The 144179-nt window shown below is 44.6% G+C and overlaps 5 protein-coding genes and 6 pseudogenes across 5 annotated transcripts; 8 read left to right on the top strand and 3 right to left on the bottom strand.

Annotated features, from left to right (window-relative positions):
• Nucleotides 1-1656: 1656 nt before the first annotated feature.
• LOC139823781 (putative nuclease HARBI1) lies at nt 1657-4069 on the top strand (annotated as a pseudogene).
• Nucleotides 4070-31393: 27324 nt separating this feature from the next.
• On the top strand, nt 31394-33566 carry LOC139823780 (uncharacterized; annotated as a pseudogene).
• An 11643-nt stretch (nt 33567-45209) lies between these two features.
• On the bottom strand, nt 45210-48293 carry LOC139823779 (uncharacterized; annotated as a pseudogene).
• A 520-nt stretch (nt 48294-48813) lies between these two features.
• Nucleotides 48814-51598, top strand: LOC139823778 (uncharacterized; annotated as a pseudogene).
• A 1537-nt stretch (nt 51599-53135) lies between these two features.
• On the top strand, nt 53136-53714 carry LOC139823777 (craniofacial development protein 2-like). The gene has a single exon (XM_071796274.1). It carries the CDS (start codon nt 53136-53138, stop codon nt 53712-53714), a length of 579 nt encoding a protein of 192 aa, XP_071652375.1.
• Nucleotides 53715-53907: 193 nt separating this feature from the next.
• LOC139823776 (uncharacterized) lies at nt 53908-54555 on the top strand. The gene has a single exon (XM_071796273.1). It carries the CDS (start codon nt 53908-53910, stop codon nt 54553-54555), a length of 648 nt encoding a protein of 215 aa, XP_071652374.1.
• A 6650-nt stretch (nt 54556-61205) lies between these two features.
• Nucleotides 61206-62309, top strand: LOC139823799 (uncharacterized). The gene is made up of 2 exons (XM_071796288.1): nt 61206-61595; nt 61670-62309. Exons 1-2 carry the CDS (start codon nt 61206-61208, stop codon nt 62270-62272), a joined length of 993 nt encoding a protein of 330 aa, XP_071652389.1. The 3' UTR covers nt 62273-62309.
• A 22003-nt stretch (nt 62310-84312) lies between these two features.
• On the top strand, nt 84313-85403 carry LOC139823774 (putative nuclease HARBI1; annotated as a pseudogene).
• Nucleotides 85404-108563: 23160 nt separating this feature from the next.
• Nucleotides 108564-110017, top strand: LOC139823773 (uncharacterized; annotated as a pseudogene).
• A 2268-nt stretch (nt 110018-112285) lies between these two features.
• Nucleotides 112286-113326, bottom strand: LOC139823772 (uncharacterized). The gene has a single exon (XM_071796272.1). It carries the CDS (start codon nt 113324-113326, stop codon nt 112286-112288), a length of 1041 nt encoding a protein of 346 aa, XP_071652373.1.
• A 1658-nt stretch (nt 113327-114984) lies between these two features.
• LOC139823771 (uncharacterized) lies at nt 114985-116853 on the bottom strand. Its single transcript, XM_071796271.1, has one exon. The coding sequence runs from the start codon at nt 116851-116853 to the stop codon at nt 114985-114987; it is 1869 nt and encodes a 622-aa protein (XP_071652372.1).
• Nucleotides 116854-144179: the final 27326 nt, after the last annotated feature.

Below are 144179 nucleotides of genomic sequence, written 5' to 3'. Positions count from 1 at the left end.
GAGTTTAAAGGATGGGGTTCTTTACAAGAGGTGGGAAGCACCAAATCTTAAGTCGAGAGTATTTTTCAGCTTATTGTTCCTCGAAGCCGTGTTAACCAGATTCTAGAGGAGGCGCATGATTCTTTTTCTGGAGGACACTTTGGAGTCAATAAAACACTCGAAAAAATCCGAAAGCGGTTTTATTGGGCCTTTTGTAAACAAGATGTGGAGGAATGGTGCAAAACTTGCAAAGTTTGCGTGTCTAAAAAAGACCCTTTGGAGAAGGGAAAGTCCCCATTACAAATTTATAATGTTGGGGCACCATTCGAAAGATTACAAATGGACATACTTGGCCCTCTTCCTATTACTACTTCCGGAAATAGGTATCTCCTCGTCATTGTTGACTGTTTCACCAAATGGGTAGAAGCTTTTCCTCTCAGAAATATTAGGGCAAGTACAGTGGCAGAAGTCTTCGTTAATCAAGTCATTTCTAGACACGGAGTCCCTTTGGAAGTCCATACGGATCAGGGGAAGAATTTAGAGTCCAAACTTTTCGCAGAATTGATGAATCTCCTTGGAATTCGGAAACGAGAACAACTGCTCTGCATCCGCAATCGGATGGACAAGTCAAGCGGCAACATCAGACTATTGTTAATTATTTGGCGAAGTATATTTCTAAAAATCAGAAAGATTGGGATCGCTGGATCCCTATGTTTTTATTGGCTTACAGATCTTCTAAACACGAGACTACTAAAGTAACACCCGCCGAGCTGTATTTTGCCCGAGATCTTAGGCTGCCGTTAGATCTGCTTTTAGGAAGTCCTCCAAGGGGAAGATCTCAGTCGGTTGGAGGTTTTATTGGGAATTTGAAGGAGAAATTGGACAGGATTTATTTCAACGTTAGGGAACGTATGGATGTAAAGTCTTCACGAGCAAAGTCTTGGTATGAACTGAAGGCCAGGCAAACTCTTTTTCAAGAAGGGGAAAAAGTTTGGTTTTATAATTCTCGAAGGATGAAAGGTAGAGCCCCTAAATTGCAGAGCAATTGGGAAGGACCTTTCTTAATAGTGAAAAAGTTGAATGATGTGGTCTATTGTATTTAAAGGTCTGTGAGACATAAGAAGAGAATTGTGCATGCGGATAGGTTGGCTTCCTTTTCCGAGAGACAATAGAGTTTGATAGGGAACTGGGCTTGTTATAGATTAGGTTGGGTGTGATAATTTGTGGAGAAGGTTAATTACGGTAGAAATTAAAATTGTGTTGCATTGTTTACTGCGCGTGTTATTTTGTTCTTAGAAATTTACGGAAGCTGAAGCGGTCGTAACTTCTCGCCGAGTTGGACATCTTGGGAGCTGGCTTGTTGCCGAACCTTATACCGGCGAAGGATAAGTTACGAAGCTAGAAGACTGCCTCTCTCACGGTTGTTTGATCCGTGGTTTTTCCGTGAGACATAGGGCAAATGCCGAGGCAGAGACTTGGGGAGTCTTTCGAGACGTTGGGTCCACGGTAAGCTTCCTCCCCTCCTTTGTCCGAAGATTTAGAAGAGGAGCAGCGACATCTCCGACAACTTCGGGAGCTGAGAGGAGGCCTGTGTTGGGAGGCGAGATCTCCTGCGAGGGAACTGATGAGGGGTCGCCCTGGAGTCGGCAGGGGGGAGAGAGTATCTCCTTCCGGAAGATGTCGATTAGGAACTCGCTCCATGAGGAAGAGGACACGGTTCTGGACTTCCAGAGTACGGTTGGGACCGAGGAGAAGACGGTGCCCGGTAACCTGTGGCAGCAGCCCAGGGTAGGGCAAGAGGCCGTCCCGGTACCCTGGAATCGTACGGAAAAGTTCGCCCAGTCAGAAAATTGCGCCTCCGGATTGTCGGGACGACAATCTGAAGAGGGGGGGTAGTGTTGCGCCCGTGCCGAGACATTCATACTTGTGGGCTGAAATTGGCTCCGCTCCGCAGAAGTTTCAAGCCGAAGCGCTATTCTTGACAACGGGGACGCATAGAATTATTGATTTAATTACCGCCTGTCAGATTGATCTGGTGACTCGTTTTGTTCGGACCGGTTTCCCAGAACTCTATTGTATTCCGTTCTGAGCCTGAATAAACCAGAGTTCTTTTATAATTACGAGAGTAGTTATTTCTGCGATCCCGGAAGTACGCGGTGTATACGAATAATTTGTGTGTGTGTGTGTGTGTGTGTGTGTGTGTGTGTGGGTGGGTAGGTATGGGTGTGGGTGTGGGTGGGGGTGGAAGGTGGTGTGTGTATGTGTCTGTGTGTGGTTTTAGGACCATTCCAGAATAGGTTGCAAATGCCAGTTGCGAAGGATGTAATAACATTTTTCCAGTGGTAGTTGCTATCCTTCGCAATTGGCAATGGAGCATTTGCAAGCTATTTTGGAATGGTCCTTAAGGATAAAAATATTATTCTATTAAAATAAGTTTGTTTATTTTAACTAAAATGTTTGTACAATTTATCTTTTTTTTTCTCTTTAACTTGAAGAAAATAAGAGAGAAGATGAACTGTGCAAGAAGTTCAGCTAAAATAAACAGGCGTATACATATATATAATAACTTTTTTTCTAGATTTTTCGAAAAATGTGGTTTTTCGGGGGTAATTGGAGCAATAGATGGGACACATATTGCCATTTTTCCACTAGAAACTGAGAGGGAATATTTATTTATTAATAGAAAGTTATGCCATTCATTAAATGTGTTAGCTGTAAGTATATAAGTATTCTGTAATGCTAAAATATATAGACAATATAATATAATACTAATAATACATAATAAATTACTAAATAATGTGATGTGATTTTAGATTTGTGATTCCAACTGCAAAATTCTTGCTGTAAATAGTGCCCATAGTGGCCGAACACATGATGCTCGAGTGTTACGATCATCGAAAATATTTGCTCATTTAGAACGGAAACACAGAGAGGGTGAAATAGATTCATGGCTTTTAGGTAAGAAATTATATTGTCCAGTAATAATATTGATATACAAAAATAATCGAATGCATGCTTTACTGAATTTTTTAAATAGTATTTTTTTTATTTTCTTTATTTCTCTTTTTATTCTTCTTTTCTACATCTGTCAAAAAAGGCTGTGTTGGTTAAAAACTCACATTGTAGATTTATTATGATTATTTTAGTTTTAATAATTGTAAGAGAAAAATATTCTTTAATTGTACGTTGTAGGTGATTCTGCTTACCCTCTTTTACCATTTTTTCTGACGCCGAAGCTAAATGAAGTCCAGGAAAAGAACTCCAGGCGCTAGGTACACAGAACATCATGTCCGGACTCGTGTGTCTATAGAGCGATGTTTTGGCATTTTAAAGGGTCGTTAGCGTTGTTTACGAAAGGAAAGAGCTTTACATTATCGTCCACAATTCGCTGGCATTTTTACTTTTTAATGTCTTTTATTATTTTATAGTTTTCTTTAGTCTCGATCGGGGTACTTTCCGATTCACGCATGATGCGCATGATGCATCATTTATCAATCACAGTCGAATTTGAAGGGAATAATTGACTGTGATCGGTCAATTTCTTAAGGCTTGTAAGACTTAAGACACAAGACAGTATTGTGCGTTACTAAAAACAAAGATTTAAAGCATAAAATATTGTTTTAAAATTATAAAGTCAACCATTTTGCTCAGTCCCTTATTCCGAATGTAGGTTACAAGTTGCTATTTTATAATTTTACTATTTATTGCGATGTATAGAGGACAGTTCCTTATTATGAAATAGGATTCTAATATGAGATATTATGTGATATGATTTCATAATGTGTCCCATATGGGGACATATATGAGGGTCTATTAGTTTAGCAGAAACTCCGCTATCTTATAGGATCTTATCTCATAATAGGGGACTTTCCTCTATTAATTAATGAAATATTCTTTTCTCATACTTACAGCTCTCATCGTCAATGCTTGTTGCGTTCTGCATAATATGGCATTCAGATGGGGGATTCCATACGATGAAATACATCTGGATGAATTGGACATTGCACCACCGATACCATATAATGGTGTTAACGAAGAAAATGGAGAACAAACCCGAAATCGAGTGATCCAGTGGTATTTTTCTAATTAATCTTTCTCGATGTTGTCATCTGATTGTATCTTTTCAAATACAAATGTATTATATTGTGATATTTTCTGAGCGATTAAAACGTTTCTAATAGTTTTTAACGTTTTTGTCATTATCTTTTGTATTTATTAAGTAATTAAGGTGTTTGTTAAACATTTTTTGAACAATGCTAATTTCTTGTATTTAATCAGGTTAATTGTAAGATCGATGAAATATGAAGCAAAGTCATAATTGTTCTTGAATTTAAATTGTAAAAGAAATAATATTTGTAAACACATTACTGTGTGATAAAATATGTGTTTATATTTCGTAACAAATAATATTTGTGAACACATAATATTACAATATTATTTGTAAACACATAAATAATATATGTAAACACATTATTGTGTGATAAAATATGTTTATATTTTTATACAAATACACGTGTACTTTATTCTTTTATTCTAAATATTGCGGAGCGTAGGACCGAATAATATTCGTTAAATCATCCACCTTTTTATCTAACGATATCAGAAGTTCAATATGTTTCTGGTGAGCTTTTTTTTTAATTCTAAATTTTCTTTGGTTATGGCCATTTTTTCCTCTTTTAGTTGCAATAATCGTTCCTGAATATGAGAATAATCCGAGGTATGCTGTTGCAACAAATGTTTTACATCTTGCTTCTTAAATTTCTTGTTACCGGTATCTGAAGAATTTAATTCAATAATATTATGATTAATCTATTGTTGAAGACCGCAACAATATTTTATTTTATTTTTTCGACCTTTCGAAATTCTATTATTGAAGGAAATAATAAATTATTCCCTTTAATAATAGAATTTCGGAAGGTTGAAAAAATAAAATAAAATATTGTTGCTATTACACGAGTCGTCATTAGTAATTAATTTTAGTTACCTCTATCAGAATATCTCCTCTTGCTTTTTGGAGTCTCCATATTCTCTATAGAAGCGAGTACATTGAAGGATTTCTGAAACATAGCAAAATATGTGTATTGTAAATACAAGGAATAAACACATCGTGCAGAGAAGAAAACATCATACATCATTATTTATTGGAAGATTCTCTGCGTCGCCTATCACGTCACTATGGGGGTGTTTCTGAAATTTATTAAGATAACAAAATTAATATTATCATTTTAAAACTCTAAAATAGTAAAATAACATTACCTCAACATTACTCTGCCAGGAGGATCTTGCTGCATCTTGCAGTCCACAGGAGCCCGAAGTCTTCAGGTCGTCAACGTTTATCACGTCACTATGGAGGTGTTTCTGAAATTTATTATGATAACAAAATTAATATTATCATTTAAAAACTCTAAAACAATAGAACAGTAAAACAACATTACCTCAACATTACTCTGTCAGGAAGATCCTGCAACGTTACTCTGCCAGGAAAATCTTGTTGCATTTTGCAGTCCCCGGGAGCCCGAAGTCTTCCAGGTCTGCAAACTCTCTAAGGTCGAGAACTCCTTTGGACTTTGTGACTCATTTAGTGTCGGCCTTATCTAAATAAAAACAATAAAAATAAACTATTATCGTCAATATAGTTTTTCCTTTAGAAATGTCATACATCCCGCTGACCAGTGCCAGAAATGGGATTGCGAGTCACCGAAAACCGAGCAGTGGGGATACGTACACGACGAGAAAGCACGTACGTGAGCACTCTGAGTGGCTCCGAGCGTACACGTATGTGCTTTGTCTTTGTGTACGTATCTCCCATTACCTGGGGCTCGCGATTCCATTTCTGACAGCACTGCCGCTGACTTCTGTTGTCAAAAAATCCAATAAAGCATTTTTAATTTAAAAATTCTATAAAACAATAGAACAGTAGGAGAGGATAGAATGTAAGAGGAAAGGGGGAGGGACGCAGAAGGAGGCAGAAAGAAAAGAGAGCGAAGAGAGTGAGAAGCGAGGAGACTGAAAGAGAGGGTAAAGAGGTTGGAGGAGGAGAAGGAGCAAAGAGAGAGAAGGAAGAGGAATGTGGTTTGGAGGGGGTTGGATGGGGGGGACGCAGAAGAAAGGAGGGGTCTGATGGAAAGGGTGGCGGAGAAAATGCTGGGCAAGGTACCAAAGATTAGAAGGGTTTGGGAAAAGAGAGAGGAGGGAGAGAGAGAGGTGTTGATTGTGGAGATAGAGGATGAGAAAGAGAGAGCGGAGCTGTTAGGGACGTATGGAGAATTTAGGCGGAGGTGGGGGATAGGAGTAAACGAGGACCTGCATGTCCATGAAGGAGAAAAAAGCGAGGTGGAGGTTGTTGGAGAAGGCAAAGAAAGAAAGAAGAACAAGGGTGAAAAACAGGAGAATTTGGGTGGAAGGAAAGGAGATTGTGTGGAATAAGGGTGAAGGGAAATGGGAGAAGAGATAAAGGTAGGGAGGGGCTGGGTAGAGTAGGAGGCCGAAAGAGTGGAGAGGGGAAGGAAGAAGGTGTGGAAGGGAGGGAAGGAAAAAGACGCCTTGTAAACCCTGCGGGGACATACAATAAACTTATATAATACAATACAATAGAACAGTAAAACAATGTATTACCTCATTGCTCTGCCAGGAAGAGGCCGCATCTTGAGGTTCCTGGGAACACGAAGTCTTCCAGGTCGGCAAATTGTTTGAGGTCTTTAAACTCTGTGAGGTCTGCAAACTCTGTGTCAAGGACTTCTTCGAACTTTGTGGTTTATTTAAAGTAGGCCTTATCTTATTGTTAGTAAATGAAAATGAACTATCGTCAATAGCTCCTCCTTCGGGAATGTCAGACATCCCGCTGGCTTCGGGTGTCAGAAATTCTAATAAATTGTCTTCGGAGGGACTTGTATCTAAAGTTTTTGGTGGTCCTCCTTCAGTACCACCTGCGTAACTTTTATATGTAGCCACTCTTTTAATAAATTAGACTTCCAATCACGCCATGTCTGTAAGAAAGAAAGAATAACCATTAATGCCATATTGTTAGTAAAAGGAGATTCGTAGTATTATTAATAACACTAAAGCATCATAAACATTTCCGACATAAATAGATATCCATAGGATATCGTGTGCTATCTGGGTTAATGTAGGTATATATATTTACATTCCAAAAATCCTTTGCTGCGACCAAACTGGCTAATATTTATTTAACAAGCACAACGCGTTTCAACCGAGATTCCGGTCCTTCTCAAGTGCGTACAATAAATTAACGCTTGCAAAACATTTCATTATACACAATGTGGCAGCAATGAGTCTACGAACTAAAATACAAAAAAAGTAAAATAATAAATTAACAAACTAAAATGACGTACAAAGAGTAAACTCAGGAATAAAATAGCAACGCTTACATGTTTTGTGTGTCAAAGGCGATAAAAGATATGCGAGTCATATTAACAAACGTGAAATTCGGTGGTGCGTTCACTATAGGTGACGACAGACGACTGAGTGAGAAACAAAGGCAGAGGTAACCGAAAGCGCTCACATTAAGTTTATTATTTTGTCATAAATGACAGGAAGGTTATCGGTGTCCTTTTGTAAATTAATAGTGTTATTGTTTTTCTTAATAAACACCATTTCAGCTATCTCTCTCTTTTTAAAATGTTTCTCGCTATGTAGAACTTTGGGACTAGTCCAATTAAATTCGTGATTGCAAGAGGTCTTGTGTTTGCTGACCACAGAATGATTACTGGGATGCTTTTTAATATCGGCACGATGTTCTTTGATTCTAGTCCACCAAATTCTTTTGGTCTGTCCGATGTAACATGCGTCGCAATTAAGACAATCGATCTCGTATACAATTTCCATGCGTTTAGCGCTTTCGAGCCTATCTTTGCCTCTATTAATAATACGATCGAGTTTTTTGGGAACCGTATAGACCACGTCGAATCCTTTGTTCCTCAGGGCCTTACTAATACTCTCGCTACAATTCTTTATGTAAGGAATGGTGACAAGATGTCGCACAGAATGAACCTTGTCGTTTTTCGAATCGCGGTTCTTTAAAAGCATTAATCGTCGTTTTATGTATTTGTTATAAAAATATGTCGGATAACAATTATCAGAGAGAATCTCTTTAACAATACGGATATTATTCTCATGAAAGCGCTCGTTGGACAATAAAATCGCTCGGTCAACCAAATTAGAAATAACGTTAACTTTGTAGTTAATTGGGTGGCTTGAATAAAAATTAATGTAGTGTCCTGAGAAGGTGGATTTCCTGTACCAATTTGTTAACAGATTTTCGCCATCTCTAATAACAGTCACATCTAAGAAGTTGATCGAGAGATTGGTCTCAGTTTTGCATGTTAAATTCAGACGCGGGTGGTAACTGTTAAAAGCCTCAAGCGTGTCATTTATTTTATCACGTGGGATAATTGCAAAAGTGAATGTCCTTAATCTCGAGATTTAACAACTTTTTTTGGTACTTAGTGTTAAAGGTCTTATATTCGTGGTTCATTCTGTCGAGTTTGAAGAGAACGTTGAAGCGTAGGTTATAGATGTGCGGCGGCAGGATGTCGCATCGTCTGCATCGAAGAAAAAGGTCAGTTGCTGAAAAGCAGTGCATAGCGTGATGTTAGTTTTAACCCAAGACTTTAAAGACAAGGTGCTATTATGTCCGTATAGTTCGGTGGTAAACCAATTAACTACAAAGTTAACGTTATTTCTAATTTGGTTGACCGAGCGATTTTATTGTCCAACGAGCGCTTCCATGAGAATAATATCCGTATTGTTAAAGAGATTCTCTCTGATAATTGTTATCCGACATATTTTTATAACAAATACATAAAACGACAATTAATGCTTTTAAAGAACCGCGATTCGAGAAACGACAAGGTTCATACTGTGCGACATCCTGTCACCATTCCTTACATAAAGAATTGTAGCGAGAGTATTAGTAAGGCCCTGAGAAACAAAGGATTCGACGTGGTCTATACGGTTCCCAAAAAACTCGATCGTATTATTAATAGAGGCAAAGATAGGCTCGAAAGCGCTAAACGCATGGAAATTGTATACGAGATCGATTGTCTTAATTGCGACGCATGTTACATCGGACAGACCAAAAGAAATTGGTGACTAGAATCAAAGAACATCGTGCCGGTATTAAAAAGCATCCCAGTAATCATTCTGTGGTCAGCAAACACAAGACCTCTTGCAATCACGAATTTAATTGGACTAGTCCCAAAGTTCTACATAGCGAGAAACATTTTAAAAAGAGAGAGATAGCCGAAATGGTGTTCATTAAGAAAAACAATAACACTATTAATTTACAAAAGGACACCGATAACCTTCCTGTCATTTATGACAAAATAATAAATTTAATGTGAGCGCTTTCGGTTACCTCTGCCTTTGTTTCTCACTCAGTCGTCTGTCGTCACCTATAGTGAACGCACCACCGAATTTCACGTTTGTTAATATGACTCGCATATCTTTTATCGCCTTTGACACACAAAACATGTAAGCGTTGCTATTTTATTCCTGAGTTTACTCTTCGTACGTCATTTTAGTTTGTTAATTTATTATTTTACTTTTTTTTTGTATTTTAGTTCGTAGACTCATTGCTGCCACATTGTGTATAATGAAGTGTTTTGCAAGCGTTAATTTATTGTACGCACTTGAGAAGGACCGGAATCTCGGTTAAAACGCGTTGTGCTTGTTAAATAAATATTAGCCAGTTTGGTCGCAGCAAAGGATTTTTGTAATTTCACTACTCACTGGCGAAGTAAAAGTATTTGATATATATATTTACCTTTGCCCATTCTTTTTGACGACTTTTGAGGACCAGAGCCTGCAGAATTGAGAATTGTGGTTAACTCTTCCCATAATTCATCCTATAAAACAATATACATACTTATTTTTACTTTTTATTTACAAATACGGTATATATATACTGCATATATATTTACCATAAATATTATTATTTATAATATTAAGCGTCTATAAAGATTTTATTTAATAAAAAAGCAACTTGTAAAATAACTTAGTAATTTTCTTTTATTTTCACTGTTATACTGCAATCTGCCTCTTCCGAAATCGGGATGAGACCGCATAAAATTAATGAGCATTTGCTTTTGCTTCTCCGTCACATTCATTTTTACTTTATTACACAAGAAAACTCGCAACAGTAATAGTAACAGTCACAGGGGAGCCGTATCCTTGGATTTTCAAATATTCGTGATTATTATTTCACGTACAGTCCCTGATAAAACATTTTCCCCAACACTAGCAAATCTAGTAATTTCGTACGTTCACTTCAACGTTACAGAATCAGGCGACCATACTCACGCAAACTCATGTGACATGAAAGTGTGAGAAGTGAGTGAGCTCACTTGAATTATAGAATCGACCCCCAGGTCATCTTGACGTGACATTGCTTCTGTATGCATTCTTTTACGTTCAATTATATTGTCCTCAAGTAACTTTTCTAAATTGTTGACATTGTTTTTGCCTATAATCATAATATATCTTGTAATGCAATAACATATAGTAACTGCGTTTCGTTATTTTACCGCTATTAAACAGTGTTTAAATAGTACTAAAAGTTTATAGTATCTATACATATAACGTGGACTATACAGTTTTAGTACTAGCGGTGTTTCGTGGTAGGCAGAAAAGTTTATTGCAGGAAGTTTGAGTGGATTAGTCAATGATTTGAATCATGTAACATAATTACAGTCTTTATTACTCCTTCAGGTACAACGTAACTTTGCATTTGTCTCTCGTGATTTACTTAATGCGGTTTAACGGAATGCTACATTTGAGTTTTAAGGTTGGCACTCGTTTGGTTTCGATTGGCCTGACGATCTGATTGTTGTTCAGATCGTCCTCTTTCCCCGGAGTTCTGGGGGGCCGGTCCAAGGGTAACTCCGGGATCACTATGGAGGGTAGGGCCGAAGTATTGGTCAGCAGCTCCGTGCTCGACTCGGTCTGTGTGCCGACAGATCTCCACGAGCCCGGAGGTAGCGGTCTCGATGCCCGTGGGTCGCCCGGGCAAGGCTCAGCCCTGCTGGGCGAGTGAATTTCCTGTATGAGTCGGGAAGGCTCACAGGGGAGAGCAGCCACCTCGGCTGAGATGGAGGCGCAGGTTTCCCGATCAGCGGCAGTGGCCCTCTGGAACAAGTGGTTCTCCTGACTCGTCTCCTTGGTTGATGGCGTCGTTTGCTATGACTGGAGCCTCGTGTGGAGGGGCCTCTGACCGCGACCACCGCAGATCGAATTTGTGGCTTTCGACGGGTGGGGGAGGCAACCTCCACAGGGCTCGACAGGAGTTGACGTAGGTCGACTCTGGATTTTAGCTCCGAAGAGCCAGTGGATTCAGCGCGCTCCAGATTGAAGCGGGATTCACACCGATTGTTATATTCTGAACACCCGATATGTGCAATCACAGGGGGAGAAAAGGTACGCTCGATTGCTAGTTCCTCGACACCCGATATGTGTCACGGGGGAGTACTCTGGCAAGAGAGAATGCCGTCACTTGACAGCTGGCCCTTATATTTCCTTCGCGTGGATAATTGAACTCGCGAAAGTCAGCCGCCCCGCGGCACCGTGCGTCACTTGCGCTCATGGCGCGGGGTGGGGCGGAGTCTCTCGCCCCACGCGGCGAGGGAGCGTGGAACGGGCTGCCGTGCTCCAGGCGTCCTATTCCGACCGCGGGTCGGAACAAGCGGTAACTAACAAAATGCATTTTTTATGTATTAATACTGCTTCTAATTTCAAAGCTATTACAGACCATAATATATATTATGTACTATGTTTATAAATATATAATATTACAGTAATTCAATATATAAATTAATGTACTTAATGGAGACGTATGCATATACATTAATTAAGTAATAACAAAAACACATAAAATGTACATAAGTAGAAGAAATTAATAATACTTACGCTTAGAAGGCACTTTACTTTCGCATGCAACGTTTTTTATATCGCTGTTATTATCATTAGAAGTAATAGTTAGATTATTGCTATCTAATGTACGAATTGGAGCTACCCATGGTTTTTTATTAAACTGTTTGTCCATAATCTACAATATTTAAGAAATATTAATTTTAAACAGTTTGCAACAGAAATATATCATGATAAGTCATATCTTTTTTTTATACTAAACCCACACGCAGGTAGAAAGGGAGAAAGAGTTGGGTGTATGTGTGTGTGTGTGTGTGTGTGTGTGTGTGTGTGTGTGTGTGTGCGTGCGTGCGTGCGTGCGTGTGTGTGTGTGTGTGCGTGTGTGGTGTGTGCGTGTGTGCGTGTGTGCGTGTGTGCGTGTGTGTGTGTGTGTGTGTGTGTGTGTGTGTGTGTGTGTGTGTGTGCGCGCGCGCGCGCGCGCGTGCGTGCGTGTGTGTGTGTGTGTGTGTGACTACGGGAGTGACGAATCGTGGGGTCCTTATCTGTGCTTGGGAACACACACACACACACAGAACTTTCTTTTTCTACCTGCGGGTGGGTTTAGTATCAACACAAAAAGAGAACACGTTCGCTTTGATTTAATCATTTAAAAATTAAAAAGAAAGAGAAACAATCGGAACTAACCTTATGTTTAGTATTCCATTTTTCGCACTAGTTAAATGTTCTAAATTGTGCAAATTAGAAATTTGCACATGGCTTCCTCATAGAAAAAGCTTTAACTTCCGCAAAGGACCCCGCACACATCACAGGGAAAATTGGCCATCCGTTGATGTTGCTGAAAATTTAGTATGATGTAGTTAATGTCGTCCTGATCAAAAGTCATTATGGGCCCGAGGTCAAAGAATGGACAGTTTCCGAGATACGTGAAGTCAAAGGTCACTAATAGTGCCTCATTCGAAAATTCTATTCTTTGTGTATATCCGCACGTGAGCAATGTTGTTGTGTGCGTATGTACCATTCTACGTATATGTGTGTGAGCGTAGCCTGGTTTGATATATGGCAATATTAATATGGCAATATGGCCACTTACGAAACTAATGCACAGATCGAGATCAAACTTGGCCAGCGTGTTCACCGTCGAAAAAGGGTTTTATTTTTATTTAAGCATGCGTACCATAAGCATATTACTCTCACTGACATTGCCATCTGATCTCGTACTCTCCGGTGTGACACAATGGCAGAGTTTCAAGATTGGTGATAGCTAATAAAGACAAGATTGGTTGATGATCCAGCTAATGAAGGCAAGATCGGTTGGTGATCCAGCCAATGAAGGCAAGATCGGTTGGTGATCCAGTCAATGAAGGCAAGACCGGTTGGTGATCCAGCCAATGAAGGCAAGACCGGTTAGTGATCCAGCCATTAAAGGCAATATCGGTTGGTGATACAGCCGAGGTATTGCTGCTACATTACAAACAAAGCAATTAATTCGATTTTGATTACGATTTGGCTGGATTGCGCAAATATTTGCGCTGGTCGCGCAAATATCGATTCCGCACCGATCGCAATCCGCCGACGTTTCGCGCGAGTCACCGAAATACATCAAACGATATATAAAATAGAGATATTCGAAAGACGATTAAATAGCGCATGAATATGAACGAGACTAAATTAATAATTATAATACATATATACATTATATGGCGAGCACCAAACATACCGCCCACCAAAATACACCGTGTTGTATTTTATTACTTTAGAGATCCGTATCAGTCGCCGGTGGAGCCGGGCCCATTGACAAAGGGCACAGCTTCACCAGGGGACGCGAGATCGTCGAGCCATCCGCCACTCGGACCGTGACGACGCGCGGGGACGCCGTCGCCACCCGGGTCGTACACCTTGAAGGAAGAGACTCCCCGGACTCGACGGGTGACCATCGTGAATGGTCCCGCAAAATCAACGCCGCTCTTCGAGAAGGGCTTGATCGGACCAACCCTCTCGACCGGTAGATTCGCCATGAAGGGCTGCGAAGCACGCGGATTCGCGCGGAACCAGTTGCAGCACCCCGAGAGCACGCGTTGCATTGCGCGGTGGACTCCGAGGATCCAAAATTGTCGAGCTAGCAGAGATTGCAGCGTGCGTCGACCCGGGTGCAGATGTGCACGGTGCACCGGTTCGATAACGAGTTCAGTCAGTCGATGACTGTTAGGTAATAGTGCAGGGTGTTTGTTCTCGAACGGCAGTACCGACTGCACGAGTCCACCGCCCACCTTGATACCGCCCGAGAGATCGAGAAAGGGAGCGAGTATGAGTAAAGGCTTGGGGACGCTTTTCCCGCTTCGGAGCCGATCTATCTCATCGCAGAAGACTTTCGGCCTGCACGATTTTCACTAAGACTAATAACGCGGAGTGTGACTCGAATTGATCCACGGCCAAGGTCGCGGGTACCGGCTTGGCATTGGAGCAATTCGTAAATCTTAAGATATACGTTAGGATTCTACTAACTTTGTCTAATGACGAAAACTTATCGAGTAATGATTAAACGGGGTTAGGTGGATCGAGCGCGACGAGCGACACGATTCGTTCCTCCTTGACCGGAGGAGCTTCCGAGCTATGAGAAGGTTCAACTCGAGGCTCGAAGCGATCGAGCTTGTACAGGACCTCCGAATAAGGTCCGGCCGTTTGGCGCCACCCGATGAGCCCTCCGTGATAGCGGGAGGGACATGGTGATACGCCAAGACGGCGGGATCCAACGACACCGTGAGTGTGTGTGACTCGACGGTTATAACCTCCGAGTGAGGTCCGGCCGTTTGGCGACACCCGACTGGTGACACGCCAAGACGGCGGTAATGCGGTCCTACCGTTCGGTGACACTCGAGTGGTGATACGCCGAGACGGCGGAGTCCAACGGCACCGTGAGTGTAGGTGACGGTGCGCGATGACGAGGTGAGTGTATAGTGTGACGTCCTGGGTGATGCGAGGTGGCTCGATCCGGCAGAACGTCTCCGTCGAAATCAATTTTATGGGTTCTTCTTCTTCTAGTTAAGGAGGTAAAACCCCAGGATAATTAGCTGGTGTTCGGCGACGTGGATTATGGCTCCTCGAGTCCGTTGAAGGTAGGTATTTAATAATTTTTATCTTTCTTTGATATAAAAAGAGTATAATATTTATTGTATAACTCCAAGATACAAGTAGCTTATATGGAGAATGGAACAAGTATATGATATGTAGGGTTTCCTGGCTCGTTCCAGACTCTCCGTCAAGTGGGCGAGAGGTGCTTTTATACAATTCTGGAAACGATAGTGGGAGGTGACCACACCTGGTTACAATGTGTCATAGGGCGTTGTCTAGTGGATATGAGTCTACTTCTACTTGTGCGGCTCGCTTGCCAGCTTATTTTACGTATGACTAGATTTTACTCGCATGAGTCACTTAGTGACCTCGTTCTATTTCTATTTCTATTCTAACAGCGATTTGTAACGAGAGGGATATCTAACAGCGATTTGTAACGAGAGGGATACCTTCTTTCATTATAAAATCTCAATATGACTTTTATCATAAAAGAATATAAGAAATCTTTAATATTTCAATTTTAAAATGTGCAAACATATGTTGAATATTATTTAATTTCCTTTAGACATACTTCACATAGAGTAGAATAATTCAATAGTACAATTAAAGTCATTATTAGCATGTCTAAAGTATGAAAGATATTGCTCTCTTCGTCTAACAGTTACTATAGTATATCAGACTCTCTCTTTCTCTCCTTCAGATCGTACAATACTCACGTCTCGCTCGGATTCGCGTTTTTTATGCTACGCATTACAATTCTATCTTTTCAGGTTCGTGAGTGACGCTTCGGCGCTTGACGCTTGATATTTATATTAATTTTAGTAAGTATATATATATATTTTGTTAATAACAATATTGATAAAAGTGATGTTAGCAGTGGTAATGATGATTCTAATATCATGTTAATAATGTATCGTGCAGGTAGAAATGGTTAGCATTCTCATTAGTACAATAAAATTAAATTGTTTATATAATAAGATTTTTATTATTTTTATATCTCGCGAATGGTTGGAAATTTGATAGGAGTGTATAGGAAATTAACTGTAAGACTTTCGCTAAAGTATAATATAGCATTGGAAAATTTTATTGTTAATATATGTATTTGTTAATAACAAATTATTAATTAAATAAATCGGTACCTTTTAATTCACATATTGACATTGTTATGTTTTCTTTATTCAAGAGGTTTTGAATTTCTAATATCATCTTGTTTATGAGCACACTTTATTTTATTGTTATAAATATTTTGTAAATAAACAATTGCAGAAATAAAAGTTATTATCATTTTTCGTAGGTGTACTGATGCAAAGTTTACGTGCGCGGTCAGAATTCGTGTTTACCCGAACGAGTTTTTATGTTCATGATATATAATTGCCAATTATATGGCACAACTCCCATGCTAAACCGTTATACCGGGTGTCTTTCCCTTTGGAATTTTTTGTAGCCTCAACCAGAGGAGTGACGAGGTTTGACTTATACAAAAGTTGTTATGCATAACCTGGGGCACATGTTAACGGCTATTATTAGTGTGGTTAATTATTTATTTATAATTGTTTATAAAAACAAGTTGCAAAATTGAACAATCTTGTAGTAAGTATTTTTTTATTAAGTCGATTGGTTTTTTGAGATGATTTTGATGATGTAGTCAGTAAAATGGTATTGATATAATTTTAATTGTTTATAACAATTATTTTGAAAAATATTAATAAGATAATAGTTATTTCAATGTGGTGTTTTTCCATAAATATAAGAGAATGTATTTCTATAATTGTTTTATCTCCGTCTATTTGTTTTTATTTTTTGTTTTAATTTATTAAGAGTTTATATGGCTATCCTTGTCTTACTCTCTGTGAACCGGTATTGAACTATCCTCGTCTTTCATGGAGCGAATGTTCAATTTTCAATCTCGTTTATTAATTTAATTAATTTAGATAGAAAATCGGCGTTAACATTACTGGTGTTTAGGAACATGACGGATTCCAATTTTATCATAATAATTAAGTGTCAAAATTTCGTTCAGAAATGAAATTTATTGATCTTAAAATGTATAAAAGACTAAAATATTAATGTAAAAGTGATTTGGTCTTTGTAAGTTTAAAAGGTAAGAAATTCAAAATGGCGGACGTGAAACTTTAATAATTTATAACTCGAGAACGGTAAGAGATAAAGAGATGGGGTTTCTTTTGTTGTGTTCAGACAATTAAGGGCATTATTTTAGATTGTTTAAAATTTTTGTGTTTTATGGATTTCCGTAATTTTTAATTATATCTCGGAATTAAGAAAAGATATGATGTGAGGGTTTTTGTGAGATTACTTGACATGCTTTGCTGAGTGTCTGCAGTAATTTTATTCATCATTTTTTACTAATATTTTATGGTAAATTTTATTGTTAATTAGTTTATTTTGAGAGATACAATAATGGTTTATAACCAAAAGTTGTTTGACCTTTTGTGATAGTTTCGATAGTCACATTAGCTAGGCCTTAATAGTATAATTGTTTAATTGTTATAACAATCATGTTTGAAAAAAATGCTAATGAGATAATTATTATTTTAGTATGATAATGTTCTTTAGGCATAAAGGATTTGTGTGACAGTTAAGTTAGAGTGATTGTTATATTATAATATTGTTTTCAGGTGCTGTGCAATGAGGATGGAAATGGAAAATTTATGCGGTTGGAATATAGCAGTGAATATACCGTCAGACGTGACAATAGGGACTCGACCTCGTCCAAACGAAGCTACGGTTACGCGGATATTTTCGCCGCGAACGGGCCCATGCGACGAACGGGCGAGAGGTATCATGCGTGCGAATTTGTGACCTCCGAAGGAGGTCCAGCCGTTTGGGCGACACCCGAGTGGTGATACGCCAAGACGGCTTAACGAGAGAAACCGTGAGTATGTAGTGACTCGCCGGAGCACGATGACGGGGTGAGGGTGTAGGGACTCGACCTCGTCTAAACGAAAACTATAACTACGAACATCTTCGTCGCGAACGCGCTCGTGCGACGAACGGACGAGAGACATCACGAGTGGCGAAGGGCGCGCGCCAATGATGTTTCGAGGCAATGTGGTCGTCTAGTTTCCGCCTGTATCCCCCGGCGCCGCGGGGTCGTCGACCGGAGTGACGCCGGAGCGTTCGCGGGGGACGCTGGCCTGCTCGAAATGCAGCAGCGTATGGTGTTTCATACCGCACGATCGGCATGTCCACTCGGAGGGACAATCTTTCAAGCCATTCCCTGAGCGCAAGCAGTTGAGGCACAATTTTAAGTCGCGAGCTTTCGACTGTCTCTCCTTCGGCGAGAGTTTCAGAAACTGCGGACATTTCGATACGTAGTGCTGCTCTTTGCAAACGGGGCAATCGGCCGTGTGCGTCACAAACGATGAGACCGCCGCGGAACCCTTTTGCGAAGCGGACTGCGATTGCAAAAAGCTTGAGAGGCCGGATACGGACGCGAGCACCCGACAGTGATCGGAGAAGAATTTCGTAAGCTGCGTGTACTTGGGTATCTCTTCCGGTGTTCGGATTCGAACTTTTCCCTGAGCGAACGAGGGAGTTTTCCCAGTACGAATTTGAGTAGTAGGTAGTCCCACGCATCCGTGGGGAATCCCAATAAGCTCAATGCCCGCGTATTTTCGGTGAAGGTGTCTAAAAGCGCGCGCAGGGGTGCGGCCGACTCCGATTTCAACGGTTTGGCATTAAGCATTAAATCCACGTGATAATCCGTCAAGTCCCGCTTATTCTGGTATCGCGAAACCAAGGAATCATAAGCTATCGCGTAGTTATCGACTGAAAGGGGGAGGTTTTTAACAACATTGAGCGCTTCGCCCTTCAACGAGGCAATCAGGTACTGGTATTTTTCCATGAAAGAAATGTTACGGTTCTCGTGAATGGAAACATTGTATAGTGCGATGAACGAGGGCCAAAGCGCCAGGTCTCCCAAGAATTGCGGGACTTCAATTTTGAGCAGTCGGATAGACGACGTTGGGACCGGGGCCGGAGCGGCCGCGGCGGCCGCTCAGTCGGCGCTCACAAACTTTTCGTAACGCCCGACCACGCCGAAACGCATCGTGTCGAATTCCCTACGAATCGCGTCTTCCGCGGCAAACTCCTCGTCCGAGGCATTTTGGATCACCTTGAGGTGTGCGTTCTCGAAATCCGCGATCAACTGAGTGACGGTGGGATACCGAACAAGAAAATGCGGTTTCTAGGCAGCATTGTCCACTGCGAGCATCGACAGCTCGTGGATCTCCCTCATCCGTTGTATACACAACTCGCGTTTAGTTACGTGGCTCCGACTCATGGTGCTCGGAACACAACCACGAGATCAACAAACAGACGGAACACGCGCGTAGGGTTGCGAGTCTACGTGATCTCGAAGCGATGGCAACTGGCCCAGCACGAAGATTGACTAATAGCGGATAACAATAGTTCGAAATGCTAACAAACAACGACAATGTTACGTTCGCCAAGGTTACGAGTAGCGGACGTCTCGGTTCGAGTGCCTACGCGAAGGCACTATGGAATATTCACGAAAGAATATTCTTTAATATACAATGTAATAAATCGTATTATTCGCAATAGCAAAAATGACTATTCGATTCACGCACGAATCGGAAACGCGAACGCAAGGAGGCGGGAATCATACATAATATATCGCAAGAAATGAACAATTAATAAGAATATAGAATATATATAACCAAAAATTAAAAAACACTTTTTTGTTATCTGAAGACTCCGCTATTGAATCTTCGTTAATCATATCTCCTGCATCGATTAACACGTCATATTTGTCAGTTGAATGAAGTGCTTCTTCCATGTCTTCCACAATTATAGGAGTCATTTCAGAGACATTAGTTGTCATTTCATCAGTCTCATTGTTTGTGCCCACTTTTGTGACAAATAATATTTTGTTCTCTTTTCCTCATCACATTCAGATAAACTTTGTATATTGACAGAAGTTTTTGATGATACAATGTTTGAGCAAGTCCTAAAATAAAAAAATATTTTTACAAAATAACACAAACTTCAAATATAAATAAAATATATACTTTAAAGAAACAGAAAAAAACGAACTTACTTTCTTGGCTCAATATGATCTACTAAAAAGAGTAGATCTGAATAATAATCCCATGTGGGTTTATACTGGGTTGTAGCACCAGCACCAAATTTAAGTTGCATATTAACGATTTTCCTCCTTTCTTTACAAAATATATCTCAGAGACTTAAATTTTCTTGCTGCTTCTTCTCCTAAATAAAAAAATATATAGGATAAATTATTGTTTACATTTAGATCAGAGATTAACAACTTAACCTATAATTTCACCAATATTTTTGAAGCTTTACATTGCAACCGTACACTTCGGGTAAGCAGGCGAGAGCGGGTGAAAGCCCGCAAGGAACGAGTCAGCGGACGCAGCAACCGGAGGAGCGAGCGGAGATGACCACCGCACTCCCGGACAGCGGGCGGAGCGAAAATACTCGCGAGTTCATTGATGTTCGAGCTAAGAAAAAACGGCGCCTGCGCGACGGCGAACGCATACGATGCAAGATGAGAATAAATCTCCCGGCGAGTACGAAGGAGAGACTCGTCGTGAGGAATAGGCGCGAAATCCAGGCGATCATTCGGGTTTTCCAGTTTCTATTTAATAAAACCGCATCAGGCCCATATGGTGATTTCTTTCTGTGGACACAAAATGGCGTTAAGCCCATATGGCTATTTCTTTCTCTATATATAAGATTCCGATGCCGAAGAAAGCATACGGAAAAACATATATATATATAAATACCCGTTTATTTTCTGGTTTATCTTCCTTGCCATTTTGGTTTTTGCTTAGTACGTTTAGTTTGTTTCGTTATAAGGCCATGAGCCAACAAGTATAAGATTACGCTTACTGCGCTACTACGTTTCAAAAGGTAACTCGTTCGTAAAGTTGCATTAAAGGCCCATATGGCAGTACAGATTTTCGTTTGCGTTTCATTAACTGCAGGCTCGATAGCATAACGGCCGGTAAAAACGGCAAGTACGGCACACATATATAGGTTAGGAAATATATCCGGCCAATTGATACAAAATGAGGTTTAGTTGCTACTTTGACTCACCGCCGATCGAAAAGGTCTCATTTTATTTAGCGGTTGTCGATATAGTTTAGTTATAGTTATCGTACAAAGATAAACACATTCATTCCGAGGCGTTGACGAGAAGTTACAAAGATAACCCGTATTGGGGGCACAGAAAAACATCCCCCGGACCCGGTACGCGCGACCATCAGGTGGGCGCCGGAAAAGGACAAAGTTCCCGGGAAAACCAACTTCCCCAGGAACAAAGGTGTTGGAGCGCCTCACGAGAACCTGGGACACCGCCCCAGGGGGTTCGCGTCATGACTCGGTGAAATCCCCAAAAAACGCATCTTCTCCAGGGAGAAAGAGGTCCGATCGTCTCGCAAGTACCGGAGGAACCTCCCCAGGGGGTCGGCGCCAATGTCCGGTGAAATCCCCGGGAAACACGTTTTCGCCAGGAACTAAGCTATACAACCATTTCTCCAGGATCTGGGACACCCTCCCAGGGGGTCGGTGTCAAGGTCAGACAAGTTTACGGGAAACGCATCTTCCCCGGGAACAAAGAACGGGATCCGTCACAAAAGGTCCTGGGATACCCGCCTAGGGGGTCAACGTCGTTCTCTGACGAGATCCCCGGGAAACGCGCCATCTCCAGGAACAAAGGCCCGGAGAGGTAATACCAGCTACCGAGAAACCCAGCCAGGGGGTCGGCGTCAACGGCTGACGACACAGACGTCACCCGGACGTCATCCACAGGAAAACACCCGGAATCACCATCAGGGGCATTTCCGAGGAGGTGCGCAAGGATCGGCGTCATCCGCGTCGAGAAATTTCCGGGAGTGAAAACCTGGTGCAGCGGTGCCAAGGTAGGAAGGTTCTCGCACTGCGTTGCGCGTGGAAATTTCCACGAGAACATTCCAGAACGGGCGTAAATCGAAGATGCGTAAAAGGGCACGCGAGAGGATAATGAGAATCATCTTATTTTCGTATGATCGCGCCAGGTGTGCCGGCCGCAAACAATAGGCGAAAGAGAAAGTTCCGAAAGTGGGAGCAAACTGGCATAAGTGGGGAGCCCCAGCGAGAGCGACCGCTCGAGGCAGTCTCTCGGGTATAGCCGTGGCGAACACACGTATCACACTCTGTACGATCGGCATACGCGTTATACTTTACAACCGAGAACTCCCGCGTACTATCGCGTTAAATTACTCGTCTTAACAATAGCGAGGGGCACTTAGTTGCCAAATACAATCGAGAGTTAGCAACAATACGCGAGTTGAAATTCGGATACATTGTTAATTAACGGAAGTGCATATCGAGTATATAACAACCATGGGCATTGGGTCACGCGGATACGGAATATTGTGCGGACATTATTAATCAGTGTATTTAACAACCGGATACTCGTTCGTTAATTCTGCGCACAAACATTGTATGATAGAGTGATGATCACGGCCGAGTGCGTGATCATAGTACAACAATCACGGAGCACAGAGTCCTCCGATCGGAATAATTATCTGGAATAAAAGCATCGTATCGACGAAACTAATAAGTAGAGATACGAGATACGTAAATTAAACAATTGTGCGACTTTTATTAAATAAAGCGACATCCACACCGAGGCGCGAAACTCGTGATGTGAGACACCTTTATAACATTGTGAAACGGCCTATAGTGTTGAAATGATGATCTGGAATTAAAGAATAATTAATTCTGAAACAAATTCTCCTGATTAATTATAAAAAATTATCAATACTTACCTTCTACTCACCTTGTCCTTCGACGATGATCCAACGTTGGCCAGCGGCAATCCGGTATGCGATGTAAAGCGAGGATCCGGGGAAGCAGAGCAGCAACAGCAGTGATCCATCCGGGGCAGAAACCTGAAAGAAGAGAAGCGAATTAGTATATAATTAAACATAATTATCGGGACTTACCCTTATCTGGTATGCGAGGTAAAGCGAGGATTCAGAGACGGGTAACAGCAACGGCGATCCATTCCGGGCGTCGATCTGCAACAAAACTTAAAATAATTATCATATAATTATTTTATAATTGATGGCGCAGAATAATCGAGTATATCTTTTCCAACTGATTTATTACGATGAAAGATAATACAATACTAGTCGCTGTTTTGCACGTTCAACGGAAATACGAAAAGTTTTGCAAGAAGAAGGCGGAAGCAACGTCCGGAAACATAAAAATATATAGAAGTGAAAGTCTCATGCTAGTGATTTATATTTCCACCAATCGTAATAGGTTAATCTATATAGCGCGCGCGTATCATGTAAGACATAGAATAAGTTTGTAACTCTGTGTTTGAGATCGCAAACCTAGCATCGCGACGAAGTCACGTTCGGCTGCATGTCAGCACATGCACGCTTGCAGTAAATTCATATTCGCGAAAAATGTCGCATAATACAAGAATTGTCAAGGGAAGATTCGGTATAGCATGGATCTTTCGGGATTAGCTTCCTAGAAACTTTAACATTGCAATCAATAATAAAGTCAAACAACAACGTTAGAACAAAGGAACGATCCATGCTATACACAAAGCACTCGAAAACAGGTGACGACCCCGTCGGGTCGCCACGTGAAACCGGTGACGTCAGCTCCATGACGCCGGACTCCGACGGCCAATCACCCTCCCGAAATTCCGAGAAATCTGCAGGGAGGGAGTTTCGCCTCGGAGGTGTTAAAAGGACCGCCGCTGCGCCGCGGAATCGATTTCGCTCGCAGATCACCGCTAGTATCTTTATACAACCGCTTTGCTTTACCGCTCATCACCGCTTTTCGCACTCGCTAGCTTAATTGCTATATCGCCGCTTTCGCCGAGCTAAACTCTGTGCGCGCTCACGGTATTTTGCCTGAAAGGGAAACTCGTGTAAATAACTGTACATATATTGAACATTAAACTTTGTATTTCTGTACTTGCTGGTCCTCTCCGTTTCTTTTGTGGTCGTCCTCTACCGCGCGCTATCTCGCGCTACCGCGCGCTCTCGAACATTTTTATGAGTTTAGAACATAAAACTAACACCCCCACTTAAACCAGAGTTTTTACTTCGGTAGTTTTCTTAATTCTATTAATCCCATATTTTTCTTGCACGTCTCCAGTTTGGGGCGGAATAATGCCTTGGTCAGCCCGTCTGCGATCATTTCTTCCGTCGGGATGTATTTTAGGTTGACGTCCTTCCTGTCAATGTGCTCTCGGATGAAATGATGTCTCACATCAATATGTTTGCTGCGTAGTCGGTAACCTGCAGTTTTGGCTAACTCCACTGCTCCTCGATTGTCACAGTGCAAGGTTATTCTAGACTCCACTGAACTTGGATCAATCTCTCGGGCCAGAGATTCAAGCCACAGCGCCTCCTGACACGTAGATGACAAGGCCATGTATTCGGCCTCAGTCGTGGATAGAGCCGTAGTACCCTGCTTTTTGCTCTGCCATGAAATGGTCCTCCCTGAAATAAAAATATACTGCCCGTAACTGAGCGTCTCTTGTCGGTCTCATTGGCCCAATCAGCATCTCCGTAGCCTTCGATGGTGTGATTTCCGTCCCTGCTGAACTGCAATCTTGTATCCGTGGTTCCTCGTAAATAACGGAATATACGCTTAACAGCGTTCCAGTGAGCTCTCTCTCTGGGGTCATTGGAAAATCGACTCACCATATTTACGGCATGCGAAATGTCCGGTCGCGTCCCTTGATTCGCATATATTAGGCTGCCTACAGCCTCTCGGTAGGGTACCTTCCTCATCTCTTCTCGCTCCGCGTCTGAGGATGGACACTGCTCCTTCGATAGCTTCTGATTTGGGTCTTCTGGCGTGTGTATCGGTTTAGACTCCTCCATACCAAATTTATGAAGAATCTCCTCTACGTAGTCTTCTTGGTCTAAACAAATAGTGCCGTGCTTCTCGTCTCGTGATATTCTAAGTCCCAGCAGGTGCTTGGCTTCTCCTAAATCCTTTATTTTGAACTTTTCGGCAAGTTGTCGCTTCGTAGTCCTTAGGAGTTTTTCGCTGTTCGATAGCACGATCATGTCGTCCACGTAGATTCCCAAGATGAGTACTAGTTTACTTTCTAGTTTGAAATAAACACAAGGATCTGTCTTTGACTGTTTAAGTCCCATCTCTTTCAGCGTCTTGTCCACCTTATCGTTCCAGAGTCTGCCGCTCTGTTTCAGACCATATATAGACTTTATCAATCTCAAAAACTTGTCCTTGATGATCTGGCTCCTGAAACGTATAGATGTATACTTTATTACTGGTGAGTATGTCTCTTGGTAATCGATCCCTTTTGTCTGTTTGCAGCCACGCACTACCAGCCTGGCCTTATATCGGGTTCTGCCTGATGCGTCTTTCTTCGTACGAAACACCCATTTCGTATCCAATACTCTGCCGTTCTTCGGTGGTGTAGACCACTCCCACGTCTTGTTCTCGATCAGTGACTTCTTCTCTTCTTCGATGGCTTCTAACCAATGCTTTCGGTCGGTTTGATTTAAGGCTTCTTCAACGGTTGTCAGGTCCGTCGCTAAACCTCCCATCGCTAGATAAGACACATAATCGTCGCGAACGACTGGTTTTAGTATTCTTGCCGATCTCCTTGGAGTTGCTGTGCTGGCCTTAGGATCCAAACTCCCCCATGCTTTCTTCAGCAAAATCTGACCCGTATTCTGAGTCACTCTCTTCTTTCATGGTAGTGTCCTCGGCCTTGCCCGCTCGTGAATCTTGTATACTGATCACGTCGTCTTCAGCTTCTTCTTCGGCTTCCCCTTCGAATTGTTCATTCTCTTCGAATACTTGTAGAGGGTCTTCCACCGTTTCTTCTTCCTCTCGCAGTTTTGATTCTTCAAGAAAGATGACGTCTCTGCTACGTACTATTTCATGAGTTTTCGGATCAAGCAGCCTATAGCCCTTCGATTCTTGGCAGTAACCAACAAAAATCTTCTCTTCGGCTTTGGCGTCCCACTTCTTCCGATTCGCTTTTGGCACGTGCACGTATGCCTTACAACCAAATGATCGCAGGTGACTTAAGTCCGGTTTGCATCCAGTCCACGCTTCCTCGGGTGTCTTTCCGCTGACTGCTTTTGGGTGACCTATTAATTAGGTATACAGCCGTTGAGACAGCTTCCGCCCAGTAAGTCTTGGGTAGCTCCGCTCCAAACAACATGGAACAACAGGACTCGTTAATTGATGCCTGATGCCTAAACGTTTAAGACTTTGTTCCATCGACTTGTTCACGTATTCTCTTTTGTTGTCGGTCCTCAGGATGCGGATTTTTTCTCGATGTTTGTCTTTCAACTTTCGCCCTGAATTCTGCAAAGATTTCCAGCACCTCGCTTTTCTGCTTTAAGAAAAACACAAAGACCTTTTGAGTAAAATCGTCGATTAAAGTTAGAATGTACCTCGACTCGGCTAAGGATGGTGTCTCCATGGGTCCGCATAAGTCGGAGTGTATTAGCTCCAGCTTCTCAGTTACCCTTCTTCCTTCCTTCGGAAATGGAGTACGATGGTGCTTGCCTTTGATGCAAGCTATGCACTGCGTTTCTTCAAAATGTTTGATCGGTATTCCTCGAGCCATTCCTTCGCTAAGTACCTTGGCGCTCCGGTCGTTGATGTGTCCGAGCCTTCGGTGCCACAATTCAGCTGTGTGTTCCCTTGCAGTGAAGTAAACTCTCTCCGTAGGCGTTTTGAGTTTAAATATACCTCCTTCATCAACCATGGTCGCCATCTGTTTTCCCTTCTCATCCTCAATACAGCTGCGGTGTAAAATGAATAGATAACCCTTTTGCTACCATTTTACTCACCGATAGCAGGTTAAATGCGCTGTCCGGTACATGGATTACATCCTTCGCCATGATCCTCTCAACTCCTGCATCCGTTAGTAATTTTATTTTGGCGTTGCCGATTGGTTTAGCTTGCATGCTACTTCGGTTAGCCGCTGAGCTGCTCCCCCCATTGTACGTGGAGATTGTTTCGAGATTGTTGCGTTCAGATGTAATGTGCGTCGAAGCACACGAATCTACGTACCACGCGCTTTTTGAAATTTCTTGAGATGTGAGATAGGCTGCGAATGTTTTCTCTTTGCTCTTGGATTCCTCCGATTGTTTTTTCGTAGAATCGGTATTCTCCGTTTTATTTTCCGGACACTTATTAGCATAATGCCCTTTTTGATGGCATTTATAGCATTTTTGAATCTTCTTATTTTCCTTTCCCTTAGAGAAAAATGCGCTGTCCTTACTTGCGTTCCCGGTGTCCTTCACTTCTTGTAGCAATTTTGTCTTGACATAGTCCGCGGTGATTGCCTGCCCAGAACTCTCTAAGCCCATTATCATGGGTTTGTATTCGTCTGGTAAACCTGCCAATAGCAGCACTCCGATCCAATCGTCTGGCACCGGCATGTTGAGTCCATTGAGTTGATGCGCTGTGGAAGCGTGCTGGGCCCATAACCTGATGGCGCAGAATAATCGAGTATATCTTTTCCAACTGATTTATTACGATGAAAGATAATACAATAGGTCGCTGTTTTGCACGTTCAACGGAAATACGAAAAGTCTTGCAAGAAGAAGGCGGAAGCAACGTCCGGAAACATAAAAATATATAGAAATGAAAGTCTCATGCTAGTGATTTATATTTCCACCAATCGTAATAGGTTAATCTATATAGCGCGCGCGTATCATATAAGACATAGAATAAGTTTGTAACTTTGAGTTTAGAACATAAAACTAACAATAATTATTTACCTCTATCTGGTATGCGATGTAAAGCGAGGATCCAGGGATGAGAAGCAGCAACGGTGATCCAACAGGGACATCTTTCTGAAATAAAATTCAAATAATTAGGATATAATTATTTTATTCTTACTTACCTCTATCTGGTATGCGATGTAAAGCGAGGATCCAGGGATGAGAAGCAGTAACGGTGATCCATCAGGGACATCATTCTGAAAAAAGAAATCCTATTAGCGTCTTGCGAATAATCGGGGCGTTGATGCGAACTTACCTTCTCGGTAGTCTAAGGTTAAACCGAGTGGCGACCGTTCGATAGGAATATTATCCGCCGGAATCGGGCTCATCTCGTGCCGTCCGGTCACAACATCTCTGAATAAAATAAATGATTGTAATAAATACTTATTACAATCTTATAAATTAATTGTAATCTTATAAATTCACTTACCAGAACAAAGAAGACGAAAAGTTTTTCCCAACTCTGTCCATGCCAAGTTTTTTTGTTCTTGGTTTTTGTATACTTTGGCACTTTTAGCGTACAAACCGGGATTTCATTCTACTTTATGAATTAACTTCCGCGTTGCCGCGGAATCCCACTTATACGTCATTATTACAGAGAAATCACCTTCTCGTCTCTTGTCTCGCCGAAACACTACGATGTGCATAAAAAACTGAGTTGCCGCGTTATAACACGATACGCTGATTGGCTAATCGCTTCGACGCAGGGCGCGAAAGTTAAAGTTCGCCCAACTTATGTGCGTCTTGCGTATTGCAGCCTGCAGCCGGAAATACGTCACGTTGCGTCTGTCTTGCGACCTGCGACCGGGCTGCGACTCGCGTTCTGCGTCTTATGTAGATAGGCCTTTATGCGTTACGCGGAAAATGCATGCCATGGGATTCCAGCCTAAAGGGCCTCGCACACAAAATTGCATAGGCTGCATATGCATAGCATAAGACCGCTAAACCAATGAAAATCTAGCATAAAGTCGCCATATTAATTTACATAAGATGCTCATTGGTCCAGCAGTCTTATGCTATGCTTATGCAGCCTCTGCAATTTTGTGTACGATAGCCTGAAAGGTTGTGACCGGATCAACGATTTATTATGTTAATATTGAAATAATAGCCACTTACTACTTGGGCTGTAATTACGGTCGCCACTGTATTTTCCTGGATGAATACAGAAACCTGGTTGCTATGCGTTGCCCCGTCCTTCCTTTCAGCGTAATGGCTGCCGTTTCCTACGACGCGGACGTGTTCAAGGCCGTCGGCCACGCCCTGGTTAAGCGCACGTAATATACGGATATTCGGAGAGGATATTCACTGGGGTCGCGAATAATGAGTCTTTGTTTATTATAAACAAATAACAATTTAATAATTTCAAAGTTACAGTATCTCCGTAAACGAACGGACAGGTTCTATCGCGCACTGACCTGCGTCGATTGTTAACGAACTCTGATTTACCGTCGCTAAGAGCTATGTGCGGTTAATAACCGTTAACGCGTGGACGTTTGTCGCGTAACTATCGTATACGGCAACGGGATAAGCACACTGAATCGAGTTTTGTCGCGTAACCGATATAACGTGTTAACGCCTCGATATTCAACCGTGAACTGTCCGGGAGGAACGGGTCGAGTTCCCCCTCCTTGATGCTCGCGCAGGCGTAGAGCCTCGCTTTTACGCGCGAACATGATATAATCGCGCGCTTTTTTTCTATTGGCCAATCGCATCGCTTGGTGACGAGCGACACGATCCGTGTGACTATTACCCGTGCGCTGAGCCGATCTCATTGGCTCAGCTCAATTATGACTGAGATACTGAAACGGGATTGGACGGCGGACAAGGGCTCTCGCTTCGGTCTCGGCGATGCGGCAACCAATGCCAGCCGTCGCAATTTGCACGATGTGCAAGTTTGCGGCGAGTCACTCGGAACGTTTTCCGAGTGACCGAAAATGGTCTCTTTGACGTTCCCTTTTTGCAACCAGGTAAATAGCGTTTGTACTAGAATCAATTTTATTAATTCTCCTTTTCTTTCAGGTACCGGGTCTTCGCGGGATCGTCTCGCCGAATCAACGGATTGGTAATCATCGTCGGTGAGTATCCGAACGGTAAGTATGTAAAATGAATATAAAACTGAATGATACATATTGTTTCGACAGGGAAAAACATAAAATTAATGAATGTAATGTAAAAATCGCGTTATCGAACGAATCTCGCTTGTACGAGCCGTGCTCGCTTCTCATTGGTCGTTTAGACGTTCTTGCGATAGAAAGTTGCGCTGCGCGCTCCGATTGGCTGAAGGCTTTGTGAAATTGATAAAGTGTTTCAAAATAAGTAACATAACGTTAAATTGCCAGGAATCAATCCTATTGGCTCTCAAATGGTCTGTAATAACTGAAATGCTCTATGAAAATTGACAAGAACTTACTTGAAATAGACCGGGACGCTTCCCATTGGTCGCTGTGATTCGACATTTCGCTTGGGCTGTCAAAACTTGTTAAAACTTATAGAATAATAAATCGAATACAAAATATCGTAATTGGGACTCCATTGGTCCTCGCTCGTGCTCTCGGCACTCGCTGTCGCAAAGCATGCGTTTTAAGTATCAAGGGTCCTCGGGAACCAATCGGGGATCGATCTCGAGGCTCAATAATAGGATGTAAAGGGTAAATATCAGGCTGACGGTTTGTACGTCTGGAAAGTTAATAATAATAGGAAAAAATATGATAAGGGTGACTACTAGGTATTCCTTGAACTTCATCTTTGTGGTATTCAATCTTTTTATGACATGTAATAGGGTCTCGCTCTTGTAACGTTGGAATACGCTAGCAGCAGTATAAAAACTATTGAAATTGCAAATAAAGTGAAAATAAATGCTAGAACTATAATCCTATATTTGTCTGAATCCATTAAGGTAATGCTGGCCTGTGATTGGCTCTTCTGCTGAATCTAATTTAATGCTTCTAAAATGTAACCTGTCTCTAATTTGAAACGTTATTGGCTCTAATATCTCAATGTTGAAAGAGTTTCTTTAATTTGAATGTGATTGGGTAGGCAGGGATCTTTCTAATGAAAAGGATTTCAAATGTGATAAACATGGAGTAATATATTTTTATGAACACGCTCGTTCTTCGAGTGGTTTCTCATGCACAATTAACATAATAAAATAAAGAAAATAAAATAAATCATATCATCGTCATCTGTCTCTTTGTCGCTTTTTCGCGTTACATCTAAATCAATCGTCGGTCTCTATACGGACTCGCGTTTTAATTGCACATGCATCTATGCTAAAGAATATTAATAATAAAAAAGATAAAAAATGTTGTTTGAATACGCGCAAGGAATTCGCTTATTCGTCCGCCGCTCTTGCTTGGCTCAACTGGCCCAAGTTGCTCACGTCGTCCGCGGTGTCCTCCGGTTCGTCGGATTCTCCGTGACGTGCCTCGCCTATACCAGCGGGCTGTGTCGGTGGTTGAAGTTGCATCTGCGCCTCGCCGTATCCAGCGGGCTGCGTCTCGATGGGCTGACCCTGTGAGAAGCGTATCGCCTCTGAAATTATTTCCTCGTTCGGCGAAAGGATCTGCGTACTGGCTACGCTCTCGAAGCTGCAGTCCCCCGCGTTCTCGGTGTTCTCTGCTTCCTGATTGGCCGTTTCCCCTGGCTTCGCTGACGGCTCCGCCATGCCCCGCGCTGTGTCAGACGCCTGGGCAGCCGTGGTTGGCTGGCACTCTCCGCTGCTTCGCTCAGAGTTCGACGCTGGAATTGGTGGTACAGCCATCGATTTCAAGGTAAAGGGAGCTTTCCAGCAAGCAACACAAATCGACACAAGTGTCGTTTTGTCTTTGTTACTCATTGCCAAAAAAGAAAATAGAATGAATGTTTGTGTCGACTTGTGTCGCTTGCTAGAAAGCTCCCAAAGTATTCCTGTGGATGCGCAGTAGTGGATGGTCAGTCTGCATCCCCATGGAGAGAGAAATAGCGGAACGGAACTAAAACGGAATCGCTCGGATTGGCTTATCTCCAGGTGAGGGCTCTCAAGATAGGATATTAGCCAATCAAAATTTCTATAAAGTATATTAATAAAAAATAATGTTTAATATTTACGTATTTCCGTTTTTTTCTGGTACATAGAGAACTCGGTCATATAAAATCGGAACGGATCGATATTTGGAGAAACGTTCTGATTAGTTACCCCCACTGTGCTTGCTTTCTGTTCCGCTTTTTTCTCTACGTGAGATTGCACCCTAAGGCTGAAGTCACATGGGATGTATTTCCCGCGTAACTGCGTAACCAATTAGAAGAGCGTTTCGCATTTTCGGTTACGCATATTCGCGCTTCTGATTGGTTACGCGATACGGGTTACCCGGAAAATATCAATCCATGTGACCGCACCCTAAGGCTGGCGTCCCATGAAACGGATTACGCGGAAGCGGAACGAGCGTATCACCAATCACGGAATTGTTCTGATAGAACCCTGTCAAAGATTCCGTTGAAACGGTCCCGTGATTGGTGATACGCTTGTTCCGCTTCCGCGTTATCCGCTTCATGGGACGCCAGCCTAAAGCTGGATTCAGACAGGACGCGTCAAGCGTCAAACGTTAAGCAGCGAGCAACAACCTAATCAGCAAGGTGATATCAGCAGTGGCATAGAAAATATCGCCTCGCTGATTGGTTGCTGCTCGCTGTTTGAAGCTTGACGCGTCCTGTCTGAATCCAGCTTAACAATTGGGGTGCGTTCCGTATGCCAGAGTGTTCATCCGGGCGAAGTGTGACGTCACACTTGAGGTTGTCTCGTGAAACGGAACGATTCTTGGACGTCGTTGCGCTTGCGCATATATGATATACATGTTCCATATTCCTGTATGCTTTGTGATTATATTTAAAGTAACATAAAAAACATGAAATACGTACTTGTAACTGAGCCGAACGGAAATGTCATCAGGGATGAATCAGGAAATATTCTGGTTCAACAACAACCTGGTAAGTGCTTCTATTTGTTGTTATGTAAACGTATACTTTTGTGGTATAAATTATAGAGGTTATGTAAAAATGTTTTTGTTCATTATTTGCACATAAATTTTGAGGATGGCTATAAATATTAAAAATTTCAATATTGTTTTATTGTTACAAGAAATGCATTAATATTTATTACTTCTTCCCAAGCTGCTACATTATTCCAAACGCTGGAATTCAAGCTAAAACGGAGTCTTCAAGATCTGACCTTATTACAGATAGTGAACAAGAAAACAACAACACTACAAGCAGAACTTCTTGGAATCGAAATGAAATTATAGAGCTAATAAGCTTATATAAGTCTCATGAACATCTATTTAAAAGCACGACAATGAAAAAGGATAAAGTATGGGACATGATAGCTCAACAGTTACCGATGCACACAACTGAGCAAATAAAAAACCAAATTTAAATATCTGAAACAGAAGTATATGGAAAAGAAAGATAACATAGGTTAAAAGAACAGTGGAGGAGGTTCGATAATATTCGATTACTTCTTTGAAATGGACAAAATATTTGGTCAGGATTCTGACGTGCAGCCAGTGTCAACTGCATCTTCTTTACGAGGGATTAAATGTGCATCCAAGACATCATCGATTGAAATTGAAGAAAATTCATGCAGAGATGATGAAGAGATTACAACGAAGAAAAATGGAAAGTCAAAGATAAGAAAAAGAAATGAATTAGCAAAACAATTAAGTACATACGACCAAAATTTTAAAGAAAGGGAGGCCAAAAGAAGAACGTCATAATGAGTTAATGACTCGACAAGATGCAGCTCTAAAAATTTTAGAAAATATTGCAAATTTATTTGCAAACTTACCAAATACTAAAAATTAATTATTTTGATAAGATTAATATTATATTATATTTTATTTTGTTTTTTTTATTTTTAAAGATTTAAAGAAATAACATTTTGTTTTAATGATTACGGATAATCGCACTTAGAAAGTATAAAATACTTTTTGTTTTCAATATGAGGTTTTTATTTAGCTTATTATTCTATTATTACATAAGGGTTATAAATTCATAACATTTCGTATTGTATTGCAAGGTAAATCATTAAGGTAATGGAGATTGTTATACCAAAGAAATACTTTAATTTTTTTTTACAACAGTTCTTTTATGTTATGTGCTGTAATTCTGGAATGGAACTTTTAACCGAGCTTTTGATTTATCTGTTGTAAAAAATAAGACTAAAATTGACGTAATATTTTACTTTTAGACTGATGTGATACTACTTTTACATTATATGTGATACTATTATTACCTGTAAGTATTGCGAAATAAATAAATAAATATATTATATTTGAAATATAGTTAACGTTCAAGTAGCTTGTAAGTAAAATGATTTGAGTTAAAATACTTTGTGCTCAATTAGTAGCTTTTAAGAAAAACTACATTATCTATTACATGTTATGTAACTTTCCAATGTAATTTTATAAGATAAATAAGGTTTTTAAATACAACTATATTTTTGAAAAAGATCGAAAATACAGAGTAATAAACTGTAAATGTGAAAAGTGATGTTAGATTGGATATGAAATAAAACTAATGATTCATAAAATTTGTTATTTATTGAAACGGATACAAATTTTTTGCGATCCTGTCTCGTTTTCGCGGTGTCCGCCGTTGACGGCGATCCCCGGGGCTCGCTTCCACGGTCCCTCCCAACGATATTCCGGACTTAGTTCTCGTAGCCTACGTTCGAGTACCGACTTCGCGGACCGTCCCCGTATCTCGCGTCCGGGTGATCGGATTTTGACGGCGACCTGTTCCTCGGGTGTACCAGGTCTCGCTATCGGTGCCCCGCGGGGTTTTCCTCGCGGATGACGCCTGGTTTGCCATCTTGCCCCCCCAGTGACCGGATTGCGTCGCTCTTTGGCTGGGTCCCTATCTCGCGACCCTGTGGTTCGGCCCAGGTGGTTATTATTCCCGCGGCACGCGCGGTTCTATTACCTCGCGACCACGGTTTGCCATTCCATAACCTGGTGTCTGGATCGCGGCGCTCTTGGTCTGGGCCTCACTTTTGCGACCTCGTGATTCGGCCCAGATGGCCATTGTTCACGCGGCACGCGCGCTTCTGTTACCTGGCGACCGCGGTTCGCCGTTCCGTAACCTGGTGTCCGGATCGCGGCGCTCTTGGGCTGGGCCTCTCTTTTGGGACCTCGCGACTCGGCCCAGGTGGCCATTACTCGCGCAGCATGTACGATTCTGGTACCTGGTGACCGCGCTATTCTAAATCGTTACCCGCTTCGATGGAGTCCGCGATTTGTGCGAATACGGGTTTGGGTATCCCCGTTCTGAAGATTGTGTGTGGCTCAACTGTCGTGCTATTTCGCGCGATACCGCGATCCACGCGCAAAGCAAACAAAATATTACTCCCAGTCGGGCCGGGCACTTTTGTGCCGTAAAACGAAATAAACTTAAAGTGGATTGGGAAAGGAAACGTGTCTTATTAACTAGGCGAGCCGCAGCTCGGCGACCGCTGTCGCGTACCTTAATTCTACCTTAATTCTACGATTGCGCCGGACGGATCAAAACGAAACTAAAGTACTCATCAAATAAAAGGGGATAAATAAAATTACAATATATTGGGGCTCGGGCTCCCTATAAGTGTCCGTCCTCGGCGCTGTGGGTGGACTGGCCTAGGCCGGGGCGTCTTCCTCGTCCTCTGGAGTCTCCTCTCCTGAGGATATGTTCCGAAACTCCTCAGTGGAGTCGTTCCCCTCGTCTGGCGCCGCTACTCGCGGCACCGCTGTCACTGTCACCGTCTCCTGGACGGTGACTCGCGTCAGCTGCACCTGGAAGGCACAATCGAATGCTTCGGCCGCTTGCCGAATCGCCTCCCTCTCCTCCGGCGAGCCCCATTCGTTAGTACTCGCCATTGTCTGCACCGCCTGCTGCACTATGACGCTGCTCGATGCTCGTGGGACCATGCCCCACGCGTTGCACCCCGCAACTTCTCGGGGTAGCGAAGTTGCTCTTCGCCCTACGCGCCGCAGTTCGTCCGTGGAGAACCGCCTCAGCACCACGCGAGGCTGGCTGAGCAGCTGTGCGCGCACCGTTTTAGTGTACGGCTTCAAGGGCCGGTGGTGTCCTGCCGCCGGACGTAAGGGCCAGCGGCGCGTGCGGTGCCCGTCGATCGGCGCTGGCTAGGGAGTACCCTGTGCTCTATCCTCGCGGGCGGCGAGGACCGGGATCGAGCTTGCTCGGCAGGTTTCCCCGTTGCACGCGGGGGGATACCGGGGGCTTTCCTGCCGGCGTTGGCTAATGGGCGGTGCCTCAGGGGCCGGGGGCGGCCCCCGGGAGTTCTTCGGGGCTTCCGGCGGGGCGTCCTCGATACGGGTTTGGCAAACCCGGGAATACCCGAGCTTGGGCTGGCTGGGCTTGCGAGGCTAGAAAGCCGACCAGCCTAGGGGAAGGTCACCCCAAAAATAAACCATTTTATAAAATATGAAAAATATGCGATAACAGAGATAGAAACTTCCCGGGTACTCGGATGCTCGGGGGTCGGCGTGGAGATGGTACCGTCCCGGCCATCTCCTCGTCGTCATCATACGACGGGCTGCCCGGCAGGTTTGTTGCGAGCCCGCCCGGTGAAGATGTTATCGCAGCCGCCAAAGTGAAAACCCCTTCCGTTCTAAAGAACGGGGAAGGGACACGCACGGGATCGGGTAAACCCGCCCCCAAATGCGTTAAAAAGAAGAGAGAAATCTCTCGAGTCTGCCTTCTCCTCGCGGGGCACGGGCGAGACTTCGACGACCGTGGACAAGACAAGGTTGTCCCGCCGTTTGGACGAAAAAAGTCCTCCTAAGGACACGAGAAGGAGCAAGTCTGCGTCGCAAATTAGATCGCGGTCTAACAACCGAGGGAGAAAGTCATCCCCATCGACCAACGCCGCCACAGGCGCAGAAATGCGTACTGTGGTATTTGTTGCGGATTCGGACAAAGAGGGAGACTGAACCGGACAGACAGAGGAGGAGGACAGAGGCGACAGACAAGCAGGGCCTTCGTGGCCTGCAAGCGCGGCGTTGACATATCCATCGTCAATGGACACTGGACCGTGACAGTGCCGGTGCCAACATCGGCACTGACGGAGGTGCCAATTCCCATGAGGAGGATTCTGAACCCACCGGAAAGAAAGAGAAACCTCGCAAGCAGGACGAGAAGTTCTTTAGGAAGCGTGGGCGCACCACTACAACGGGCATAGGTGTTAGGAGAGAGCTCGTTAAAAACAATAGGAACCTCGCCCTGATACAACAAACGATGAAGGATGTTGAGATTCCGGCGATAATTCCAAGCCTCTCCAAGTACCGAAAGGTCTTGGAGATCGCCGAGGCGCGGAGACTCAAACAATCCCCGACCCCGACCGCGGAGCTGCCAGGCCTTATCCTGGAGTGTCTTCGCAGTGTCGACAAGATGGCGGAAAGATCCTCAAACCTGAGTGGAGGGATGCGAAAGGCGCTAAATGAGGCCGTGGCAAGAATCTCTGCCGCCACCGGTGAGTTGGTCCAGCGGATCAAAGACCCGGAGACCGGTGCAGGCAGAGACGTGGAGATAGAGGAATTGAGGCAGAAGATCTCATTGTCAGTACAGGAAGCTGAGATCACAAGCCTCAAATCGCTGCGGGAGGTGAATACACATCTAAGCTAGACATCCAGCTCCTGCAAACACAGATGGCGCAGATGCAGCGACACCAAACGCCGCTGCAGACGCAGCCGGAAAATGCACCCTGTGAGACGAAAAAGCCAGACACAGGGCGGCTAAGTCCACAGCTGACCACAATGAATGTGGTCGCTAAAACCGACTAGAATATGGAGCTGGAGCCCGAGAAGGAGCCGGAAAATTCGAGGGACGCCGTGATGGCGGAAGTCGAGAGAGACGGCTTGCCACCAGTCGTGAAACCGCCGATTTTGGGAAAAACCAAAGTCATTGAGAACGCGGTACTACCAATGACCACTGGCGTGACAAAACGTATCGCACCGCCTACGGACAAGGTACGAAGTAATTTGATGTCTTGCTATATGCAGCACCGATATGGTGGGTGAAGGTAGGAAAGACTACCCACCTTCGTAAGAGGATGGCGGCCGTGCAAAGAATCATCGCAATAAGAACCGCCAGAGCTTACAGGACCGTCTCCCACGTGGGGGCGACCACCTTGGCGGGAATCCCTCCCGTGCACCTCCTGGCCAAATCGTACGCGGAAACTTACGAGGCGGTCAGTGAGTCGAAGAGGAATATGAAGGAGGTCCCGCCGAGGACCAGAGAACTGCTAAAGCTCCGGGCGAGGGAAACCCTCCACTCGTGGAAGAGTGGATCATGGACCCACAGCAGGAGTGAGGAAAGAGGGTCGCCGAGGGAGGCTGTCCATCCGGTGTTTAAGGAGTGGGTGAAGGGCAAGAAGAACAGATATCTTGCCTTCCATGCGGTGCAGATCATGACGGACCACGGGTGCTTTGGCGCCTATCTGCACCGCATCGAGAAAGAGCGTACCACACGCTGCCACTACTGCCCGGAAAAGGCGGACACAGCGCAGCACACGCTGGAATTCTGCCCAGCGTGGGCTGAGGAGCGCCGTGTACTCCGGGCAGGGATAGGAGAGGATCTCTCCTTCCCGGCGGTCGTAGCTGCGGCATGCCGGGCCGGGGAGAGAAGAAGGGATAATTGGATGAGGTTCGTCTCTTTCTGCGATAAGGTTATGTCGCAGAAGGCGGCGGACGAGAGGGTGAGGAGGGGGGAAGCCGCCCTTTCTTCCTCAAGCGAGAACGACTAGACGGGAGATTCTTCAGTCGAAGTGAATGAAGAAAAAAATAACAGGGACCGGGGGGGCTGCCCTCCGACGAGGGTAGTCTCTTCTTTTTCCCCTCACGAAGGTCCCTGGCACCACCAGATAAGGTGGTGTGTTCAAAAGGTTAAGGGTTAAAGATTTAGGGTTAAGGGGGGGGTGACACGGGGGCGGACGGGGAAGTCCGTCCCTCTGCCACCCCTTTGGTACCGAGCAGGTCGGTGGAGGGTGCGGGACAGGGGGGCGCTCGGGTGGATTTCGTAAGGGGTCTCCGCCACAAGCGCCCCTCTTTGCCTTGCGACGGCAGAAGGACGCGACCCGGGGGAAGGGCTTAGGCCTCACCTTCGAGGAGTGGTGCCCACTTGCCTCCCTAAGGGGGCGCGAGAGGAGGAACCGGGCCCTCTCTCAGAGAGGATCACGCCCTCCTTCCCTCGCCCGGAAGGCGGGCGAGCGGTCGGGGATAGACGCTCGTCTGCTGCGCAAGTAACTCTGGAGAGAGGGGTGACGGATGAGAGTAACGGCACTCATTCGTCACAAATTAGGATAGCTCGCCTCAGGCAGTGTTGTCACGCCGTGGGTTTTTCGGCCCGCGCGAGAGCGTCGTGCGCATGCGTCAGCTGACGTCACAGCTCACGCCAGCTACGGAGTAACGGAGTACGGAGGTTATCGAGGTGCAACAAGGGCGCTGGAGCTGGAGGCTCCAAAGTAATATAATAAACTGTGGTACCCTGTATGAATAAGGACGGATCTAAGTTAGGGATACAAGAAGGAGAAGAAGAAGGTGCAGCAATAGGTGCGTATAAGGGGTCCCTTGTATTTTTCTGGCGTTTGTTGTAAGAAATAAGTTAGCAGTGTGTCATATTGTGCAGGTCAAGATATTCTGCAGTGATAGAGAAAATCACGCAACGGAGATGGATCATCCAGAGCCGTCGACATCGGGTGACATCAAAGAAAAGAAGAGGACATCAAAAATGAAAGTATTCCAGTACTCTTGGTTAAGTATAGATATTTTTAAAAAATGGTTAATGCCACACGAAGATAATAAAAAGGCTCTCTGCACGGCTTGTGATAAAGTTATTTTATGTGGCAAATCAGATTTAATAAGACATTCCAAAACAAAGTTACATGTGACGAATATTAGTAAGAGCCGTAATGTCACACCATCTGCTTTATTGCCTAAGCTCAAATGTAATATTAAAGATGCGGACCATGTTAAGAAAGTTAAAACAGCCGACATAGAGATAGCTGCTTTTTACGCGGAACATAATATAGCTTTTAGAACTGTAAATCACATGGTCCCTTTAATGAAAAAAACTGCACCGGTAATTAACGATGTGAAAATGTCAAAAACAAAATGTACAAAATTAATAACAAATGTCTTAGGAAAACGCGAAACCGATAAACTTATTACAACTTTAAAAAGTCAGAAATTTTCTATTTTAGTAGATGAAAGCACAAGTATCTCAAACGATAAGTTGCTTTGTATTTTAGTAAAGTATGTATCATTAGAAACCAAAAAGTGCATTACTCAATTATTACAATTAGTTGCATTAGATGCAACGGATTGTTCTGCAGACAAATTATATTCTGCATTTGAAAAATGTTTAAAAAGTAAAGGAATACCATTGTCAAATATTGTAGGAATGGCTTGTGATAACGCTTCTGTGATGATAGGAGTTCGAGATTCTTTTGCAAGTAGATTAAAAAAAGAGGTACCGGCCCTTGTTGTATTAAATTGTATATGCCATTCCTCAGCTCTTATATCGAGTAAAGCTTGTTCAAAATTGCCGGATTCTTGTGAAGATGTCTTGCATGCAGTTGCTACATATTTCTCGACCAGTGCAAAAAGATCTGCTATCCTGTGCGATTTCCAGAGCTTTTTTGGAGTAGAATCACGTAAAATCTTAAAATTATCAGGTACAAGATGGCTCGTCTTACAGAAGTGTGTTACTAGACTTCTCGATAACTGGGAAGTCTTAAAACATTACTTCCACCTGAAAACTATTAAAAGTAAAAATAAATCGGCAGTAACAATCTTTAATACTTTAAATGATAATAAAATTAAAGCATATATGTTATTTTTAAAATATTGTTTGAAATTCTTTAATCAGTTTAATGCGTTCTTTCAAGGAAGGAACATTTTAATTCATAAATTAGCTGAGAGTAGTGAGCATTTAATAAAGCAGATAGGTAACAATTTCTTGCTGCCTGAGGCGTTAAAAAATATTTCTTTGGAAATTATTAACTCGCAAAATTTTTTACCATTAAATTCAATATATGTTGGTCCCGAATGCGAATCTTTGTTAAAATTAGAGTTTTTGGAATTTGTTATAGAAATAAAATCCAGATGTTTATCTTTTTACATAACCGCGTTAGAAGAAATGATAAAACGATTGCCTTACAATAATGAAATGTTTCGAGAACTGACATTTTTAGATCCAAGTATAGCGTTGAGCGACGAAAGTAGACTTACCTTTCCAGACTTGAGAAATGTAGCAAGACATTTTCAAATTTCCGATATTACGGCTTTAGCCTGTGAGTGGAGAACGTTGCCTATTGTATTTAATGACGCGGATAAAATTCATTTAGCTAACTTAGAACTTGATGACATGTGGAATAATATTTTTCAAAAAAAGAATTTGAATGGTGAACCGTCTTTTCCAAATTTAGAAAATTTAGTACATGCAGTTATGTCACTTCCACATTCCAATGCCGAAGCAGAGAGAATTTTTTCAATTGTTATAGATGTGAAAAATAAAAAGAGGAATCGGCTTGATGTCGCCACTTTGGACACAGTTTGTAAAGTACGTTCTAGTTTCCAAACTAATAACACTGATTGTCGCACTTTCAAAGTAGATTCAACACATTTAGAACTGCACAATTATAAGAATTTATATTCTCTTAACAATAGTCAAGATAAAGATAAATAGAAATTGTTGATTTTTACGCATGCTTTTATTATAACTTTTCCCTCTAGTGTCAATTTAACCTCATTTTTTAAATATTTTAGTAACATTTCAACAAGTACAAATGTAACAACTTCTTTGAAAATATTTTTTTTGCTCCCGCGAATGTGTTTTGCCATTGCTTTTAATATTTTTGAGCATGGACACTTTCCTCTTTTTATTCCACTGATAACTAATTATATTTCTATACTACTTTGTTGTCACACAACTCGTGTTCAATTATTTTTTGCATATTGTCTATTGTAATTTTTTAATTTTACTTTGTGTGACAACATCAACATATCAAAGCAGTGCAATACTTTTTTCTTTCTGTGATATTTCTTTCTTTTTTAATTTTTTTCTTTTTACGATCCAGCATGCACAGGTGCATGCCTCTGAGTTTTAAGTATTTATTGAATATTTATTTTAATATTTTTTTAGATATTTAATTATTTATTGTCAATTGCACTATTATTTTCTTTGTATTTTATTTGTAGAGACTTGTCTTATATGTATCTGTTATTAATCAGTAATTTACTTTGTTTTAGCAACCTTCTTGAGATGCCTCCATTTCGTCAGACTGCGGCAATATGAAGTATTTATCACATGTATTTATTCATATGTATATTTCTTATGTACAATGTTATTTTTTTAATACTGGTAAGGTTTTCTGCAGTTTCCCTTACCCTAGCAACAAATGTTGGTATTCATATAATAAATCGGCTGCAGACGTACAAAATAACAAATAAATTAATTTCGTTATTACCACTTATATTAACTACATTCTATTTTTTTAATATAAACTCTTTCTTCTCCCCTTGCAACTTCCTTCACATTTCCTTTTTTGCTGGGACCTGACGATACCTCATATTTGGCCGAAGTGTATACGTTACTTGCTGTGACGTCAGCTGACGCATGCGCACGACGCTCTCGCGCGGGCCGGAAAACCCACGGCGTGACAACACTGGCCTCAGGCTGTGACCGGACGTCACTCTCTGGGTACGTGGATCACACGAAAATGTGAAATCTCAGCCAGATTTGCCTATCAAACGGTCGCCACTCGGTTTGACCTTGATATACCGAGAAGGTAAGTATCGAAATTATAGCACGATATTGCAACAATACTCCATTAATTCTCTTTTATTTTCAGATGCTTAACGCAGGATGTCTCGACGCCCCGACGCTGCCTCCCCACTGTTGGATCATCGATGGACAACGTGGGACCACCCCCGACGGAACTGGTAAGTAGAAAATGTGTATGTTTAATTAATCGGCCAATTTTCTTTTCAGCTTCTCGCCCCGGATGGATCTCAACTACCGCTGACTGTCCCAGATCCTCGCCTTATCGCATACTGGAACGCCGCTGGACAACGATGGATCGATGCCGTAGAACAAGGTAAGTCACAAGTAAGTAATTCAAATTAACTTGACACTGCGTATATTAACAAACGATTGATTTATTTCAGATCGTCGTAATTGATTACAAAGATTATCGCGCCGTATGCGCTTCACGCTGACACTTTTCGTCGAACGTTGTTATAATTGGTAATTAATTACCGCTCGCAATAGTTATACGAGTTATGTTTAACGCGCAAGTACGCGGGAGTGCTTGGTTGTAATATATCGCTGCGCTAAACTACGCGCTAAGTCTGTATTGTATGAGCGAATCTTATATACGTGTTACCGCGACCACGATATCCGAGCGACTGCCTCGAGTTGCCGGGCTCTCGCGGCGTCCACACCTCGGGATCGTCGCTCCCACCATCTGTGTTATTCACGTCTCGGTACTTTTCCACGCCAGATGGTGAACGCTTTCTCTTTTCTTATGACAGTTTTTCGATGTTTTCGCGTTCGGTGTCGCCCGTGGTTCTCAATCCGAGCTTCGTAATTACTCGCACGCATACGCATAGGCCCTCCGGACCCCGCTCCCCTGGTTCCCGAGTCCGAGGTTTGTCCGGCCGAGTGGTCACGCTGACCCCTCGGATCTTCCCCGGCGCCTCCCCTGGTGACCCTCCGTCCGCTACTTCCCACCGGAGTGTCGCGGTTACCGACTTCCGGGGGACATCTTGTGTCCACGCTATCTCCGCGCCCGGTTGTATTATCGCGTCGCGGGTCGGGTGATTGACGTCAGGGTCACCCCTGAGGCGATTTCCGCGGCTCGGCCGCCGGCTGTGACCGCCGTACCCCTATGCGCGGGGGTCATTGTTTTGACCCCGCTATCTCCGCGCCCGGTGATATTAGCGCGTCGCGGGTCGGGTGGTTGACGTCAGGGTCTCCCCTGAGGCGTATTCCGCGGCTCAGCCCCCGGCTGTGACCGCCGTACCCCTATGCGCGGGGGTCATTGTTTCGATCCCGCTATCTCCGCGCCCGGTGGTATTAGCGCGTCGCGGTTCGGGTGGTCGGCATCGGGGTCCCCCCTTGAGCGGATTCCGTGGCTCGGCCCCCGGCTGTGACCGCCGTGCCCCTATGCGCGGGGGTCATTGTTTTGACCCTGCTATCTCCGCGCCCGGTGGTATTAGCGCGTCGCGGGTCGGGTGGTCGGTCTCGGGGTCCCCTCTCTTGCGGACTCCGTGATCCGTCCTTCGGCTATGACCGCTGTGCCCTCGTTCGCGGAGGGCATTTTCGGTGTCCCCGCTATCTCGCGGGCCCTTCGCTCGATTTTCGCCGCGATCGTCCCTATCTCCTCCGCTCGGGTCTCCTGCCGAGGCCCGCTCGTCGGCTCGTTCGGTCCTTCCTCTGCGGCTCGTCTGCCGGGGTCAATTAGGCCCAGGTTCCCCTATTCGTCGCGTCGCTATATTTAAGATGAACGCTAGCCATATGGGCTCTTCGGACTCGCTTATCAGGTATTTAGCATAAAGAAATGTCGATGTCCTCCGTTCCCTTGGTCGCTGCTGCCCCTCGGGTGTCCTCGGCTCCACGGCTAGGCGAACGGTTGCAAGGCAAGGTGCGGGGGGGAGGTTACACGACAATTTCCCGAAAAGTAGAGGGGATAATGTTGGTACCAACGAAAATCCCTAAGGGGTGTCGTTATAATTTCTACGGGTTAGCAACACTGTTGCAGTAGTATAGCTATATCAGTTTGCGTAACTTTTTTTACATTTTGACATATAATGTGCACGCGTGTATAATAAATATGTTACGACTGTAATAGTTTATAAATGTAAATGTAAAATACATTGTGGCACTTAAGTAAAATAAAATTAAATAAAAATGACAAAAAACAAAATGCATAGAGGATGAACGAGGTAAAAAATTATGAATAAATTATTATTATTATTAGTAATTAAACAATTTTAATTTTTTCAATGTTTTTCGATAAATATCACTCATAGTTGTAGCATTGTTCTTCGCACTCTGGAATCAGTTTGCCATCATCTTCAACTGCGGAATAAAACCTGTGCAAGATAAAAGAAGCATAAACAAGGAAGATAGAAAAAAGTAAATGAAGAATAGACAAATATATCAGATAATTAGCTAATATTCTCATAAAATAAAAGATTATGTAAATAATTAATTTTTTGTTCTAGCTTTCCAGCTAACCACGTGCTTGCAGAATCCCTGTTCCCTGCGGAGTAAGAGTAACGTTGCCAAATTCCAAACAAAAGTTGGAATCATATCCCAACGGCGAATATCAGAGTAGATTTGTTAATAGCAATGCGACGACAGATTGACGCAACAAACCGAGAGCAGGTTCGTAAAATCGATATTTACTGTTAATCTTTCATCGACAGACCTGCTCGATGTTCATTGTCACCTTGTCATGTAGTCTGCTGACTGATGTATGTGTTTCTTATCTTTCAGCAAACAGAATTTATTGCCTATAGGATTATTTGCCTCTGCAATAATGGTTATTTGGGTCAAAAGTGGAAAACTTTTCCAAAAAATTGCGGATCGATCCTTAAAGGAAACAACTGTAGTAAGATCAAAAATCATATATTTTAAATAAACGACACAAGAGCCACCAAGAAAAATTAAAAGAAGAATGTGCGCGAGGCATTAAAATGTTGATGAATCCATTCCTCCTTTTCCAACTAGTTCTGATAATAAATGTAATATTAATAATAAGTCTAACTCTTGTGTACTTTTTATTTCATTCCAAATTTTTTGTATTTTATTCTCTCTTTGTTGAAATTTGTTGCGTTCCAATCTTGCCAAAAATTTCGAGTGCTTTAACAAACTTCTAATACTTTTTTAATGATCAGTCAGATTAGCTGTAAATAATATTGAATTGTAAAGACAGTAAAAATATTCTGGAAAAAAATGTTTACAATAAAGCGATCATAATATACCTAAAAATTCTACAATTCTCGAGTGTTTATTTAAGCTTTCTCGAAGTTCCCGGTTATGTCTCTCTGAAACATTGTTCGTCCTATGTAATTTTTGAAAAATACAGAACGAACCGGGCTTAAAGCCATTCAGCCATGTATCCCGATAATAATTAAAAAATGATTGCAAGTACTTGCAATCGTCGAAAATAATTGTATCAATTATCTTAGCAATAAAGCTTTCTTCTACTAATTGTTCGGGCAAAAAAGCTAAAGATATTAATAACTTAGTTGCACTCCAACCCAATTTTTTTTGGTCGCCTTTAAGTATTTTGTGTTTGTTAGCATTATGTACTAACGCCTATAACAAAGCAATAAAAGAAAAATTGGCATGTATTTCATGTTTATTATTATTTGCGTTGTTATCTTTTATTACCTGGCTGTAATGAAAGAAGCAGCCAATGACTTTAACATTGGGGAAAACCGTCTGTAGCGTTTTTCGTTCAGTTTTTCGAAGTCCGCTATTGCTATGTCAGGTGCTATTTTGACAACATCGGTGACTTTTCTTAAGACGTCTATTTAATTATCAGTAGTGCGTCCTTCCATAATCGTGTAGACAATTGGAAATGTCTGAAATTTGTGAGCAATTTAATTTACTCATATATTTACATAGAGTGCGTTTTGCAATTAAATGAAATAATTACTTCATAAATAAACTAACTGAATTGTTTTCATTACTCTATTATTGTGTCTAATTACAATTGTCCACAATTGACAATTATTATTTTGTAATTGTGGGACCGTCGCGAACGTTCCATCCACAAAAATAGTTTTTGTAATTTTTCATTTACTTTCTTTATAAGTAACTCTGTTAAATTTTTGTCGATAAAAATAACAGCTTTGGTGTCATTATTTTTAATGACAAACTCAATAATAAAAGAATCTGCTGTATCTATCAGCAGTAATTGCTTCCAATTTTCATCTGTCAAACACCTCGATAGATCATTTAAATTTTTTGGAATCTGTCTAATACAATTTTTTTTTATAACGTTCTATGGTAAATGTTTAGTATAACGCTCTCCTCTCCGATTTTCTTAAAACTTTGTAAAATTGCTTATTTCTGTGTGTAAAAAACATTCTGAGAAGGAAAATCGTCGCTCAGGTCTCGTTTTTTTTAAATTTAATTTCAAAGTTTTGATGTCGGTAAGGTAGGAAAATGATAATTTACGTTTTTAAAGTACTGCGCAACTTCATTTGAAGGTCACGTGACAACTGTCTGCTAATTAAATACAAAATATCAGCTTAAAACATGTGTGTGCCCTGCTTTAACAAAAATCCGAGCGAAAATCATAACTTTTATAAAGCAGTGGATACACACGTGTGTGCCCTGTTTTAACGAAAATCACAACTTCTATAAAGTAGGGCATACACACGTGTGTGTGCGTGTCCTGCTTTAACGAAAATCACAACTTCTATAAAGCAGGGCATACACACGTGTGTTTGTGCCCTGCTTTAACGAAAATCACAACTTCTATAAAGCAGGACATACACACGTGTGTGTGTGTGTGCCCTGCTTTAACGAAAATCACAACTTCTATAAAGCAGGGGATACACACGTGTGTTTGTGCCCTGCTTTAACGAAAATTACAACTTCTATAAAGCAGGGCATACTCACGTGTGTTTGTGCCCTGTTTTAACGAAAATCACAACTTCTATAAACCAGGGCATACACACGTGTGTTTGTGCCCTGCTTTAACAAAAATCACAACTTCTATAAACCAGGGCATACACACGTGTGTTTGTGCCCTGCTTTAACAAAAATCACAACTTCTATAAAGCAGGGCATACACACGTGTGTGTGTGCAGTGCTTTAACGAAAATCACAAAATTTATCAATTTATCAATTTATCAATTTATCAATTTATCAATTTTGGCCACGTACAGTATTTCACAACCATAAAATTTTAACCTAAATGGCACCGTTAATGAGTATGCGGACAACTTAATTTGTGAATATAGTAACAAATAAAGTTGCGCAGTATTTAAAAAACGTAAATTATCATTTTCCTACCTTATCGACATCAAAACTTTGAAATTAAATTTAAAAAAAAACGAGACCTGAGCGACGATTTTCCTTCTCAGAATGTTTTTTACACACAGAAATAAACAATTTTACAAAGTTGTAAGAAAATCGGAGGGGAGAGCGTTATACTAAACATTTACCATTACAAATTATAAATAGTAGCTATAAATCGTCTTTATAACAGCATTTACTATTTTCTTTACATTTACTTGTTGAATAAAATGCATGCGAGCAGGCCTCGATTTCTTTTTTAATTTCAGCCAGTTTAAATATTGGTTTATCATGCTCGTGTCTCCCACTTAAAGTGTAACGACCATTTTCCATTTTTAGTTTTGCTTTACATTGCACATCTTTGTTTTTGCGAAAACTACATTCATAATATCTGTGAGAACATATTGTGCCACAAATCAAATATTGCGCTTTAATATGATTTTCTTTTTCCCGATTGTCATTTTTCCGATTGTCATTTTGCACTCTTACAGGCATTGTAGCACAAGAATAACGTTGTTTATTATTATCGTGTGCATTTGCTAGTGGCATTGTTAATAATTATTGTGTCTATTAGTTATTGCATCTTTTGATATGGCAGAAAGAAAGAAATGCAATACTGCAAGAATCAAACAGCCAAAATTGGAATACGAGGGATACCATTTCCATTATAATAAATCCTACGGAGATACGATGTGAGCAGATATCTGAAACAAAGTGAAATTGATTAATTAAATAACTGTAATAAAAGAAAATTGATTTAAAAAGCAGCTTATAATTTAATAATATTTTAATCGTATATACACTATCACACTTCTGAATTACAGTATTAATTTTTGAGAATTTATCTACATTCTTATTTAGATCATTATACCTATAGTTCTGTAAAAGTTATTGAGAAGATAATTTTTTTTCATTTACATAATGAGCATAGAAGTACATCGGATTGTATTCAATGCCTTTAATTATAAATAATTTTCTCGCAGATATTGTGAATGTAGTTTTCGCAAAAACAAAGATGTGCAATGTAAAGCAAAACTAAAAATGGAAAATGGTCGTTACACTTTAAGTGAGAGACACGAGCATGATAAACCAATATTTAAACTGGCTGAAATTAAAAAATAAATCGAGGCCTGCTCGCATGCATTTTATTCAACAAGAATGATAAAAAAAAGAATTATTTCAAAGTGAGTAAAAAACGACAAAATAGAAAATAGTAAATGCTGTTATAAAGACGATTTATAGCTACTATTTATAATTGGAATTTGTACATTTACGTTTAGATACAATGATTTGTTGGATTTGACAAGCATTGCTAACGTTGAGAAATCGATAGAACGTTATAAAAAGAAATTGTATTTGTTGTGCCGGTACCAGGAGTTGCTTTCAGGGTCGGCACAGGATTCAGGAATCTCGGGTCGGAGAAGAAACACTCGTCACGATGTATAAAATTACAGCCCAATATATTTCTCTTCTAATCTTCAATACAATTCCTTTTATTTTAATTATGATACTCGCGAAGTTACGACCTATGATATACGCGACGCACGTTATTATTTAATGGTTGACTGACGACTGCCCGCCGCTCGTCGGAAAGGCGGGCGCTTTATCTGCTCGGTATTGCTGACTTAGTTGTCAGCGTTTTTAATACCTCGATCAAAGGTCTAACGGACAAGTGATGTCCGGGATGACCATATTTCGTCATTCCCGAAACTTGTGCAGATCTTCGCGTCAGCGGTCTTCGTCGCTAGGGTCGGATTTATCGACAAAAATTTAACAGAGTTACTTATAAAGGAAGTAAATAATAAATTACAAAAACTATTTTTGTGGATGGAACGTTCGCGACGGTCCCACAATTACAAAATAATAATTGTCACTTGTGGACAATTGTAATTAGACATAATAATAGAGTAAGGAAAACAATTCAGTTAGTTTATTTATGAAGTAATTATTTCATTTAATTGCAAAACGCACTCTATGTAAATATATGAGTAAATTAAATTGCTCTCAAATTTCAGACATTTCCAATTGTCTACACGATTATGGAAGGACGCACTACTGATAATTAAATAGACGTCTTAAGAAAAGTCACCGATGTTGTCAAAATAGCACCTGACATAGCAATAGCGAACTTCGAAAAAGCTGAACGAAAAGCGCTACAAACGGTTTTCCCCCAATGTTAAAGTCATTGGCTGCTTCTTTCATTACAGCCAGGTAATAAAAGATAACAACGCAAATAATAATAAACATGAAATACATGCCAATTTTTCTTTTATTGCTTTGTTATAGGCGTTAGTACATAATGCTGACAAACACAAAATACTTAAAAGCGACCAAAAAGAATTGGGTTGGGGTGCAACTAAGTTATTAATATCTTTAGCATTCTTGCCCGAACAATTAGTAGAAGGCTTTAAGATAATTGATACAATTATTTTTGACAATTGCAAGTACTTTCAATCATTTTTGCTTCCTTATAGAGGAAGCTTTGTTTTTGTAAAAAAAATTTTTTTTTAGTTGCTTTTGCCAATATGTTCAGAATGTTCTAAAACGTCGAAAAATCGCTATTTTAAAAAATGTCGGTATGTGTGTATGTATGTGTGTATGTGTGTATGTATGTATGTGCCAAATTTACCGAAATTTCTATAACTCCAGAACTAATCAACCAAATCTTAACGAATTATATATGAAATAGGGGTAGAAAAAACTAAAGAATATATAGAATTAATAAAAATTGCTAATAATTAAGGGGTTCTTTTTTAATAAAATTTTGAATTTTTGCAGAAATGTTTGTTTATGCTTTAATTTTCGCAAATTTGGAGATATCGATCTATTTCTAATTTTATTATATTTTTCAGTCTTTTCTACCCCTATTTCATATATAATTCTTTAAGATTTGGTTGATTAGACTCAGCTTTATACGTGAGCAAAGGTCCCTAATTTTTAGAAAAATGTCTGTAATAGCTTTAACTTCTGTAAATTTTAAGATATCGGTCTATTTTAACTCATGGGTGACGAGGAAATCTATTGTCGTAATTTTACAAATGTCGGTTAACTTTAAACCTTAGTTTACTCACTATTCATCTCTTTCTAAGAGGGGGCAGTTAGAACATCTCAAATCTCAATAATTGAGACTTCAAAAGGCTGTTTTCTTTTTAATCGATAGAGTATCATTCAAGGAAATTTGGTATTGAATTTGGCGATGATCGGTAAAGGGGTTCTTTTTTAAAAAAATTTTGAATTTTTTTAAAAATGTCCGTAGTTGCTCTAACTTCCGCAAATATTGAGATATCGGGCTGTTTTTTTTTTAATCAATAGAGTATCATTCAAGGAAGGTCGGTATTGAATTTGGCGATGATCGGTAAAAGGGTTTTTTGCAAGTAGAAACCTTTGCTCACAAAGCTTCCTCTATGAGGAAGCCAAAACAAATAGAGGAAGCTTTTTGAGCAAAGGTTTCTACTTGCACACTTAAAAACTATGAGGAAGCAATGTGCAGGTTTCTACTTGCACACTTTACTTTTTTAATTATTATCGGGATACATGGCTGAATGGCTTTAAGCCCTGTTCGTACTGTATTTTTCAAAAATTACATAGGACAAACAATGTTTCAGAGAGACATAACCGGGAACTTCGAGAAAGCTTAACCCTTAAATGCCACACCTCTCAAGAATCTCGTAAATGACACATGGGGTCTAAAAGACCCCAGCATGAAAAATGTCTCCTTACTCATTGATTTTTTCATATTTAGTTATGAAAATTATTTTCAATGTTGTTCAAGGCTTAGAAAAGAGAATAAAATGCTTATATTGTTAAAATTGCAATTTCAACATAGTATAAAAAATTAAGTAAACTGAGTACTGCTAAGTGTACAAACGGGTAGGTCAATTACTCAACTATCATCAATGGGAGCATGAGCTCCATTTTTGGCAAGAACATTTGAAAACATTTATTCTAAAGGGTCTGGGGTCCGCTGGACCCCGGGTGGCATTTAAGGGTTAAATATACACTCGAGAATTGTAGAATTTTTAGGTATATTATGAACGTTTGTAACGTTCGCGTTTTTTCGCTCGGAATTCGCTCGCCAGGCCAGGGTGAGAAAACGTGGAGACACTGGTTAGTTTTACATAAGCTATTTATTCACACTATTTACAATACAGTTTGATGGAGGTCGTGAGTGTCAGCGTGTGTGTGTGTGTTGCTCCGCTGAGCCGCAGTGTACGTGTGCCGGGTTGAGGCGCGGTCGGACAGAGACGGACTCGCGGACAGGCGCGGAGGCGCGGTTGCCTGCCGGATTCGCGGGCAAGTACGGAGGCACGGTTGCCTGGCGGATTCGCGGGCAACTACGGAGGCACGGTTGCTTTGCGGATTCGCGGGCAGGGAGGTCGGTCAGGAGCTCAGTCGGGAGCGCCCAACTGAGCGGTCCGTACACCGGGAGCGCCCGTCTTCCGTACGGCGGAGGGGGGTCGGGAGCGCCCGACCCAGAGGCAGGAAAGGGCAGGTAATACCAACCGGGAGCACCCAGCTGGGGAGGCCCGCACCCTGGGGGCGCCCAGGTGAGAACGGGAGCACCCGTTCTCTGTACGGAGGAAGTCGTTGGGAGCGCCCAACGTGGTGAAGCGGTCTCGGAGAGAGGTGTCGGGAACAGGAGTCGGACAGGACTGGTGACTCGAGTCGGTTCGAGTCCCCTATTTATACCCCGAGTGCGGGCGGTGGGGGCTGTCCCACCGCTGGGGCTGCCGCACCGCTCGGCCGCCCCACCGCTCGGGCACAGGAGCGTACGCTGAACATGTGCTTGGTGGCCGCCAGGGCCGTAGCGCTAGTGACGAATACGCGTATTGTCACACGTTTTATTGTAAACACTTTTTTCCAGAATATTTTTACTGTCTTTATAATTCAATATTGGGATTCTAAGGGGGCAGTGCATGCGTAATACACGGCGCCGTTTCTAGCTAGCACCGCATAGCCTCTCCTGCTCAATTTCGACTCTCACCTCCAAGCAGGCGTTTACGCCAGTGAACCCTGGAAGCCTGAGCAACCATGATGGAGATCGGGTACCAACCCCGGTGGAAGTTGTGGTCAGGACTTACGAGAGCGGGAGAAATGGCCCTCCGAAAAGGGGGTTGGCGAGGGGCTAACAACCCTTCCCGTAAAAAATTACAAGTTGTGAAGCCAATAATAGAGAATGCCGGACAGAACCTACGGAAACGACCTACGCTTAGGAAAAAGGACAATGATTTAAGGATTTATACATGGAATGTACGGACTCTCTACTGGGGAGGAGCGCTGCGAGTGCTAGGCGAAACCCTGGAAAAATACCGAGCAGACATAACAGCTATACAGGAGATGAGGTGGACAAAACAAGGCACGCTACAAAAAAGGGAATACGATGTATATTACAGCTGTCATGAGCGGGAGCACATACTTGGGACGGCCTTCATAGTCCACAAGCGCCTAAAACACCTCGTCATTGGATTCAAGCCGATATCACCTAGGCTGAGCGTTCTCAGAATCAAGGGAAGATTCTTTAACATCAGACTGATAAACGTGCATGCACCGACAGAAGACAAATCGGATGTGGAGAAAGATGAATTCTACTCTGCCCTGGAAGATGCATACGATAAATGTCCTAAGAACGACATAAAGATCATTGTTGGGGACTTTAACGCAAAAATTGGCAGGGAGTCAAGGTATCAACCGCATGTGGATAAATATAGTTTGCACAAAGAGTCCAACGAAAATAGGGATAAAGCCATAGGCTTTGCCGCTTCTAAAAATATGATCATAGGAAGCACAAAGTTTAATCACAAGGATGTGCATAAGCTTACATGGGTGTCTCCCGATGGTCAAAACAATGAATCAAATAGACCATGTGCTAATAGATGCCAGGCACGCGTCAAACCTGCTAGATGTGAGAAGCTATAGAGGAGCAAACATTGACTCTGACCACTACCTACTTGGTGCGAAATTCCGAGCCAGAATTTCAAATGTAAAAAAGCTCGCGAGTGAGAGGCAAAAAAAGTACAACGTCCTTCGGTTCAAGGATGAGGAGGTAGTGCATAGATTTCAGGAAACAATCAATGAACATTTGTGCCCGCAAGATCATGAAGAGCATAACATGTCAATTGCTGAAATCTGGGATAGATGCAGAAATGCCTTAACAATAGCAGGGAATGAGGTCGTGGGGGAGTGCAGGCGACAGAATAAAGCGGAATGGTTCGATGACGACTGTAGGACAGCGACGAACATAAAAAATGACGCGTATAAAAAATTGCAGCATCGAAGGACGAGGGCAAATGTGGAGCGCTATAGAGACCTAAGAAGGGACGAAAAGCGGATACACAGAATGAAGAAGAGGATATTTGAAAACCAAAGGATGGAGGAACTGGAACAACTGAGGGATCAGAATGAAACAAGGAAATTCTACCACAGTGTGAATGCACAGCGGAAGACATTTCAGCCAAGAGTCACAATGTGCAAGGACGAGAACGGGAACATCTTGAGTGAGAAATCCGCGGTGTTGAAACGTTGGCGTGAATACTTTGATCAAATGCTTAACCAGAACCAGGAACCTGACAATGCTGAGGAGGAGGTGGAAACCAACGCTGAAGTGCAGGACCCACCAACCCTGTTGGAGGTAAAGAAAGTTATCATAAAACTAAAAAACAACAAGTCACCGGGGGCGGATGGAATACCTGCAGAATTCTATAAGTGCGGGGGTGAGGAATTAGCCATCTATCTCCAGCGGCTAGTGGGTGAGGTCTAAAAACAAGAAGCCATGCCGGATGAATGGGGAAAAGGGCTGATATGCGTATTGCACAAAAAAGGTGATCAGCTAGACTGCTCAAATTACAGAGGGATAACACTACTAAATGTTGTGTACAAGATATTTTCCAACATCCTGTGCGAAAGGCTACGGCCATACACCGAAGCTCTTCTTGGGGACTATCAGTGCGGCTTTCGTCCGGATAGGTCCACAGTGGATCAGATATTCCTGCTGCGCCAAATCCTAGAAAAAACCCTCGAGTTCAACATAGATACGTATCATGTGTTTGTCGACTTTAAGGCAGCATATGATAGTATCGTACGAGTAAGGTTATATAAAGCCATGGCAGAACTGCAGATCCCTAAGAAACTGATAAATCTCGCGAGGTTAACAATGAGTAGGGTCCTCTGCGCGGTCAAAATACAAAGTGACATATCCGAAACATTTGAGACCAAAAATGGCCTCAGGCAAGGGGATGCGCTTGCGTGTATGCTCTTTAACATCGCACTTGAAAAAGTGGTCAGAATGTCACGGATAAACACAACTGGGACAATTTATTTAAAATCGACGCAACTAATGGCGTATGCAGATGACGTTGATATCGTCGCGAGATCGGTAACTGGCACAAAGGAGGCCTATTTGAACCTGGTGGATGCGGCGAAACAGCTGGGGCTATAAGTAAACGAGAACAAAACCAAGATCTTACTGTCATCCACCTCGCAACGAAGAGCGCACAACTTAGGACAGAACCTGACAATTGAAGACCATAATTTGGAGGTCGTGCATGACTTTGTCTACCTGGGGTTATCGGTTAACACGCAGAACTGTGTAACTGATGAGATAAAGAGACGGATAGTTTTGGCGAACAGATGCTATTTTGGACTGCGTAAGCATCTAAGAAACAGTAACCTAACCAGGAGAACAAAGATCAGGCTCTATAAAACGCTCATACTACCGGTACTCACATACGCATCGGAGACTTGGGCCATAAGTAAAACAGACGAACTGCTTCTGCTTGGGTTTGAAAGGAAGGTCCTTAGAACAATTTACGGAGGAGTGTGTGAGGATGGATTATGGCGCAGAAGATACAACTGCAAGCTGGATGACTTATATAAGAAGACTGACTCAAGAGATGTGGTCACGCTCATAAAGATTGGGAGACTGAGGTGGGCAGGACATGTGGCGAGATTTGGGGACAGCAATATCCGGAAGCGTACTCTCAACGGGGAGCCAGATGGCAGGAGAAGACCAGGAAGGCCAAGGCTACGTTGGGAGGATGGAGTCGTGCGTGACGCAAAGAAGATCGGCGTTAGAAACTGGCGCAATGTGGCGCAGAACGGGGATGTGTGGCGTGAAAAATTAAAGGAGGCCAAGACCCGCATTGGGTTGTAGCGCAACTGATGATGATGATTACAATTCAATATTATTTACAGCTAATCTGACTGAGGATTAAGGATCGATCCGCAATTTTTTGGAAAAAGTTTTCCACTTTCGATCTCAAACCCCAATAACCATTATTGCAGAGGCAAATAATCCTGTAGGCAATAAATTCTGTTTGCTGAAAGATAAGAAACACATACATCAGTCAGCAGACTACATGAGAAGGTGACAATGAACATCGAGCAGGTCTGTCGATGAAAGATTAACGGTAAATATCGATTTTACGGACCTGCTCTCGGTTTGTTGCGTCAATCTGTCGTCGCATTGCTATTACAAATCTACTCTGATATTCGCCGTTAAGATATGATTCCAACTTTTGTTTAGAATTTGGCAACGTTACTCTTACTCCGCAGGGAACAGGGATTCTGCAAGCACGTGGTTAGCTAGAAAGCTAGGACAAAAAAATTAATTATTTACATGATCTTTTATTTTATGAGAATATTAGCTAATTATCTGATATATTGTCTATTCTTCATTTACTTTTTTCTATCTTCCTTGTTTATGCTTCTTTTATCTTGCACAGGTTTTATTCCGCAGTTGAAGATGATGGCAAACTGATTCCAGAGTGCGAAGAACGATACTACAACTATGAGTGATATTTATTGAAAAACATTGAAAAAATTAAAATTGTTTAATTACTAATAATAATAATAATTTATTCATAATTTTTTACCTCGTTCATCCTCTATGCACTTTGCTTTTTGTCATTTTTATTTAATTTTATTTTACTTAAGTGCCACAATGTATTTTACATTTACATTTATAAACTATTACAGTCGTAACATATTTATTATACACGCGTGCACATTATATGTCAAAATGTCAAAAAAGTTACGCAAACTGACAGCTATACTACTGCAACAGTGTTGCTAACCCGTAGAAATTATAACGACACCCCTTAGGGATTTTCGTTGGTACCAACATTATCCCCTCTATTTTTCGGGAAACTGTCGCGTAACCGGGAGGGGGGGCCACGGATGTGATCATTGCGTTTCCCGAGGCTTTCCCTGCATCGCACAGTGTTAGAGTCGTTCATGGGTGTTTTAGCCGGTAGGCTATGGGCGTGGGATCTTAGATCCTGCGCATATAGAATCCGGCATTCCCCCCGCCCCACCCCGAGGGTAAGGGGGTCTTCCCTTCGCAAGGGGGCTACTGGTTCAAACCTCGGAAGGCGGCGGCGTAATCCTCGTCCGGCGTAATTCCCGTCCTGGTCCGTGGCCGGTTGCCCGCGAGCGCTAATTCCCGTTCAGGACTTCGATCCAGGACTGGTTGCTCGCGGGCGCTCCCCGATCGGACTTCAGGACTGGTTGTCAGGACTGGTTGTCGCTGCAACTCCGAGGGATTCCAGTAGTCGAAGATTTCACTTATGTAAAAAGGTTAGGTTGTAACCGGACAGTACAATTTAAGAGCTTAGTTCACGCGGTATTATTTTCTATCAAACGGTCGCCACTCGGTTTGACCTCTGACTACCGAGAAGGTAAGTATGCTTTGGCGCCTCGATTATATACAAGACTCTAATATTATTTTATTCTTTCAGGTTGACGCCCAGGATGGATCATCACTGCTGCTCTGCTTCCTCGGATCTTCGCATTACCGCATACCGGAGTATAATTCACCGCGATTATTATTAACAATACTCTAATATTTTTCTCCTGTTTCAGGTTCCTGCCTAGGATGGATCATCCCCGCTGCTGGATTTCCCCGGATCCTCGCTTTATCGCATACCGGATCGCCGCTGGACAACGATGGATCATCGCCGATGGACAAGGTGAATAGAAGGTAAGTATGTTTAAATAATCTTGGAATTAATTTTCACAAATAACGATTCTCTTTATTTCAGATCGTCGGTTATAATGCTACAATGCTTTTCGCATACATAAGTTTCCACGTCAGAATGCACTTTGCCGCTCGGATATCATTCCAAGGTAAGTATGTATACTGTTGTATAACATTAACGATTACTTTATTTCAGATCGCCGTTTCATGATACAAGATGTTTCACAATTGTCAAGGTGGTTCACAATGACTGGATCACGCACCCGTTTGTGCGTTCTACGGCCAACACTCTTTGATCACGTGACAGCTGTGTCACTCGCTTATTTCAAACAATTATTGCATTCGCAATTACGCGGGAGCTTCCGGTTGTTATACACAACTAATAACGATGTCCGTATAATATTTCGTAGTCGTGAGACCCAATGTCCACGATTGTAATTTACTCGATATTCACTTCCGTTTGCTAATGTTGTATCCGAATTACTACCCTACGCTTTTGGCAAACACTTTAATGTTAATGGTAACTGGGTACCTCTCGTTATGTCGAACGAGTAATTTAACGCGATGACACGCGGGAGTTCCCGATTGTAAGGTATATCCAATAGCTATCGCCGTATACGTCCGTTCGCTATGGGTGTACTAGAGAGACTTCCCCGAGCGATGGCTCTCGCTTTGGCCCCCACTACGGCGCGCTTTCCCCCTCTACGCGACTTTCGTTCTCGAACGTTCCTAACTACGCACTTAGATCACGCGGCCCCCGCGTGGGCCCTTTCTAGAACGTTCCGGTGGATATTTCCACGCTTATTGCGTCGTAGCGACGTCCCTCTGCTGGCACCGCTGCACCAGGTATCGTCGGTTGTCCGTCCTTCGTCGCCGTTGACGCCGACCCGTGCGCACCTTGTCGGAGATGCCCCTTGTGATGATTCCGGGCGAATTTCCCGTGGAAGATGTCCGGGTGCACTTGTCATTGCCGGCCGTTGACGCCCACCCCTCGGGCGCGTCTCTGGGGCGCCTAAAATGCCTCCCCGGATGGTTGCTCTCGGCGACGGTGCTCGCCGAGCCACCTGGTAGTCGGGCGATGGCGCCGACCCTATAGGCGGGCGTCCCAGGTCCTGCGGCGCTGGTTTCTGACTTTTGTTCCTGAGGCAAAGTTTGAAAGTCAGCATGACATGATTCGAGCCTGCTACAAGGACCGCTACGCTGAAAGTGAGTACGCCAAATCTGATTTACTCGACAACGCCGAGAATGCTTACGTGCATCAGCGTAGCGTCCTGTCCGAACAGGCGAACCGCCTCAAGCCCGCGCCAGCTTCCACGTCTTCCGCGCCGTCGGAGCAGGGGGGCGAGCGCGCGTCGAGAACCTCACTGCCCCGTATACAACTGCCGCACTTTTCGGGTGCATACGAAGACTGGCCGTCCTTCCGGAATCTCTTTTGGTCGGTCATCGGCGACCAGTCGTTCATTTCGCCAGTTGAACGGCTGCACTACCTCCGCTCGTGTCTCAAAGGGCCAGCTGAAAAATTGATAAAGTCACTAACGATCACCGGCAAAAATTACGATCGCGGCGGAGCGTTCGGGAGAGTACGGCGTCCCGACGCCGCGATTGCGTTCGGTGGCTCTCAGCCGTTTTCGGCACCGCTCGGCGCTTCAAGTCGGTTGCCGCGCTAAGTCCGTTTGCGGACTGATACGCGAGATGGATAGATTAAAAAAGGGCACAACGTGCCTTGTCTCGCCCGGCGGGTGTTCGGCCGGGCGGCATCCGGCTGATGCTCGCCGGGAATGATGCGTCTCGAGGCGCATCGTTACACTTCTGTTATTTTGACAATTTTTTTCTGAAAAAAATTCCGTAAAAAAGAAGACACGTATTTTTTTATTTGGCCTACAATTAATATTGATGGAAGAATAAGATGGAAGAAGATAAATAAGATGGAAAAAAAATGAAAGAAAAGTTACCAAAAGAATTTAGATGGAGAGTACAGATAGCGACCAGAAAGAACAGGAAAGGTAGAGCGTGCGGAGGCATGTTATTAGGAATAAGGAAAAGTGTAGAAGAGGTAAAGGAAGGAGGGGGATGGTAGAGGAAGAAGGAAGAATAGAAGGTAAGATAAGAATAAGAGAGGAAATATGGAGAATAATAGGAATTTATGTAAACAACAATATAGACAAGAAGTTAGAAAGTTTGAAGGAGTGGACGGAGGAGGGGGAGAAGGAGTAAGGACCATAGTAGGTGGTGACTTTAATGCGAGAACAGGAGAGGAAGGAAGATGGGAAGAGGAAGTCGAGGGAAGAGGGGAAGAAAGAGGGAGAAAATCTAAAGACAAAAGGTAAATAAGGATGGTAGGAAACTACTGGAATTTATCGAGGAAAGAGGATGAGTGATACTAAATGGAGGCATGAAGGGGGATGAGGAGGGAGAATTTACATACACAAGAGGGAAAGGTGAGACAGTTATAAACTACGTAATTGGGGACGAGGAGGTCAGAGAAAGAATAGAAAAATAGGAAGTAGGAGAAAGGGTAGACTCAGGGTGCAGTCCCATTAAGCACGGATCGGAATGACGGATCGGATTTCTCACTAGAATTGACTAGAATTGAGCGGTCCGTTCCAGTTCCGTTCCGTAACAGTTTTCTCTACCAGTCCCATGTAGCAAAAACGGATCGGAACGTCGCTTCGGTCGCAGGTAAATGTGCCTTATTCGTCGATATTTTGTTATTTTGATGCGACTGAAGCAATAAACATACATTATTTGTGCAATTATCTTGCCGATAACATTGTTTTGAGTACTCTGAAATACTGAATTGTAGGAGTAAAATATATTTTGTAACCAGATTCCGTTCCGTTTTTGCTACATGGGACTGGTAGAGAAACTTTTTACGGAACGGAACAAACATGCGTGATTGAGTTGAGAGAGAAAATGTCAAAAAAACGTAAACAATACTTTGTAATATTAGACAGTTTTAACTTACGTTGGAGTGCGCACGTGCTCTCTGGTTTGTTATTTTAACTATATACGTGTTTTTTAGCGAAGTTGTATTGTTTGGACAATCTTTTCATTTCTACATCTATTTTATATATATCTAGACATCGTTCCATATCTGGATTTTGGCTTGCTGGAGGCACTACTCGTTGAAAAGGCTAGACTGAAAAAGAAGAAAAACTTTAACGTGGCTGTGTAAAAATAACATTTTGAAACACATAACGATGGATGAAAAACAGTCTTATTAGTTATGTTAAAAATACTGCGAACGGCGAACAATTTACCAACTTGGCATGCTGTACCGGTGTTCAACAGAGTGCGAAAGCTATATTTAGGTTACATCGTTTTATTGCAAAAGCTGGAAAATATGAAGAAAGAAACGGAAATTCTGGGTACGACCAATGTTTACGCACGAAATGAGGCATTTACAAGGTGCAAGTGACAATTTAGTCATTGAGATGCAAATAACTGATCGTGAAAAGTTCTTCAATTACTTCAGAATGACTCCGGAAGTATTTGAAGAACTGCTAACGTTAGTTGGACCACGGATTCAGAAAGAAAAAGTTTGTCGAATCCCAATTTCAGCTCGTACAAGATTGCAGCTGACTTTGCGTTGGTTAGCATCTGGTGACAGTTTAGCATCTCATTCGTATGCATTTCGTATTGCATGCAATACAGCATCCAAAATCGTAAGGGAGACTTGCACTGCATTGTGGGAGGTCTTGAAAGATAAAGTTTTTCTGCAACCCACCGCTGACAATTGGCAACAGGTTGCTGACGAATTTCAGAAAATCTGTCAATTTCCAAACTGCATTGGATCTATAGATGGGAAGCACATTATCATTCAGGTACGTATCTGATACAACTATTTTTCATACATTTTTTAATAAATCTGACATTATTGTATTCTTGTTAATTGTAGGCACCACCGAATAGTGGCTCGTCCTGCTATAATTACAAAGGTAACCACAGCATCAATCTACTTGCTGTGAGTGATGCAAATTGTTGCTTCAGCATCGTGGACATCGGAGCGGAAGGAAGGCGTAGCGATGCGGGTGTATTTGCTAGCAGTGACCTTGCTCGCCTATTGGATACGAAATCACTTCAACTGCCTCCGGACAGGCATTTGGATAATAGCGGATTCAAATTTCCATACGTCCTAGTAGGAGACGAAGCATTTCCGCTAACATCTTATATGATGCGGCCATACTCTCGAAGTAGGAACTTAACTGTTACGAAGAAAATCTTTAATTATAGATTAAGTCGGGCGCGAAGAACTGTAGAATGTTCATTTGGGATACTAGCGACAAGATGGCGAATTTTTCGTCGGCCAATTATCGCTCATATTTCAACGGCTAAATTAACCGTTCAAGCTGTAACGGCTGTACATAATTTTCTAATGAAACACGAACTTCAATTGGAGCCAACGGAAAGAACTTATTCTGTTTTAAGTGGCAATGATCGAAATGTAACGTCGACCGGAATTGAAAATGTACGTAATTGCAGTGCGCGAAGGAACGTTTAGGCTATACGAATTAGAGACTCTTTTGCTACGTATTTTGAAACTTTGAACCCACTTGATTGGCAATGGAGAAAAGCTCTAAACAATGAGTATTCTATCATGTATTATGTATTATGTAAAAAGTGATCCCTCGTGGAAAAACGCCCGTTGATTGTCGCGAAAATGCGTCGGATTAGTTGCTGCGAAATTTTGCGATTAACTCATTATTATAAGACGGAAACTCTACTTTTTTTTCTAAGAATTATAAATAAATACAAGATCGTACATCTCAATGTTTTGAACTTTACATACACATATATGTAATGTAACAACAAAACATTCATTTTTTTAGACCCCAATATGAACTACTCATCAGGTTTTATTGAAATAGAAATAAATGTTTTATTTATTTATTATGTAATGTATAATGTATTGGTAGAAAGATAAAGGTAATGATAATAGTACAAAATATAATAGAATAATAATACGAAAAATTTATCGCCTTTGATGTTTCGCCTCCGCTAATTCTTCGTCTTCTGTCCTGTGAACGACACGCAGCAGCTCTACTTGCATTTGCCTTCTTCGAAGATAACTCAATCTACGCAGGATATCTCCCAACTGCTCCAGAAAATTGTCCACTGCATCCTTCTTCGGCGCATTTTCGCGAAGTAACTGCTGCAATATGTTGTTATGCAGTGCCTGCACATCGGGATCGTGCTGCTGTCTTCCTGTAACACAAAAAATTCCATTTAATGCATTCAAAGTAATGAATTTTCCTACATTTTCATACATTGTTAAACAAAGCTGATTGTCCATGAAAAAAGTAACACAATTATGATATGAAGATGTATCAATTAATTATGAAAATCTATGAGACGTGTGTCGATTATCAATTATTCAAAATTAGCTCACTTTTTTTTTTCGTGGTCTACAATTAGCCGAACTTCCTGTTCTTTCAGGATTGTCTGGCGTGCTACAAGTTATTGGAGAATACACATTACATTCCTCGAATTCCAAATCGTTCAGGATCCGTGCATTATCTTCATCACGACATATGTTCTGTGGTAGAGAGCTTGTTGTACTAAAATTGAACAGCAAAGATATGTAAAAAAGTGTACTTTTTTATATATTAAAGCCTATATATGGAGGGGTAAAAGCCATAGTGCAAGTAGTGTAAATAAAATTTTTAAAATATTGATTTGTGTACCTAGATGCAATCTGTGCAATATATAAATTGCATCTATGCACACAAGTCAATATTTATAAAATTTTAACTTACACCACTATAGCTTTTACCCCTCCATATAAGACAAGTTATTACGTACGGGGTTTCTTGTGCAGCCTCGTCTAGAAATTGCATCCTTGAATAGAAGCGGAATGTACTTTTCTGCGGATGTCCCGCTTCCGCACCCGATCCGCTGCGTACGTAACCTTTCATTTTTTTACGAGCTTTTGAATAGCAGTCCCTCAGGTATGTTCATCGAGATTTCATCCACGCTACATCTTTAAAACCTGAAAATCCCTAGTTTAAATTACGAATTCAGAGGCGGGATTCTGTAAACCCTTAACGAGTTTCGATATCATTGCGCAGCTTTTTAACATATATAATACCTGCGCATATATAATAATAAAACTGTCGGAGTTATAAAATCCCGCTACAGCTCGCTTACACGAATACAACCCAGATAGCACAGTTGATTTTATGAATTCATAAAGATCAGATTCAGATCTTTTTGAATTCATAAAGATCAGCTGTGCTATCTGGGAAACGTACATTAGCCCATTTGCGAGTGCAGATTAAATATACATTTATGAGTACATAAAACAAAGTAAAATGATTATATATATTACCAAGATTATTAAAGACTTCATCCCACAATTCTCCTCGTACACAGGAGCTTCGCTTTTGAACTGGCAACTTTTAATTCCATAGACCTGGTCTCTGCTCTACGGCATCGATGAGCATCTCGTCCATGATGTCTGCCGAGTATGAAGTAGACTCATTGCTACTCTCTGATGGTAGTGCGTCTCTCTGCGTACTTTCTCCTACTTCCTTCAATCCTGTTTAGACATAAATTATATACTTATTAAATATATTTAATTTTTGCAAACAAATGTTGAAAGATATTTGCTTGCAAATAAAATTACTCGTTGTAGCACGCCCCTTCTCGTCGACAACGAGGACATGAATACTTTTATCATAGCTTTTGAAGCACTTATGGGCTTGAATCTCCGCACAGGATCCGTACATTATCTGCCCACAGTAACCGCATTTTACAGCCTGCAAATATAAACACATGTAACTACATGAATCGCATAATATTTGATATGTTGTTCGTATTGAAAATATCTAAGTGCTGAAAATCATGCGGTGAAAACCATATGGAAAAACAATGTGGTAAAACCACATTGTGAAAAAAATCCACATATATGCGTTCAATAATATAAAAAAAGTATTACTACCATGTGGTTTGTCGACATGTCCACAGATTTTGTCAATAGAGGTGTCAATTTCAGGTTTTCTTTGGTAAACAAACAAAACTATAATCATATAACCTATATTTAAAATTATTATTACCGGCCCTTTTTTATGATTGTTGGTACTCATCTTGTAGAATTTTAGCTTGTTGTTATAACGTACGAAATCCTTTTAAAATGCACAGCACGCACACCACGTGAATTGGAACAATTCGGAGATGAAATTTTTCCAATACAACGGCATTTTAAACCTTGCGCGGGCAGAAACACCCGCCCGATCCGTCCAGAATTGAGGAAATATACGCGTTCCGATCGAAAGGAATAGCGGGATCAAGAATTCACTAGAATTTCCTAGCAGAATCCGATCCGTCATTCCGATCCGTGCTTAATGGGACTGCACCCTCAGACCATCACCCATTAATACTCTGGGTGAGAGGTAGCCCGAAAGGAAAGCAAAGAAGGAGAGAAGCGGAAAGAATGAGAAGAAGAGGGATATGGAGCGAAGAGGGAAAAACACAATTTAGGGAGAGGCTAGGTTGTGGCCGAACTCGCGGTCTAATATTGAGAGAAACTCACTTTGAGTTGAAATTATCGGTCGCCACTACGTTTAACGCACGAACGTAGAACGTTTGAGAACCAACGATGCTCGTCGATGGCCTTGTAACTTCCTTCCTTCCTGTCTATCATCAAGATGTACGACGATCACTCTTCGTAGCTATGTGCGATTTATAGACTATGTCCTCGGCTGTAGTCACGCACAATCACTCGGTCCATAAAAGTCGATCAAGGATTAAGATGAGGAAAAGTTCCGCAAAATAATTTCGATTCGTATCAATTTAACGAAAACAATAATATATTAATTTATTGTTTAAATAGCGGAATATAAATTTGAACACTTCACGGGTGTTGCCCGGGTACAGTCTCTCGAACTTGTGATTAGCAAAAATATATTCGGTTTACATATTCGTGAACGCGTACGATAAATACAGACTTTTCAATGGTATTCGCGTATCGCGAAACTTGTCTTTCTCATTCGCTTTATTCGGTTCTTGAATAACGAAAATATTCTAAGTATCACGCACTCGCGACAAAACACGTCCGTTCGTTACGAAGGTTCTCTGAGAAAAGACCTCGATGACTCCCCTCGGCATCCCCACTTTGGGTCGCCGCATGCGCAGTCGGTGCTTCGGTGAACACGCCCACCGCGTCGGGTGATCTCCCTCTCGCTCTATCATACAAGTGTCTCTCTTTTTCCGTTACTCGCGATGTCGTAAATAATTTTTTTCCTGGAACAGGCCTGTGCGTCTCACGCAACATTATAAAAACTTTGAATTTATCAATTTTAATATTTTAAACAACGAGAATGACAATTGTATGATATGCGTGTCTTTATTTTCAGCTAAAACACTAATATTAACGCAAATATATCTTAGAATGATGATCCATAATAATATATTTTTACGCACCCGAATTACATGAAATCTCTAATTATTTTAATGCAAAATACGTTATTCATTAACAAATTACTTTATTTCAATACAACTTAACTCATTTCCATTTTAAACAACGCATTGCAAAACTCTATCTTTAACATTCTTATTAATTCTCTCTTTATTTTCAGGTACGCTGTTTCCGCGCTGGATCATCACAATCATCATCAGGTAAGTATCGAATAATGATAATCGTATAAAAAAAACAGGTTTAATCAACTCAAAATTTCCCCTTTTCAGGTACTTCGATAAAATACTGTTAACACACAATAACCATTGGTGAAATAACGCCATGTAACGAGGAAAGTAGTCGTATTTCCATTTCTGTCGTTAATTTCGACGTCAAACTCTCGGTACTCAAATCGAGGTACTGACCTTGTGACCGGAACAACGATTGACGCTGCTAAAATTGAATAAATAGCCACTTACTACTTGGGCTGGAAATTACGGTCGCTACTGTATTTTATGGTTCAACACAGAAACCCTGCTGCTATGCGTTGCCCCTTCCTTCCTTCCAGCGTAACGGCTGCCGTTTTCTACGCCGCGGACGTGTTCAAGGCCATCGACCACGCCCTTGTTAAGCGCACGTAATTCACGGATAATCGGACAGGATGTTCACTGGGGTCGCGAATAAAGAGTCTTTGTTTTATTATAAACAAATAACAATTTAATATATTCTTGGTTTACAGCATGTGCTACGATCGCGGACACGTTCTCAACGGTACCGACGATATTGAGCTTAATTCGACTCTCTGTCGTTCGCGTGTCGCACAATTAACACCCGTTATCGCGCAAACACGATTCAATTACAATAAGTATCACGCTAATGTCGCTAGCGGACAACGGGATAAGCCGATCGGGATCGAATGTTTCTCGCGGAACCGAATACGAGTTGCCGCTTCGAATGCCGGCGATGGACTGTCCCGGAGGAACGGGTCTCGTTCTCCCACTATGGCTACTCGCGCAGGCGTCATGCCGCTCTTTTGGGCGCGAGTCTCGTGCATTTCGCGCGCCTTCTCGCACTCGGCCAATCGCGTCGCGGTCTTGCGGGCGACACGATCCATTGAGTGTCGTTTGGCCAATAGGCAACTAACTGAGCCGGTTGACTGGCTCAGCTCAATCACGATGCTGAATCCCTATTGGACGGCGGACATGGGCTCTCGCTGCGGTCTTCGCGATGCGTCAACCAATGCCAGCCGTCGCAACAGCACAAAGTGCGTGTTCGCGGGCCAGTCACTCGGAGCGGTTCCGAGTGACCAATCATAGGTCATTTTGACGATCCGACATTACGCAGGTAAGTAACACGTACTAGAATCAATCTTTTGTTAATTCTCCTTTTCTTTCAGGTACCGGATTTCGTGGGATCGTCTCGCCCAATCATTGGACGGGAAATCGTCATCGGTAAGTATTCCGACGGTAAGTATATCCAATGCGTATCGCATATTATAAAATAATAAATCTTAATCGTTTCGACAGGGAAAACATAAAATTAAAGATAATTGAACGATATAAACGCGTTACAATGCGAATCTCGCTGTTTCGAGCCGTGCTCGTTTCTCATTGGTCGGATCGCTGCGTTCGTTCGACTGAGTCGCGCAATGCGCTCTGATTGGCTGAAGGCCTTAGATATTGATAGAAAAGTTTGAAATAAACTAAACAACATGAAATTAGCCAGGATTCGCTCCTATTGGCTCTCGTTGACAACAAAGTGTGTGAAATAGGTAAATCAAAGTAAAACTCGACGAATCGATATAAAATTATCAGGGCTTCGCTCCATTGGCTGTCGTAGTTCGACATTCTGTCAAAACTCTAATAAAACTGTGAAACATGCATAATTAAAACTGAAGTTACATAGAACGGACGCTATTGGTCCTCGGACGCAATACACGCTTAAGTTGACGTGATTGGTTCATCGCTCGTCGGGAATCAATCTTGGATCGATCTCGAGGCTTAATAATAAAATATATAAGGTATAAAGAGTGAATATCATGCTTACTATGTGAATGTCTGGAAAACTAATAATCAAAGGTATGAATATAATCAGAGTGACCACTAGGTACTCCTTAAGCCGCATCTCGCTGACTTCAATGACTCTACGTTAAATAATAGGGTTGATATGCTCTTGCTGAATGCGAATAAGCCAAAAGTAGTATGCAGATAATAGAAATTGCAAAAAGTATAAAAATGAATGAAAGTACTAAAATTCTGAATTTATCAGAGTCCATGGCCTTTGATTGGCTCTCACGATGGCTCTGTCCTCGCTTCTTATGATAATTCACTCGGGATGCGTGGGATTGGATGGAAAGGTTTTTCGTGTTCGCTCAAGCGTATCGTTTATAAAATAAACTTATTTTTAATCACCGACGCTCCCTTAATCGCCAATACATGCGTTTGTCGCTATATAGATATAAGATTAAACCACTTGGGTCTCTCGTCTCGCAATTCGCGTAAAACACTCTAGAATGACTTAATTATGTCAAAACAAACAATAAAATAAAATAAAATAAAATGAATTCGTTCGTAAACGGAATAGAATTAAACACTCAAAATAAAACTTAAGGTCTCTACACACGGTAGATTTCTGCGCAACCTTTCTGATTGGCTGTCTGTCCAAATTGACTTAATCGCGCAACCGTGACGGGATTTTGGTTTACGAGGCAATGGCTGCTCCCGCCGCTATCTCCGACGTTGTCGATTGGTCCGGCTGATCGTCGTCCTTCTCCTCGTCTCTCGATTGGCCCTCGTCGTTATTCTCTGGTCCAGCGGGCTGTTCCCCGCACTCCCTCACTATCTGCTCCGCTACGGCCTCGGGCACTTCTTGGAACAGGTCCAGCTGCTCCGCGTCGTTGTTACTCATGAAGAGCTGTACCTCGGCCGCGGTCAGACCCATTGATTGGTCCGTCTCCTCGCTCGGTCGTACGGCGTTGGGATCTCTGGGAATCACCTCCAATTGGTCCATCGGCTCGTACGCGACCTGCTGGCGCAAAGGATCCGACTTTGGAACGGTGACTTCAGCCACCGGTTCCAACCTACAATAATAAATATCTTGGAAAACGAACATTTTGCAAATCTTTATTAAGATTATCGAATCTTAAGTCAATCCAATGTATTTAAGGCAATTTAGTCCGTTTTATTATCAAAAACTACGAAATCTACGAAATCTCAGATTTCAGGTCAACTTTTTTATTAACGGCTCGATTTTCGTTCTGTAAAGTTAAATGGCTTTATTTCGTGTCACTAACACAAATATATCGTAATATATTGATAAAACTTAAAATTACGCAAGTTAGTTTTTAGGCGAACACGTCTATATACGACTATGTTATGTAATATAAAATTTGACTTAAAAATCATATGGCACTCTTTGGTTTACTTGTTTAAATAAGAATTTACCGTAATTATCGATGATTTATCCGAATTACGGATTTTAGCTATCTCGAGTGTCAATGAATGAAAATCTTTGTTCGCTTGAAAACGCGGTTTTTCGCGAATGAATGTCGTTCACTGGACTTGTCTAAGTACATTCAAATCAAAATATCGCAATAAAGTGGCATAATTAAAGATATCGCAAAGTATCACCTCGATCGGTAAATTTCCGTATTAATGTAAAATTTACCGTAAAAAGTATCTGGGTTTGCTCATTACATTGCCCAGAATGCAAATCTATCGTCATAATAACGATCCGTCGCTTCGTTCGAAGTTTCGACTTTAATATATGAAAATCTATAACAAGGGTAAATCTCAAATAAAAACTATACGTATCGCTTATTTTAATCACAAGGAACAATTTAAGCCCTCGTAGAGCTCGATCGGTGAACAATTGTGAAAGTTTGTTCATCCGCGCGCCTCGGTCTTAACCCTTTGACAGCTACTTTCCGGAATTGACCTTGGATCGTTTCGCGGATCGACTAGATCGACTCGTCTCTACTATCTAACGATACTTTCGCTTTAATAACATAAAATTATCCATCGGATATCAAAATCTCTAAATCTTAACCCTTTATGTCCGCACATGGAATGCGTGGCTTATATCGCACAAAAACTATATGTTCGCGTTTGGTACGACAAATTGAATAATATTTTACCATTTTTAAGTGTCTCAAGCTCTTAATTCGTAATCTCACTTTCATCACGTAATCGATTCGATCATCACAGAACTTTGAAACTGTCTTTATTAACGCGCAATCTGACTCTATTCAACGAATCTATTTCGAATACACGAATAATTACGTTTCCCGTAATTTAAAACAGCATTCTCACATATTCGATTGCATTATTCGGTGTAACTCGTAGTAAAATAGTATTACCATCGCGGCAAAGAACAGTATCGCCAATATTAATGTAATTTCACTCAAATATTCCATGGCGAATGTCTTATCTCTAATCTCGCATAGATATAAACACGCGTGTATTTACATGTAGGTTATGATAGGAATCAGGTAAGTTTTTATTATTTATTAGATTAATCCTTAACGGACAAATCTCATTCGGTTTTCAGGAATTATTTTACCTGCGTGCTGGACATGATGTCGCCTCTGCTTCTGGCAATTCCGTCAACGTTTCAGCCTCGCTCTGCGTCAATGGCTCGCTCACAGGGCTTTTTGGACTCGGCGTGGATGGCCTGGTCACCGCGTCTGACACATCCTCCGCTACCTGCTTTTGCTGCCCCTTGGTTCGGATCGGATCAGCTGTCTGGCTGACCTCTGCCACGCTCTGAGACTGGCTGGACTTTTGGCTTGACATGACAGTCGTCAAGGATTGTTTTGCAGCCTGGTGTAACATTACAACCGGTTGCAAGGTATGATTGGAGGAAAAAAAGATCTGCAAGAGGAAACAGAGGAAAGAACGTCGAAGATAAGAAGAGTAATAGAGGAGAATGAAAAAAAGAATAAAAGGGGCTAACAAGAACAGAAGAGGGTGGTGGGATGAGGAATGCAGAGAGAGAAAGAGGGGAGTGAGGAGAGAACTAAGGAAATGGAGAAAAGAAAAAGGAGAGGCGAAAAGATACAGAGAAAGAAAGAAGGAGTATAGGGAAATGTGCGAAAGAAAGAAAAAGGAGAAAAAGGAAAGATGATCAGAGAGATAGGAGAAGCGAGAACGGAAGGAAAGGTATGGGAATTGATAGGCAGAGTGAGGAAGGAATACTTCATGGAATTAATGGGTGGAGTGGAGAACAGGGTGGTGAATGGAGAAGGAGGAGGTGGCAGACAGGAGAAGGAAGAGATAGAACTAGATGAGGTAAGAATGGTAATAAAGAAATTGAAAACAGGAAAAGCAATAGGCAATGATGGGATACCGAACGAAGCGTAGAAATTTGGAGGAGAAGAAATGGTGAAATGGATATGGGAAATATGCAAACGGGTCTGGAGGGGGGAAGGCTGGCCGGAGCAATGGAAGGAAGGTGAAGTAATCCCAATAGTAAAGAAAAAGAGGGGCGAGAGGTGAAGGATTTTAGAGGGATAACTATCATGTCGTCGATGTACAAGATCTACACAGCGATACTGGCAGAAAGGATAAGGAAGGAAGTTGAAACGAAGAATTTGATACCAGATAACCAGGCAGGATTTAGAAAAGAAATGGGGACGATGGATATTTGCATTGAACTACTTGGTGAATAGACAACTATGATATAGCGGAGCTGCTGGCGGAGGAGGAACAGGAAATGAGATCAATGATAAGCAGGTTAGAGGGATATCTAGACGGGAAAGGTCTAACACTGAGTATAAAGAAGACAAAGATAATGAGGTTTAGAAAGGGAGAAGGAAGGAAGAAGAAATATGACTGTAGATGAGGGAAGGAAGTTAGAGGAGGTCAATGAATTCAAATACTTGGGGTATACGTTAAAGAAGAATGGAGGGCAGGAAGCGCATATTAGAGAGAGAAGAAGGAAGGCAGCAAGAGTAATGACAGAAGTGTGGGGGATAGGGAAGAGGATGTGGAAAAAGGACTGCAAAAGAAGGATGTGGCTATATGACACCCTGATATGGACGGTGATGGGATACGGGGCAGAAATATGGGGATAAAAGGAAAGGAGGGAGTAGAAGGTATTCATGAGAGGTATCTCAGATGGGTTCTTGGACTAAACTGGAGAACGCCAGGATATATGGTTAGAGATGAATTAGAAAGGGAAAAGATGAGAGCTAGAGCAAGTAAGAGAGCGTGGAAGTTTAAAAGAAAACTGGAAGAAGGTAGAGAAGGTGAAATAGCGAGAAAATGTTTGGAAGAAAAAAAAAGATGGAAGAGGAGAAGGATAATAGGAAGATGGAAACAGGAGAGAAAGGACTATCTGGAAGGGATCGGAGTAGAAGTGAAAGGGGAAGAGGAATTAGAAAAGGAGGCATTGGAGAGGAAAGAGAAATGGAAGAAGAAACAAGAAAAGATGGAAAAGATTATGGGATCGAATTACAATAGATGGTATAAGAGTATAAGGAAGGACGGGATTCCGGACTATCTAAAGAAGGGATGGGAGGAAGCAAGATGGAGCAGGGTTGCAAGATTTAGACTTTGTAACGAAGTGAGGGAGAGACTATACTGGGGAAATGAGGAGGATAAAAAATGCAGGATATGTGGGAGGGAAGAGGAAACATGGGAACATATATGAAAGAAATGTACGAGATGGGAGAAGTGGGAAGGAGAGGGGTGGCAGGATGTGGCGGGAGATTACTGGGAGAAAAGGGTGAGGGAGAGGAATGGATGAAAGCAGTAGAGGAAATGAGACGAGTTGGAGAAGGGAGGAAAGTGGGAAAGGAAAAAGGATGATCCAACAATTCAACGAAAGAGGACCAAGGAGGACGAGACAGCGAAAAGGATTGAAGAAGAATATGTCTATAATAAATTATATGTATTTAATTTTATGTAAATTATTGTAAATTTTGTAAAGGTTTGGGAACGTTCCTCAAAAAGCCCTTTAAGGCCCCTTTGGGGCAAATAAAGTATCTTTCGTAACCGTAAGTTAAATATATTTATATAAATATCATATTTTATATATTTATTTATGTCGAATAACCTGATATATATGTAATAATATGTATATGGGGCATTCTCCGTGAAATCAGACACCCCCCTGTCCAAAAATTGGGGTTACCTAAAAAAATTCCTTCGGGGCTCATTTTATAGCTACACATATGTAGTTTTAGTTGAGCTGTGGCCTTTGAAAAATCAACATGGCGGACCCCAATATGGTGGCCGAAGTCTGCGGGTAACGAGGTACGACAGATGAAATCGTTACTTGGAAGTTATAGACTGTCATAGAAAAATGTGTTAATGGGTTTATTTAGTAGTTAGCATTAAATCCATGGAAAAAATAAATTTTTAGTTTGTCCAAAACCAATATGGCGGCTAAATTATCCATGAAATGCTAAAAAATAACTATTTCGTTCTTTAAAACGTACAAACTGCGTTCAATTTTTATGAAAATTTATATCATGTGTGACGTGACAAGTCGCGTCTCCTTCCCGGACGGGCTCGGCCGAGGGGAATTCGGGGATGCCTCCTCGTTAGAGCGAGAGGAGGGCGGTCGCGTAATTAATTGGTCTAATTAGCTGTTAAGTTTTTAAGGGATTGCCGGTGGTGGCCGGAGTCAACTGTAACGGCCGGAAGCCGCAACGAGGAAGGGCAGAGGATTAAGGAGATAGCCAGGGGACATGGCTGAAAGTCGGATCGCCCGGACCTCCCCGCAAGTGCATGAGCGTCGCCGGCCGGAGTTCACTCCGCACTCGGTCGTGACAGCGGCAGGATAACGATCTGGAAGACCCCGGGACACCCCCGAGCGGAACGCCAGCCTGACCCCGAACGCCGACTCGATCATCGCGGCCCGGACAGCCGGTGATTCGAAAAGCCCGCGCCGGATCGGAGGTAGTTGGAGCGGCGCCGCCGGGCGGGGAGGCGCGCGAGGAGCTAAGGCGCCGATGAGAGCGCCTTAGAATTGGAGTGGCGCCCCCGGAAGGAGCGGCGCACGTGTGGCCTAGGCGCAGGAAGCGCTAGGATCGGCAATCCGGTCGAGCGGCACGCTGCAGCGCAAGCGCGGGGAACCGGCGCGATCCCGGCAGGCTATCGTTTCCGACACTGTCGTGCCGGCTAAAGAACGGGAAGCATCTCCCGGATCCCGAGCTGCCCGGACTACCGAAGGGACGACGACGCATTGTAAGGTCACCACTCTGGCGTCCCCGCGTTAAGAAAGGAGGGTTCGCTCGAGGCATCGGCCCATGGCACACATCGGTTACCTGAGCGCCGCAGGATTACCCGTGGACAGCGAGATCAGAGCGTGCGTTACCTTGCGCTCGCATTAAAGTAGAGTCGAGTGGAAATCGTGCCAGAACCTTGCCGAGAGTGAGCTCTCTAGTGCGTAGAGACCAATCGTGCCCTCCTCGCGAGCACCGCCACGGCCGACAGTCGCGTGGCGTTGAGATGTGTGAGTCGGATCAATCGGGTCGAATTGTAAAGCGTCTCGTTGCGTGAATGTAAGTAATCGTGTCGCGTTTCATGGTGTTCATATTCGTAATCGTGTTGCGTTCCATTCTGTTAGAGTTTATGTTCGTAATCGTGTCGCGTCTTGGCCATATTATTGAGAGTGATGCCTTGCGTGGCGATAATGGGAGCGAGTTGTGCGGGTAACGGCGAGCCGCGAGTAGTCATGTAATTTGAAGGGCACTCGCCCTCGTACTTGAGTAACGTATCCGGGCCCTCGAGGACAGCGAATATTGTGTTTGGCGGGACGGAAAGATTGACGGGATCGGCGCGGGGCCGCAGAATCTCCGTGCTTGCGAGAGAATTCGGGATTCGCGTGGCAAGCCGCGGGATCGTCCGCGATACGAGTCCTTATTTCGTGTTCGGGGGCAATCGCCGGCCAGCGTGGTCGACTCGGCGAGATCGCCCATAATTTTTGCGTCGTGCGGAATCGAGGTGGCCCGGGTGCGCGTTGAAGGAGCAACCGAAGGTGCGGCGAGTCGGTTCGTCGGCCTCGTGACGTGAGTTCGTTGTGAGTTCGAAGCCAGGTACCGCGATACCTGAATCGTCATTGTTTCTGTTAAGCTTTCGGGTGTTCGTCTGCGTTTGTCTGTTGCGTTGATAACTTCGCGTGCGTTAATCTACCGTGTTTAATAGTCGACATTACCGCGTGCACTTATTGCGCCTGCGGCATTTGTGCGTCAGTCTAGCCGACATTGTTGCGGTAATACGAGAGACTCAGACCGATTATACCTTCACCTGATATTACCTGACTAAATATATTTTGTTATTATTATTATTCTTTTGTGTGTGATTGATTGCGTGACGCCTCTCTCCGAATTCCCTGAAAGAGCCCTACGCCCTGAAGTATTGCCGGGAATATCGCGTCAGACATATTAGTGTACGGTGGTGCGATCCGTCGCACCTGGCGCCCAATCTTTTAGTGTCGGAATTAGTTGTGCGTGCTGCCAATCCACGATAGCCCTCCACCGGATTGCGAGACCGGGGAAAAAGCGTCGCACATGATACATTTTAAGAAGTTGATCATAAATTAACAATTGGGACGTCGTATTTGAATATAACGAAACCCAATATGGCGGCTGTATATTCGAAAAATGCTAAAAAATAATGGCGTCGATATTCAAATTATACAGACTCGTTCTAATTATTATTAATTTGAGTGTTATGGTATTTTTTAATTGTTTTTTTAAATTTACTTTTTTAAATTTTATGAATTTTTATTATTTTTTTATTTTGATTATGATTTCGTTATTGCGGTGACAAAATTTGAACGTGGTTAATCAAATATGATTTTTTCAGTGAATACAGAATAATTTTTGAATAAGTAAGTGAAGGCAAGAGAGACAGATTGTCCGGCCAGTGAAGGCAAGAGAGACAGATGTCCGGCCAGTGAAGGCAAGTGGGACAGACTGTCCAGCCAGCGAAGGCAGGAGAGACAGACTGTCCAGCCAGTGAAGGCAGGAGAGACAGACTGTCCAGCCAGTGAAGGCAAGAGAGACAGACTGTCTGGCCAGTGAAGGCAAGAGAGACAGATTGTCCGGCCAGTGAAGGCAAGAGAGACAGATTGTCCGGCCAGTGAAGGCAAGAGAGACAGACTGTCCAGCCAGTGAAGGCAGGAAAGACAGACTGTCTGGCCAGTGAAGGCAGGAGAGACAGACTGTCCAGCCAGTGAAAGCAAGAGAGACAGATTGTCCGGCCAGTGAAGGCAAGAGAGACAGATTGTCCGGCCAATGAAGGCAGGAGAGACAGACTGTCCAGCCAGTGAAGGCAAGAGAGACAAACTGTCCGGCCAGTGAAGGCAAGAGAGACAGATTGTCCAGCCAGTGAAGGCAGGAAAGACAGACTGTCTGGCCAGTGAAGGCAGGAGAAACAGACTGTCCAGCCAGTGAAGGCAAGAGAGACAGATTGTCCGGCCAGTGAAGGCAAGAGAGACAGATTGTCCGGCCAATGAAGGCAGGAGAGACAGACTGTCCAGCCAGTGAAGGCAAGAGAGACAAACTGTCCGGCCAGTGAAGGCAAGAGAGACAGATTGTCCGGCCAGTGAAGGCAGAATAACTTTTTTTCTTTGCTGGTTGGACAGTCTGTCTCTCTTGCCTTCACTGGCTGGACAGTCTGTCTCTTGCCTTCACTGGCCGGACAGTCTGTCTCTCTTGCCTTCACTAGCTGGACAGTCTCTCTCCTGCCTTCACTGGCCAGACAGTCTGTCTCTCCTGCTTTCACTGGCTGGACAGTCTGTCTTTCTTGCCTTCACTGGCCGGACAATCTGTCTCTCTTGCCTTCACTGGCTCGAAAAACTACCTGTCTTGCCTTCACTTACTTATTCAAAATTATTCTGTATTTACTGGAAAAATCATATTTGATCAACCACGTTCAAATTTTGTCATCGCAATAACGAAATCATAGTCAAAAATAAAAAAATAATAAAAATTCATAAAAATTTGAAAAAGTAAATTAAAAAAAAGCAATTAAAAATACCATAACACTCAAATTAATAATAATTAGAACGAGTCTGTATAATTTGAATATCGACGTCATTATTTTTTAGCATTTTTCGAATATACAGCCGCCATATTGGGTTTCGTTATATTAAAATACGACGTCCCAATTGTTAATTTATGATCAACATCTTAAAATGTATTATGATATAAATTTTCATAAAAATTGAACGCAGTTTGTACGTTTTAAAGAACGAAATAGTTATTTTTTAGCATTTCACGGATAATTTAGCCGCCATATTGGTTCTGAACAAACTAAAAATTTATTTTTTTCATGGATTCAATGCTAACTACTAAATAAACACATTTTTCTATGACAGTCTATAACTTCCAAGTAACCATTTCATCTGTCGTACCTCGTTACCCGCACTTCGGCCACCATATTGGGGTCCGCCATGTTGATTTTTCAAAAGGCCACAGCTCAACTAAAACTACATATGTGTAGCTATAAAATGAGCCCCGAAAGAATTTTTTAGGTGACCCTAATTTTGGACAGGGGGAGGTGTCTTATTTCACGAAGAATGCCCCATATATATCACCTGATATACAGGGTGTTCCTTAAAGACCGCGCACTAACTACATAGCGTTATTCCTGATCAAAAATTGAGTCAAAAAGTCCCGAACCATTTTCTTCTGTAATGCGTTACCAAGCTGTAATTATTGAGTAAAGTCAATCCAATCAGCGCCGACCTTTAGTCGGGCGCACGTCAGTGATCCACACGCCTGGTAGTGTGCGTGAGCGCCCCTTCAGGGGGTGGGGGGGCACCCTTCCGAAGCCTCTAGAGGCCCGGGGGAGCCCTCCACTACGGGTTTTGCGCACCCGGAGTACCCGAGCACACCAGTACCGTAATCTACGGCAGCACTACGGGTCTGTCGTGGACCGGGGAGTCCTTTTAAGGACTCGCGAGATAAGAGGCCTCTATAAAAAGTCCCGCCCGGTCGGACGGGACCGTGAGGGACGAGCTAGCTTCGGCTAGCTCCGTTGCCCGGCCGTCCTATGGGAAGGAAAACTCTGAATAAAAACCGGGAGCTCGGCTGCCCTGCTTAGGAATCTGACTAGCTTCGGCGACTCAAACTCCAACAGCCGGTAGGAGAAGGCGACCCTGATTCCAAACGTCCGGTCGGCCGGACCGATAGGGAGATTGCGATTCTCCCGCCGGCCAAAGGGAGGAGGTGGGCCTTCCTCTATCCATTGCACGCCGCACAGTGGGGCGAACGCTTCATTTTTCGGTCATTTGCTTATAACTTCTACATTTTTCAATGAAATGACTTAAAACTTGACATAAATGTACGATTATTATACATTTAGCGTATAAAATCAAAATTATTTAATTAACAATTTTTTATAAAGCGCATAGATGATTTTTTAATTTTTTAAATATTTTTTAGTTTTTTTTGAAAAATCGGTTTTATTTAAAAAAAATTTTTTTATTTTATACTTTTTTAGTTTTTCATTAAATTAATATGAATAATTATTATCGCATATTTCCTTACTGCTCCGTACTCTGATGTTCTAGCGCGATATTTTATGTACTAAAACCTTCCTGGAGAATTGCTCTATAGGACAGTGAAAACCGCATTTAAATCCGTTCAGTAGTTTTAAAGAAAATCGTAGACATACATACATACATACACGCCGAATATAGAACCTCCATTTTTGAAGTCGGTTAAAAAATAAAGTTAATTTGATTTTCAATGATAGTCTTAAACCTCAGGATGTTTAATTTTTGTGAGTTTTATAATAGAAAAGAACAAATGTGTTGTAACTGTACGAGCTAGCTACTCATTTTTACTTCAAATTTTTCGTGAAAATCATGATTTTTCTTTTCAATGCTTTCAACGCGACTTTGGGTAATTCGTATTAATACATAATGTTATGTGGTTTATTAAAGCCTGATAATTTGATAAATCCAGATTATTTGCACGTATACAATTAAAAAATTGACGATTTATTCGGAAATTTTCCATTTTACGAGCGTGTTAAAGTATAATCTTCTATATATTTTATATATTCTATATATTTTTCACTATATCCTGAAAAGGACGCAAAGTGAATTGTATAAAGCAAAACTTTCAAAATCAAAAAGTCTTTAATCGACTACTGATCGAGAAAAACTGACGAAAAGTTCTTATCTCCGCTGTTTTTATTTCCTCGTCCTTCCCTCCCTTCCCTCCCTTCCCCCCTCGAGGAGAACAATATTTTTAATAATATTTTTAACAAAACTTTCGCATTGTCAAAAGCAAACGGCTCTTAATTAGCCCGCTTTTCCTACGATCTTTATCACACAAGGTGGAGACTCGGGAGGCCGCAACTTAAATCCGGGTACATTCCCGGCTGAGGGGCAAAATTCTCGAGGCAAACATGGGGGAATGTACGCCTATGAAGGTGGAAGGAAAAGTTAACCTGTGAAAACCCGAGACGTGGCCACTCAGGCTGCGCCTAGAGTTAAACGTAGAGGGTGCAATGCTCTGGAATGCGGAGTAAGCAGCGGTCTGGGGGTCGATACGGGACTAGGCTCCCGTGTTGACGCACTTGATCGCAAGATGGAGGTGATAGCGGGGGAGATACGTTCTCTTGCAGGTCAATTGAGAGACGCTCCTCCGGCTTGCGATGCCGGTGATGGGGGCGCTCGCAAAGGAAGGGAAGCCCCCGGTGCGGTGCCTTCCCCTTCGGCTGGTGGGCCGGGGGGGGCTGGGTACAGATGGGAGAGTAGGCGGGGGGGGTGCCGCGACCCCTGCGCCCGTGACCACCAGACGAGAGCCTGGTCGGGAGGGGGGCGGGAGGGCGGGGCGAGTCCGTCCCGCCGGGGGAAGGAAGAGAAGGGTTAAGGCTACGGGGCCGTCCCCGCCCAGCACGGCGGCGGTTACTTTAACCGTTCACCGGAGCGGGACGGCTTCGTATGCCGAAGTCTTGAGGACGGCGAGGGAGGGAGTCTCCCTCACTACACTGGGGATTGAAGACATTCATTGTCGTAGGGCGGTCACTGGGGGCCTCGTGTTGGAGGTCCCCGGTGAGGGCTCTAAAAAAAAGACGGACGCCCTGGCGCTGCACATAAGTGCGGTACTAGAGGGGTCAGGTGTGCGGGTCGCCAGACCTTGCAAAAGCGTGGACCTGCGCTTGCGGGGACTGGATGACTCGATTACCCGGGAGGAAATCGCGGCCGCCATCGCCGCATTTGGCGGTTGCAACGTGGGGGACGTCAGGGTCGGGGAGATCCTCCGTCCCCCCAAGGAGATGGGAATAGTTTGGGTGCGGTGTTCCGCGGGCGTCGCGTCCGAAGTTTTAAAGGAGGGACTCAGAATGGGCTGGAGCAGACCGTGCAGCCGCGCGCATCACCGGAGATGACCAGGGGACCGAGAGCAACAAAGGCGAACGGTACCCGAATGATTAGTTGTAAGAAAGCGACACAGCGTTTCGAGGATGGGGAACGGACCGGGTTCACGGTCCGGGCGCTATTGAGGTTATGGTTTAAATAACGTGGATTCAAAGTCCACGCACCCACTAATGTCCCCGAGCGACCCATCCGATGCAATCATCACAATTAAATTTAGCGATTCGCGCATCAGCCCCACGACTAGGGGACCTCTACACAATAGAGCGGACGAGCCACGGCAGTCTGGAGGACGGGCCAACAAACGGTTCGTAAAGTAGCGGACCATGCGTGCGAGGAGGGTAACAACCAACCCTGACGACCCGCCGGGCCCCAAAAGGTAGGCGACGCATAGCAGCGTCGCGATAATGTCGCGTAGCAGGAAAATGGCGAACCGTCCGCGATCTCCGGAACGGCGCGATATACGCGGGAATGATCGACCCCTGACCAAAGGGGGAGACCCGGGAAACGTACCTCGCCGGAAAAAACCCGAACCCGGCGACGCGGGTAGAAAATGACGAACCGTCCGCGACTTCGCACCAGGTGCGTCGTCCACGGGGATAAAGTACCCCTGACACCGAGGGGCACTCCGAAGAGTGTCCACAGTCGCGTCCCATCGAAATCCGTCGACCGGGAAACAAAACAGCGAACCGTCCGCGATCTCGCACCAGGTGCGTCATCCTCAGGGATAAGATACCCCTGACGAACGGGGACCTCCCGAAATAGGTCCGTACCCGGTCGCCGTCGAAATCCGACGACCGGGAGACAAGTTACGGAACCGTCCGATATCTCGCGACATAGACCTCTTCCACGGGGAAGGACCGCGGAAACCCCGATACCAGGTCCTAAGTAATAGTCAGGAGGGGTCGACGTCGTCGGCGAGCCCGGTGCTCTGCACCCTGACGGCTTACTCGAGGAAGTCGCCCGGAATCATATTGTACGCGCGAAAATAGCATAGGCGCACAGGTCGGCGTCAACGGCCCGGCAATTCTAGCAGCGGTGGAAAACCACTACCTCGGCATCGGGACAGAGCGACCGCGCGAGCGCAACGCTCATGGAAATTTCTAGGGGAAACGTCGTAAACACCTGAATGGAAAACCACCTCGATAATATGCGCAGTTAGGAAGCTTCTCAAATAGAGAAAGTTGGATAGACGTCGGAGTGGGGGCCGATATCGATGGTGGGGAGCCCAAGCGAGACAAACAACTCGAGGCAGTCTCTCGGGGATCGTTGAAACGATAACACGTAATAAGCCTCGCTCTTTCGTTGTCGCGCTAAGTCCCGCGAACGTTATCCGAGTGCGCAAATAATTTATCGGCAACATCCATAACAACCGGGAACGCCCGCGGAACGCGTTAATTATATCGCTTTTACATTGGCGAACGGCTAATTCGTGCCGAAATAACTTCGTGCGTCGTAGCGAAACGGGGCGTGTGTGCCCACGTATACGAGCGTCCGACATCTTGTGTGACTTGAACTTTTGTGAACAACTATCACTGGAAATCAATAATATTGAATAAGTTAAACATCCTTTTCGTAAAAGATTTCAAAAATTATTCAATTGGACTTATCTTCTACTTATCTGATCCATTGGCGTCGATCACTCAAAGTCCCTCGTTGATCCTGGAAGACGGTGGCAGCGGCGATCCTGGTCGGCGACGGCGATGATCCAGCAGTGGCAGGAACTTGAAAAGAAGATTAATTAGTCTAATTAATAATTCGAGATATCGATGATACTTACCTTCTCGGTGGTTCAAGGTCAAACCGAGTGGCGACCGTTGATTCCAAGGACACACAGCGTTGATTCGTGTCCCCCGTAGTACCGTTCGGTTACAACCGAAGGTAGAGCTGCTCCAGACCCGGCCTCTGAGGTGTTTCAGGTGCCTGGACGTGGGACACGTCTGGGCCCTGTGCACCTCCCCGGTGGATCGCAGCGGGCTTTGTTACCGCTGCGGGGTGGCGGCCACCGGGCTAGCCGTTGCTCTGCGGCGGTCCCGAACTGTCCGCTACGTGCGGATTCGGAGTTGCCGGCTGAGCATCGGCTGGGGGGGGGGGGACTGGGTGTTCCCGCCCAAAGATTAACAGGAGGGTAGAGAGACAGGCTCCGAGGATGGGAGGAGCCTGCCTCTCTGGAAGGGGCGGCGACCCTTTCTACAGGACGGGATAGAGGGGGGATGGCCTGGGAGCCCTTGGGCCCTCGGCCGCCCCGTTCTCCAAGCTGACATAAGTAGAGCGTAGCGAGGCGGGGGGAGGGCTTGGGCGGGGTCCCCTTTGGGGTCCCTGCCACGAGCGCTCCCTCCGCTCCGCCGGGGGGCCCGGCCCCGGGGTTTAGTCCCGGATATGGGCCCCTTGAGCCGCGGCCTCGGGGGGGGGGTGGACTGGGTCTTCCCCACGAAAGTCCCAGCCCGTATTTCCTCCCCTCGGGGTCGTGTGGGGACCGGAGCTCAAGCGGGGACCTGTGATCGTGGTACCTGTCGCCGCTTAGATTAGGGAACAAAGAGAACCCCGGCCCCGCGCGCCATCATTGACGCGCGCGGCGGGGGCCCGGGGGATATGCGGGAGGCAGGGGTATTTGCCTTCTCTCGCGGTCCTCCGGGGAGTAGAGACCCCTAGTTGGGGTCGGTGAGGGCCCCTCGCGGATGCAATTATAACAAGTTCCCGGGGGGGCCCTGCGAGAACACCAGAGTAGGCCACGCGTAAGGTTTTTAGTCGGTAGGAGTCCGACATAACCGTCCGCTCCTCCCCGGGAGCGGCGGTACTCATGATGAGTTTTCCTTACGTAAAAAAAAGTGTGCGTGAGCGCTCCGCCGCTACGTTCAACGCTACGCAGCGGCGGCGCGCGGCCCGGCCGCGGCGGTGCTGCGTCTTCGCGCGCGCGTCGCGTGGAATATTTTTACGCATCGTAATAACAGAAATAATTTTTTCTTGCACTAAGAATTACATGTTACTTTTGTCAGAAGTACCTTTTTACAGAAAATTTCGGTGAACTCTCGCCAAGACATAAACCATTTTCAACACATGAAGATTTAAACAAATACAAAAAAATAAACTGTGTATTTTACAAAAATTATTTTCTATACAATCCGTTTCATTAGATATCTCTGCGTTAATTATAATTAAATTTTGAAACATAGCACTTATTCAATCTTTCTACGAGATTCACTTAGTTACTCAGAAGTAATAAATTTTTCAAGAGAAATAACAATTAAATATTTAAATAATTTTATGCTTAAAAAAATACGTAAAACGTAATAAAACCTGGCCAGTTGGGTCAAACATTATACCTCTATTAATTTTTAATTATTCACTGGCGACTCAAGTTCTCTTGTTGTGTTTGAAGTTTTATATCTAACAAGACATTTCCAATTCGAAAATTCAAAAAATTATGAAACTGGCTATACATAGTAGAGGACATGTTGACATGTAATAAGCTATTTTTTGTACTGTCTAAAATAGCTTATTACACGTTAGGATGTTCTTTATGTATTGCCAGTTTCATAATTTTTTGAATTTCCGAGTTGGGAATGTTCCTTTATAAGTTTAATGTTATTTATTTCAGGTAGAACCTGTTAATGGATAATTTAAAGGCAGCTGGTTTAATTGTGATCAGTTATTTAAGCAAATTATTATTCTTTGATCTAAGTGACAACAATGATGATGAAGATAGCGACGAAGAAATGATATTGTATTTGGACAGATTGAAAGTCCGCATTAATAATCCAGCAACCAGGCCTTATCGCATTGAAGGTTTTATCGAAAGAGTTATGTCTACTGCTTCCGAATTTCAAAGCCACTTCAGAATAACCGTGACAAGCTTTCAATGGCTCCTAAATAGAATAGCTCCTTTATTAGAAAGTGCTCGAGCAGCTGGACACCAAACTACAGATCCGAAAATACAATTTCTCGCCTTTTTGTGGCTATTAGCAATACCAGACAGTTTTCGGTAAGTAAACAAGTTATAAAAAATGCAAAATATTCATTTTGTAGTTTAACATTTTTGTTATTCTGCAGATCAGTCGATAGTCGTTTTGACCTAGGAAAGTCTACACTATCTGCTATTTTTATGCGGGTTGTGACTGCTTTAAATGAAATTTTTCCAGAAATTATATTTTGGCCAAATGTTGAACAACGCCAACGCATAGCACTATCTTTTCAAGCTTTTGCTGGAATAGAAGGCATAATCGGTGCTATCGATGGAACGTATATTGCTGTCAAGGCTCCAAGTGTAAATCCGGATGTTTACATTAACAGAAAATGTTTTCATGCCATAACTCTGCAAGTAATATGCGAAAATAAAATGTCAATTCTTGATTGCTTTGCGGGTTATCCTAGCAGAGTATCAGATATAAGGATTTTTCGAAATTTGCCAATATATGAAAAATTCATGAATCATTCGAATAATTATTTTGATAAAAGGCAATTTATTATCGAAGATAAAGCATATCCCGTTTTCAAATAGTGTATACCTCCCTACATCGAGAGAAGAAATGTTACCGAAAGGCAAAAACATTTCAATACTCGCCATGCCAAGTCTCGCCAAGTAGTTGAACGTTGTTTTGCCCTTTTATTTGGAAGATTTAGGCGACTGAAATATTTAGACATGAATCGTCAGACTACATAGCACCAACAATAATTGCTGCATGCGTTTTACACAACGTATGTTTAAATAACGAAGAAAATCAAGAAATACGAGACATGTTTATTGTTTATAGATGAAGGGCTTCAAGCAGTGGTGGATCATGCTGACAATGTTAATCATGAAGCAGCTAATTACGATATAAATGCACAAGAACTGGGAAAAGAAGGTCACGACCCGGACGTCTTCTTTGAGAAGTCGACCCGGAGCCCTCTATAGGGACGTAAGAGAGGACGTGCGCACGGGTCGGCGCCGTCGAAAGTCGAAAATGGAGAGTGGTGGAAAACCACTATCCGGGGGCCGTTTCAGCGCGTCGCGAATAATGTACAAGTGGAAATTTCCACCGCGAACATCTGGTACGGCCAGGAGTGGTCAACACCTATTGTAACTGCGCAGCGGCGAACATCTGGCGCGGCCAGAAGTCGTAAACACCCATTGTTAACGCGGAGAATGGAAAAGTACTGCGAAGAGAAAGCGGCCGAAACTCCATGGTGGGGGCAAACTATCAAAGGTAGGGAGCCCGAGAGAGGAATATTCCTCGAAGCAGTCTCTCGTGGGCGCTCGTAGGTATAACACCCGTCTCGCGCGTATATCTCGGCGTGTCGCAGTAATTATCGCGATCACATACCAAATAACGAATTTCGAGTACCACAGCGTCCGGAACAAACGGGAACGCCCGCGAAACGCGTTTCTTGTCGTCGATACGAAAGGCGAACGGTTTTAACGTACCGAAAACGGAAACTTCGCACTTTGCGAGACGTGCGACCGCCATCTCGTGCGAAAACAACAATTGTAAACAACCATCTATGTGAAACGACAATATTGAATAAATGGAAGAATCATTTGTGAAAATATATACGAAGTTATCGATTTCTTACCTTCTACTTACCTGATCAAGCGGAGTGGTCAGCCATCTTGCGGAGGAGTCCATCCGGGTCGGAGATTATCATTGAGGCTGCAACGGAGGAGGCCATAGATGAGGGCTTCGTGGCGGAAACCTGAAAAGAAGCAGTATTAATTAAGTTAATTTACCACATTCCTTATACTTACCCGTGAGAACGGTAGTCAGCCATTTTGAGAACGCGGTGATCCTGGTCAGCGGTTAGCAGCGGGGATCCATGGGTCGGCGACGGAGATGAGGGCCACGTAGTGAAAACCTGAAAATAAGGAAAATTAATTAAGTTAACTTACGACGGTACTGTGATTTGCCCGATCAAGCGGTGGTCAGCCATCTTGGTTGCACGTTGAGCCAGGCCGATGATTGATATCGGGGATCCGAGGGGAGGCGACGCAGATGAAAGCCCCGTGGCGGGAATATAAAAGGGAAGGATTAGGGAATTAGTTGACACGTACTTACCTGATCAAACGGTGGTAATCTACCATTGTCCCTGGTTAACCTTGGAGGGCGATAGGTAGCGGGGCCCCGAGGACAGGCGATGGTGAAGAGGACCCCGTGGCGAGATTCTGCAAATAGAATTATTTAAACAAATTGGTTAACCATATCGTCGTTAACGTCACATATACTTAATACTTACCTTCTCGGTAGATATAGGACAAACCGAGTGGCGACCGATGACTTATAGGACAAAATAGCGTGTCTCGTAGCCCGATTATGTATCGTCCGGTTACACCCTAACCCGGAAACGTCCCGGGCGGCCCGATGGGTCCTTTTTTTGGGGCTGCCCGGCTCCGACCTCGGATTATTTCCGAGCGGCCCAGACAACCCCCGGTGGGCCCGCAATCCCAGGACCTGCCGGAGCAGGCGTGCAATGGTCCTGGAACTGTTCCCCCATCCTGCCAGAGCACGGGCGTGCAATGGATGGAGGAAAGGCCCACCCAATCTCGTTGGTCGGTGGGAGAATCACAATCTTCCTAACGGTCCCGGCCGACCGGGCGTTTGTAGTCAGGGTCGCCTTTCCCTACCGGCTGTTGGAGACTGGTTCGCCGAAGCTAGCCAGTCTCCTAAGCAGGGCAGCCGGACCCCCGGTTTTTTCTCTTGGTTTTCCTTTTCATAGGACGGCCGGGCAACGGAGCTAGCCTAAGCTAGCTCGTCCCTCACGGTCCCGTTTGACCGGGCGGACTTTTTATAGAGGCCGCCTACCTCGCAAGTCCCCGGAAGGACTCCCCGGTCTTCGCCAGCCCGAAGACTGACGAAGATTACGGTACTGGTGTGCTCGGGTATCCCGGGTTCGCAAAACCCGTATCGGGGCAGCCCGGAAAGCCCTTAAGTGGGCCCCCGGAGTCAGCCCCGACCCTGAAGAATACATTTGAGACACTACAAAAAGAAATATTATGTCGTCCACGAGATAACCGACGATCCGTGCAAGCGTCGTACAACATCTTAAAACTGAGGAAGATAGCTGTACAAATGATTCGGCCGACGCAATCAGCTTTCGGAAAAATTGTGAGGATGACATTAACGTGGAGAACGGGGCATTGCTAATTGATGCGATTAGTGATTACATGGAGAGTCAAAGGACCCCGCAGAAATCCTTATGGGAAATAGCTTTCGGCTAATTTTTTTTTTTAATTTGATGTGTGGTAGTTCTCAACACGTAGAACAAAAGTGTCCATAGCCAAGGTCCGACCACGGGTAGTTTTCGAGATACAGCACCCCAAAGTTGGACTTTTCGTACCTTATTGCAGCGTAGTGCGGGTGCAGTCGATGTCGATGTACGATGATGCTTACGATTAAGGTGGGTGTACAGGTGCTTGTGTGTGTGTGTGTGTGTGCGTGTGCGTGTGCGTGTGCGTGCGCGTGCGCGTGCGTGTGTGTGTGTGTGTGTGTGTGTGTGTGTGTGTGTGTGTGTGTGTGTGTGTGTGTGTCAGCACAGATAAGGACCCTACGGTTCGTCACTCTCGCAGTATTTTATGACTCCAAACCCTCTCTACTGTGTGTGTGTGTGTGTGTGTGTGTGTGTGTGTGTGTGTGTGTGTCAGCAGAGATAAGGACCCCACGGTTCGTCATACCCGCAATATTTTATGACTCCAAACCTTCTCTACTGTGTGTGTGTGTGTGTGTGTGTGTGTGTGTGTGTGTGTGTGTGTGTGTGTGTCAGCAGAGATAAGGACCCCACGGTTCGTCACTCCCGCAGTGTTTTATGACTCCAAACTCTTTCTACTGTGTGTGTGTGATGTGTGTGCGCGCGCGCGCACATTATTCATTAATAATCTTAATATTCCAAGGATTATCTGAAAGTTCTCGGTCTGCGGCATCCAATGTGGTATTGAGCAATGACATGTCAGGGTATTTGATAGTTCCCTGATGTCGTGCAAAACCTAAGTACCACAAGACGCTGGCAACGTGTGCACATGTACCTAGAGTACGAGCTCCAGACTGACACGTACAATAATATTCATTAATTGGCTTATTAGCATTGTCAGCAGCATTCTCATCATTCCTATTATCGATCTCATATGAAATGAAGATCTGATGTCTTGTTGCATTACGATATCTGGAATACAACCTAATTCTCAGAAAACCTGGCTCGTTGAAATGTTGATCAAGTTGAAATTCTTCATCAGTATCCCTTAGTAGCTTATCTTGGATATATGAAGGTGCTAGATTTATTTGATAAATGCCCACAGTCAAATCTTTCAAGTAATTCAAATCAAGTATAGGGAAATCTGCCACGTCACGATAATTGAGCCGTCTCCATTGGCCATTTCTTAGTCGCAAGTTATCTACCTCTACTCTCGCTTGTACGACATTAGGAGTTGTCTCGATCTCTGTAGCATTTCTCTAGCAAGCTGAGCACCTACACCTTGCATTTGGATAATAGGATGATACCTGTTTAGTATAGCTCCAGCTATGCGATAGAATCCATTAAGGTTTTTTGCGTGCTGCAGATTTATTGTTTGTGCTAAGAACTTGAAAACTGACCTCAAGTGGCCATTCCGTGCTTCGACTACCCAGCGATTTTTTGTGACGATACGTGAATCATTCGCATCTCAATACACGATTATCAATACAATGCCGAGTTCAGGTCTTCATAGAAACAAATATCTATATACCGGATAATGTGAGGAGTTGTAAACATCATTTGGATGAAAATGGCTTTTTTTCGAAAATATTATTATCTGCACTACGTTTCATCAACAGACTTTATGTTATCAAGGGTTCACAGTTGCAAGTTTTTTTACAGCAACTGAGAAACGTGGGTGCAAATAGAACAAGAGGTATAGATGAAAATCACTTAATTGATGAGGAATTTTAGTATATAGCACCAATCAATAAACAGCAGTTTGAAGAACTTTTTACTTATTGTGATCCTGTACTTCAAAATGGAAAACTAAGATACGTAAGTAGAAAGGATTTGTTGATCTTCTTGTGCAAGATAAGACAGGGATTGAGTGACGATTTTCTCAAAATTATTTTTGATTATCCTAGTAGACAAACTGTCAGTTCTGTTGTGGCTTATGTTAGAACATCTTTATTACAGAGATTCGTCCCGACTAACATTGGACCCGAATCAATAACAAGGCAAGAGTTTATTATGTGACGGAGTTTGCAAATGAGCTGTATAATCCTCAACCCGAAGAACCAAGAGCTATCGTTGTGATTGACAGTACCTACGCGTATATACATAAAAGTAACAATTTTCGGGTATTGCGCCAATCCTATTCCGTTCACAAAAATCGACATCTCCTTAAACCAACTTTAGTTGTAGCTCCCGATGGTTACATTTTAACGATTTTTGGTCCCTATTTCTCTTATGCTCGGAATAATGATGCCGAAATCCTTCGTCAAGAGTTCGAGAGAGATGCAAAAACATTACAAGGCTGGTTTCAAAATGGTGACATCGTTTTGGTGGATAGAGGTTATCGTGATGCAATACCCTTACTCCAGCGTTTAGGCATTGATCACAAGATGCCTCCACTGCTTGAACACGGACAAAGGCAAATTTCAACACAAGATGCGAATGATTCACGTATCGTCACAAAAAATCGCTGGGTAGTCAAAGCACGGAATGGCCACTTGAGGTCAGTTTTCAAGTTCTTAGCACAAACAATAAATCTGCAGCACGCAAAAAACCTTAATGGATTCTATCGCATAGCTGGAGCTATACTAAACAGGTATCATCCTATTATCCAAATGCAAGGTGTAGGTGCTCAGCTTGCTAGAGAAATGCTACAGAGATCGAGACAACTCCTAATGTCGTACAAGCGAGAGTAGAGGTAGATAACTTGCGACTAAGAAATGGCCAATGGAGACGGCTCAATTATCGTGACGTGGCAGATTTCCCTATACTCGATTTGAATTACTTGAAAGATTTGATTGTGGGCATTTATCAAATAAATCTAGCACCTTCATATATCCAAGATAAGCTACTAAGGGATAATGATGAAGAATTTCAACTTGATCAACATTTCAACGAGCCAGGTTTTCTGAGAATTAGGTTGTATTCCAGATATCGTAATGCAACAAGACATCAGATCTTCATTTCATATGAGATCGATAATAGGAATGATGAGAATGCTGCTGACAATGCTAATAAGCCAATTAATGGATATTATTGTACGTGTCAGTCTGGAGCTCGTACTCTAGGTACATGTGCACACGTTGCCAGCGTCTTGTGGTACTTAGGTTTTGCACGACATCAGGGAACTATCAAATACCCTGACATGTCATTGCTCAATACCACATTGGATGCCGCAGACCGAGAACTTTCAGATAATCCTCGGAATATTAAGATTATTAATGAATAATGTGCGCGCGCGCGCACACACATCACACACACACAGTAGAAAGGGTTTGGAGTCATAAAACACTGCGGGAGTGACGAACCGTGGGGTCCTTATCTCTGCTGACACACACACACACACACACACACAGTAGAGAAGGTTTGGAGTCATAAAATATTGCGGGTATGACGAACCGTGGGGTCCTTATCTCTGCTGACACACACACACACACACACCACACACACACACACACACACACACACACACACAGTAGAGAGGGTTTGGAGTCATAAAATACTGCGAGAGTGACGAACCGTAGGGTCCTTATTTGTGCTGACACACACACACACACACACGCACACGCACACGCACACGCACACGCACACCACACGCACACGCACACGCACACGCACACGCACACGCACACGCACACACACACGCACACACACACACACACATGCACACACAAGCACCTGTACACCCACCTTAATCGTAAGCATCATCGTACATCGACATCGACTGCACCCGCACTACGCTGCAATAAGGTACGAAAAGTCCAACTTTGGGGTGCTGTATCTCGAAAACTACCCGTGGTCGGACCTTGGCTATGGACACTTTTGTTCTACGCGTTGAAAACTACCACATATCAAATTTTAAAAAAAATTAACCGAAAGCCATTTCCCATAAGGATTTCTGCGGGGTCCCCTGGGGTAGAATCGCGACTTCGAACGATAAGACTCCATCCTATGAGAAATTAAGAGGTGATTTATACTGCTCGTCAGGGTAATAAAGGAAATAAAAAAAGGCGATCAAAGTTGGCGCCAAAACGCCTCGAGGTCGTTCAAGAGAAACCACCATCGGTAATCTCGAACGATACGGAGGAACGGTCGGTGTCGACGTCGCGCGTCAGGAGACGCCGATCAAACCGTCCGATAATTACCTCTTCCGAGGAAGAGGAGGAAGGAGACGCCGCTGCTAAGGTGCCGCCGCCACCGCCGCAATCACCTTTGCCTGAGACGTCAGGAGTGGGTACTTCGATAAGTATTGATACGCCTAGCAGGAGAACAAGGTTACAGTTCGCGCGAATGTCTTTGGTTAACCCAACTCCTTCCCAAGCAGCAATGGGTGCTCCGCCGCCGCCAGCGCCGTTGAGGAGGTCGGCACGACTATCCGCCCGTGAGTCCGAGGCCGCGACGGACGACAGTACGTCCACAAATAAACCGCGGGAAAGAAGGTCGATAAAAGTGAGTCATTTTACCGAAAAAAATGGAACTCCTTATTATGAAATATGCGCTACAAACATGCGCCATCGCTAATTTAACTACGTGGCAATGTCTCAAGGAGGCATAACCAGATTTATTTGAGACGTTTACTAAGTCGCAGTTACGATACAGAATGAAGCAATTAAGCGCGGGTCTTCATAAAGAAGAATTTGAAGTAAAGTACGCGGATGAATTAACGACATGGTAAAATACCAAAGAATGCGATAATGTAAATACTTGAGAAAAAACAAAATGAAAAAAAAATGAAAAACAAAATACAAAAAAAACATTAACATTAAGTCTCCCAATATTCTTCTTCCCTATTCCAATTTTCTTTTCCTTCCCATTCCCCTTGCGGGATGCTGGAGTGACGGCTGAACTTTCTCGATGTCGATAATGTCAACATTTCTAATTTTGCTTTTCCTATATCTGTCTTTGTCTAACGAAATAACATCTGTCTTTGTTCGATTGCTGCGCCATCTCTGCTACTAGCCTGCGTGTATATTTTTGTGGAAAATATACACGATTTTTTTGAAGCTCTAATTTTTTTCTAGACTTTCAATCTCAATTTCAAAGGTACGTTATTGTTTGTGCACGTATTCTGAAGAGTGGGAACATTTTATTTCGTACATATAACTTATACAACTGTTATAGAAAATATGGTTATGAGATGACAGCATTTTTACATTTTTTTTCAATTATCACTGTTAAGAAATGAGTAAATTTAGCTTACAAGGGAACCTCGCGAAATGGAAAATTCTGATTTTAATGAAACTTTTCACACATGTAGGGGGAGTAAAAAGATGAATTTAGATATTTTTTGTAGCGGCCCAAAAACGATTTTAAGGGGTGAAACCACTGCTCATATGTAGAGCGGTTTTTGCTTTTCTCGATATATCTCGAAAAATATTTGAGATATCAAAAAATGTTTCTTATAAAAGTTTTACAGTAAAATTCCCCCTATTCGACAACATTAATATTTTTAAAAATAATTTGTAATGATGCGCCCCTCACGATAAAGCATCGTCCCCGGCCACCACCCGCCGGATGCCGCCCGGCCGATCATCCGTCGGGCGAGGACAGGGCGCGGTGCGCCCACATCTTTTTTAAACATTCGAAACGCACCGTGTGCGCGGGGAACCCGCCGCACCGGTGCCTTCCCGCACGACGCCGACGAGAGCCGATCCCCGCCGAAAACGAGCGCGCGGGATCGCGCCGCTCCCACCACCGCGCGATTCGCCTGACGATCGGCCCCCTCCTGCCGACCTCGCCGCGCCGGACGATATATAAGCCGGCGCGCTCGGCGAGAAGACACTTCGTTTCTACCACGGCTCTCCGCTACTCCTGACAAAGCCTACCTTCCAGATCCTAGGGCGACACGCAAAAACGAGGTCCAGAGTATGAGCTTCTACTGAGGGTTCTCAGAGTGTCCCCGAGCTCCATCACACTTACCCCGACAGCCACGGCACCGCGCGGTCGAGCGTGCTCGTCCTCGCAGCGAGGGTTCTCGCGACCGTAACCCCGGGATTCCGCAATCCTCCGTTGTACATATCGCGCTCCCGCCCACGTTATCAGCCTTCTCGATATCTGTAACCGCGTTTCGTTCGTATATCATATATACCGCGGTGCACCCGCACCACGGTGCCGCGCCGCGACCGTAGAGTATTATACCTCCGCGTTCATCATACTACGCGAGTTCGCACACACTACCGCCTGTCGTCATATACCGCGCTGCGGTGTTCTCTGTACCCGCGTTTTGTTCTTATGTAATATACCGCGCTTCGTTATTTTCTGTAAACCCGCGTTCCGTTATTAGTCCGCATATACCACCCAGCGCACCGGCGCTGTCGATCGTTGTAATATACCGCGACGAACTAGGCTTTGTATGTCATACCGCATCTCGAGTTGAATAAAATAAAGGAATACGTGTGTATCGCAAACTGACTACTGTCTCTGGGCCTTTCATCGAACTCCCGATCCAGTAAACTAGTCTGCGTTCGATATTAAAGTCAGGCCGTTACATGGCGCCCGAACAGGGACCGTTTTGATCCGTTCCGAGACAGTTATCAGAGTACATCATGCCGAAAGCGTGGATATACGCGCTATCAAAGAGCCAGCTCATCGTAGAGCTCGAACTAGACCCCGACGGCTCGATCGACGAGCTACGCCGACGCTTAAGCGCCTACGTAATCGAGCACCCGGAAACGGGGCCGTCCACCGCCGCGGGGGACAGCCAAACGCCGGCTGCGCCCACCATCACCGTGCACCCCTCGGGAGACCTCCTCATACCGGTGGGCGACTCGCGGCCGCCCGCGTCGCCGAATTTGCCGTTTCATACGCCGCCGCTAATGACGACGTCATTTGCACCCTTTCGCCCGGTCGCGGGTGACAGCCCCAGCGAAACCCCCGCCCAGGTCATGGACCAGATACGGAAATGGGGGTGCCACTTCAGGAGAGACCCCGTAGCATTCCTCGAGCGGCTAGAAGAACTCAAAGACGCGTATCAGTACTCCGGCGCGCAACTATTACAGGGGCTGCCGGAAATGTTCAAGGGCGACGCCCTTCTGTGGTGCCAGAACAACCGAACCAACTGGCGGGGGTGGGAAAACTTCTGCGCCGACTTCCGCGAATACTACCTGCCACGCCGGTATCGCGCCAAGCTGGTCAGCGAAATTCAAACGCGCCTGCAAAAACCGGACGAACCGTACCGAAAGTTCGAAACGGATATGCTGACGATGATGCGACAGGCCACCGGATTCGCGGAGGAGGAGCAAGTCGACGCGCTCTGTGATAATATGCATCCGCGTTATCAGATGTGTATCCGCCGCGACACCGTGACGCGCACGCGAGACATCCTACGCCTGGCGGAGGAATTCGAGCACATTGAAGAGCAGACGCGCGCCCGTCAAACCACCGCTCCGAAACCCGCGGTCGCCACCGCGGCATACGACCGCCAAGAGTGCTGGCGGTGCAAACAGAGAGGGCACACCCGGTTCGACTGCCGACGACCACCGCGCCGGTTCTGCTCCCAATGCGGCAGGGATGGCGTCTTCACAAAAGACTGTCACCCACCGCCGGGAAATGCCGCCCTGGCCGGGGACGAAACGGCCGCCCCCCGGTCCTCCGAATAGCGTACACACCCCGTCCGCACCTAACCGTGATAGCGGCAAAGCAGCCATTCGAGGCACTCCTAGATACCGGGTCCGAGGCGTCGTTCATCAACGCACAAACCGCCGACAAACTAACCCACGATTTCCCGATCCAGCCGGTTAACGGACGGGTGCATCTCGCCGACGGGTCGAGCACGCCCATACCGGGAGCACGCCCATACTAGTCACCTTTCCCATCACCGTGCAGGGGCGGATGTTCTGGCACCGGTTTCAGATTATGCCGATGTTGGATTGCGACGTTCTGATAGGCGTGGATCTGTGGGCAAAAATGGACTTTGCCATACCGCCGCCGGGCCCGCCCACCGCCGACACGCGGACCGCCGCCGTCGAACACGCGCCCGAAAGGGACGCGATAACGGAGGAGGAAGGCCTCCGCCGCTTCCTGGCCGTCGAACTCGCGAAGTTCGAGGCCGTGCAGGGCCCACCGACCGCGTGCAGCACGTGAAACGCGTCAAAACCAACCGACCAATCAAGCAACGTTACCGGCCACGAAACCCCGCCATGCAGGCGATCATCGACGCGGAAGTCAATAAGATGCTCCACGACGGCATTATTGAACCGTCACATGGCGCGTGGAGCTCGCCGGTCGTTATCGTACGGAAAAAGGACGGCAAACCCCGCTTCTGCATCGACTTCCGCTTTGTCAACGAGGCCACCGAAAAAGACGCGTATTCACTGCCTCACATCACCGCGACGCTGGACAAATTGCGGGGGGCTCGCTACCTGTCCACGCTTGATTTAAAGAACAGCTATTGGCAAGTGTCACTCGCGCCAGAAAGTCGACCCGTGACCGCCTTCACCGTCCCCGGCAAGGGGCTAATGCAGTTTAAGGTAATGCCGTTCGGGCTGCATTCGGCACCGGCCACGTTCCAACGTCTGCTCGATACTATTTTGGGCCCGGACCTAGAACCGTCGTTTACTTAGACGACATCGTTATCATTACCGAAACATTCGACGAACACCTCCGCATTATGCGCGAAGTTTTCCGCCGGCTCCGGGAGGCCAACCTCCGCATTAACTTCGAGAAATGCCGATTTTGCGCCGATCAAATTAAATACCTCGGCCACATCGTCGACCGTGACGGTATCCGAACCGACCCGGACAAAGTCAGCGCCGTCGCAAACTGGCCCGCGCCGCAAAACATCCGTCAAATTCGACAGTTCCTGGGGGTCGCGTCATGGTACCGCCGCTTCATTAAGGATTTCGCGACTCTCGCCGCACCGCTCACCGCCTTAACCCGGAAGCACGCCCGGTGGAATTGGGGGGAAGCCGAACAAAACGCATTCACCGCCCTCAAAACCGTTCTGACCACCGCACCCGTTCTCGCGTGTCTGGATTTTTCGCGACAGTTCCACCTTCAAACCGACGCACAGTGGGGCAAAAGCGGATTTTTTGGTTCAAAAAGTTCCACAGGTCTTAATTTTCAACCGATTTTAATGTATTTTTTTTTAATTAAAGCTCTAAATTTCGAAGAGACTCCTCAGGTCCGATTTTTAAAATTCAAAACAAACGACTCAATATGGCGCCCGAAAACACAAAAATGCGCCAAAGTACTTCAATATAAGTTTTTTTCGTTATTAAATATATTTGTAATCATTTTATTTATTAAATAAAAACATTCACGCGCATTCGAGCGAGCGTGCTGCATTTTTTTTTCTACAGAAAAAATAGGAATTAAAAAAATTGTACCTGATAGTAACCGTGTACGTAATAGTGACCAGTGTAAATATATATTTAGATGCATAAAAACCAGAAAAAAATGCTTAGTAATTTGTTGCTTATTTCTTACTGCAGAAAAAAACAGGAATAAAAAAATGTACCCCTGGCAGTAACTAGTCCCCTACAATTACGTAAACGTAAAGCAAGCAATCTGCGAAAGGTAGGTCATTAAAAATGTTCCGTATGCAGAAATATTATTATGTACGTATATTGCTACGTTTTTTCACGTTCTCTTGTCTTTAGTGAACACGTTAAATAAAATATTGAAAATATAATGATCACTATCGCATATTGTAATTTGAAATAAAAGTGTTAGGAGAATTCATTGCAAATTGAAAGCTCCTGCATTTTGTTGGAGTTTCCATCAATCTTTCATTTGAAGTCATATTCATGTGTGGCTTTTAATGCTGTAACTCAAAACTCTTAGATTTTACAACCAAACATTCAGCCAAGCATTTAGCGAAGAAGGTAAATACTGTTGGAATACAGTATAGTTGCACGGCCGCATAATGCTCCATTGGTGACCAATAGGTGGCAATCGGAACTGAAACTACAATTGTGAACCGCGAAGTATAAGAGCCGTAAAGCAGTCCAACGTTATCGATCTAAATATTTATCTAGGGTTTATATAAAAAAATTTCGGCTTGCTGACTATTGTTCAAGTATACATATTGATTTAATAATTATATATGTACAAACATGAGTGAGTTTAGGATTTCTCATAAAGAACTTTTTGATTTTCTAATTTCTAGTCCTCAAAAAAATGTAGAAGTATTACTCGAATATGTAAAATCGCTACATGACATAAGTGTGGCACTTTTAATTCCCTTGAAGTATAAACTTAATTTATTTATTCCAACATTTCAAAAGAAATGGAAGAGTGCACTCTACAATGTGGATAAATTTAATTCAAAAAACGAACAATGGTTGATTTCTGAACTTACTGTCAAAATTGATCAATTATTACCTGGTAGATCTTCCACTGATTATGGTAGTAGTTCAAAATCCACAAAGCGACGAAAAGTTTTGCGAGTAATCGAAACGTTCTCTGATATTGAAATCCAAGAATCTTTTCTTCGTCGTTTAAAAGAAAGTGGTAACATTAATTTGTGGTAAAAAATAAAGGATCTTTTATCAGGTAATATTGATGTCGAAAATGATGTCGGGATGAACAAAAACACTGCTCGACTTAGTGATGATGAAGTGTTAGCCTTAATAAAAGATGCAAAACTTTCAAAATATCAGTATGAAATAATTCGCGAAAAAGCCAAGGCAATAAATTGTGATATCTATCCGAGTTATAAAAGTTTAGAAGAGGCTAGAAAAAGATGTTATCCTTCACAATCAGCATTTACAGTTAGTGAAGATGGGGTCAGTGTCAACTTGCAGGATTTGATGGACCATACAGCATCACGAATTGTACAAATCCCACATGTTTCGGCGAGTCTACGTCAAATTGAGGCTCAAAATATGTCCATCTTTCTGATTTCGAAATTTGGAGGTGACGGAACTTCTGGGCATAATTTGTACAATCAGAGTTTTACTGATTCGCGCCACTCTGATAAAAGTATTTTCATGTTTTCCATGGTGCCACTGGTTTTACAGATAGGCAATGATGAAGCTTCAGACACAATTTGGTATAATCCGCATCCAGGGTCAACGAGACTATGTCGCCTCGTAAAATTTATATAAAATCGGAGACGAAAGAGATAACAAAATCTGAAATATCAGATATCCTTAAAGATGTAGATTGTCTAAGACCCTTTGTCGTATATATTAACGAAGGACAAACTCGTTGCGAAATCGTGCATAAAATGAGTATGACAATGTTGGATGGTAAGATATGCCAAGCGTTAACCGACACTTCATCTTCAACTTGCTACATTTGCAAAGCAACCCCATCATTAATGAATAACCTTGAAAAACTTAAAGAACTGACAGTAGACGAAAATACGTTTCATTATGGCCTTGCAACACTGCACGCGTGGATCCGCTTCATGGAGGCTATTCTACATATAGCTTACAGACTATCTTTCCAAAAATGGGCAGTAAGACTTGAAGAGGAGAAGAAGTCTATGAGAGCAGCAAAAGAAAGAATACAGAAGGCCTTTAAGGATGAATTAGGATTATTAATAGATATGCCAAAGCAAGGAGCTGGAAATTCAAATAGCGGTAATACCGCTAGACGCTTTTTCGCAAATGAAGAATTAAGTGCTCGAATTACAGGAGTTGATTTGAACTTAATAAAAAGATTCCATGTAGTACTGCAGGTAATTGCTTGTGGAAGAAAAATCAATGTCGAAAAGTTTCATGAATTTTGTAAACGAACAGCGGAATTGTACGTTGATCTGTACCCGTGGTATTACATGCCCGCCACTGTGCATAAAGTATTAATACACGGTTCTAAAATTATTGAAAAAGCCATTTTACCTATCGGCCAGTTGACGGAAGAAGCGCAAGAAGCGCGAAATAAAGATTTAAAAAGATTTCGCGAATTTAATACGAGAAAGTGTAACAGATTATCAACAAATTTAGACCTTGGCCGAAAATTGCTTCTCTCGTCGGATCCTGTGGTGAATACTTTTCGGAAAATATGGTACAAAGTTGCGAGTAACCTTCATCCTGACGCTGAAGAATTGTTAGCTGAGTAGAACGCGCACTTGTACACACGCTACATACACACACACAACAGAAGAGAGGTTTGGAGTCTATAAATACTGCGGAAATGACGAACTGCGGGGTCCTTATCTCTTCTGCAACTCTCCCCCCCAAACACACACACACACACACACACACACACACACACGTGAGAGGCAAGGGGACTCACGCGAATAAAGCACCCCAAAAAGATCAGATACCTGCCACGTCCATGTCGTTGATCTTGGGTAACGCGAAGAGCAGGAAACACACGCAATTAAAATATTTAACCATGGGTACATTTTTTTATTCCTGTTTTTTTCTGCAGTAAGAAATAAGCAACAAATTACTAAGCATTTTTTTCTGGTTTTTATGCATCTAAATATATATTTACACTGGTCACTATTACGTACACGGTTACTATCAGGTACAATTTTTTTTATTCCTATTTTTTCTGTAGAAAAAAAATGCAGCACGCTCGCTCGAATGCGCGTGAATGTTTTTATTTAATAAATAAAATGATTACAAATATATTTAATAACGAAAAAAACTTATATTGAAGTACTTTGGCGCATTTTTGTGTTTTCGGGCGCCATATTGAGTCGTTTGTTTTGAATTTTAAAAATCGGACCTGAGGAATCTCTTCGAAATTTAAAGAGCTTTAATTTAAAAAAAAATACATTGAAATCGGTTGAAAATTAAGACCTGTGGAACTTTTTGAACCAAAAAATCCGCTTTTGCCCCACTGTGCGACGCCAGCACCACCGGTCTGGGGGCCGTGCTGACGCAATACTTCCCCGCGTTATCGCTTACGCCAGCCACACGTTAAATAACGCCGAGCGGAATTATAGCGCAACCGAACTGGAGTGCCTGGCCGTAGTATGGGAAATTCGACGGATGCGCGGCTACCTCGAGGTACCGATTCACGGCAATCACCGATCACCAGTCGCTAAAATGGCTACAAAAGCTAGAGTCTCCGTCCGGCCGGTTGGGGCGATGGGCATTCGAGTTACAACAGTATGACTTCGAGATCAAATACCGAAAAGGGGCACTCAACAAGGTAGCCGACGCGTTATCCCGACAACCCGAAATCCTCGTCGTCACGCAAGCAAAGTGCCCATGGTATACACGTATGTGGCACGCGGCCGACACTACGCCCCACGAGGTGCCAGACTTCCGGATCGACCAAGGCCGGCTGTGGAAGCACGTGCTCCACAGACTTGATTTCAAAGACACCCCAGCCGCCGAACAGTGGAAGGAATGCGTACCAAAAGACCAGCGAGGCCCGCTCCTCGAACAATACCACGACGCACCGACCGCCGGCCACCTCGGAATAGCAAAAACAATCGCAAGAATCGCGCACAAGTATTATTGGCCTGGGATGTTCCGCGACATCGCCCGCTACGTCCGCAAATGCCCGACGTGCCTCGCCCATAAAGTCGCGCAAGAAAAGCCCGTCGGACAATTACACCCGACCGTGCAACCGCACGCGTCGTGTCGACCAACCGACGCTGACGTGGACGGTGATGCCATATGGAGCAACGCAGCCAGCAGCAGGACGAGCCCAGTGACGGGTTTATGAGCCCGTCCAGCAGGGAAGAGTACTCCGGAAACGAGGGGGACATCCCCGATTAGATTTAAGTTGCGCGAGCGCTCCCAGGACGGAGTCGAGGCCCATTTCTTTTTTTTAGTTATTTTCAGCTTATGATTTATTATTTTCTTTCCGTTTTATTTGATAAAGTCATCGATTTCACCCGTCCGGCGCAATTAATATTAAGGCATGCGACAGCGGTCGCCGAGCAGCGGCTCGAGTAGCTCTTAAGATATTTTCTTCCCAATCCACCAATTTTAGTTTTCGTTTTGGCACTACGATGCCCGGCCCGACCAGGAGCGAAAAGATTTGATTTGGAACAGGTGCGTGGATTGCGGTAACGCACCGATAAGGTAAATGGTCGAGTCACACACAATCTTCATAGCGCGGGCACCTAGTGCACGTACCGCGCGTGCCACGCGAGTAGGAGTCAGGATGCCAACACACGGGGTTCCTAAGAGGGGGCCCACGCAAAACCGGCGTGATCCGAACACGCAGACGTAGGGTTTGGATGACGACCCACGAAAAACGCGAACGGGAAGCCATAGCGCAAAACGGCTGGAGCTGCGTCCAGAGGGAGGGCCAACCGACCCCTGGAATCGATCGCGAGCGGAATCCGAGCGCCCGGAAGTGCAGTTCGCACGACAATCAGCGAATTTGCGAACCGGAAGTCGTAGCGGGAAAAGGCCAGAGCTGCGTACTCGGGGAGGTTAGAGAGACCCGAGGAGTCGATCGCGAGCGAAATCCGTGCACCCGGACGTGCAGTTCACACGACAATCCGTGAATTTGCGAACCGGAAGTCGTAGCGGGAAAAGGCCAGAGCTGCGTACTCGGGGAGGTTAGAGAGACCCGAGGAATCGATCGCGAGCGAAATCCGTGCACCCGGACGTGCAGTTCACACCCGTGAATTTCTGAACCGGAAGTCGTAGCGGAAAAGGGCCAGAGCTGCGTTCTCGGGGATACCTAGTACACCCGAGGAACGAATCGCGCCCGAGATCCGACTATCCGGACGGTGGGTTGCCATGACAGTCGTGTAAACCGATAGACCTAGACATCGGCTGCGAGAAGTTAAGCTGGAATACGGTTAGTAGGGACTGGGAGAATAGGCAGCAGGGTCGCCGCCATCGGCGGACACGTAGAAAGCGACCTGGACGTCGTCTCCAGGAAGTCGACCCGGAATCGGCATTAGGGACGTAGGAGAGGCCGTGCGCACGGGTCGGCGCCCTCAAAAGTTAATTTTTCGAAGAGGTGGAAAACCACTACCCGGGAGCCGATTAAGCGCGTCGTAAATAGTGTACTGGCGGCGGAAATTTCCATCGCGAACATCTGGCGCACACCTGGCGAGCCAAAACTCGTAAACAGCTATTGTATCGGCGTAGAATGGAAAGTTACCGCGAGGAGAAAGCGGCCGAGACCCCATGGTGGGGGTAAAACTTCGGAGGTAGGGAGCCCGAGAGAGGAATATTCTTCGAGGCAGTCTCTCGTGGGCGCTCGAATGGTAGCTATCTTCTCGCGCGTATATCCCGGCGTATCGTAGTTAATATCGCGAAAACGTACCGGATTACGATTTGTAAGCCTACCACAGTGTCCGAAACAAACGGGAACGCCCGCACATTGCGTTACATGACGCCGATACGAAAGGCGTACGGTTTTTTCGCGTACCGGAATCGTGAAATCGCACTTTGCGAGACGTGCAACCGCCATCTTGCGCGGCATCAGTAATTGTGAACCACCACCATTGTGAAACGATAGTTAACAATAAAAGCAATAATTATTTGCAAAAATATATATAAAATTATCAGTTACTTACTTTCAACTTACCTGAACAAGCGGCTGTCATCCATCTTGTGTGTTAGCGGTGTCCGAGCTTCAAGGTCATCATCGATTCTGCATCAGGAGGCCATAGATGAGGAATCCGTGGCGGAAACCTGAAAAGAAATGGCATTAATCATAGTTACCATGACAGTTCTCATACTTACCTCGTGTCGCGGCATCTCCCATACGCGGTGATCCTGGTCGTCGGTGAGCAGCGGTGATCCATGACATTGGCGATGGTGAAGAGGAAGCCGTTGACGAAACCTGAAAATAAAAGAATTAGTTGGTTAATTGATCTTAATGTCGAGACTTACCCGATCAAGCGGTTGTCCGGCCATCTTGGTTCCACGTACGAGGCAGGCGATTGATAGATAGCGGAAGCGTGAGGCAGAGCAACACAGAGGAGACATCCGTGGCGGGAAGCTAAAAAGTGAAAGGGTTAAGGAGATAGACGTATATATATACCTGATCAAGCGGTTGTCGTGTGAACCGGGGTCCCTGGCTGGCCGACCAAGGTCATACCTAGCGGTATCTTGAGCACAGGCGACACTGACAAGGCAGCCGTGGCGGAATGAAAAAATAAAATTGCTTAAACAAATTGTCCAACTTTTGTGTCGTTTGCATTACGAATAGCTACCTTCTCGGTAGTTTAAGGTTAAACCGAGTGGCGACCGATGACTTATAGGTCAAAATCGCGTACCCCGTAGCCCGATTACGTATTGTTCGGTTACAACCGCACTCGGCCATCCGTGGCAACAGGTCACCCTCGACCTCGTCGGCCTGCTCCCGCGATCCGCCGCCGGCCATGTCTGGCTCCTCAACATCCAGGACCGCTTTACGAAGTGGGTCGAGCTCCGGCCATTACGACAAGCCACCGCGCCGGCTATCGTAAAACACGTAACCGAAGCCATTATCCTCCGACACGGATGCCCGGACAAAATCCTGTCGGACAATGGCACGCAATTAAAATCCCGGCAGCTCGCTAAACTCCTCGCCGCCTGTGGAATCCGCCACCGCTTTACGCCAGCATACGCGCCCCACTGCAACCCCGTGGAGCGCACCAACCGCGTAATCAAGACCATGATCGCGCAATACGCAAAACGACACAAAACCTGAAACGAGCACTTGCCGGAGCTCCAGTTCGCCTATAATACCGCAACCCACGACGCGACGGGCTACACGCCCGCGTTTTTAAATCACGGCCGCAAGTTGCGCCGCCCCGGGGAGGACGCGCCGCGCGACGAACCAACGCCGCCGACCCACATGCATCGCCGGTTAGCAGAAGCGTACGACCTAGTGAAGATCCAGCTGGCCCGCGCGTTCCAGCACCAAGAAAAAACTATAACCTCCGCCGCCGCGAATGGAGACCGCGTATCGGGGAATGGGTATGGAAGCGCGACCGCCCGCTCTCCAACAAGGCAGCGGCGTTTAACGCCAAGCTCGCGCCAAAATTTATTGGCCCGCTAGAAATCCGCCGCATTATTTCGCCAGTCATAGTGGACCTCCGCAGCCGCTCGGGGAAATGGTATCGACACGTACATGTGCAGGATCTAAAGCGCGCCCCGTCCGACGCACCACCCGACGTACCTGGCCCGGACCTCGGTGGGGGGGACACGCTCGCACCAACCATCGCCGTGCAAACATACACGGCCGGAAAACGCGCGCCAAGACGAGAACGCCGACGAGCGAAACATTGTGACGCGACCTCCCGCGACCCAAACATACTGTTAACCACCGAAAAATGGAAACAAGCGCTAAGACACCCGGCGTACCGAAGCGGGGGCAAGCCGATCGTCAGAACGACCGCAACCATGACGGACGAAACAACGCCACAAGAGCGAGACATTCTAACGGAGATAGCGAAAATCCTCGGCGAGGACGACGAGGAGTACGATCCGGCCAACCCCGGGATCGGGCAAGGGTGGGCCACCCTCTATCGGGGCGAGCCCGACACGGCACAGCCACCACCGCCGCCGGCCAGACCGGCCCCGCCGAAGACCGTGCCGCGGGTCGGCACGATTATACAGAGGTCTGATGCGGTAAATCGAGCGAAGCAGGCCTGGCTTCTGGCACCGCCACCGCCGTCGCCGAGGCGCCCACGACCACTGGTAGAGGCCCCCCGACGACCACGTCCGACGCTCCAACCCGCGAGAGTGATGGGACCATTGCCGTCACCTCCAATCCCGGTCCAGGTCGAACCCGGGTGATCGTGGAGGTCCCCCATTTCTCCTGCCATGTCGCCCGGCAGTATAAGCATACGATCGGGAACCGGCGCTGGCACATCCGGTTCAACGGGGACGGTTCCGTCCGTTGGATCAAGGACAAGTCCCGGAAACCGCCCGCATAAGGAACCACCCGGCCGACCGGCACCTCCAACCAGCCGGACACTGTGCCCCTGTGCCTCTCGATTCAGGCACATCTAAGGGGAGGGGTGGTGTAACGATGCGCCCCTCACGATAAGGCATCGTCCCCGGTCACCACTGCCAGCCACTACCCGCCGGATGCCGCCCGGCCGATCATCCGTCGGGCGAGGACAGGGCGCATTGCGCACACATCTTTTTTAAACATTCGAAACGCACCGTGTGCGCGGGGAACCCGCCGCACCGATGCCTTCCCGCACGACGCCGACGAGCGCCGACGGGAGCCGCACGGAAAACCGAACTCACTATTAAACTTGATGCTAGAAATTTTCGAGCACTATGTATATGTCGATCAGCACTATTTATTTGTATACATATGCGTTCAACTGTACAGTGCTTACTGGGTTGCGTTATTTCTGACACACGAATAGGTTTTTGTTACGTCTGCACCAGATTTTGTGGTGCACGTGCTAGAGTTCTCGATACCTCGATGAACAAACCATGAAGTACACATAACCTACAACATAACCATAAAAGATGCGCTTGCACCGGGTATCGAAAATTATCGAGGTATCGAAAAGTATAATGCGTGCGCATAAAAGACGACAGTGATCACCACGCTATCTTACGATGCATAACCATCAACATTTACCCAGTCATCTATGCATCATCTTTCCTTGTGAATTGGGTTTTCCGTGCGATCCCCGCCGAAGACGAGCGCGCGGGATCGCGCCGCTCCCACCACCGCGCGATTCGCCTGACGATCGGCCCCCTCCTGCCGACCTCGCCGCGCCGGGCGATATATAAGCCGGCGCGCTCGGCGAAAAGACACTTCGTCTCTACCACGGCTCTCCGCTACTCCTGACGAAGCCTACCTTCCAGATCCTAGGGCGACACGCAAAAATGAGGTCCAGAGTATGAGCCTCTACTGAGGGTTCTCAGAGTGTCCCCGAGCTCCATCACACTTACCCCGACGGCCACGGCACCGCGCGGTCGAGCGTGCTCGTCCTTGCAGCGAGGGTTCTCGCGACCGTAACCCCGGGATTCCGCAATCCTCCGTTGTACATATCGCGATCCCGCCCACGTTATCAGCCTTCTCGATATCTGTAACCGCGTTCCGTTCGTATATCATATATACCGCACCGGGTGCACCCGCACCACGGTGCCGCGCCGCGACCGTAGAGTATTGTTGCGCTTGCCGAGTCGTTCGTTCACTCACACACGCTCACACTCCCGACGCTCACGGAAATAACAGAAACACTGCAGTTATAACAAGAATAATCTCGATGTTTATTATAACGTCGCGATACAGGAGAGCGTGGACCACGTCCGCACGGTCCAGCAGCTCGAGAACAATCTGTCAGCTGTTACATTAAATCAATAAAATCAATAACTGGCTCGTTACTAAAGACAGGCTACATTCGACTTTCCGTTGCACGCTTCAGCTCGGTGTCGGAAAGGTATACCGGGCGGCATGCACGCAACAGTATTATACCTCCGCGTTCATCATACTACGCGAGTTCGCACGCACTACCGCCTGTCGTCATATACCGCGCTGCGGTGTTTTCTGTAACCGCGTTCCGTTCGTATATAATATACCGCGTTTCATTATTTCCTGTAAAACCGCGTCCCGTCATCATCTCGCATATACCGCCCAGTGCACCGGCACTGTCGATCGTTGTAACATACCGCGCTGCGTTGTTCTCTGTACCTGCGTTCCGTTCTTATGCAATATACCGCGCTTCGTTATTTTCTGTAAACCCGCGTTCTGTTATTAGTCCGCATATACCGCCCAGCGCACCGGCGCTGTCGATCGTTGTAATATACCGCGATGAACTAGGCTTTGTATGTCATACCGCATCTCGAGTTGAATAAAATAAAGGGATACGTGTGAATCGCAAACTGACTACTGTCTCTGGGCCTTTCATCGAACTCCCGATCCAGTAAACTAGTCTGCGTTCGATATTAAAGTCAAGCCGTTACAAATTTTTTAAACAAAATTTTGATTAAAAATTAAAAAAATTTTTTTTTTGAAATTTTATTAATGTGGTTGAATAAAGATGTTTTTACCATAAAACTTTTATTTGAAACATTTTTTTTATCTTGAATACTTTCCGAAATATATCGAGAAAAACAAAAAGCCGCTCTACATATAAAGGGTGATTTCACCCTTTAGAACCATTTTTTGGCAGCAACAAAAAATTTCTAAATTCATCTTTTTACCTCCCCTACATGTGTAAAAAGTTTTATAATAAGAACATTTATGTGTATTAACCGCAACGAATATTTTTTTCAAAAATTTATTTATTTTTGCATCTTTTATTTAAAAAAATATCTGTTGCGTTATTTAATATTATCAAATTGTAAAATAAAGATACTTTTATCTTGAATGTACTTATAATTCTTTAAACAATATTGTAACAATTTTAAATATGAAAAATTACTGCAAAATATCTTCATGTACAACGTATGTGACTATCTTCACCTACAACGTACGTGACTATCTTCACGTACAACGTACGTGACTACTCTGCATTGTGATTAGACATAAATGAGCGATATGCACTTAATACAATATACTGTGTTACCTAACAGAAGCGATTATATTATGCCACGTGTATATCGTTCATTTACGTGAAAATATGCAATATGATGTACGTGTAATATATAAACAATATGATCATATTGCAATGTGTATATTGTACAACGTGCAATGTACATGTGCATATTGCTCATTTACGTCTAGTGCAATGCAATGTGTAATCACACACGTTGTACGTGAGATTATTTTGCAGTAATTTTCCATATTCGGAAGATTCTGATATAAAGAAGATATAAATAAGATAATAAGGCTTTATATAAGTCGGAAATATTGCGCATAGTTTTAGTATAAGTACCACGAGTTTAACGATTCATACAAGTATAAAAGATTGTAAAAAATTTTAATTCAGAAAAAGTGCATATTTTTATCTTAACAAACCAAAATGTTACGTGTAAATCCTGCGAATGTTCTCAATATGTTAATGGTTTTATTCCAAATTTCAAATATTCCACAAACACTTACAAATGATAAAGAAATTGAATTGCATGATACTATAAAGAATATTATAAAAAATTCAATGGATGACATATCATTTGCTATGCAGACCGACACTACATTAGAATTTGAGAATTATTGGGACTTACACGAGGCAGAATTTGTCGCAGCTGACGAAATAGAAGAAGTAGAAGAACTGGATGAAGATGAGGGAGAAGATAATTGTACATCGGAAGAATACAAAATTGTAAATAATAACTATAAACGAAGAGCTGTTGAATTCTGGAAAAGTGGAAAAAAGGGACGTTACAGTTTATCATCAGTCCAACATCGCTTTAAAAAGGTAAAGTCCTTGCCGCAGCTGTATAAATGGGAACTCTCCCTACAAAGAGGTGGTACTCATAGAGAAAAACTATTATACATTTCTGAATACGTCTTGAACAAATTCAAAGACGCTAACGACAAAAACAGCATTATGCATGATTTAGATCTGCGACAATGGGCGCTAGAAGCAAAAGAGGAAATTAATCTTCCTCATTTTAAAGCAGGAGCAACATGGATATTAAATTTTAAAAGAAAACACGGAATAGTGTCAAGGAAAATAACAAAATTTGTAAATCGTTCATCCAAGAAAAATCAAGAACAATTACAAATTGCGTGCCAAGAATTCATAGGCTCTGTAAAATCATTTATAGATGTTTTTGATGTACAAATATATATAATGCAGACGAAAGTGGATTTAATTTGGAAGTACATTCAGGCAGAACGTTAACGACACAAGGTGTTAAAACAGTCGAAAGTGTAGTTAAATCACAATCAGCAATGACACACAGCTACACCATTATGTCTACAATTTCTGCAAGTGGACAATTACAATCACCTCTTTATTTGGTATTGAAAGAGGCCAGTGGAAGTTTTGGACCACGCGTAGAAGCGACTTTGTTCAGGCCTGCAAATGTTTTCATCGCAGCATCGAAATCAGGCAAACTGACTACACAACACTTTCAATCTTGGTTCACAAACGTTTTTTTACCCGCAACTGGAAGTTTCAGTGTGTTATTACTAGACTCTTGGAGCGGACATTGTCCTGCGAACTTACAAGAGTTTATGCCATCTAAAGATAAATATGTACGGATTTTAACAATACCAAAAAAAACCACAGCAATGATTCAACCTCTTGATGTTTATGGGTTTAGAGTATGGAAGAACTTTGTGAGGACATTTAGTGATCGCGTTACATTGTTAAATTATGATATCAATTTACATTTAAGAAATAATGTCATTAAATTACAATCCTTAACGCATATACAGCTGTCCTCTCCACGATTCCATAATTTTTTTAAATACGCTTGGTTCAAAAGTGGCTATATCGACGAACGGCCACCACAGTTTGAAAATCCAGTAGATTTTTGTTTCTCTGGAAAAGATGTACAAGAAATACCACGCTGTTCCATATGTGATGCACCTGCCATAATACGTTGTTCCTGGTGCAAAAAATATTTTTGTATGCATCATTTCTTTGAGGAATATCATGATTGTAAATACTATGAAATATAAGAATTGTTCGTAAGTAAAAGATATTGTTATCTAGATAAATAATTATAATATTTATTACTAATATTTGTAATAAATATTCTTATGCATTCTAGGGAACGCTGTCAACACGTATGGTCTTATGGGGAATATCATCAATAGGGTCCGGACGTTCGGGCACGAAGACCGGGCATAAGAACCGCTGCGCGCTCGCCCCACCATCAAGTCCGGTCGCCGAGCGTCGCGCGTCGGAGCCAGCCTCGCGAGATCTACTATCGCGAGATCTAAAACTAATAGCGAATTCGGACGGTTGCACTAGTGCACACTGAGTGCGCACTAAGGCTTGTTCTTAATCAATTGTTATATTTACAGATCATCTTAAATACTTATTAGTCTGTAAAATGATTTGTACAGCATCCATATAGATATAACAGATTGTTTTATTGGCTAAAAAGTTTTTAAATGTGTATTTAAGCTACTTTAAATATAAGAATTAGATTATAAACAAGCTTTAGTGCGCACTCAGTGTGCACTAGCGCCCGAATTCGCTATAAAATATTTTATAAAACACACACACGCACGCACGCACACACAGATGAATAAATTCAGAAATTTTTAGTTAGCGCTAAAATTGTTACAATATTGTTTAAAGAATTATAAGTACATTCAGAATAAAAGTATCTTCATTTTACAATTTTATAATATTAAATAACGCAACAGATATTTTTTAAAATAAGAGATGCAAAAATAAATAAATTTTTAAAAAAATTAGGTAAAAGTTTACAATAACTTACACAGCTCGGATTACTTTGACCTTGACATATGTTGTCAAGGACATAATACTGAGTAACTTTTCCTTATAACTTAGTCGGCGGTCGCTGCTTATTAAAAAGTTATAAACAAAAAAATTTTGAAAAATATAGCAGCTATTTTGAGTATTGGAAGGCATAAATGACTAATATATATGTCGAAATAGTTCACGCATACACTTTTCACGCGAACCGAGGTTCACCCACACCCCCCCTGCTTTCGGGGGAGGTGCGGTAGCTCCGAAATAGTTCACGCATACACTTTTCACGCGAACCGAGGTTCAACCACATCCCCCGCTTTCGGGGGAGGTGCGGTAGCCCCGAAATAGTTCACGCATATACTTTCACGCAAACCGAGGTTCACCCACACCCCCCCTGCTTTCAAGGGAGGTGCGGTAGCTCCGAAATAGTTTACGCATGGGTAAGTTGACGCGCTTTAAACAATTAAATACTGTTAAAGCGCGTCATCTAACCTATGTAGATTAGTGACGCGCTTTAAACAGTTAAATACTTGTAAAGCGCGTCATCTAACCTACGTATTTTCCAAACTTTTTTTGTTAATAACTTTTTAACGAATAACGAGCAACGGATAAAACCTTCTGAAGGTCACTCGGGGTCATGACCTTGACAACATATATCAAGGTCATTGAAATCGTTGAGGTCGCCAAACTTTTTTTGTTAATAACTTTTTAATAAAAAGCGACCGCCGATTAAGTTATAAGGAAAAGTTATTCAGTATTATGTCCTTGACAACATATGTCAAGGTCAAAGTAATCCGAGCTGTGTAAGTTATTGTAAACTTTTACCAAAAATTATTCATTCTGTTTGTTTAGTGGACCGCTCTTGGTTTTCGCGCGCCGCGCCGAGGACAGCACAAATAATTAGGTTCTCGTGGAAATTGTAACAGTCAATTTATTTAAAGTTAGTTAAACAGCACTCGCTATTACATTCGCTCCGATTCGGCTCCGTTTTCGATATCGACAATTAGTGTCGCGTACGAATGGCTAGGGCTCACTGAGCTCCCGGCCGGAGCAAGCGACGCGACCGCGGCCGGAGCTCCGAACTTTTCCGGGAGAAAATTTCGAGACGTGAGAAACGCTGATTGGCTCCAAATCGTCGAGCGACTAGACTATTCGTCGCAGTACGAGCGATCACGCGATGTACACCTCTGGTCCGGGCGCGAGCGAAAACACAAAAAAAAACGAGGGGAAGGCAAATAAACGCGTTTTGGAGCAAATCGAGCGTTCTCGAATATTCCCAACGCTCGCTTTCACTTTGCGAGCGTTAGATTCTCAACATGCCGCCCGCCTCGTATTCAATATGCGAAACAAACGGGGTTGAACGAGGTAGCATAAGTGCGCACGCAATGATAGCTGAAGTCTTATGATACATTTATTTATATACACTATTTACACTTGAGAACTTACAATATTTTGCACAATGTTCTTAAATCTAATGAGGAACAAAATAGTCTAGTTTAATGTTATTCTACGGGCTCCGTGGGCCCGATAGACGCCGGTAACCGACAGATCTGTGTTATTGGTCGTTTCAATTCGGAATTGGCAGTGCGTAATATAACGACGCGAACGCGACCGTCAAATCCGGGATGGACTTGTTGAATCCTTGCAAGTTCCCACTTCGAAGGAGGAAGAAGGTTATTTTTTAGTAAAACTAACTCGTCGACCTTGAGATTATCGTGAGATTCGGTCCATTTGACGCGCTGTTGCAATGAATGTAAGTAGTCCGACGACCAAGAACGCCAGATCTGTTCGACCATGAGTTGCACGTGTTGCCATAGCGACAACCGATTCGCATTGATTTCGAGTAATGATTCCTCCGGTACGCTGGTGAGCGGTCGACCGATGAGGAAATGACCAGGCGTCAACGCGGTAAAGTCGGACGGATCGTCGCTGAGGGGCAAAATCGGTCGAGAGTTGAGGCACGCCTCTATCTTACATAAAATAGTCACGAATTCCGAGCGAGACAGGGTACGAGCACCGATCACCCGCTTGAGGTGGTGCTTAAAACTTTTAACGCCAGCCTCCCAAAGCCCGCCGAAATGTGGTGCCGCCGGGGGCACGAAATGCCATTTCACACCGTCATTCGCGAGGATTTCTTTGAGGGAAGGGTCGTTCATAAGCGAAAAAAAGCTGCATTGTAGCTCGCGGTCGGCACCCCGAAAGTTCGTGCCATTATCGTTGTACATGTCCGATGGCAGTCCGCGTCGACTGACGAACCGATGAAATGCGGCAAGGAATCCCTCGGAGGAGTAATCCTCGACACACTCGAGGTGGATCGCTTTAGTGGCGAGACAAACGAAGACCGCCACGTAATGTTTGCTCCCCCTTTGACCACGGCCGACCACGGGGGTAATAATCATCGGTCCGGCGTAATCTATGCCCGTGTGAGAGAAAGGAGGAAAGGGATTGACTCGTGGATTCGGGAGATCACCCATTAATTGCGTCGGCGTTTTCACGGAGTATCGAAGGCAGGTAACACATTTATGGATGTGAGACTTGATCATGTTTCGCGCCGAAATTATCCAATATGTCTGACGGAGACATCTAAGCGTGAGTTGTGTCCCTCCATGGAGGAAGTGTCGGTGAGCTTGATCGATCAAAAGTTCAAAAATATGATGTCGCGGGAGTATGACCGGGTGTCGCTCATTGTAACTCAGCGCTGAGTTTTCGAGCTGCCCGCCCAGCCGGATTAGTAAATCTTTTCCGATAAATGGGTGGAGAGAGCGTAATGGACTTGTTCTCGATACGGTGACATGAGCTTTTAAGGCCTTCAAGTCATCAGGAAAGCAGGTCGCTTGTACCGATCGAAGCCAAAAGACCGAAGCTTCGTGGATTTCTTCTGCGGTCAAAGGCGACTTGACGATCGTCAATGAGGCGACTTTATTTTTTAAGTTTTGCACGAAACGGCGAATGTACGCGGTAATACGGAGAAGTCGGATCCAGCTTGAGCACGAGGTGGGCAGCTCCCACTCAGGAGTTGGATCGACGAGATGAACGGTAGCTTTGCGCGCTTCGGAAGATACCGTTTGCAAAATTTCCTTTCCGGTAGGAATCGGGAGAATCGGCCACGAGGCCGGGGATTTTCTAAGCCACGGGGGGCTTACCCACCATAATTCATGGTGTACGAGATCGACAGCGGTAGAGCCGCGAGAAGCGCAGTCGGCAGGATTGTCGTGCGTGCGGACGTGCTGCCAACGTACTGACGGAAGGCGCATCTGCACCTCGGAGACGCGTGCAGATCCGTTCGGTTCGCGACGTAGGAATTCCATCGCGATGGATGTTGCTGAATCCAAGCCAATGCGATTTGGGAGTCAGTCCATCCGAATGATGACGCTCGCGGAAAGCGCAGGGAATTTCTTACTCAATCTAGCAACCGAGTTAATAGAACGACAGCGTTAAGTTCTAATCGCGGAACGCTGACGGTTTTTAACGGCGCGACCTTCGTTTTGGCCGCGAGGAGGGTCACCTAAATATTCGTGGTAGAGTGCACGATTCGAAGGTAAACGACCGCAGCGTAAGCTCGAATGGACGCGTCCGCGAATCCGTGTAATTCCACGTCGAGTTTATCTTGACGCATCCCTGTCTATCGGGGAATGCGTATTTCACTGATATGAGGCAAATCCGTACAATAATTAATCCAATGAGGTAAAAGATCGGGGATGGGAGAGTCCCAATCAATTTTACAGAGCCAGAGCTCTTGCATCAACATCTTGGCCGCGATGACGATCGGCGACGCCCATCCGAGGGGGTCATATAACCTTGCAATAAATGATAAAACGGAGCGTTTAGTATAAACAGTTACGGCGTAAGGCGAGATTACAAAGGTAAACGAGTCGTCATGCGGTGACCAAGACAGGCCGAGAACCTTGAGCGTGTCATCGCGATTGATCGGATAGTCCGAGGATTCACGTTGGTCCTCCGGGATATCCGTCAACAGTTCGGGTGGATTCGCGGCCCATTTTCGGGGGGAAAAATATCCGCGATTCATTAGTCCGACAAATTGCTTGCGTTTTTCGAGCAGAGACCGAAGGTCGTCTGCTCCGAAAAGAACGTCATCGACGTAGGTCGATTCTTCGATTATTGAAACCGCGTCGGGAAAATATTTACATTCGTCACGAGCTAATTGAAGAAGGCAGCGCTGCGCGAGAAATGGCGATAGCTTTTAGCCGTAAGTCACGGTGAGCAAGCGATACAGTCGAATCAACAGACTTGCGGGAGGGCGCCAAAGAATTCGTTGGAAATCCGCGTCATCACGACGTATGCGTATTTGACGGAACATCTTCGCGATGTCCGCCATGTATACGAAACGGGATAGTCGCCAACGTAAAATTATTGCAGCGATGTCTTGTTGTAGCTTTGGTCCCGCCATTAAGAAATCGTTGAGAGTGGTTTTATCGTCCGATTTGCTCGACGCGTTAAACACGACGCGTAATTTAGTAGTCGTACTCGATTCGCGCAAATCGAAATGATGCGGAATGTACACCGGGGGGTATTGAGAGGGCTCGTCGTCGCGTACCTCTTCTATGTGCCCCATGGATTCGTATTCCTTGAGGAAATCGTGATACTGAGCGGCGATCTCGGGTTTCTGCGAGAGTCGGCGCTCCATTTTGGAGTATAAGAAAGAAGCCTTTCGAAAAGTGTCGCCTATGTGAGGGGGGCCGTTCTTGAAAGGCAAACGAACAATGTAACGTCCTTGAGAATCGCGAGAATGCGTACTAACAAAATGATTTTCGCAACGTTCTTCCTCTTCGGTGAGAGGATTTTGAGAGGGGATACTTTCATCCTCCCAAAAACTTTGGATCAATGAATTCGTATCCTCGCAGGATACGCAATTCAAAACGGAAGCGGACTCTCCGGCTGGGCGCGCGGTGCCGGCAGGACCGGAGACGATCCATCCGAAAACAGTAAGCTGGCACGTCGGGGTGCCGACCGGGCCTTGACGAAGGCCGTCGAGCAGCAGAGAACCGTATAAATCCGCGCCGATTAGTACATGAATCGGGCGATTACATGAGGGATCGGGATCTGCTAACGGTAAATCGCGTAGATGCGGCCACATTGCGGCTGGCTTTGTTTGAGAGGCTGTGTACGAAGTAATTCGTTGATATACGTAGCCCGAAAATGGGAATATCGGTCCCTGTTTGTCGCATGGCGCGAGCGTGAGATTAACTTGAGATCGCGCGACTCCATTAAATTTCTCTCCGAAGCAATGTATTTTTAACGCGGCACGATGACGCTTGGTTCGCATAGTCTGACAAAGAGATTCGGATATGAAACTGTATGTCGAGCCCTGATCTAGTAGCGCACGTACTTTGAATGTGCGGCCCTCGATAGTACTTAGATTAACATACGCAGTGGCGAGAAGTACATGAGGCGGTTGCGTTACATCTCGAATAGCATGTACGGTTTGAACGGATGCGGAGGGCGCGGCCGGAGGCTCGGGAGCAGCGGCGACAGACACAGCTGACGGCGCGGAGGACGGCGAATTAATCGCGGCTATACCCTCGCTGTGAAGCAGCGAATGGTGGGCTTGACGGCATCGATTGCAACGTCCTTTACTCGGACAATTCTTTAAATAATGCTTGGTTCTCAAGCAATTGAAGCAACATTTATGCTGTCGCGCTACGAGTCGACGCTGCTCAATCGGCAAACTTAGAAATTTATCACACTTTGTCAGACTATGATTTCCGGAACAACGGACGCACTTGACGGGCGACACATTATTAATCGACGTACGAGATTTGTTTCCGCGCGTATTGCTCGACGCGGAGTCGAATTGCGACGGATAATCCGTAAGGTCGCGTATGCGAGGAGTCATGAAGTCATGAATCTCCTTATACGTGGGGTATGCATCCGTATCGCCTCGCTTCAAATTCCATTCATTGCGCGTTCGCGGACTAAACTTTTGCGATATAATGTAAACTAGGAGGTCGTCCCACGTATCGACAGGACGATCGAGATTCGTTAAAGCGGCGAGAGCCGCTGACACGCTATCGCGAAGTTTTTTCAATTCGGTAACATTCTCGGTTTTCATTTTTGGTAAGTCGGCGAAAGAATGGATGTTCGCGTGAATAATCGCGTTACGGTTGTCGTACTCGTGGAGAAGAAGTTGCCACGCTGCCTCGTAGTTCGCGTCAGAAATATGAATATTATTAATTAACACGGCAGCCTCGCCGGAGAGGCTCGCCTTTAAGTAATGTAATTTTTGAGTCTTCGTGAGGGACTCGTTTTTGTCGACGAGTGACTCAAAAATTTCCCGAAAATTTTCCCATTCCGGGAAAGCACCCGAAAAGTTTGGAAGCGAAATACGAGGCAGATGCAATGACATGCCGGAGTGCGCGTCGCGATAAGATGATTCGTTACCTCGGTACGGCGCGCTCGGGGCGTCGTTACTTAATTTACCGATGATCTCGTGGAGATGATTCGCCGCGTCGAAGTAGGCTTCCTCGGCGGCAAGAAGGTCGTATTGTTAGAAGTAGGAAGTCGACTTCTTCTCCGGGGTGGCCGTCTGTAGCAGCTGGACGTGGAGGGCTCGAACATTCTCCCAGAGGCCTTCCAAATTTGTCAGTTTCCCCTTCGTCTTTGGGAGAGTGACCTGAGCTTTGGAAAGCTTTTTAAAGTTTATCAGCGATCGCTTTTTTGAGATCCAGAGACATGTCAGCGAGATGGTTGGATCTTGTAGGCGAGGATCTGACACCTGTGTGTCAATCAGATTGAAGAGCGAAGGCGCTCTTGAAGACTCCGCGGCGAGAAGCAGGGCGATACTCGCGGGAGGCAGGAACGTCTGGCCCGTCTCCGCTTGCGACTCCGTGGCGAGCAGCAGGGCGATACTCGCGGGAGGCAGAGACGTCAGGCACGTCTCAAGGCAGGGCGCCCGTCGGGCGGCGGTGAGCGTATCTCAGCACGATACGTTCCGCTGGAGGTCACGCAGGAGCCTCCGGAGCAGAGCGAAGCCGGGTAGCACCGGGCTTTTTCAACACTGGTGGACACCTATCTTTAAGTGAGCGGGTGCAGAGCGTTCGGGTTCGTCGATCGAGAAGAGCGAAGACGCGTTTCTCTCTTATGCGTTTCCGCGGCGAGCAGCAGGGCGATACTCGCGGGAAGCAGGGACGTACAGCACGTCTCAAGGCAGGGCGCCGGTCGGGCGGCGGATGCGTATCGCGATGATACGGTTGCTGGAGGTCGCACAGGAGCCTCCGAAGCACTTCACAATTCACAGGGCACCAATATTTAGGAGAGCGGGTGCAGAGCGCTCAATGTACAGAGTGAGCCACGGAGTCACGAACGCGTATCGCGGAGTACCCGATGAACCGGGAATCAGATTCGATGTGCGACGGTTCGGACGGCGAACTCCGTTTTGCGAGCGAGTCGAGCGGGCGCGATGGTCCGTCTGTCTCGGAGCACAACGCGATCACTATGGAGGCGGTCGAACTGTCTATGCCGGTTTTTGAGTTAGCACTACCGGCTCGAAGGACCATTAAATGTTAAGTAAACCGCTCCTGTTTCTCGCGCGGCGCGCCGAGGACAGCACAAATAATTAGGTTCTCGTTTTTGAAAATGTAACAGTCAATTTATTTAAAGTTCGTTACACAGCACTCGCTATTACAATTCGCTCCGATTCGGCTCCGTTTTCGATATCGACAATTAGTGTCGCGTACGAATTGCTAGGGCGCACTTGGCTCACTGAGCTCCCGGCCGGAGCAAGCGAAGCGATTGCGGCCGGAGCTCCGAACTTTTCCGCGAGGAAATTTCGAAACGCTGATTGGCTCCAAATCGTCGAGCGACCAGACTATTGGTCGCAGTACGAGCGATCACGCGATGTGCACCTGTGTTCCGGGCGCGAGCGAAAACACCAAAAAAAACGGGGGGAAGGCAAATAAACGCGTTTTAGAGCAAATCGAGCGTTCTCGAATATTTCCAACGCTCGCTTTCACTTTGCGAGCGTTAGATTCTCAAGGTTGCCTATTGGATATGATTAAAAGTAAATGCGTTGTTATACCATATTCCAATGGGCATAAGCAATTTATCATGCCTGTCGTTAATACAATTGAAACCGATTGATTTTTAGAAACATAGCAAGCAAGAGATACGGGTGAACAATGCGTAGACTTTTTGGATAAATGTATGTACAATATTATATTATTATTAAGTCAGTTTATATAGTTATAATGTAAATTAATGTATTTTGTTGTAAATAAAATAATATATATTAAGCAGATACGTCAGATTCTTACGCATTTGCCCAATATATATATTATTGTAATTATTTTTTGATCATGTAAAAATGATGTATAATAATAATTACACTATGCATGCATATCTGTATATATTATTTAATTTTAGAAATATTTACTGTTTTATGATGTCAAAATGGCGAATACCCTGCAATGTATACACACTGACACTTTATATTTTTTAATATTTATTTACTTATATAAAATATGAAATTAAAAAATAATAAAATGTGGTTAAAAAATGATACATTAAATCTAATAAATGTCAAACAATATTTATAGAAATAATTTATATACAGCTGCATTGAAGTAAAAGTATACTATATATATGATAAGACTCGCTATTTCAAATTTCATGGATTACTGGTAGCATTACATTTAATACACGCGTGTAGTAGTGTATTACACATTTTGTAGATTACATGTGTAGTCTACTACACAAGTCATTTACCACACATGTAGTATATTACACATATAGTGGATTACACGTGTAGTGGATTTCACACTTCAAGATTAGACGTGTATTCCATATTACAGGGATTTCACGCACTAAAGTAATTACAGCGTGTAATAACTACAGATTATTGTGTTCCTTTCTGTGATAACTACAGGGGGTCTTGTAGTAACTACACAAGTGTAATATTTACTGGCTGTAGTTTCTTTCCGTAAGGGAGGGTGCGCGAGTCACCGTTTCCGGTGGCAGTCTCCGCCGGAGCACGGTAACGTTACCGATTGTATCAAGTCCGATATTAAACGTATTTGTAGCATTAATCATATCTGTCTCGGCTACGTGTACTTCATCGTGCCGATCCCTCGTCCTCTCTCCGTCATCTCGTTATAGTAAAGTAACTCGCGACGGACCTAACAGTATTCTTTAAGATTCTTTTCTCTTTGATTCTGGTATTCTACGATCTAATTCATCCCACAAGTGCTCTAACTTTAAATTATTTATATTATATAATTTTTGAAGGTTGTTTTGTCACGTGACTACTTATTTATAAAAAGTGATCGAAATATATAATCAAACTGCAATAAGATACAATGCAATTTTTTTGTTAATAATTATTTATCTATTTTGTTATCTTTAAAATATATGCGTTACGTTACTACTATTCTGTTATTTAATTAAATAAATTTTTAATTTGTAACATTTTAGTACTGACTACTTATTTTTTATTTCTACTGTATATCAACTTTTTATTTCAGTGATCCTGAAGCAGCAATGCATCTAAGTTATCCTGCTATTATAAGCGCATTGAACAGAACGCGAGCTGCGTACAAACCGCCTGTACCAAATTCTTTCGCATCTCTCAGTTTCGAGCTGTTGTGCTTCTTTCTGGGACACTTGGATTCAATCTTTCCAAGAAGGAGACGGGAGGCAAATGACTAACACTTTTGGTTGCAATACACACGACTTTTACTAATTATTTCGTCTTTACAACTTATTTCGTACAAGACCCGTCCGTCGCTGCCCGACTCCGATTGCCCTCGCGTCCTCTCTTCTTGTTCCTTTTTGTTCGGTCGTCCGTCCTTCGGATCCGCTGAGTTGCTCGATCGGATGTAGGCCGATCGCGCAACTCATTGCTTTGATTCTTTATTGTCTTGTTTACAATAACATCTTTTCTTTAAACAGTTTCTTAATCTATTTCGTAATGCTAATTGGGGCCGCAACATCCCTCCCTCCCTGAGAGAAGGAAACTACGGTCTGTAGTTTTCGTTATAAGGTTTCGTTGCTCATCCTACTCCTATTTCTATTAGGGTGGTTGTGTTCTTTATTATTTTTTACGGGTTACATTTTTCTTATCTTTTAATATAGCATCGCTAGGTCGCCGTGTATGTGCGGTCGGGCGCTTGCTCGTTTCTTATTTCTTTTTATTACATAGATACTTATTCCTATTACGCTTAGTATTATTATTATCGTAAGGGTTGATCCTACGGGATATATGACATAGGAATTTTTATTAGGGTGTCTTGGGATTTTTCCAACTCTTTATTTATGTCGCTTATTTCTAGACTTAATTCCATTAATTCGTTCGGATTCCTAATTACGGGTTTTAATCTAATTTTTTTTTCGCTTGTTTGTTAGTATTTTTATTTTCGTTTGTTAGCGTTAGGTTGTAACCGAACGGCACTACAGGAAGGTACGATTCGCGCTGGATGTCCTATAAAATCAACGGTCGCCACTCAGTTTGACCTTGAATAACCGAGAAGGTAAGTATCTATATATCTCCGTAGTATATCAATTTAACTAATTTCTCTTTTCTTTTAGGTTCCCGCCATGGATGGATCATCGCCGTCGCCGACACTCTGGATCACCGCTGCCACCGCCGACCAGGATCGACGAGGGACTTCAATGAACCGACACCGATGGACCAGGTAAGTACCAGGTAAGTAAAAGGTAAGTAAATATAATATTTTGATTTTCCGGAAATATTTTGATAACTGATTAATTAATTTATTCAACCCTTTTTGTTCACAGTGTTGGTTGTTCACAAATCATCAAGTTACACAAGATGGTGGTCGCACGTATCATTAAGTCACGACGCACAAGTTCTCGGGGGTATACAATACCGTTCGCGTTTGTAATTGCGAATAATAACGCGTTCTGCGGGCGTTCCCGTTTGTTAGGGATGTCTCGGTACGATTTAATTCGGAATCGGATCACAATTGCGGAAGTTATCGCGACAACGTGAGAGATACAAGTTGTACGTGTTACCTTTGAGACGATCCACGAGAGACTGCCTCGAGCCGCGGGGCTCTCTTGGGCTCCCCACTTCTCGTTACATCCCCACTTCGTCGCCTGTTTGCGCCGCAGTGCCAGATGTTCCGATTTTCTCTTTCCCCCTCTTCACGTGTTTACGCGTTCGGAAGTTCCAGATGTTTCCCATGGAAATTTCTGCTGTTTTCGCGTTCTAGGGGCTTCGCCGCCCTGGTGCTCGTGCACCGGTTTTTCACCTTCGGCGTTTTTCGTCTGCCGTCGACGCCGACCTATGCGCACGTCTCAGTTATACCTATTATACGCGACTCCGCACGTTTTTCCTGTGGACGATGTCCAGGTGTATCGCACCCGGGACGCCAATGGCGCCGACCTACTCTGACCACTTTTGGTGATTGCCTGAACCTACTTCCGCGACCATTCCCAGGGGATGACGTCTGGGTCGGGAGATCGCGGGACGTCGCCGTATCTTTGGTCCGGGTGACCGGATTTCGTCGCCGACCTACCCTGGCGGTATCCTAGGTTCTCTTGGTGTGTCAGGGCTAGTCCTTCTTCGGGGATGATGTCCGGGAAGCTGGATCGTGGACCGTCGCCGGGATTTGCCTCTGCGTCAGTCACCGGATCGCGTCGCGGATCTATTCTGACTTCACTCGAGACCTCGCTGGTCCGTCAGATGCTAAGTTTTCGCGTGTCGCCTAACTCTCGCGTAGTTCATCGGACAGCGTCGCTGACTTAGCTTGTCTATCCGTTTAAGCCCCTATGTGGGCCAGGACTTAGTTTCCCGTGTGTCGCGCTAATACTTTAACATCGCGTCTGACCGCCCCATCGACTTAACTTGCTTTCCGGATTTGTCTATGTTCTGAGCCAGAACTTGGTTTTTCGCGTGTCGCGCTAACTCTTTGCCTTCGCATCGGACACGTCCCGTGAATTGGTCTGCCGTTATACTCTGACTCCGATTTGAGTCAGGACTTAGGCTGTCGCGTATCGCGCTAACGTTTTGCCATCGCGTCGGACAAGTCCCGTGGCTTGTTCTGCTGTTCGACTCTGGTTCCGCCCTCCGGCCGGGCTGGTCCTTCTGAAGATTGTGTGTGGCTCTTAGCCTAGGTTGTGCGCCTTTGGCGCCGATCCGCGCACGCGAAAGTAAAATAAATGTTTTGTGGCTAGGGCCATGTATTAACGAACTAAAAGGGTTGGATCGGCCTGATAAACTCTTAATTCTAATTGGGCCGCTGCCCGGCGATCTTGGTCGCCTAACTTATAACCTACCTATATACAGCGACGCCGGGTGGGATTGTCGTTACAAAGGGCTTAGCCCTCTCCATCCTCGGAGCGCCTTTCACTCTCCGACTACTCGGGCCTCATCACAGCGTCACCCTCCCCGTTAGACGTCTCCGTCTCGGGGCTCCGGACCTCCTCCGATGATGCTCCGTTTGCCGTGGTAGCCTCCGTCCTGGTCGCGCTGGCTCCCTCTACTTGTCCTACGAGCGTCTCTGTCGCGGTCTGTATAGCTAGGAGCTCTACCATAACCTAACCTGCGACAAGGGCTCCGGGTCCGCGACCGTTTCCATTGCCGCCTCTACGAGGCGTGCCGCCTCGCTTGCCGTCTCGGGAACGGCCGCCCAATCGGGCTCCCTCTCGGGTGCCATGTCCGGCGCTGCCGGTATTTCGGTAGTCGTGCTGGCAGCCTGCTCGGTCCCTGTGCCCGCCGCGTCCATGCCTTGCTCCTGCATCGGCGGATTCGCCGCGCCTTCTGCCCCTCGCTCTACGGGAGGCTCTGCTTGGCGACTCGCCTGCTGCACTACGTCGTCCGTCAAGCGGCGCAGGACCACTCTCAGGGACCCTAATACGACTGAGCTCCGCACCTTTATGCACGGCTTCAAGGTTAAAATCTGCTAAGTGCATTTCCATTTGTTTCATAGTCTTTTTGTTTTTATAATAATGTCGGGTGTGGTTAGTTTACAATTTTCGTTTATACTTAGTTTCCCTGTTCTTTCTATTTCTATTTTTTGTTCTGCCTGATCATTACATTGAATTGTTAGCTTTTTTTTCGGCGTTGAGAATAGCCACGTTTGCGGTTCGCTTACTGTTATCCATAAGGTTACGTTTGACATTATTTGACGTTTTTCGCAGGTGTTTACATATCCTGGCGTTTTTACATAAACTTGCACCTCGCATGGTGCGTCGGCTTTTATAAAGTATACCGGGTAGTTTCGTTATATAATTATGATTCTCTTTATCTATTGCTAATATGTTGTGAGTAGTTTTTAAAAATGTAAAAATATTCGCGTTGGTTGTGGACAGGTAATGGTGTCGTTCTTATTATTTCATACACGGGGTACGCTACCACGGGAAATTTAATTATTGTATTTATGTTCGGGTTATCGTAATACGCGTTAATTTCTACGTAAATTTGTATATTGTTCCAATTCCCTAGTCTAACTTTAAATGGGAAATGAGATCTTCGCGTCAATTGTGACGTCGCCTCTTTTAATTCTGTTATTATTTTTTCTAGTGTGACTCCTTCTCGCGAATATGTGAGGTAATCTATCGTGTCTTTCACATCTTCTAGTAGATCTTCTGTAATTGTAGTTACTAGTAATAACTGTTCGTCTATTGTTTTTCTTTTGACGTACATGGCTGTTTCCTGCTGTATTCGTATCGTGACGTTCGTCAGTAGTTGTTCTTATAATATAATGTTTTTTCTAAGGCTTCTATGTGGCCTATTGTGGCATTTATCACTTTTAATTGATTCTTCGCGGTGTGCCGTAGAGTCTGTTGCTGATTTTGTATCAGTTCAAGCTGCTCCTGTATGTGTTTTGCGTCGTCGGCATTTATAGTGCCGAACAGCGTTTTGCTGATCGTGCCGATTGCATCTATTAAACCACGTTTATTATAATTTGTTTTATATATAGCCTGTAATCGCGTTAATAATTGCGTTAATTTTTCATTATCTTTATCGTATGGAGAATATTTTTGCACGTCTGCTGCGTGTCCGTTGCGAGTATCGTTTCGCATAATTTTTCGGTTTGCTGAAAAACCTTCTGTAGTTGGTGATATCGATGTCCTAGGGCTGCTACGTCGATTTTAATCGCTAGTTTTCATGTAGCTTCTACCTGTTGCAATTGTCCGGTTCTCTCAAAGTATATTCCCGGCTCGCTGCTGAATTGTCGTATCTCGTACGATGGTGCTGTCTCGGGTTTCGCTTTTTTCGCGAAGTGCTGGACGACGATCAGCGTCTTGTAAGATAAGGACTTATGTTACCTTTCTTCGAATTTTTATCTTGGCTTGGTTATACCTTCTCCTTGCGTTTTTCTCTCATCGCGCGTTTAGTTGCTCTTGAGACGTAGCACTTTCTGCTACGAGCAGAATTGCCTGAGCACTTTTATTAACTCGTTAATTTGTACGATACCATCAAAATGAGGTGCATTCAGTGCAATTTGTATTTCGCGCCGGCGTCTTGCGACGCCTGTATGCGGTCGTACTGGCTAAGGGCGGCGCGAGCGGGTGCCGTAAGTTTGCGTGGTGCGCCTACTAGTGCGCGTTCAAGTGTGTGTGCGGGGCCCTTGTCTCGCTCGCCCCCTCCCTCCTACGTGGAGGCGGCCTTAACACCCCCGGGCACATGGGTGTCCATCATGCCCTTGGAGGTCACGGTGGATGTGGCCACCGGTCGACGTGTGGTGCGGATAGTCCGCCGTGCTTGATGTTCGGTAAGTACTTATTATCTTATTTTTCTTATTTTTTACTATCGTCTACTTTCTATCGCCTACTTTCTATTGCTTGTTCTTTTGCGCTTTTTACTGTTCTATAAAGTGTTTTAATCGGTTTACGTGTACTCGCGTGGTTTTCCGTCCCTTTTTGATCGTGTAATTGACGTCTGAGTGTTTTTCAATTATTTCGTATGGTCCTATCCACGGGGATTCTAATTTTTTCGATCTCCCTCTACGCACCGTTTCATCGTGCAAGAGAACTTTGTTTCCCACTCGGAAATTGATTTCTTTTGTCTTCTTATTGTACGTTTCCTTGGCCTTAGATTTTTCGTTTCGCAAATGTTCCTTTGCAACTCGTTGTGTGTCGCTCTTAATTTTTCTTTCAGCTCTTGCGCGTAATCATCATAAGTATACGTTGGTTGCTACAGTGCCGTCGGTAGTGTCGCTCGTGGCCCGTATACTAATTCGAAGAGTGTAAACCCGGTCGCCGTGTGTGGCGTCGTGTTATACGCGAACATTGCGTATGGCGTCCATTCATCCCAGTCTGTCTGGTCCGCGTTAATATAATGTCGCAAGTATTCTGCTAATGTCCTATGAGAGCGTTCTAATGCTCCATTGCTCTCAGGATGGTACGCCGTTGTTTGAATTTTTTCGATCTTCAATAATTTACACGTGCTTTTAAATATCTCGCTAAGGAAATTCGTTCCTCGGCCTGTTAGTATTTTTTCGGGGATATCGTATTCGAAGATTATTTTCGTGACAAATTCTTTCGCGATCGTATTCGCTTCTTGATTAGGTACGGGTATCGCTTTACTGAATTTCGATAAATTATCCTGAAACGTGAGGATATATTTATTTCCGTTTTCGGTCACCGTCAGTGGTTCTACTATATCTAGAGCACATTTTTCGAACGGTTTGTCCGCGGTGTCTGTGATTACTGAAGGTTGCTTTATTTTTTCGCGATAACTTATTCTTCTGACATAATTCGCATTTATTAATGTAATCTTTGACGTCTCGTGTTAATCCTCTCCAATTATGCGTCAACCTTATTCGGTTTATGGTGCGTTCCACACCCTGATGTCCTCCTACAGGTGCCTCATGGTATTCGTATAATATACGTTGCTTCTCTTCTTCTGTGTATTTTCTTTCGCTCTCCTGTTCGTTGTTCTCTTCTTTCTCTTTCTTGTTGATATCTGTCGGCACATGTCGACTCAGCGCATCAGCGTTTCTATTCTCTTGACCGGCCTTGTGTACGATAGTGTAATCGTATTCTTCTAATTTCAACCTTTATCGGATTAATCGTGATCCGGGGTCCTTTACGTTAAATAGCCAAACCAATGATTTATGGTCTGTCACTATCGTAAACTTTGTTCCATAAACGTATGGTCGGAAGTATTTCACCGTCTATACTATTGCTAGTAATTCTTTCTCTGTAGTATTGTAATTTTGCTTGGCTTTAGATAGTATTCTGCTCGCATACGCCACAAGTTGATCTTGACCTATCTTTCCCTGTGACAGTATGGCTCCGATTGCGTAATCTGTCGGTTGCGTGATTGCGTCGGTTGTCACTACAAATTTTTGGGAGAAGTTCGGGTATTTTAATACCGGTGCTGTAGTTAATTTTTTTTTAAGTATTTCAAACGCGTTTTGCTGTTCTGCCGTCCACTCAAATTTGGTATTTTTTCTGGTCATTTTTGTGAGTGGCTTGGCGATCGCTGAGAAATCTTTAATGAATCTTTGATAATATCCGGCTAATCCTACGAAAGCCTGGATGTCCTTTACCTTTGTTGGTTTCAAGAAGTTTTTTACTTCTTCTAGTTTTGAAGGATCTGGCGAGATTCCGTTTTCTGTGATCACATGTCCAAGATACGTCACTTCTTTCCGAAGGAATTCGCATTTATCGAGCTGTAATTTCAAATTATATTTTCTCAGTCTTTTTAGCACTTCTATTAATTTTTTATTGTGCTCTTGTAAACTTGCTCCGTATACTATTATGTCGTCTAGATATACTAAGCATTGTAATCCTACTAGTCCTGCTAGAACGGCTATTATTGCTCGTTGAAATGTCGCTGAGGCATTTTTCAGTCCAAAAGGTATTGCTCTGAATGTCAACGTGAAGAAATTCAAGCAAACGCGGGTAAACACCCTGTGCCCTTTACCCATAAAACTGCTGGGCTGCTGCCCAACCCCAGGACCTGTCAGCTGGGTAACGGATGCAGCCAGTAGTACTAAACAGGGTAGCGTTTCGCGAGGCGAGCGCGGCGTGCTCGTGCGTGGGAGGTGTCTAATACGAGCGGAGTATATGGCGCACCACGTGCCGTATATTCCTAAGACACTTCGACTGCTGCCGAATCCCGGATCCCCGGGCAACCGATGAGCGACGCGTTAACAGTACGGGGTGACTTGTGCGTTACGTGGTAGCTGGTGACACGACACCAGCAACGGCGACTCGTCAAACGTGAGCTACGATCGCTCGACACGAGTACTACGGGGGTAGGGACCCTTCCGGGAGGCTACCGGTGTCCTACCAGATGGTGTCGGACTCGTAGGGGCGGTGGTTCGCATAACCGAATGAGCGGCATGGAGGGCCTAATGTGGGTCAGCGCTATGAAGCTCATGTTGCGCATTACCTGTAAGTGGGATGCTTTGGCACCCCGATCCTGTCAGTTGAGCTGATCTAATCCGAGTAGATCATGCTCGCTGCAGGATTAAACCCTGCTACTTGGGGAACAGCTCAGGTACAATAGTGAGTTATATGTGCGTTACGGGAAACCGTGTCTGTCAGTGGCCAGAGGTGTCGCCTATACCGGGAGTATGTAATCCGTAGGGTATGTATCTTTGTAATGGGCAAATCCACGGTGGCGGGTTCCGTTACTGCTGTGCAGGGAAGTACTGATAACGTCCAGTCGCACTCCGACCACGGGGAGAATCCTGGAGGGGCTAACCGTTCCCCCAGACCCCCCCTTTACAGTAGCCAAATGCCTCGTCATCTAATTAGTGACGCGCATGAATGGATTAACGAGATTCCCACTGTCCCTATCTACTGGTGGGAGTAGACATGACTGACGGGAATAGTGCTAGAGGGGCAGTGGTAAAGCGCTTCGGCGCCCACGGGCTGAGTGTATTAACGAACACGGTTTTGCGATAATGAAATGCGGCGTGTTGCTGCTAGATACTGGGGCGGTTCTCGGGCGACGGTTTATGGTCGGTTGGCACTCGCCTGTGCCCCGATCATGTCGGTCAGCTTGTAAGGTTACGGGCCGTCCTCTAGGCGCGCTCGCATATCTGTATGGTGATTCCAAAATGGGGTAAATGGGCTCAGTGGAGCTCCTGGGTGTCTCTCGATGAGACGTGGCGTACCCAGGTTGCTAGCTGGCTTGTCCCGACAATGTTGCGAGTGAGAGGCGGTCCAAGGGCGTTCTGCTCTTCTGCTGTGTTGCGCCACGCACGGCGGAAGAGTAGGGCGTCATAACACCTCCATGGTGTTTAATTAACGGTGGGTGACAACCCCCGACACATTTTTGGAAAGCAACACGCCGCGGAAATTTTTGGCATCATGTGTCGTCGGTATTGGAGTGAAAGCAACACGCCGCGTGAGTGCCCGCAAAGCAACACGCGGCTGAGCTAACACGCCGCAGAAAGCGACACGCTGCGGGAAACTTAAACAACACACCGCAAAAATAATTTGGCATCATGTGTCGTCGGACTCGGAGTGACGCGCCGCAAGCGAACTTGGTTTCCCCGTGGGTGTTGCCGTCGGCGGAAGCAACACGCCGCGTGAGTGCCTGCAAAGCAACACGCGGCTGAGCAACACGTCGCGAAAGGCAACACGCCGCGGAAAACTTTAAGTTTGGTTGCTGAACACCATCCTAAGCAACACGCGGCGCTGATCTTTTGAGGCGACCCTCTATCTTTCGAACAAAGTCATGGTTTACAGGGCTGTTGAAGCGTAACACATGCTGAACCGCAGCACTTAGCCTATCACAGTCAAGCCGAACTCCACCTCCAGCGTGGTTCCCACTGTAAACTACGAACAGGCTTGGGCTTAGCCTTAGTCTTGGCCTCAGCCTTCGTAGGCCAACGGAGTTAAGGCGATACGCGGGTTCCTCCGGCCTGCGGGCCCTCGGGCTGCTATCGGCTTTTTCCGGAGGGGGTGTAGGGGTTTTGGGGTGTGTGTGAGTGTGTGCGTGTCCATGTTTGTGATCGTCGGGTGCTAGAGATGCGACATGTTAGTACCTGACCTCTGCGGCGTAATAAATGGTAAGGTCTGGCCTAGCGCCAGTAAAGTCCATGTGAAACCGCATGTTTAATGTGAAAGAACCGCTGTCCGTGTCTGGGCGGAGCCTATTCGGGAGTTGAAGCCGGCCCTCCCGGGCGCATGTGTGGAGGATTAGCTGATCACTATTTCCTCATATCCTGCTAGTGGGAAGATACACTGGCAACGTCTAGCCTGAACTTTGAGTGAACGGTGTTCTCGGGGCATACGTGCTCATTTAGTAAGGGTGACGCTAAACCTTTAGCATCAAATTATATAACCTTTTTATAGAGTCACGTCTGCATGAATAGGGCAGATCACCTGACAAGCTGCTTCTCAACTTTCATGCAGTTTAACTAGGGCTTTAAAACGGCGGGGATAGATGCCCATATGCGTATGGGCTGCCATGATGGCCGAACCGTAACACTATATTTGCTGCATTATGAAAAACGCCAAAAACCCCCAAACCCGGATGGACAAAAGGTTGACAAAAAGGCGAAAACTGAAATGGACAAAGCTTCGGATACGGACAAGACTGCGGACAAGAATACGGACAAGACTACGACCAAGACGGGGACAAGTGGTGACAAAGCGGACGGGCAAAAGGCGATTACTAAAGCAGTGACAGTGGCATTGACCAAAGTCAGCCAGAAGGGCTCGGAGAAGCCGTCCTTACAGGAAGTACTGAAAAAGTGGGCGACAAAACAGGCGCTGGGCGAATCGAAGACGGTATCGACGGACGAAGAGAACGGGACGGGTAAACCACATGAGCGTACGTTCCCACGTAGTGGTTTGCTGGCTAGGACTCCACCTGGCTCCCAGACTCCCATAAGGGACACGCAGAGTGAGTCGAGTGGAGCAGTGGGAGGGGGTATGGCCCGAGGGACCGATCAGCAGCGGGCGAACTCGGCCCTGCTCGGCGACGAAAACGAGGCCGGTACGGGTAGCGAGTCAGACGAGGATGACGTCTTTGTGGGTAACGATGCGACGACTCGAGAGGAGTTGGCCGCTATAGCGATGCACGGTGTCAAGTTAAAGTTGGATAAAATTCTCTTTGATCTGAATGCGAAGTTTACAAAGTCGGCGGGACAAAAATAGCGGCGTTGTTCAGCGAAGCTAGCAAGTTAGTCATGCAGCTGGGTTGCGACAACTCTTTTCTGAGGGATTGTCTGGCGGAAAGGGCGGAGACGAATCGCCCACCGCCAGTTACATTCGCGGAGGTAGCGGGCAGGCGGAAGGAGCCGCGTCGCGAAGATGGTGCGGTGGTCTCTGCTGCGCCGGGAGCAAGCAGGGTTAGACCAGGAATGGGGATAGGCAATTTACGGTGATTGTGGCCAGTAGCGCCGTAAGACAAGTCGGTAGAAGACGTCAAGAAGACGTTGCTCGAAGCAATGGACCCATTTGCGAATAAGATTAGGGTAAGGAACGTGCGGAAAGCTAGGGACGGCAGAATTGTCATACAGGCGCATTCAAAGGCAGACGCTGACAAGATAGTCGCCAGCGAGGCGATTAAGAAAAGGGTCTTACGGCGGCACTTCCGGCTGCCAAAAGACCGCGTATAATTTTGTACAACGTGCCCAAGGGGATGAAGGTCGATGGTGTCCGCTAAGCCATAGCTAGGCAGAACCCGGAGCTTTTGCAGGGGGTGGAGGAGAGGACATATGTAGAGGAATGCGTGTTCCGATTTAGAATGGGTAAAGGGGACGAAGAGATTGTCAACTGGGTAATAGAGGTGACACCCGGTATGCACGACAGATTTAAAAAGGCGTCGCGAATATACATTGGTTGGAGGAGCTGTAGGATCGCGGACTTCACGTCGATAACCAGATGCTTTAGGTGCCTGGATCTGGGTCATGTTGCGAAGTATTGCAGGGCGACGGAGGAGACTTGTTCTCATTGCGGCCTTGGCGGTCATCGGCGGGACAAATGCCCGAACGCAACAGGGCCGAAATTATGCGCGGTTTGCAAAAGGCGGGGGCGGCCGGAAAATCATGCGGCAACGATGGGGGGTGTCCCTCTTATAGAATAGCTAGGGAAATATATGCGGGCACCATCGGTAATGGATAGACAAAATGCGCAGGGTGTCTCGAGTATGAATGTGGTACAGTGTAACTGTCAAAGAGCGTATGCGGTTATGTGTGACTTGGGTGAAATGTTGTGTGAACGTCGAGTGAGTGTGGCGCGCTGCTGCAGGAACCGTGTGTGAAGGATGGAAGAGTAGTTGGGCTTCCGCTAAGGATGGATGTGATTGTATGTGAGAGCGAATGTGTTAAAGCAGCAGTGGTGGTAAATGATCCCAATCTCGATGTGTTGTGTGTAAGGGAGTGCACGGACGAGTATGGAGTATGTGTGTGGCTGAAGGGAGATTTCGGCGAAATGTAAGTGGGGTCTATGTACTGCCGGTTCGGTGAGGACATCGAGCCGTATCTGGCGTACATGGACAGGGTGCGAATGGCAACTAGAAGAAAGCGTGTGTTGGTGGGAATGGATGCGAACGCCGTCTCTCCCTTATGGTACAGTAAGGGCAGGGGCGGCAGTAGAGAGAGTGAAATGCGTGGCAGAGTGCTTGAGGAGTGGATTATTGCGAATGGTATGATTGTGTTGAATGAGCCCAGCGAGAGTTACACGTTTAGGGGACCCAATGGGGAAAGCGACATTGATGTGACTTTGGTGAGCGATGTGTATGAGGGGTGCTAGTACGAACGGGAAGTTAAGAGTGACTGGGGTATCAGTGACCATAACGTGTTGCTGATACGGAGACCTATGGTAAGAATGCTGAGCGAATGGAAGGTAAATGGCCTAGATGGGTGTGCAGAGACGTGGACTGGGAGGGATATGAGAGCGATCTGGTGGAGTATGCGTCAGAAGATGGTGTGAATGCGATGGATGACTGGGACGCGAATAGTTTGGCGGAACGCATCACAACATAGATCCTGAGAGCGAATGATAACAGAATGAAAAGGAGAGTGTGTGGGGCTGCGAGGAAGCTTGTGTGGTGGAAGGATGAATTGGAGCGTATATGAAGAAAGATGTAAAAAAGTGTAGGCGTACCTACCAGCGAATGCGAGCGAGAGACAGGAATCGAGTGGAAGGATGTCTGAGTGCGTATAAAAGTACTCTGAGAGAGTACAAAGAATGATATGGAGAGTGAAAAAGGAGAACTGGAGACAGTTCGTGAGTGATAAGGGAAATAGGGATCTGTGGGGTGATGTGTACAAAGTGTGTATGGGAAAGTACGGACGAGATAGATTGAGTGCCATGAAGGTGGGTGACAGGACAACAAGTACGTGGAGAGAGAGTGTGGAAGTGCTGCTGGATCGCTTCTTCCCAGCCGCGGGTATGGAAGATGCACGAACGGCAGATAGAGAAATTGTTGAGAGATTGTTTGAATGGAATGAAGTAAATGTAGCAATGAAAGCGATGAAAGTGGGTAAGGCACCTGGGTTGGATGGGATAACCGTGGAGATGTTGCGTGCGGTTTGGCGTGCAATTCCGGATGGCTGAAGAGAGTGCAGCGCGCGCGCGCGACACCCGTGTACAAGTCCGTTTGCGATTGATTCGCGTTCGAACGGAGTCTCACATAAAAGTCAAGGCGCACAACCTCCGCGCAACATTGGTTAGTTGACGCGCTTTAAAATAGTTTTCAAATGTTTAAAGTTACATTATGTATTACACGGTTACACTTGAGTGTTCAACTGTTTAAAGCTCGTCATCTAACCCATGTAAGTATTCTCTGCTTTAACAAAAAGACTTCAATTTATCAACAATTTACTGCTTTAAATGTTGTGTTTTGGTAAAGCAGCGACTTTCTCACGAAATAAAGTATTCTCTGCTTTAAAGAAAAACGTAATATTAGTCGTTTATGCCTCTCAGTACTTAAAATAACTGCTATATTTTCGAAACTTTTTTTGTTTATAACTTTTTAATAAGAAGCGACCCCGACTAAAACCTTCTAAAGGTCACTCAGGAGGGTGACCTTGACAACATATGTCAAGGTCAAGATCATCGGAGGTCAGGCCCTAATTGTAAACATTTACCCGAGTGACTTATGGCTTCGTGCAGAATGTGAGGTTTGCCGAGAGATGCCTGGGATTTGAGCCGAGCCTATGGCTCGGCTATATTCTAACGGGTCACGGCAGTCTGAATGAGTTTCTGTATAAAGAGGATTGTCTGAGACTGAGAGTTGTATGTGTGGTGCTGAGTGCGAGGATTGGAAGCATGTGCTGGTTGAATGTGATATGTATGTGGATGTCAGAAATTGGATGATTGGGGAGTCAGTGTGAGTGAGGATGGCAGAGTGGATGTAAGTAAGGTATTAGAGTGTAAGGAGAAATATGAGTCTGAGCAGGTTTGCGGCATGTGTGTTTCAGAGAAGAATGAGTGGGAATGTGTGAAGTGTGCGTGATGAGTGTGGCTTACCAGTGCCGGGTCTGCAGGAGACCCAACTGGGAGTGGCTTCGGCTGCAAAGATCCGACCAGTGATCTAGACTGGTACCACGGGGACCGGTGACCCAGGAAGTTCGCTCCCGCCGGTCGCGGGTAGGACCATCGTGGTGGCAGTGGTTTACAGCCAAATGCTGGCTAGGATACCCGAGTCTCGCACTTGGGTGTCCGACGGGTGAGCTGCGTCCCAACAGCTCGGGTACGCGCTGATTGGGCGTATCCCAATCCCACGCCTGTGGGGGCCGTGTGGATTAGGCTCCATGAGCAGGTGCTGCACGCAAAACTTACGACAAATTTCTATCCCTATCTACTATCTAGCGAAACCACTGCCAAAGGAACGGGCTTGGAAAAATTAGCGGGGGAAAGAAGACCCTGTTGAGCTTGACTCTAGTCTGGCACGATATCATTCGATTATACTCGTAATGTCCGTATTGTGTCGAGAACGGTGTTTTTTCTTTATCTTCTTCTTCTTTCCATCGGGATTTGATGATATCCCGAGGCGAGGTCTAGCGTGGTGAAATATTTTGCGTTTCCCAGTTGGTCTAGGATATCGGTTATGTTTGCCAATGGGAAAGAATCTCCTTCAGTTAGATCGTTTACAAATGAAAATCTATCACCACTCTTAATTTCAACTTTCCTGATGCGTCTCTTTTCTTCGGTACTACTATCAACGGCGCATTCCACGTGCTCGTGCTAGGTCTAATAATTCCGTTTTTCAATATCTCTTTCACTTGTCTATTCACTTCCTCCTTGTGCTTTTCTGGCAAGCGGTACGGTCGGACGTTGACCGGTACGCTGCCCGCCTTTGTGGTAATTTTATGCGCGACGATATCAGTGCATGTCAGTGGTTCAAATTTCCATAATGGCTTTCTTTTCTTCTTCATTTAAGTGTTGCGTGCGTATCAATTTTTCGACTTTTTCGCTACGCGGCATTGTTTCTTCTGCTTTGTTTACTTGGTTTACTTCTATCTCTTCTGCTTCTTCTTGCTCTAACTCCTCTAATGTTACTTGCGGCATTAGCATTTCGACCGTTTTCTCAGTCGTATTTAATATGCTTGCCGGACATAGAAAATTTTCTGGCATCACTAGGCAATTTCCTATGAACACTCCTGGCATTGTTTCTTCTGCCTGTATTATTCCTAGTGAGTTTTTATCGGTCGCGACTTGTATTATTGTCTCGCTTCGTGGTTTCAGAATCATCTTCTTATACGGGTACAATTTTAATGTACTACTCCCTATTCGTATTGAATTCGATTTGTAACTATACGACACTTGATGCTTTTTTATAAAGTCTATTCCTAATATCCCGTCGTATTTAATCGGGAAATTGTCTTTGACGACATATATGGCGTGCTTGATTTTCCTGTCTTTCAAGGCGATAGTCGCCGTAAATTTTCCAATAGTATGAGCTTTATGACCTGTTACTCCTGTAAGGGCCATTTTATCCTCTTCTATCATTGTTTCGCCTTTCAAATGTTTTACTTTTATTATTGATACGGCCGCTCCGGTATCGAACAGCAAATTTATTTTTTCGCGCTTCGCTTCCCGCATGGGCAGAGTGATTAGGTCCAGCCCTGCATGCTTCCGCGGCTTTTTCGTCATGTGTGACACCTGATACTCTAACACCGGTCGGCGCTGCTTTGTGTCCTCTTTGTCTTTCTCATCGCTATTCGCGGCTGAATTAGTGTCCTTTTTTCTCGGGCCATTCGTTTTCGGGTGAAAATTTTTATTTTGTCTTCGCGAATTATTAGGTTTGTTGTGATTTGTTCTTTCCTTATTTGGTCGACCATTTAACAGCCAACATTCTTCGCGCATGTGTCCTGCCTTCTTACAATAATTGCAGACTTTATCTATCGCGTTTACGCGGGGTGTCCTATCGGGTTTCGGTAAGGAGAAACGGTTCGCTTATTTACTGGTACGACATTCCCTTCCGTGATGCCCGTATTTTTCGCATTTTTGGCATTGTAATATCGATCGGTTATCACGCGGTTGCGGCGAGTACGCATAATTATTTTTGGGACGCGGCGGATTTCCACTCGGCCCGTTTACTTTTTCTTCGGCGCTCGCTCCGACATTCGCTTCTTGCAAGGTCGCGAAATGCTGAGCTCGGACAAGTAACTTGATCTCGTTTCTCAATCCTAATTGGAAATTCTGTAATGCCTGTTGTTGAATCGTTTCTAATATAGTTCGCTTGCTTTCTATGGTGTGATTTCTTCCCTCTATCATGGAATCGTATAGCTCTATTGCTAGCTTATCGGCTCTTAATCCGAATGCTCTTGCACTTTGTCCGGATTTTTACTTGAGTGTATTAAACTCTAGTTGTAAGTGTGTTGTGCTTTTGCGGCTCAAATAGCAAACTTCTAATTCTTTCTTTAGTTGCGCGAAATCTCTTATCTCTCGCGTTTGAAAATCTGTTATCACTCTTCCTTTTAACTTGCGACGCTTTTTCCCCCGGTCTCGCAATCCGGTGGAGGGCTATCGAGGATTGGCAGCACGCGCAACTAATTCCGACACCAAAGATTGGGCGCCAGGTGCGACGGATCGCACCACCGTACACTATAATATCTAACGCGATATTCCCGGCAATACTTCAGGGCGTAGGGCTCTTTCAGGGAATTCAGAGAGAGGCGTCACACAATCAATCACACACAAGAGAATAAATAATAATAACAGAGGATATATTTAGTCAGCTAATATCAATAGGTATAATCGGTCTGAGTCTCGTATTACCGCAAAAATGTCGGATGGGATGACGCACGAATGCCGCAACGCAATAAGTGCACGCGGTAATGTCGAATCTTTCACTCTGTAGATTGGAACGCAACAGATAACGCAGACGAACACACGAAAGCTTAACAGAAACAATGACGATTCAGGTATCGCGGTACCTTGCTCCGGACTCACGGCGAACTTACGCCACGCGGCCGACAAACCGACTTGCCACACCTTCGGTTGCTCCTTCAACGCACACCCGGGCCACTTCGATTCCGCACGACACAAAAATTATGGGCGATCTCGCCGTGTCGACCACGCTGGCCGGCGATTGCCCCCGAACACGAAATAAGGACTCGTATCGCGGACGATCCCGCGGCTTGCCACGCGAATCCCGAATTCTCTCGCAAGCACGGAGATTCCGCGGCCCCGCGCCGATCCCGTCGATCCTTTCGTCCCGCCAAACACCAAATTCGCCGTCCTCGAGGGCCCGGATACGTTACTCAAATACGAGGGCGAGTGCCCTTCAAATTACATGACCACTCGCGGCTCGCCGTTACCCGCACAACTCGCTCCCGTTATCGCCACGCAAGGCATCACTCTCAATAATAGGGCCAAGACGCGACACGATTACGAACATAAATACTATGGCCAAGACGCGACACGATTACGAACATAAACTCTATCACAATGAAACGCGACACGATTACAAATAACGCGATACATTACTTACATTCATTCAACGAGACGCTACACAATTCGACCCGATTAATCCGATTCACATATCTCAACGCCACGCGACTGTCGGCCGTGGCGGTGCTCGCGGGGAGGGCACAATTGGTCTCTACGCACTAGAGAGCTCACTCTCGGCAAGGCCCTGGCACGTTTTCCATCCGACTCTATCTTAATGCGAGCGCAAGGTACCGCACACGCTCATCTCGCAGTTCACAGGTAATCCTGCGGCGCTCAGGTAACCGAAGCGTGCCATGGGCCAGTGCCTCGAGCGAACCCTCTTTTTCTTAACGCGGGGACGCCAGAGTGGTGACCTTACAATGCGTCGTCGTCCTATCGGTAGTCCGGGCAGCTCGGGATCCGGGAGATGCGTCCTGTACTTTAGCCGGCACGACAGTGTCGGAAACGATAGCCTGCCGGGATTGCGCCGGTTCCCCGCGCCTGCGCTGCAGCGTGCCGCTCGACCGGATTGCCGATCCTGGCGCCCCCTGCGCCCAGACCGCACGTGCGCCGCTCCTTCCGGGGGCGCCACTCCAATTCTAAGGCGCTCTCCTCGGCGCCTCAGCTCCTCGCGCGCCTTCCCTTCCGGCGGCGCCGCTCTAACTACCTCCGATCCGGCGCGGGCTTTTCGAATCAACCGGCTGTCCGGGCCGCGATGATCGAGCCGGCGTTCGGGGTCAGGCTGGCGTTTCGCTCAGGGTTGTCCCGGGGTCTTTCAGATCGTTATCCTGCCGCTGTCACGACCGAGTGCGGAGTGAACTCCGGCCGGCGACGCTCATGCACTTGCGGGGAGGTCCGGGCGATCCGACTCTCAGCCATGTCCCCTGGTTGTCTCCTTGATCCTCTGCCCTTCCTCGTTGCAGCTCCCGGCCGTTACAGTTGACTCCGGCCACCACCGGCAATTCCTTGAAAACTTAACAACTAATTAGACCAATTATTAATACGCGACCGCCCTCCTCTCGCTCTAACGAGGAGGCATCCCCGAATTCCCCTCGGCCGAGCTCGTCCGGGAAGGAGACGCGACTTGTCACGTCACAAACTTTGTGCATAACACTGCTTCTAATAGCGTTCCTTCTTCCATAGAATTTATATTTTTTATTGCATATGACGCGGCGTTTAAGATTTCTTGTAATTTACTCGAGGCTCCGTCGAACTCGGGTATCATGTCTCGTGCCTCTTTTAAACGTAGATATCCGATAGCGCGTTCCGCTTGGTTCCGAATATCGTATGACGTTCGTCCGTACATTACTTCGAACAGGAGGTTACTTGGCTCGCGTCTCGCGTGAAAATCGCGGCGTTCAGGATTCGCCGTTTCTAGTTTATTTACGCGATCGTGTAAGTTGCGGATTCCGTTTAATATCTCGTCGAGAATGGGATCTCTGTCTCTATCGTCCCGCGGCGGTCCGGTCCGTGCGGGTATCCGGTTACGGTGATTCGCCGGGGTTCCTCTTCGTGATAGCACTTGATTAAGGCGATTTATTTCTTGATTTATTTCCTTTGGGGTTATCGGCGGGTTGTCGTTTTCGTTTATGTTCGCGTCACAGTTGTCATTCTGTGCTTCCGCCATCTCGATTATGTTTACGTTTCTTGATGCGGAATAATACTCTTGCGGATTGAATACGCTGCTATCGTACGAGGTCAATGAAAACTCTCGTCTGTGTGATATTCTACTGGTCGTACTGTCCGCGTCTTTGGGTTGTGCGTGCGCGTGTGAGGGGTGGAGTCTATTTTCGTCGGGGCAGTTATTTTGTCCTATTAAACTCGCGTCTAAATCGTCAAATTGAAATTCGCGTTCAACTACGATGTTTGGGTGTAATTCCGGTTCCGATTCGCTTTCGCTTGAGTAGTACGCGTCTAAATTTCTACGCACAGTTTCGCGATGATCGCTTACGCCTTCTTCGGTCGTTTGAACGGGACTTTAACGGTCTACTTCTACGCGCTCGTCGTGACGTCTCGCTATGGAGCCACGATTGATGTAGTTCCGCAGGTGGATTTTCGCTTTCCGACATCTACGGTTATTGCGCTCTACATAATTTGCTTAATCGACTTATATTACGGTCGCTAGTCGCATGTTGCTGGTCGGTGCTCGTGCCGCCTTATCTGTCGGTGAGCCTCCGTTGAGGTAGGTCGGTGCCTTCTCGGGTTGCGCTGCTCGCTTGTCCCTCGTCGGCCGCTACCGTGTTGTCTGCTGCTTTTGAATCTGGCTGCCGTGCCTCCGTTGAGACTATTGCACTGCCTCACTGATTCACTTATTTTTCTTTTTCAGCTGCCGTTCCCGTCCTGCCAATGGATCCCACCGCTGCCACCATTTGTTGTGCCCCATTTTGGGACACTTGGATTCAATCTTTCCAAGGAGGAGGCGGGAGGCAATTGACTAACACTTTTGGTTGCAATAAACACGACTTTTACTAATTACTTTTATAACTTATTTTGTACAAGACCCGTTCGTCGCTGCCCGACTCCGATTGCCCTCGCGTCCTCTCTTCTCGTTCCTTTTTGTTCGGTCGTCCGTCCTTCAGATCCGCTGAGTTGCTCGATCGGATGTAGGCCGATCGCGCAACTCATTGCTTTGATTCTTCATTGTCTTGTTTACAATAACATCTTTTCTTTAAACAGTTTCTTAATCTATTTCGTAATGCTAATTGGGGCCGCAACAAAGCTTGAAAAATATGATGCATGCAAAGATATATATAAAGGGAGTGTAATCGCAAAAGATGGTAGCATGGGATTTTTATTTTCAAACAATGAACTGCTTAATGCGTTGAATGAAAGTATAGAATTATTTGTTGATGAAACATTTTCGGTAACTTCAGTAATTATTCAGTCGTCACAAACAAATAAATTTATATCATATGTTAACAATTAATATATTTACAGATTGTTCCTCGAAAACCAAATATAATTCAGTTACATTTTATTCATATTTGTTATATGAATACGGTAGGTTACACGTTTTAAAAAAATTGCATATTTTTCTTGTCTAGAAATCATGTGTTGTAACGTAACAAAGTCACGTCTTCCGCCCAGACATTAGCTCGGCCGAGGGGAGGGTCGGGAATGGCGCCTCGACCCGAGTAGGGGAGGGTCACTCGCGCTAATTATCTTTTAGTTAGATTTCGTAGGAACAACAGGCGGTGCCAGAGCGTGAGATCGGAGACGATGAGGATGTAACGACCGGAGTGTCGCAACGGGAAAAGGACGGGCGCTTCGAGAACGCTAGGCGGAGTGGTTGGCCGACGGGCGGGTCGCCGGGGGCCCCCGCCGAGGTAGCGCATGAACAGTCTCGCACAGCACGATCCTGGCCCCGCCGCAGCATAATAACCAAGGGTGCACCATCGCGACTGCAGCGCGGGTGGGCGACCCGGACATCTCCGACGGTGCCGATGGGCCGAGCCGCGCAGTCACGGCCTGGCCAGCCGGGATGAAGCTGCAATGGGCCCGCATACGAAACAACAAATTAAACGGACCGCGGGAAACGGCGGTCATTACAAGCGGCGCCGCGAACAGGGCGACACGCACGACCAATCGGCGGGGCCAAAAACGGCAGGCTGAGGGCGCGCGCGCAGGGCCCAGCGCGGTCCTGCCGGACCGACCATTCTTCACTGTCGAATCAGCTGCATGCGAGGAGTCATTTTCGGAGAAGTGCCCCGACGCCGCCGGGCAGCAGCTCGGACTAGCTCAGACTAGATTACCGTGCAGATCCGTCGGGTTAACCTCTGCAAGTAGTTACCGGCTCCCGTTGCGGTGGATGCCGGTTAGATTATCGTGGCGTTTAATTGAGATCACGGGCGCGGGGCTGGCTGAGACCGCACCCGGAAAGTTCATTGTAAGGCCCTCCTCGGAAACCGCGCGGCCGACAGTCAATTCGTTTATCGTATCGTGTTGCGTATTCGTGAATGTTACTTGTCGTGGATGGAGACGTACCGCGGGCGGTGCATTTCGGGAGATATTGCGTGAGGCTTAGCGCGTTATTCATGCTCGCGTTTATCGTATCGTGTTGCGTATTCGAGAATATTGCGTATTTGGGAATATTGTTGTTGCGGTGGACATAGGCGTTGCCTACACCGAGAGCCTCGCGGATATTTTGCGTCGTGTCGTGCGAGCAAGTATCATCGCGTTCGCTCGAAAAGGACTCTAGCGAACGTATTATTGCGTATTCGGGAATATTGTTATCATATGGCGTTGTGCTTTGTGAATTCGCGTTGAATGTATCGTACCGTGATTGTGAGAATCACCGCGTATTCGGATTTATACGGTGTGTCGAGATTGAGAATCGTTGCGTGCTCAGATGAATGGTATTGCGCGCTCGCGCTCGTTTGTACATCTCTCAGTGCGAACCGAGATTACCTTACGGATTGAGATCATTGTGTATTCGCGTTCATACGGATCGGAGTTGCCGGACTCGCTCGGGAGACTCGCGGGTATTTCACGCCGTCGTCCGGGCGGACATCGTCGTGCTCGCTCAAAAGGGGAGACTCGCACACATAAGATCGCCACGTGCTCCGCGCGTGCATTAGCTACCGATTCGGTTACCGCGCTCGTACTTAACATCGGAATTGTCTTTGATCTAAAGTTGGATTTCCACCATATTATGCTTATCATTTCTCTGAAATATATTTTGTTACTGTTTAATTTGTGTTGATTGCGCTACGTCCCTTCTCGCTCCTCCTCGAAAGAACGTTACCAACGCTCTGAGCTCACGTCCGGGTGGCGGATACTGAGATCGGAAATAAGTTACAACACGTGGTGCGCGTAATCGTACCTGGCGCCCATCAGGATTGTTGTGTCGGGAGAAATCTGTCGCGAATACCGCTGGGCTACCAGCTATTACGAGTTAATTTGCGGCAGCGCCTCTTCGGCTAGCGAGACCGAAGGAAATCGGGTCGTAGTGTCAAATTATTTACATATCAATATTCCACAGAAAATTGCAACAATCTTTGTTTTATGTGAATCGCGAACTAAAGCTCTTTATCGAGCAATTTGGGAAAAGGTAATTGAGCTTGCCCCAGCACTACAAAACAATGTAAAATTTATTATGGGAGATTACGAAAAAGCAGCGATAGCTACATTATCTGAATTTTTCCCTGTAGCTGCAATACACGGATGTTGGTTTCATTTTAACCAGGTATACTTGCAATATAAAAGTTTAACGTTTCTTTGCTATATATTATATTCTATACAGTGTGTCTCTGACCTGCCGTGCCACCATTAATGGCAGATACTTGAGATTATTTAAGACGAAATTAACACCAAAAGACCGAGGCTATAATAGTTTTTAAATGAGAAGTGTTTAAAACTGAACACTTACCAATCAAATTGTCCAAAATTTGCGCGCTCAGTTATGTCCCAACAGGTGCATTTAAGAGCACAACCGCTCACTGAGCTGCTAAGTAACAACTAAGTGTGATTGATTGGATTCAAAGAACTAATCACATTCTATTGCTACTTAGCAGCTCAGTGAGCGGTCGTGCTCCTGAATGCATCCATTGCATACTAGTGAAGATGTCAATTTATTCATTTTTCCCTATTTATTTATTCTTTCCCTAGAACTAAAACATCTTCACTACTATGCAATGGAACATGACCAAGCTAGACCAAGCGCGTGAAGTTGGACAATTTGATTGGCCAATTTTGAACACTTCTCATTTAAAAACTATTATAGCCTCGGCATTTTAATTAATCTCAGGTATCTGCCATTAACAGATGGCACAGCAGGTCTGGTATACCTGTATATTATTATATTAGGGCTGAGATCAAGAGTTTAATATGTCAAAAATCTGAGTTCAATCCAATAATCCAAAAATCCAATAATCATATTTCATTTTTTTAGATTCAAGTAAAATTTATAAGAAATAGTATTTCATACTTTGTACTTGTGAAGTAATTAAATCCCAAGTTAGTTTTGAATTTTAGAATAAGTGTTTGCAGGATTTAAAATGTACTTCTATTTAAAATGTATCTAGTAGTTTCTATCATAGTATACGTTTACACGACCCGATTTACGCCAAAGTTATAACATCGATGTAATAATTTCGTCGTAAAAGAGCGTTTACACGGCATTTAACGTCAGTAGTTATAACATCGATGTTATAACTTCGGCGTAAATCGAGCCGTGTAATCGTAGTCATAAAGAACAAATCTTTTACAAGTAGTATTCGAATATGTTATCATAATATAGTTATAATGTAAAATTGTAATAAAGAGATATTTGTGTGTACACACATTATGCTTTACACATTAAATTTCTAGTAAAGCACTCAAAGAAGGTTCGAACGTATTTCATCTATACTCCGTCTAACGAGAGATTGAGAGTAGATTGGACGTAAACTCGTCCGTCTCGCGCAGGTCTCCGCTCACAAAATATCTATTTACATATACGGTAAGCCAGGCTCTAGGGACTTTACCCCCACTTTGCCCGCCTATGCGCAGAACCATTCTCAATCTCTCAGTGGACGGAATATAGGTTTGAGTTTATTGGAAGTGAAGCGGGGAGCACACTTCTGCACAACGCATAATGCGTAAGCATAAGAAAATTGATTGTAGGTAAGCTAGGCGGGTTCT

This window comes from Temnothorax longispinosus, unplaced genomic scaffold, assembly GCF_030848805.1.
Source record: "Temnothorax longispinosus isolate EJ_2023e unplaced genomic scaffold, Tlon_JGU_v1 HiC_scaffold_18, whole genome shotgun sequence".
NCBI classification, from domain to species: Eukaryota; Metazoa; Arthropoda; class Insecta; order Hymenoptera; family Formicidae; genus Temnothorax; species Temnothorax longispinosus.
This window is presented reverse-complemented; position numbering and strand designations above follow the sequence as displayed.

Excerpts from the sequence above, each read along its gene's own strand:
- LOC139823777 (XM_071796274.1), top strand. The coding sequence starts at position 53,136 with ATGAGGTGGACAAAACAAGGCACGCTACAAAAAAGGGAATACGATGTA.
- LOC139823776 (XM_071796273.1), top strand. The coding sequence starts at position 53,908 with ATGTCAATTGCTGAAATCTGGGATAGATGCAGAAATGCCTTAACAATA.
- LOC139823799 (XM_071796288.1), top strand. The coding sequence starts at position 61,206 with ATGCAAATAACTGATCGTGAAAAGTTCTTCAATTACTTCAGAATGACT. Across the intron at positions 61,596-61,669 it reads GGAAGCACATTATCATTCAG|GCACCACCGAATAGTGGCTC; the intron begins GTACGTATCTGA and ends TGTTAATTGTAG.
- LOC139823772 (XM_071796272.1), bottom strand. The coding sequence starts at position 113,326 with ATGATCAAGTCTCACATCCATAAATGTGTTACCTGCCTTCGATACTCC.
- LOC139823771 (XM_071796271.1), bottom strand. The coding sequence starts at position 116,853 with ATGAAAACCGAGAATGTTACCGAATTGAAAAAACTTCGCGATAGCGTG.